General features: G+C 36.3%; 2 protein-coding genes and 1 non-coding gene across 7 annotated transcripts; 2 read left to right on the top strand and 1 right to left on the bottom strand.

Annotated features, from left to right (window-relative positions):
- Positions 1 to 3,634: 3,634 nt before the first annotated feature.
- SLC30A7 (solute carrier family 30 member 7) lies at positions 3,635 to 85,289 on the bottom strand. Of its 3 annotated transcripts, XM_060026319.1 has the most exons (11): positions 85,040 to 85,289; positions 84,719 to 84,820; positions 71,732 to 71,845; positions 67,304 to 67,391; positions 66,527 to 66,653; positions 57,600 to 57,743; positions 53,557 to 53,607; positions 50,160 to 50,295; positions 25,018 to 25,108; positions 18,938 to 19,087; positions 3,635 to 10,054 (listed from the first exon to the last, which is right to left on the bottom strand). In XM_060026319.1, exons 1-11 carry the CDS (start codon positions 85,117 to 85,119, stop codon positions 10,007 to 10,009), a joined length of 1,131 nt encoding a protein of 376 aa, XP_059882302.1. In that variant the 5' UTR covers positions 85,120 to 85,289; the 3' UTR covers positions 3,635 to 10,006. The 3 variants fall into 3 exon arrangements, 2 of the variants coding, with proteins under 2 accessions (XP_059882302.1, XP_059882303.1); XR_009521416.1 differs by lacking the exon at positions 25,018 to 25,108; XM_060026320.1 differs by lacking the exon at positions 84,719 to 84,820.
- Positions 20,877 to 20,982, top strand: LOC132416204 (U6 spliceosomal RNA). The gene has a single exon (XR_009517488.1). It is a non-coding gene; the product is annotated as a U6 spliceosomal RNA (small nuclear RNA).
- A 783-nt stretch (positions 85,290 to 86,072) lies between the features above and the next one.
- EXTL2 (exostosin like glycosyltransferase 2) lies at positions 86,073 to 100,043 on the top strand. 3 transcript variants are annotated; one of them, XM_060026317.1, is made up of 6 exons: positions 86,073 to 86,188; positions 86,407 to 86,573; positions 88,785 to 88,864; positions 95,720 to 96,147; positions 96,796 to 96,866; positions 99,418 to 100,043. In XM_060026317.1, exons 3-6 carry the CDS (start codon positions 88,860 to 88,862, stop codon positions 99,904 to 99,906), a joined length of 993 nt encoding a protein of 330 aa, XP_059882300.1. In that variant the 5' UTR covers positions 86,073 to 86,188; positions 86,407 to 86,573; positions 88,785 to 88,859; the 3' UTR covers positions 99,907 to 100,043. The 3 variants fall into 3 exon arrangements, with proteins under 3 accessions (XP_059882300.1, XP_059882299.1, XP_059882301.1); XM_060026316.1 differs by lacking the exon at positions 86,073 to 86,188 and having other exon boundaries at positions 86,366 to 86,573; XM_060026318.1 differs by lacking the exons at positions 86,073 to 86,188; positions 86,407 to 86,573; positions 88,785 to 88,864 and adding an exon at positions 92,505 to 93,181.
- Positions 100,044 to 121,896: the final 21,853 nt, after the last annotated feature.

Raw genomic sequence — 121,896 nt, 5'->3', positions numbered from 1 at the left:
TTTGAATATTATATCATGAGATTCTGGGTCTTGTTTAGATTCTATGGTGAATGGCATTCTTTTTGTTTTAGCAGGCAATGAACCTGATTAGATGCAGAATGCAGTCAACAGTCCACCTTCTATGGACTGTGGTTCCAGTGTCAGTTCAGTTTTCAAGAACTGCAGTTCTTGTGATCTAAGATTTATGTGACCTGGTCTGGAACCTATGCAATCTGGGACCTAGTCAATTGGATAGTTTAGTTCTAAAGTTCTTTTTGTATGCTAAATAGGATCAGATCCAAGCATTAGTGACTTGAGAGTGAACTTTGGGGTTCATAATCAACTTTACAACGTTGCTTTCCTCCCTCTCTATGATCTCCTCACTACTTCCTGGTTCCCTAGGCTCCCTTTCTTTAGTCCTCTGGCCAGAAACTTGGAGTTCTGTTTACTCTGTTGCTCTGTGTCTCATACCTTCATGATTGGGCCTACATCCTGACCTATATGGAGTGGGGATAGAGGAAAAAAGCAAGAGAGGTTTTCGCTACCCTCTTGAAATCATAACTCTGTCAAACAGAAAAATTCTCATCTCTCAGTTGTAGTTCTTGTGGGTTTCCATAGTTGCTGGCCACTACTACAGGATTGTCTAGGGGAAGTCTTTGGAAGCCAATGGGAAGCCTTTGCTCCAAATGATATAACTACAAATGTAGTAACTTTGTCTTGATTTGAAGTTCTGAGGAAATCAATATGACCTGTGTACAAATTATTGCTCAAGGGGAAGTAGTATGATGCACATACAGGACAGATAACCCCTGTAAAGTTGAACAACAATCTGATCTATCTTAATGCCTAGGGTGGAAAACAGTGATGGCTAATCAGACAGACCTTATTTATAATTTTAGAAGCAGTTACAATGTTTTCAAAAGTCCAGGCCAAATGGCAGGGTTCTAATTGCTGTGAAACTATACCTATGCTTAGATGTGAATCTTAACTTCTTGTTTACTTGTACAGTGAGTGTCACCCTTTTAAAATATTATATGTACCTAAAGTCAGGAAATACTTTGGGGAATGCTTTTGTTTTCATATTATTTTGTTTTCAATCCTTTGACTTTAGCAGGGACTGTCTTTCAAAGAGTACAATTCACTTTAACAATCCATACAGAACCATTTTTCAAAGAGGTGCTAACCTTTATATTGTAAGCATAATTCATCCATTGTTTTCAATAAATATTGATTGTTTAAACGGTGCCAGACTTGATGCCTTTTAGTATTGTCACACTGTTACCATTATTACTGCTATTGGTTATAGGAATTTATTAGATAAAGTAGAATTATTCATTTACATGTTGGTAGCTTGTGCTAAGCCTGAACTTCATGGCAGATTTTTTTTTAAGTCTGGAAGTAGAGCTGGATGAGCTGACAGATTGTTTGAATGAGATTGAATCCTATTAAAATGATGTTTTCTTTTCTGCATACAGAATGAAAAATACTAAATTGCTGTCATTTTATCTACATCTGTTAGACCTGCTTGCTTCTCTCTGCCTTTGCTGTTTCTCTGGTCTAGAGTAATGAAAAAAAAAGTCTGCTTATTGCCATATCATGGGAAATGAGATTGAATAAGGAGGGAAGGCAAAGCATTATGAGTTGCTAAAGTTGTTCAGAGGAATTTGTATTTGATGAGCATTTAGGCAGCCACTCGATTCCTGAGCTGAAGGAATCACAATGGAAACTGGGAAGCTTACTTTGTTAGTATAACACAGGGTGGCTTCTGGGGGGAGGGAAGCCAAAAACTCTAGATAAAGAAAGATTGGGTAGTGAACTATTTTAGTAAATAACTTGCCTAAACCTGTATGTAAACAGAAGAGGCTGCTCTAAAGGGGCGTTGATAGGCCACTGTGGACTTCCACTAGGCCAGAGGCTAATTCCAGAGAACACAGGAAAGGCAGGGCAGGGAGTCCCTGGCAGGTGCTGTAGCTCTAGCAGGTCAAAGTCCACTATGCAGAAGGGCAAGCAGAAGGTAATCAGGAAACCAGGTTAGGGGAAATGTTTATAAAGGGCCTGGACAGGAGTCTGATTCAGCAGAAATTCCTTGTCTTCCTGCCTAAGGGCAGAATTGTTTTTGTGGTGTGTTCTGTGTGCGTGTGTGCTGAAATGGAGGTGGCTAGAGCTGGGCATGGAATAGATGGGAAGTCAGACAGTTCCTCAGAGTGACTCTGCGTACAGTTATCAATGACGTACTAGAGTAGGGCAGTGGGAATGGAAAGGTGAATTTAAAAGATTTGCAAAGAATTGTTGCAGGGACGGGGACCCCTTCCAGGGCCCGAGAGTGGGCTGTCGTCTAATACTCGGAAATGAATTGTCCAAGGAGACACGTGTGCTGACAAAGCAAGAGACTATTGGGAAGGGGCGCCTGGGTGGAGAGCAGCAGGGTAAGGGAACCCAGGAGAACTGCTCTGCCACGTGGCTTGCCGTCTCGGGTTTTACGGTAATTGGTTTAGTTTCCGGGTTGTCTCTGGCCAGTCACTCTGCCTCAGGGTCCTTCCTGGTGGCGCGTGCATCGCTCAGCCAAGATGGATTCCAGCGAGGAGGATTCTGGGAGGGTGGTAGGACATAAACGGACTGGCATCCCCTCTCTCCTTTTGACCCTTCCCGAATTCTTCCGGTTGGTGGTAGCTTGTTAGTTCCGCGTTCCTTACCAGGACCTCCTGTTGTAGGAAAACTCATGCAAGTGGTTGCTGTGATACCTGGCCAGGGTGGGCGGTTTCAGTCAATGGTTCCCCTAACAGAATGAGGAGGACTTTGTGATAGGGATTCAGGAAACGGGGGTGTGGCAAAGGCGACGTTTAGATTTCTAAGAATTCTGTAAGGAATTCTGACAGAAATGGTAGTTGAAAAGAGATCTGAGTGGGAAAGGTAAATGTATTCTTTTCTTTTTGTTGAATTTGAGATGCTGGTAGTTATGCCACAGTTGTGATAAGAATCAAGCCACCGATGGCCTTTGATTAACTCCACAAACTAGGGAGGAGTGAAGCAATATTACTAGGAGCTACAGAAATGGTTAGAAAGGAAGTGGAAGAAGCACATGTAGACCACATGTAAGATGCTTGACAACAGACACCCTGAGGATGAAGCCCTCATTGTGTGGCAAAGACTGATAGTAGGAAGAGGCTGCATTGTAAGAGTATGTTTCAGAAAGTGGGATGAGTGGGATCTGGGGTTTTGTGGAGAAGTTACTGAAATAAAAGAATTTCTTCTGATGAGAGGGAAAAAATTTGGAAGGATAATGGAGGCTCATGTCAGATGGTTTTGGTCTTCATTTCCTATAAGCTGAGATCATAGGGAATGAGGTGAGAGAACAATTTGGGGTTAATGGTAATGTCTGGAAATACTTTAAGACTTGTTTATGAGGTAAAATAATGAGTATGATGATCCACAACGAGGATCTTCACAATGTCAAGACATTTCCAAGTCTCCTGCCATCTCCTCTTTCCTGATCAACTTTGCTGTTTCTGGGCCCTGAGAATCATTCTTTCCCCTCCATTCCTTAAGTCCTCCAGAATCTGTTCCAATAACTGTTAAATTCACAGTGTTCTTTTCAGTTCATCAAACTAATAAGACACAATTCAGGTAAAGATTTTTAAACAGAAATTTTATTGGAAGAATTTTGATACAATAGTTTATCATTCTTTTTAAATACATCTGAGGTTAAACAAAATATATACATGAATGTCTTCAAGTAGAAAAAAGTAAAATATACATTATGAATTTGTTGTGTTGTTCTTAGGCAAATCATAATTGCTCACTTTAGCATATTCAAACCAAATTACAACATAGTCTTTGACATTCCAACCTAGCCTTGTACTTGAACGTTTATTTAGAAATGTTTTGATGCCATACTCTTCACCATAGGAATCAAACCCAATTCAAACTTGGCCATATGTTTAGAAACCATTAAAGACAGGGAGGTAAAGAGTTGTAGGGGTGTTTAGAATAGGATTTGGCAATTTTTCATTCACAGTATTTCTGATATAAAAGACCCATTCTGTGTATTGATCAAAGTCACAAATGTTGGGGCAAAATATCACTTGGGCAGAAATATCACTGAATTTGCTATTAGAGGAAGCAATGAGATGATTACTTGGCAAGCTCTTGACAGGATATGTCTAGTTCAGAACAGAATCTTCATTGAGCCTAATCGATGCATGATATATGATACATAAAACTCAAATACTAAAATTCAAAATAAAGCTTTTTTTTTTCCACTAGTGAAAAAGGGAAGTTTTACATTGGCAGAAGCAATGAAAAGAGATGGAAAATAAGTAAAGAGAAGCTCTACTGAAATTTAGTATTTAGAGGGGAAAAGACAGAGAAGATAAAAACTATCTTAGGAATGTTTAAATCACTTAATGAATACATGTAGTGTTGTTTTTATAGAAGTACCTTCAAGATATACCTTTGAAAGAGTTTTAGATGAAAATACATCTGGGATAAATGAAATAGAATGTTATACACAGGTCCTTAAAGTAATAGGAATATGGCAACTTTCTATAAAAACAAAGAAGAGTGTGGTTTCTCATTTGGCTATACAAAATATAAAAATTCAAGTGACCCAGGTTCCACAGTCCCAGTTCTACGAAATTCCTGTCCAACAGCATGCAAAATGGAAAACATCTCGATATTTCCACTGTTCCTGTATTAAAATGAAGGAGCAGCTAGCTTAGAGGGCTACTTGAAAAAAAAAATGGCCAAAGTGAATACAAACTCACTTATTTGTGCAAAAATGCCAAAGAAAAGCTGAGATGTCTTCTGTAATAAACAGTAAATTACTGGTTTACCTGTCCCCAGTCCTTACTTGTATATCCACTGCTGTCTACAATATTTACTCACTGGTTATCCAAACATTTACTAAGTGCGTTAAGTGTAAATTCATGCTAAGTGTGGTGACAATAGGATGTATGAGACAAAGACATTCTTTTTTACAGGCTTTCCATCAGGATCAAAATTACAAATATTAAATTTTCAAAGCCATGGGAAGAGTTCAAAGTTAAATATTATTAAGTTTAAGCATAGATTACTACTAATTGTGAAATATATTTCTTCCTTTTGAAAAGGTGTCTATAAAATGTAATGTTGTAAATCGAATCCTATGTATCCCTCTCATGCAGTGCAAAATTATTTGTACTTCTTGGAAGACAACTTCCTACTAACTAGGTTAATGTGTCTTGGCCAGGAGTTCAGTTTCTCGTCACACACTGGTGCTGACACTATTGAATCAGTCCCTTTTAAGCAGCTTACTCTGTGTCAAAAAAACTTTACTTTCTTTTTTTAAAAAAAGTTCTTAAAAGTGCTTAAAAGAGCTCTGATTGCTCTTTTTAGCCTGCACAGTTTAAGTTAAATGGCAAAGGTAATAAGCATAAGAGAGCATCCAAAGAAGGAATGAGTCTAACCAATGTATATATAACAACTATTCCCCTATATCAATTTTTTCATGGTGATGGTTCATGATTTTATAGGAGAGTGTGTTTAGATCTGCTACAACTTCTTGGACCTTTAAATCATTGTAGAATGACATACAAAAAAGAGTAGTTGTCACCAAGAAGTACTGGATCTAGAGTCAGTGCTCTACCACTGGCTATCCCACCGTTAGGTCATTTACAATCTCTCTAAACAGCTTCGTCATCTGTAAAATGGAGTTATGAATTAATTCCTTCCTCACAAGAATGTTAGGAGAATCAGAAGATAAAATATATCTGAAAAAGATCTATGGATCAAAATCATGGAAAAATCTTTCTTTATAAAAATATGAGGATTTTAAATGTGATAACATGAAAAAGGCCATACAAAGAGCCTGATATATAAACACTTAATAAAAGTAACCCCACCCTTCCTGTATAATTTGTAGTTAGGAAATGGTTAAACATAAACCAAAGACACACTCATCAAAAACATCGATTTGACCTTTAAATAGAACTATACTCTGCAAATACTTTTTTTGATACATAATTTTTCATTGTCTTGATTCTATGATAGAGGTCTGGATCACTAAGGCTTTTGGGGATTGTGTCTTGAAAGAATCCTCTATGAGTAAAACTTTTATTGAATGTTCTTTAAAGAATAAGATAATTTCCTTTTTTGTCAAAGTTCTGGTGAAGTGGAAAATAATTTGTTTCGAAGATAGTGACAGAAAGAAAAAAAGTTTAACTTTTTTTTTTTTTAACTTTCTCAAGGTAATGCTTTTAATGAAGAGTTGAAAGTAGCAGTTTAACATCTGGGATTCTGATAAGACTTCAAAATTTTACCCTATTAAAAATTTTGTTTTGTTCTATACAACATTTAATGCCCAATTTTGTGTGGCTCTGAGAATAACGTTAAGAATTCAAGAGCTCTCTGGTGACTGAACAAGGATGAAATGATATGACCTATGAATTAGCCTGGTTTCTAAAAAGCACCAATTCACAGAATTTAAACAAAATAAAGAAACTAAACAATCCTTAAATTGGATTTAGTCTTGGGCAATTAACAGAAAAATTTACTCACAAGTTAAAAGTATCCAATGCACACCTGTCACTATTTTTTTTAAAAAAATCAGAAACTGGTTCCAGAAGAGTAAAAAAGAGTTAAAAAAATTAATCATATCTTTCATAAAGAATACTATGGAAATAATATTCTAAATCTCATAATTAGCTAAGAAAAATAAGACAATAAAAAAACTCCATTTATCACGTGCCTTAATGTACCAAAAATGGAGGTCAGACGTCCTTTATTTAAAAATGCTTCTTCAGAAGCATTCAGAACATTTACAGAATTACACTGGAGACAAAGCACAGTAAGTCAGAAAACCTGGATTCTGGTCTTGGCTTTGCCACTAATTATCTCTGTGACCTTGAATAAATGACAGCATTTCTGGGCTTCAATTTTCTCATCTGTAAAGTGAGAGGTAGAATGAGAGACTGCTTCTAAGGACAGTCTCCTTGGATGTAAAATTCTATGCTAAGCAATGAATTATTTTTGTTCTTAAATCCCAGCATTATATAAGAGGATGCTACCATATTAATAATTCTGTAAAACTGATTATACCATGGTAGGTAAAAACATTACAGAACTCTGATCATCTGCATCTGGAGTCAACGATTTGGCTGCTTTACAAAGGTGCACAAAACTCACAGTATTTTGGTTATTGGTGTTTACCAGTAGGCTTTGAAGAACGCTGGAGCATTCCAGGTACATGGGAAATGCCAGTAACATCTGTTACCACTTCCTTATGCCTCTGCAGAAGATGCTGTGGGGATGTGTGAGGTACACTGAGCTACAGATAAACTAGATACTGTCCTTCACAAAGTGCACAAGGAGTAAGCAAAATAAGGGAGCCATACATAGGTTAAGCCCTTCATCTCGATCAATATAATCTAGATTTAAAAACACAAAACTAGTATAGGTATATTTCTCTTTGGGGAAGTTTACTTGGCAAGGTAAACATTCCCTGAGCAATACAAATTTTTTCTCCAGAGAATATTTGGTTTTTAAAATATCAGCAAAGTTATACTCAGATTTTTTTCCCCAAGAATTAGGCCAATAGGGACATTCTAAATTTATAATAATAATCAAGGAGTATTTCTCAGTGAAATTATCTACTTTAGCAATACATCTGTGCCAAGAACATTGAGAAGACAAAGTATTTCCTAAAAGGGAGAAAAAAATTCCTTTTTGTCCTGCTGCACACACAGGTTTAAGAACATTTCATTAAAGTATAAATGTTAAGGCCAACCTGCTAAATGATATGAACTGGAGATCTCTTGTAACAGGTGCAAAACTAAGAGTTTCATCTCAGTCAAATGTCCTATATATATACTCTATTCCTTATCAAAGGAAAAAACCATGCTCATGCACTTGTGTATTGAGAGCGTAGTTAAATAAAGTGATGCATATTTTGACAAGAAACTTCGCTTGGAATGGAGGCCTCAGTGAAAGGCAGAATTGGATCTTCAATGTGCACTGTAAATTTTACAGGCCAGTGCAAAAATTATCTCTGTATGTGAAATATCAGTACAATTTCACATAATTAGTTTTTAAAGGCACACATCTAAAATCCCCGCCTTCCTCTAGATCTGTCATTTTACACAATATGCCAAAACCTATAGAATATCGCAGGCTTCTATCAGGCTTGGTAGTGGATGCAAACTACTACTACAAGGTAGTCATTATAAGTGACTACTTATAATGAAAAAGCAGTACCATTATCAGGACATTTCCTTTTATATTTCCGTCCTGAAACATCTTAACAATTGTTTCAGTTAAATGCATTCTATTGCAGGAATTCTTAGCTTTAAACTGCCTGGCAGTAAGTAAAAATGTTTTGAAAATACTACTTAATCTGCAAAAAGGGGACTATCAACAGTTCATGGCAATCTGCAGCGGTTTAGAAAAGCATGAAGAAAGCAGTCTATAGTTTTCCTAACACAGTATATTTCATAAATTGTAGGTCAGAAATAGGGAAACAGATACCTTGAAACTTAGACAAAATCAACAGTGATTTCTGCCACATCAGTGAAAAAGTGCTTATTACTGATCTACATTCTAAACATTCATTTCCATCCTGCAGGGTTTTCCCCCCAGCAATTTAAATTTTTCCCTTTCAGTTAAAAGGGAATATACATTGTGATAAAATGAAGTACAATGGGAAAATGTCTATTCAGAACAATTTCTTCATAAAACACAGAGAATATTTAAGTAGAACATTCAAGCACTTAATCTCAAATTGCAATTTTATTTTTCAAATACACAAGAGCCTAGAAATCAACTTATTTATTAACTTCCAAGATACCTGTGTTAGGAAGAGTTCTATGTTACCACATTTACTCAGTACCTTCAATACTTCAAAGTCAATAAAATGCTGCTTTAGGATTCCTGAAAGCAACTGTATTTGTGTAATACTTGCACAGGAAAACGTATGACTTGGCATTTGAAGAATGAAAAAGCAAAATAACATTGTCACAACCATTTCTGCCTTCACTTTACATGCCTTTTCCTTTCATTAATAGAATCTATAAAAACAGTAAGGAAAGATATACGAAAGTTTATCACAGACACAGTAGCTTTTATAGAAATTTGGAATTTAGCAGATGTTTTAAGTAAGTTAAAACACCCGTCTGTATAACAGAAGCATTTGCAAAGTTTTGAAAACACAGTACACAAAATAATTTAATGTAATAACTGAATTTGATTTAAAAAGCAAAATAACACCTTTTATTTTTTGATGGGATAAAGCAATAAAAGGCAGATTTTTATATATCTAAACCTATGCTGCAAGTACACAAAAAAACATCTGTATACATTACTAACAAGCGTCTTATTTTGTACAGAATACAGAATACCCATTAAAAAAAAACATATACATGACCTTTGATGGTACATTTCTATGCTGGCAAATACATTTTCTGATACAAAGGCACTTTGAAAACCCAATATGGTTTGGTTCATAAGTTTGCAAGGTACAAACAATTTTACAAACATGGTTATATTGAAGAACGTCAACAATTGTGACATTACATATAAAGCAGATTTCCATTTTTCTTTTTCTTTTTTTTTTTTTTTTTAAATAACACTGGTTTTCTGGGAATGAAAGTAGTGGTTTCCAGCAGCTTCAGTGAAGACATTCCAGATGATTAGAGGCCCACTGTCTGAATTTCTTACTGGCTAGGATGAGGGGTGGGAGTGAGGGCATTTGAAATGAAAAAAAAAAAGGAAACAAACAGAAAACAATACCCTGGAACAAAACTAGAAATCTCAGAAATCAAAATGGTTTGGAGGGAAGAAGCACAGAAGACCAAAAGTCCAGGAGAGATCCTCTTAATTCTGATCCCTTAGTTGTAAACTCCTGGCAGAGCACAATCGGCTGACTCTGCCTGGTCTACTTGGTGCTGGGAAGTTGTAGTGATGATTTCTCTTTTTAAAAAGCTAGGTACCATGATTAGGATTTTACAGTACCAGAAAAAATTAGGTCCCCCAAAAAGCATAATTTCTTTTCATTCATTTACATGGCCGCAAAGTCAATCTGTACATAAAGCTGTCTCACTCCGGCCTGAAAAGTTAAAAAAAAAAAAAAATTAGAAAATCAAACAAACCAATAATAGACTATACATTTCAGAAAAGTAGTAGGAAAAAAAATTTTTCTTTTCTCTTTTTTTTTTTGAAAAAGGGAAGAATTATTTTTCTTTTCTGTCTTTGGGAAAGAATTCTCCATTTTTCATCATAAAGTGCCAATAATTTTATTTTAGAAACAAGTATGTTAATAAGTTGCAAAAAAGATTCTCCATTTAGCCCTACAAAAGAAAGCTATGCTACTAATTACATGCCCTGCCCAAGTGAATTTTGGAAAAATGAGGTTACCCAGCTACCATTATTCTGCTAGAAAACACCACAGTGCTTGACTAGTTGGCTACTAAAATCATAAATCTATCTAGTCTAAATCTTCCTATGATAAACACTGAAATAAGCATAACCATCTACTGGTTACTGAATTACTTTACACTCCAACTCCTCTTTTCAATTTTGGATATAAACTTGCTATTCAAGGACACTGATCTCAAAATTGCCCCCATCTCTCCAGTTTTATCAATTTTTCTATATTTGCTATCTATAATTCCTTTACTCTCTTCTCTCTTGAACTCATTTCAACCAAACTTTTGCTGCCAACCACTTCCCAAAACTGTCAAGGTCACCTCTAAATTGCTTAGCCCAGTGCTCAATTCTCAGTCCTCATCTTAGTAATTAATCTAGCAGCAAAAAGGACACAGACGATCACTTCCTCCTACTGAAACACTTTTCCTGCTCTTGGCTTCCAGAGAATACTCGCTGGTTGCCCTTTTACCTCACTTATCAATCTTTCTCAGTCTCCTTTGTGGGTTTTTCCTCCTGTCTTTGAATACTAAACACTCAAATACCCAAAGGCTTAGTCCTCAGATCCCTTCTTTTTTGACACTTGTCCCCTAGATGGTCTCACCCAGTATCCAGACTTTCAGTACCGTCTACATGCTCACACCTTTTGTAGACTGGAACCTACCTACCATCTACCTGACAGTTCTACTTGGATGTCTGACAAGCATCGAAACACAGCCAAATTGATCCCTATTTCCTCCCCTCTAAACTGTTGATCCTATATCTTCTTAGGCTCAATTCCTTCCTCAATGCTGCAACTTAAAAACCTTTCTTTCTCTCATACCCAACCCATTAGCCTTACCTTCAAAATAATGCAAATACAGAATCTGATCAATTTACATCACCTCCATTGCTATCCCCTGGCCCAAGTCACTATCATCTCTTGCCTACATTTTGTAACGGCCTCTGATCTCGTTTTCACTCTTTTACCTTTGCCCTCCTTTGGTCTGTTTCCAGCAGAGCAACTATAGTGATGTCACTCCATCACTCAAACCCTACAACAGCTTACCTTCCTCAGTCCTTAGCCCAGAGTCCTACAATGGCCTTCAAAGCTTTCCCATGATCTGGCCCCTATTACCTCTCTGATCTCATCTCTTACTTCTCTCCCTTTGTTGACTCTGTTCCAGCCACACTGGGCCCTCTGCCTGGTACAATGTTCCTCAAGATTGCCACATGACATACTCCCTTTCCTGTCATATCTCTACTCAGATGTCAGTGAGGCTTATCCTGACCACCCTATTAAAAAATGCATTCAATTCATTCATCCAACAAATACATTTTGTGCATCTATTGGAATCCAGGCCCTCTTCTGTCCCCCGGGAATACAACAGCCAACAAAACAGGTAAAAAATACCCTTGCCCTCATGGAATTTATAAGCTGTTGGGAACTAGGAAGGAGGGGAGATGATAAACAAGCAAGTAAATAAATATGAGATGATGAGATAGATATTATCTATCTATCTCTATCTATCTATCAAAAGAACAAAAAACAAAAACAAAGCTTGGTGCAAGAGATGGTAAATGCCTCAGCACCCCCCCCCCCCCCGTCTCCCTACCCTGCTCTCCCTATCTATAACACATCACTTTCTAATATATCATAAAACTTATTTGCTGTGATGCTGTTGATTGTTACTCTCCAATGATAATGTCCAAGATAAAAGGACTTTGTCCTGTCTTTTGCTGCTGACTCCCAGAACCTCAAGTAGTGCCCAGCACACAGTAAATGATCAATAAATACATGTTGGATGAACTGAAATTCTATTAATTTCCTTCTTTCAAATAAAAAACAATTTTTAAAGATTAAAGCATACAATCGGTTACAATTAAGCACTTTCTTGTCAGCAACATAGAATGAAGAGTAAAGTGGAACATCTAAGAGAAAGAAAAGCCGGAGTGGGGGATAAAATAATAACACTACCTTCTCCCAGGAATTTCTGGGCTCCTGAAAGCATTACTTTCTACCATGGCTTTTCTTCTAGCATTCCAGTTGGAGGGCTCTGCCCAGCACTAATGAATGTCTAAGGAGTCAGGAGCTGCTCTAGTGGAGTAAAAAGCTGGAAAAGACCCCAGTAGCTTTCCAGCACAGAAAACATGCTAGCGTTTTTGCCTCATTAAAAAAAAAGAAAAAGAAAGAAAGAAAAGAAAAATCCTTGCTGTGGTAAAGTTAAAGTTCTCTGAAAATACATTGAATTGCACGCACTCAAAGAGTTTTGTGGCAGAAAAAAGATAGAACTTAACATCTGTATGATTTTAAGCTAAAAACTGAAACAGAATCTCAGTTTTCCTAATTTTAAAAGTGTTGATAAATACCAATCCTACTTATCTCACAAAAAAGTTATATATTCATCCAGTATTTGACAAACATTTGATAAATCCTTGCTACATATCAGGCACTATTGTAAGGATCATATGTGAATATACAAGAAAGGATTCTTACATGCTATAAAAAACAAATTATTATGGTTGATTATATTTGATTTACTCAACCCAGATGGGCCCCGTAATAACTGTACTTAGGAGCCCTTCTGCAAAATTCTTGTGTATCTAACCTTAGGAGAAAACAACTATTGCCCAAATAAACTGGCTTAATTTCTTTTCTCTTTAACAAAATTGTTAATGAAAGAAAAATGGACAAGGTAAGTTGGGCTCCCATTATTATCTCTGCCACTTTCCTAACCGCCCCCCCCCATATACAGTGAAGATAGTAATAAGAAATGAGGTAGCCCAAGGCAATAAAAAAGAAAGAGGAAAAACAAAGAGGCTAGGTAAATTGATCTTTGCATAATCACAAGTTAATTACTCAAGCTGATATCTTTCCCCAGAGGGCCTACTGCTTTACACAAAAGCCCAGTCTAACAGAAAAAGTCATTTTGTTTCATCCATCTGGCTGGATGGGAACACCTTTAAGTCTTCCAGCTTCCCATTTTCCTTTCTCAATTTCCTTCAATGTAGAGAAAAAAAGTGGAATTTCCAAAGACTCCTTTAGGAAGTCACCTACTTCCTGAATGCAAACTAGGTTTTCTTTACAGTTTATCCACACGACAAAGACATGACAAATACTCCAGCAGATCAAAACAGTGCCCAGTGCCATTAAATATTCTACCTACCGCTGGGATGACACTAAAGCCGGCTGAGGGTTGTCCTCAAAAAAAGTGAAAACCCTAGAATACTTGTGTCTTATATCCTGAGAATCATGTATAAACCGTAATTCAGTTAACACTTTTTTAAGTTGGAAAGACAGCTAGTTATTTTTAACATCCATGCTTCTAAGAAAATAAGTGTTAACCTGAAATCATAGACTTAGAATACTCTCCATAAATACTCGTTGTGGAAAGGAAGACAAATCAGCAGTAAAAATTTAGAAAAATAAACAAGAATACGGCTAAAGAAAATTACTGGGTTGTTTGTATTTCTCTACCAATTCTCAAAAACTGCAGAAACTTTCTACTTTTTTTTTTTTTTTGCTGTACGCGGGCCTCTCACTGCTGTGGCCTCTCCCATTGCGGAGCACAGGCTCCAGATGCGCAGGCCCAGCAGCCATGGCTCACGGGCCCAGCCGTGCCGCGGCATGTGGGATCTTCCCGGACCGGGGCACGAACCTGCGTCCCCTGCATCGGCAGGCGGACCCTCAACCACTGGGCCACCAGGGAAGCCCTCTACTTTAATTTTTGACTCAATGTAGAATATTAGTCTTTATCCCTTAAAAATGAATTCTTGAAAAACTGCCTTACTCTTCCATGTGAAAACTGAATCATCTCAGAATTCGTGAAATAGTGACTTAATATGATGAAATTACAAGTCATGAACAATAACTTGGGTCTGGGTTCCTTTTTCTGTAAACTGGGGAGAATACCCCACCTGTGCTGCAGGTAGATTAATATGTTAGGTGTCTATCGCAGTGCCTGGCATGTGGTGGGCTCTCAATAAGGCTAGCTGCTGCTGCTGTTATTATTTCCACCACCATCAACCAATGGACACTTAACCCCTGTGGATTAATTAAAACTAATCAATCATTATAAAAGATTAAAATTCCCTACAAACAGGAAGGGTGGAAAACTAGCTAGCCACCCGGAAAGGCACAGAGAGCTTCTCCTATTCCCTACTGTCAGAGACAGGAAGGGATCGCGCAGGCAGGACAGCGGTGCAGGTGGGAGGTCCTGAATCTGGGGGAACTCCCATCTGGGTTAGTGAGGAGGCTTTTTGGTTCCTTCCTGGCGATCAGTGTTAACTTCTATTTTGAGGCAAGAAAATAGAGCACAGAAAGCTGAAGCAGGAAGCCAGGGGTTCAGGACTTAATAGGTATAACAGAAACAGGCAGAAGAGAAGATGGAAGATATCAAGGTACAATTTCTATCAAGGAGCAAATAATATGCATTAGCCTTGATTGTCTTTTCTGCTGTGTGGAACTGAGGAGGGTAATGAACCCAAGCATATTCTAGATTTTTCTTCAAACTTTATTTCTAACCAAAGTGTATTAAAAAAATTAACAGATGATATCAGCCAGTTTAAAACAAGAAACATAAATGATAAATTGCCTTCCTCATCCAGTATCCCACATCCACTTCCTGTTCATATACTAAACATAAATAATAAATTTTCTATTTCATCTGTTCCCAAATGATAAATCATTTTTAAAAAGTTAGTGCACGCGGTGGAAAGGAGAGGGACTTTTTCTATGTCAATAAAAAACCCTGTAGTTTAAAAACTGGATTATCACTTAACTAATAATCCCAAAGGAATCAAAGTACTGAAGAGACTTCTACCAATTCACTAGTATTGCTCTATATTCGTGATAGCAAGCCAACTGCCTTAGCCATTCATGATTAAGTGATAACTATGGAACATGAGAATAAAAAGACATGCTTAATGTACAGTTCCAAAACAGTTGCAAAGCTTATAGTTTTAAAAACAAAACAAAATGTTATAATTCTCAAACTTATGTTAACCTTTTCAAAGCTAACCCCATATAAATTTTAACAAGAACAACTTTTTAACCAAAAGAAAAAAATTTTAATTCCAATTTAAGATCAACTATAAGAAAAATACATTAAAATGTCATAGAACCACAAAGTATTGAGAAAATCCTTCTTTTGGTCTTTTGGAACTAAGGCCACCAGTATTTCAAGTCTTTCTACAAGAAATGTACTTAAAGGATTAGTGTAATTTTTTTCTTAAAAATGGAGCAATTTGATCTTTACTACTTTTGATAAGTAAAATCTATGATTAAGATATAATTTAAAATTTTTAAAAAACGTAAAAAAATTTAAATTTCATTTCATGAATTGCAAATGTTACTGCAAGGTATTGGATATACTCATAGCATAATGAATATGCATGACTAGGGCATAAGCAGTAAAGGAAAATAAATTAATAAAAAACTTCAGTTTTGCATACGTCAGAACCAAAACAACTATCACAAAACAACTTTACAATCATTAAATGTATGGAATGAAAATCATGAGAAGGATGACTTCTCTCTGCCTGCTGGGAAAAATGTGTTGAACCATTTTCACTGCAAGCCTAAGAGAGTCCCTAGTCTCTGCAAGGAATGAAATCAAGTGTGCTTGACCTTAGCTGATAAAAAGGCTTAAAATATGTTTTAGAGCTTAAAATTTTCAAAACCCAAATACAGTTTCCAAAACCAAAGAGGCAGCTGAGTAAACTTTCAACTTCAGCCATTTTAAAAGCCAAGATTTCTAAGGTTACCAGAAGAACCTCCCTCCACCTACTTCAATTACAACTTCAGCAGTTCTAAGCACAGACACAGCTGCTCACACATTTCTAAACCTATAAATTGCATTCCTTCTCAGAGGGAAAATTAAGTGACTTAAGTGCCAAAGTCTTCGGACAGTATGAGGTATCCTAGAGGTGGACAGAAGCTCAGACTGTGAGGGTGGAAGGACATGGTATAACTAGGAGAAAATCGAGACTGAAGGAGAGAATAATGACCTAGAAATGGCAGTGAAAAGCAAGGTTGTTGCTAGTCATGTTCTCCTTTTTGCCTCTGAAAAAGGGAGGAGGTGTGAGAAGGATTCAGACATGTTGTGAAGGTTTTGCGTGCTGCATTATGAAACTCGTGGTGGTACAGACTTCTTATAATGTCTGTTAAGAAAAGACAGTTCTTAAATGTCTAGAGTAAATAAGTGGTACCAGCATATTGTTTTGTAGTAGAGGACGTCTGGCTGTTGCCTACATTATAAGATTATTTCATTAATTATTCCAAAGGAACATAACCATACACCTCTATTAGAGAAGAGATCGTTTAATTTATGCTAAGGTCCTGAATTTAAACTGTCAGTCTGTCCCTCTCTCTTTCTCTATCTATATGATGCTTAGAAGGGTCTTTAAGGCTTCAGAGAGAAAGTAACAATTGAATTGGACCTTTACATTAGAGTAGGATTTTTGTCTCACACAGGTAAGTAAATAGTCTGGTGGGGCTGGCGTATGAAGTACATGGCAATGAATAATAGTAGGAGAGAGGCTTGAAAAGTTAATTGTGTCATGCTAGAAAGTTTGGGCTTTATCCTGGTGGCAATGAGGAGCCACCAAACTTTTATTTTTTAACTTTTTATTTTGAAAAGGCTTAAAGTCAAAAGAATAGCACCATAAATGCATATCTACCCATCACCTGTATAAACCAATCGCAAACATTTTGCCACATTTGCCTTATTTCTCTATATATGTATTTATTTATAATCCTTTTTACTTTTGCTGAAACATTTGAAAATTAGACATCCTGATACTTTGCCACTAAAGCCTTCAGCATGTATCTCCTAAGAATACAAGCATTCTTCTATAACCACAATACCATTATCGTACCCAAGAAGTTTAACACCTACACAATTATATGAGCTATTGTGTGGTCCATATTCTAATTACCCAATAGTTTCCTCTGTGGCTGTTTCTCCCCAGTCCAAGATCCAATCAAGGGCCACACACGGCATTTAATTGTGAAGTCTCCTCTAATCTAGAAGAATCCTCCATTGTTCCTTTTTTTCCTTTCATGACACTGACACTTCTTAAGAATCCAGGGTAACAGTCCACAAGGTGACGGGATTCACATTAACTATTTCTGGCAAGAGTGCCACACAGGTCATGCTGTGTACTTCCCACTGCATCACATCAGGAGGGCTGGGTCAGTTTTTAAGCACAGATTTTTTTTTTTTTTAACATCTTTATTGGAGTATAATTGCTTTACAATGTTGTGTTAGTTTCTGCTGTATAACAAAGTGAATCAGCTATACGTATACATATATCCCCAAATCCCCTCCCTCTTGCGTCTCCCTCCCACCCTCCCTATCCAACCCCTCTAGGTGGTTACAAAGCACCGAGCTGATCTCCCTGTGCAATGCGGCTGCTTCCCACTAGCTATCTGTTTTACATTTGGTAGTGTATATATGTCAACGCTACTCTCTCACTTCGTCCCAGCTTACCCTTCCCCCTCCCCTTGTCCTCAAGTCCATTCTCTATGTCTGCGTCTTTATTCCTGTCCTGCCCCTAGGTTCTTCAGAACCATTTTTTTTTTAGATTCCATAAATATGTGTTAGCATACAGTATTTGTTTTTCTCTTTCTGACTTGCTTCACTCTGTATGACAGATTCTAGGTCCACCCACCTCACTACAAATAACTCAATTTCGTTTCTTTTTATGGCTGAGGAATATTCCATTGTATGTATGTGCCACATCTTCTTTACCCATTCATCTGTCGATGGGCACTTAGGTTGCTTGCATGTCCTGGCTATTGGAAATAGTGCTTCAATGAACACTGAAGCACAGATTTTTAAGGCATGGAATCAGTTTCCTCATTAGATTTATGTGTTAGATAATTTTGGAAGCAGTGTCAACATCTAGATTTTTTGCCAAATATTTCCAGCAAGCTAGACCAAAAAAAAAAAAAAATCTGTGGTCTCTCTCTTCAGATATTCTTGACATGATGTTCTTATTCTCCCAGTATATACAGAATAACCTAGTAATCACTTTTACTTTATCAGTCACTGACTATGTCAACTCATGATGGCATAAACATTACCTGATATAATTTGGTTGCAGTCATGCACTGACTAATTCGTGATTCCATATACAGAATTAAGAAAACCTCAACAGCATATTAAGCCATTAAATGACACAGAAGTAGAGATGGCTTTGCTATCAACAAAAATGTTAACATAGTTTGCTTTTAGCCAACGCCACTGACCAGACATTATTCTTATTCCAAATGCTACCTTAGAATTCCTAGCTTCAAATATCATATAACATGTCTTATAAGGAGTGTACAGTAAGGGAGAATCTACTTTTTCTTAAAGGAGCTCAAATCAGTACAACAACGAGTAAACAGGACTATCTTCATTAACAGTATTCACTAAAGTAAGGATCTCCCAAATTTGACTCTGTGGTTGAAAAAAAACTTTCACACTTACCTCACAGTGTAGTATATATATATTCAATATGTTAAATAGTAAATCTTTTTAAGACTAGTAGATACAATAAATTCCTAGACCCTTAAAAGAAGTTAGTAAAAAAATCATACCTGAGTAAAAATATTATGTGTTTGGCTTAAAATCCACCTGGCATCAGCATCAGGTGCTACTACTAATTTCAAGGTCCCAACATAAACATCAGAACATAAGGTCCAGAAATGCTGTTCTTGTAAACTGTAAACTCCTTGCAACTGCTGCACCTAAAATATAAAGAGCACATATTAACATGAACTCAAGTTTAAGTACACCCAACTTAAATCATGCAACACATCAGTAAACATGGATTCTACTCTCTAATGAAAAAAGTGGCCTGGTGTGGCGGGGGGGTGGCTTGCATTGATTAACAAATACCTACTGGGTACTTACTATGTGCTGGTACCATGACAGGTGTTTGGGAAATATAAATGAGCACATATCAAAATTTGTGGGGCACAGCTAAGAGAGCACCTAAGTGAAATTTACATTTTCAAATACAGTTGACCCGAGAACAGCACAGGGATTAGGGATGCCAGCCCTCTTCTCAGTCAAAAATCTGAGGATGCAACCAACCATGGATCATGTAGTACTGTGGCTATTTACTGTTGAAAAATATCCATGTATAAGTAGAACGTGCAGTTCAAACCTGTGTCGTTCAAGGGTCAACTGTACATCGATCAGAAGACAAATATAAATACAAATGAGCTAAGAAATTAGGAAAAAAACAAAAAAGTCAACTTAAGAAATAAAAAGGAAGGAAATAAAGGATGGAAATCAATGATCCACAAATTTAGAAATGACAGAGTTCACAATATCAAAAAACTAGTTCTCTGAAAAGATTAACAAGCTAGAGTCAGTGTTTCGTACGTAATGGGGGCATGTTTTAGACAGGATGATTCTTCATCGTGTACAAGTGTCAGAAACTACAGGATCTTTGCATCCCCAGGACCCAGGGAACTACATGCCAACATATACCCTTCCCCAACTCATGTGACAACCAGAAAAGGGAGGGATGTCTCAAAGTTTTTCCAGTGGCTCCTTAAGTGTTCCACACCCTTAGGTTGACAACCACTGGCAAGACAAACTCTGATGGAGGTAAAAAAATAAAATAAATGAACATGCAATTAAACAAAGTACAAAATGAAAAAGGAAAAGAACTACAAACAACAGATTTTAAAAACTATAAAACGGAATACTATATGAATGTATCAATATGTGAGTGTACAAAATACTACAGCTGAGTAGAATCCAAACACTTCTCACCACCTCTACTGCTGCCAGGCTAGTTGAAGCCACTTTAGTTTGGATTATTATAATAACTTATTAACTGGTCTCTCTATTTCTAGCCTTGCACCTCTTCATCTATTCTCAAAACAGTAGCCCAAGTAAGAATCTGTTACTTTAGATCAGATGCTTTCACTCTGTTCAGAATCCTCCAGTAGATTCCCACCTTACTCTGAACAAAAACCAGTGCTTTCACAATGACTTACATGGACCCACGTCATGTGGCCCCTTGTTATTTACCTTATTTACCTCATCTCCTACTACTCCTCCCCTTGCTCCCTCTTCCTCAGCTACAGAAGCCTCCTCACCACTCTGAAAAGTCAGGCACACTCCTGTCCCAGGGCATTTGCTATTCCCTCTGCCTGGAGTGTCTTTCCTTCCAGATTTCTGCCTGGCCTACTTTGTTTGGGTCTTGACTCAAATGCCATCTTCTCAGGAGGCCCTTCTACTGTTATTCTATGTAAAACTACAATGCTTTTATTTTTACATTTCTCTGGTTTGTTTTACTTTTCAGCATATAATGTCGCACACTACATTACTATGTTATTTATATTGTTTCTTGCCTGTCTCCTCTGGCAGAACGCAAGCTCAATAAAGGCAGGGATTTATTTTCGATTTTTATGTTTTGTATCCTCAGCACCTAAAACTGTAAGGACCTAAGCCTGGCCCAAGTAATTGCTCAGTAAATGGTACATGTATGTATATAAAATGAATATAAATTCAATTTTGGTGTTTGCTTTGGTAACACATATACTAAAATGAGAACGATCAGAGAAGATTAACATGGCCCTTGTGCAAGAATGACATGCAAATTCATGAAGTGTTCCATGGTCATTTCACAATGTACATGTATATCAAAACAACATATTGTACACTTTAAATATACATAATTTTCATTTATCAATTTTACCTCACTAAAGCTGGAAAAAATAAATAATAAAATCAGAAAAGCAAAAACAAAAAACACAATTTCAAAAATCTAGACAAAAATGAATAAATTTCTGGAAATACAGAAAATGCTGTAATATAAGAAAAAACCAGAAGATATAAAAGGGCCATTAAAAACTGAAAAGGTAATAAAAGTTCTCTTTCATAAAGCCCCCCCAACCCCCAGTCCCAGAGGGCAGACTTTCAAAGAAACTTAACATAACCTCTTAGTTTTGCCAGAAAATAAAAAAGAGGTGCTATCTCATATAAGAAATAATCTTGATCCCCAACCAGATAAAGACAATAAATCATAAGCTAATTTCTCTTATGAATTAAATAAGCTAACTCCAACAGTATATTAAAAAATAACATATCATGACTACGTTAGGTTTATCCCAAGAGGGAAAGATTAAACATCAGAAACTCTATTACTCTTATTCTTCAATTAGTGAAGCAAAGGAGAAAAACCACATAGTCATTTCAATAAAAGCATTACAATTATTTAATAAAATTCAACCCCTATTTATGATTGGAAGGACACTTCCTTAACTTAATAAAAGCTATCTACCCAAAACGTACAGAAAACGCTTAAGGAAAAAACGTTAGATGTATTCCCTTGAAGATCAGGAAAATCTTTACAAAGATGTCCAAATCACCGCTATTGTTCAATATCTCTGTATAGATCTAGAGGAGATGAACTAAGATCAGAAACCAGAAGTTAAAAAGATCTTTATAACAATTACAGCAATTTAAAAGAGAAAGAGGTTACTCAGTGAAGGGGCTAACTACCGATGCCTGGAAATAGTCAAGAAGCCGAATGACCAACTGAATGTCGCAAAGGAGATTCTTCCAACAGATAGAAGTCTGGGCCAAATGAATAATAAGATCTTTTTGAATTCTGAGATTCCCTGATTCTTAAGTAATCTATTTGGGCTGTCAATTAAGAAAAAGTTGAACTTATATTTATCAAAAATATTTATTTTTATCAGAATTTGTTGTAGGATCACTTTCTATAAGCTCCAAGACACTTGGTGGGAAATGTGAGACAATAACCATTGTGCCCTTTAAAAAAACTGCTTTTACTAGGGAAAGAGGTCAAGGTGCACTTCCTCTTCCTCTTTCAGGACTCTGATGACACAGTGGTTTGAACCTGATATCCCTCCACACTTTTCTAAATGGAAATGGTATACTGCTAGGGAAACAACACCCTGATTGAACAGATTTCTTCTACCTCCATAGATATAGCAGTACAAGCACATTCCTGCAGTTATCCTAAAGCATAAGTTAAGGAATGAGTCTTATAGAAACTGGCATTAACTTTACTCGAATTAAAAAAAGTGGGGAAAGTGTAGCTACAGATGAAAATCTGTGTCGCTCTTCCTGCTCGGACCGTGTGGTTTAACAAAAAGAGCATGAGCTTTTAAAGCCAGAATGATATGGATTCAAATCCAGATTCAGCCACTACCATCTGTGACTTTAGATGAGTTACTTAAATCCTCAAACATCAATTTTACTCAATTTTCCTAGGGAAAGGAAGATGAAACTTACCCTGTATGGTTAATGTGAAGAAAAGAAACAATATATGTAAATCACTTAATATAGGGACCAGCTTAGAGTAGGCGTTCAATAAATTGCCCCTTTCTCTTCCACAACTATGCTGACTGGTCCTACCTTAAAATCATAAAACCACAAATGTCAAATGGGCAGCACTTCACTTTCCCTACCTCAAAAAGGACTATTCTATACCTTCTCTTTTCTCCTCTGGTCTTCTAATTTCTCTGCATGATTACTCTGCCCTGTAAATCAAAGAGAAAATAGAAGCACACAGAAAATCCCTTATCCTGCACCACCGAATCCACCAGTCAGCCCTCACCTCTTTCAGCACTTTCTGTCTTCCCTTGGGGGATACAGTACCCCTGGCTCCTATCTACAATTAATTCCTCCATAGTGCTTTGGGTTCTCTCCTTTTTCACCTTCTCAAGACCTTCATTCCTTCAGCAGGTAGTGAAGTAACCTGCTTCACTACCATACCATCAATTTCTTCCTGTAACACACAGGCTCCAGAACTGCACTGTGTAATACAGAAGTCACTAAACACATGTGACTAAATATATGAAAATGAAATGAAGTTTAAAAATTAGTTGCGCTATAGCTCAAATTATTAAGCTTCAAGTGCTCAACAGCCACGTGTTCCTTGTGACTTCCATACTGGGAAATGTAGATTATTGAACATCTCCATTATTGGGGAAAGTTCTATGGGATGCTGTTTTAAAACATCTTATTTTAAAAACAAATTCCCTCACCACTGTTACTGTATCTACAGCCAAGCTATCAGCTCATTTCTTTGTTCCCTTTAACAACACTTCTTAAAAAAAGTTGACTGTAACCACTATCTCTACCTCCCCAATTCATTTTCTCCTTAATCTACTATTATCATGCTTTCTCCAAACTCTACTGAAAATGCTTTTATCAAGGCCATTAATGCTGTTCATGATCCCAATCAATGGTCACTTCTCTGTTCCTACTGTAATTGCCTCACAGAAATATTTGGCACCGTTGATTACTTCCTCCTTCAACTTCTTCTGGGTTTTCCAGCTCCCATTCCTGGCTTTCCTGCCTGTGCTCTAAATCTGGAGTGGAAGCTTGACCTAAAGGTTAGAGCTTAATCCTCCCAAGGTAACCTCACATAATCCTAATGTTTTAAATGCTAGTCATATACTGATGACTCAAACTCCCCCTAGTTCTCATCAGTCCCTAAAACTCCAGATTTGCATATCCAACCACTTGAGTGACATTTCCCCTAGATGTACAGTAGGCATTTCATTTTTAACATATCCAGAATAGAACTCTTGATTTGGGAGGATTTTCCACCCTCACACCTGCATCAACCTCAACAAATGGTATTAGCATCTACCTAGTTGCGATTCAACACTTTTTCTCCCTTCTGCTAATATAATCCATCTCCAAAAACTTATCCAAAATATCTACTTAGCTCCATTTTCACTTCTACCACTGTAGTCCAGGCCATGATTTTTCAGATTAGAACAGCCTCTTAACTGGTTTTCTTTGCTTTCATTCTCCCTAGAGTTTATTCTCTAATAGCAAGCAGAATAAGCTTTTAAAAACTTACATTTTGTGACACCCTATCTGCCTAAAAGCTTACTAATGCTTCCCAGTGAATAGAATTAAATCTAAACCTCCTAGTAAGACCAAAACCTCTATATGATCTGTCTCTGCCATTCTCCCCAGCCTTTCCAGCCACTCTTCCCTTTATTATGCTTCAGCCACAATGGCTTTTTTTTTTCCTGTTTTTCAAACACACTAAATTAGTTCCAGTCATAGAACTTTTCACATTAGCATTTTCCTTTGCTTGGAACACTCTTCTCCAAGATGTTCATGTCTGGCTCCTTCTTGTCAACAAGATTTCAATTTCCTTGAATATCCTTCCTGGATAAATCTGACATAGCCATCCATGTCTCACATGACTTTGTTTTATTTCTATTATAGTAATCATCACTGATATTTTCTTATTTATTTATTGTTTAGTGCCTGTGCTTTCCCACCAGACCATAAATTCTTTGATAGACCCTGACTACCTTATTTACCATTACACCCCTAATACCTTAGAAGAATATATGGCATAAAAGGGGAGCTCACAAAATCTATGCTGAAGAAATGCTTATATCATCTGCTATTTATATTTATATTTTAAAAGAGCTGCTTGATTTCTAGATGAGGACAACTTCTACCACATTTTCTTTAGTGAAGCTCAATATTTTCCAATGATTTTATTCTGGTTCATATAAATGGCATTCATGGTCAGCATTCAGTCTTGGCAGAAATACTAAATTATACACACATGCTACCCATATTTATAAAAGTTATAACCCCTAACAGCTTGGAAACAACCAAAACCCAATGGTTTGGAAGCTTTGAAACTTACCCTCTGATAGCACTGAGGGAGAGTATTTTCCAAAAGGGGAGGAGTTCGCTGCATTAATATTCCAACAGACTCTCTTAAAAGAGGAATAACACTATAGAAAAGGAAGACATCAAACTTATTAAAGCCACATTCTGACAATCCCATCCTGCAAGAAAGTAATAATATACCTACCAATAGAATATAACAAAGATTTGTCAGAATAATATGAGGAAAAAGAATCCAGCCATTGCTCCAAATTTTTCATGGGACAAATGAGTTATTCTTTAAAGTAAAAGAGCTAAATGAAATGTATCAATGTATGAAACAATAAACACGCCACTGAATAATACTGGAGCATCTAAAATTTAAACACAGCAGTCGTTCAACTATCATTTATAATATGACTTCAAATGGCTAGAATCTTCAAGGATAATCTATAAAGCATATCATGGCCAACTGGTCCTTAACGTTTGTCAAATATTTACATTCATTTATCTGAAGAATACTGTTAAGGAAAATACAAAAAAAATTAATACAGCATATTAAGTTCATTTGTCCAGTGTTTTTCCAACCCGATTATATATCAGTCTTCACTGATTATTAAAAAAAATAGAAGCCTGGATATAACCACAGATCTAGTGAATCAGCACCTCTTGTGATAGGGCCCCAAGGTCTGTATGAACTGATGTAATTAGTCCTCAACCAGTATTTGGAAATTATGGCTTTAGGCTACTTGGATGGTTAAATGCACACAAAGCAATTAATAGTGTAATGGTGAGGCTGACTCTAATGCAATAGTTTTCTAAACCAGCTACATATCAAATTCACCTTAGAGTCTTGTTTGTTGTCATTTCTAACATATTGAATGAGAACCTCTGAGGGAGAGTTGAGGCATCTATGTTTTTAAAAAGCTCTCCAGGGGGAGTCCAATGAGTCAGGGGGTGAGGCACTGCTCTATTGCTTGAAGCAGACTGAGAGGGAAGGTCAAGAATAGCTTCATTACACTTAATAGCTTAAGCCAGTTCTTTCTTTTAAACTTGTAGTATCTCAATATTTCTAGAGTAAAACCCCTCCTGATTATAGCTATAGGAGACAGAGATAAAAACAAAACAAAACAAAACATATACCTTTTAAGGAAGGTAGAAGGTGAAGTGTACCTTAAAAGATTAGTAGTACTTCTGACAGACAGAAAAGAAAGAGAAGATATTAATGAAGACACAAAGGAACAGGGACAATGCTTGTCTTGTTCACTGTTATATTCCCAAGGAGGCCTAGTAAAGTGCTGGTCACAAAGTGGGCCCACAATAAATACTTGTTGGTTAAATGAATGATAAATGCATAGATATTAGACGTTTTAGAATCTAGATTAAAGAAAGGAAAGGCCCCAGGGAAGAAATTAGGAGACTGTTCCATACTTTGTGTACAGTGATAAGTATTTGGATAGGGAGGGTAAAAACAGGAAGAGAAACAAATAGGAAAATTAAACAGATACTGAGAGATATTGAGATATTTAGAAACTGGTGTCCAGGGAAGCAACACCAAGGGCAAGCTTAGAAAACTAAAAGTGTGGAGAGAATAGCAGTAATGAATATAAAAGCTCAATGTAGACAGGAGTTTAAGTCACATTCAGATGAAATTATTCTTCAGTCAGATAGTGATTTACGAGCCAAGAATAATTGGATGCCACCTTTAATTGCTTCTTCTCCCTTAAAACTCTCATGCTCTAAATCGCCAAGTTCTCATGACTTAACATTCTAAACACTTCTAAACTCCATCCCCTCCCTGTCATTCTATTACATATGTCTACAGTAATCTCCATATCACTTCACTTGGATTATTACAACAGCCTCCTAAATGGTCCCGTTACCTCTAGTCTTATTTCCTTAAGTCTGCTGTGATAGGCAGCTTTAAAGATGGATCCCAATGACCCCTGCCTCCCTAGCGTTCATGCTCTCGTGTAATCCCTTCCCCTCGAGTGTGGGGCTGGATCTAGTGACTTGCTCCTAATGAGTAAAGTATGGCAAAAGTGACAAGATGTCAATTCTAAATTAAAGTACTCTGGCTTCCATCTTGTTCACCCTCCTCTCTTGCTCTCTCACTTGCTTGCTCAAAGCTGACACGCTATGAGCTGTCCTATGGAGAGGCCCAGGGCAAGGAACTGAGAGATGCTTCTGGAGAGGAACTGAGACCCTCAGTCCAACAGCCCAAAAGAAACTCAATACTGTCAACAACCACTTCAGTGAGCTTGGAAGCGGATTCTCCTCCAGATGAGCACTGGAATGACTGTAGCTGGCTGACACCTTGACTGTTAACTTGTTAGAGACCCTGAGCCACAGCCCAGTTAGCCACACTCAGGTTCCGGAACCAAGGCAAAGATAACAATGTGTGTTATTTCAGCTACGAGGTTTTTGTGTTAAGTTCTTATGCATTCATAGATAACTAATATAACCATTCTTTACAAAGCCATTAGACTAAACTACCTAAAATCAGTATCTGACTCTCTTCCTTCCCCATTTAAAAAAAATCCATTAAAAAAAAAAAAATCCATTAAGAGCTCCCTACTGCCTAGCGGATTAAGTGTAAGCTCTTTCACATGGTATATTTTTTGATCTGCCCTCCTCTAGCTTCACCTCCTATCATTTTTGCTTCACATTTTAAGCTCTCTAAAACGTAATCATGTTTGTACTTCACTTTCTGCTGTTTTTCCTTTCATGCTCTGGCTCATGCTGTAACCTCTCTAGAATGTCCCTAAACTGCCCTGTAATCTGGCTTCTATTCCTTCTTTAAAATCTCAAGTGTCACCCCTTTTAGGGTATATTCCCTGATCCCAAACTGTCCTCCAAACTGTATAAATGTCCTCTCTGTGCTCCTGTAAAAAATCTGTGATACCTATATTAACACTGGAGGAAAAATGGGTGGAAAGCAACTGAAATCGGGGTTAAGTATTTTGACAGTGAAAGAACATCAGTTATTCCTTCATCTAACCTGAAGAGTAGTGTCTGTTTCTATCTACTGTGCTGTTATTAAATAGGTGAGGACTCCCTGGATTTACCAAAAAGGCAAAGAAAAACAACACAGTAGAATAATAAGGCATAATTCAACCATTACATTTTTTCTTTCCTCTCTCCATCCTCATTTCTCAGGAAAAAGAAAGGATCAGTCACTAAATGTTTCTACATATCTAATTTACACAATTTTTATGTTTTCCTACTTTCCTTATTGTACTTCTCAGAAAATGAGGCACAAAAATGGTTCCCCTAGAATAACTGTTTGAGAATAAGTTTTAAAAAATTTTTTATATAGCAGGTTCTTATTAGTTATCTATTTTATACATATTAGTGTATATATGTCAATCCCAATATCCCAAATCATCACATCACCACCCCCCCGACAATAAGAAAAGTTTTTCCATGTGCCCACTAAATTTAGCTATTTTGATCATTTCTTCTCCAATCTTTATCTCAAGAAACTCCTAATAATCTGGAGATATCTGAGGTGGAAAATCACTCAAATGTAAATCATGAGACTTGGGGTTCTAATTCTGCCATTAAATAGCTTCAGGCAAATAGTATAACATTCCAGAGCATCAGTTTTCTCATCTATAGAATAAGGAAGTAGATTAAATATCTAGGCAATTTCTTCCATCTTTAATTTATTTTCATTCAATAAGAAAAAGAAAGGTCAATCTACAAGGAATACGAAGAGAGAATATATTTGGAAATGAAAGAAAATATAAGTTGCCTTTACATTCTAAACAGCAACAACAACAATGCACAACAGCATCATCAAATAAGATACACTTTGCAAATGAATTTAATCTATTACTAATCAGGTAATCCTGCAAATGGATTTTATTACACAATCAATACAAATAAGCAATAATTAAGCACTACATGCTTTGCTTGGCATCAGATTTTCTCGAATCAGATGGAATCTTACTCTAGAGTTGTGGAAATGGAGACCTAGTGCACCAAAGTAACTTGCCCAAGGACATAGCTAGTGAATGGGAGAGCTAGAATAATAAGAACAGGTCTTTTGACTCCAAACTCAATTTTGAAAAGTTCAAGTCAACATTTACTATATGCCTACCATGTGCCAGACATGTGCTAGGCACCAGAAATAAAAAGATAAATAATACACAATGCCTTACCTCAAAGGAATTCACAACTCTTGAAAAAGCCTGTAGAGATCAATGGAAATCAGGCAACAAACACTTATTTAGGACCCACCATTTGGAGGAAGGCATATGAATTCAAAACAACTGTAGATTAAAAGCCTGTATCCAATTTCACTTCCCATGAACTTTTGGTGAACGGTTTTTTTATTAGTATGTTGACAACTTACTTTTAAACATACCTTTAAAAATAAAAAGTATAACTTTCAAAATAAAGTGGGGGAAAAAGGAATAGAAGAGAACATGGACTCTACTGTAACAAGACATGAAATATGAGCAATGATATTACTTAAGCAATAGTTGTAAAATATCACCTTGCAAACAACTTTTAAAATATTTATTGTCTTAGAATACCTAGGGCTAGTCTAGCTTTCCCTGCAAAGATCTAAAACACAATTAATACAAAAGAGTTGAGTCCAATCTAAAATAATCCTTAAGGAGATCAGCTTTAAAACATTAAAGACATTCCCTTAATACAGTCTCTTAATAAGTCACCCAAAATAACCATCTACAAATTTATCCAAACCTTTGTTCAAATTTTTGTGTTAACCCACGTGTGTTGCCTCTCAAAGACTGCTACTCCCTTGTAAGAACAACAACAATAACAACAACTAGTATGGCCCTTTTTCTCCTAAAGTTTACTTTCACCTGTGGCCCTTAGTTTGAGGATTCTAGAACTGGTGAAGTTCCATGATCACAGATTACACACTATTAGAATTAACAGAGGGGACTTCCCTGGTGGCACAGTGGTTAAGAATCCGCCTGCCAACACAGGGGACACAGGTTCAAGCCCTGCTGGGAAGATCCCACATGCCGCGGAGCAACTAAGCCCATGCACCACAACTACTGAGCCTGTGCTCTAGAGCCTGCGAGCCACACTACTGAGCCCACGTGCCACAACTACTGAAGCCTGTGCGCCTAGAGCCCATGCTCCTCAACAAGAGAAGCCACCACACCACAACGAAAAGTAGCCCCTGCTCGCCGCAACTGGAGAAAGCCCACGAGCAGCAAAGAAGACCCAACGCAGCCAAAAATAAATAAATAAATTTATAAAAAAAGAATTAACAGAGAATTTAGAGATCACTCATTTTAACACAATTCAAGAACCATAATGCAGATAAATATTTTAATAATAAAATTAACGTTAGAAGCAAGCATCTATTTTAAAATAACTAAATAAAAGATATAACTGATATGTATAAGGAAATAATATATAGAGAGTGTACCAACAGGTTCTTACTGATTTTGTTATACTATAAAATTTGGAATGGTTGCCTACTTAGGTAGAATTTTAATAAAATATTTACATTCAACAGCAGCAAGCATTTCACCAAAGCACATGGAAGCATCACACTAATTTTCTCCAATAATAATTTTAAAATCTTGTTAAGAATTTCAGATGTAGGAGCTATATAACTAGGTTATGAAACTGGGGTGGGGAGAAAAAGGTGCTTGCTAAATCACATGGTGATAAGCAATTTAGAACCAAAGCCAATTCCTATAACAATCTCAGAGGTCATAAAAATGTAAAAGAAACCTGTAGAAACTCTATTTTTGCTTTTTAAAAATTGTGTTTAGCTCAGGAGCTTACGCCCATATTTTTCTGATTAACTATTGTAATAGGGAATCATAAAGTAGATTTTAGCATGGATCTATCTAGCCATAATGAAAGGATATGGGGAAAAAGACAAACTCAGCAAATTCCTGACTGAGCTAAGACTTAGAGCTGCATCCAAACCCAGAAAGTAAGCATTTGGAAACAATTAGAGGTTCACTTCTGGTTGACTAACTCAATTCTAGCTTTAACAGTGAAATAGCATTTTCCTAGCATATATAAAAAGAATGAGTCATTAGGTACATGAGTTCACCAGTAAAACATGGTAATAGTTTTATTCCTCAAAACCTGAAGATAAATCAAATTTACAATCATACACTTAAAATTAATATGAAAGCTTAAATGTTAGCAGATTAAATAAGCAACAGTTATTACTCTTTATTGCCAGTAACTTTGTAAATGAAAAAATACTAAATCTTACTTCAAAAGCAGCATATTTAGTGAGTCTCACCATTTCAACAGTACATAAAATTATCTAGCAATAATTATAAACAAACCAAACCAAAGAAAAGGGTATACATTATGAAAACTTTTGAAGAACAGACTGGTGATAATCATAATCATTAACAATAAAAAATTTCAGAGAGTTGAAACTATTACTTAGATCTGAGAATAAATATTAATAATAATTAAAAAATAATTACTGATTCAACTTTTCTGAATTGGCTAATGGGCTTAAGTCCTCCTGCATATTACCAGTGGTTCTTATAATCTACAAGTGTATAGACAGCTGTACTTTATAAAAGAACCCATAAATTTGAAGGTCTAGTATATATCATATACTCGAAAATGTTTAGTGGACCAAAAAAACAAAGAAAATTGGCCCCCCAAAGCAATGTATTCTGCATTCAGACATGGTGGTCCTATGACAAGCTGTAAATATGCAGTCATATTTACACAAATACAATGATTCCGTAGTAGAAAACAATTACCCATTAACCCAGAATTTCATGAGCCTAATACAGAACAGATAACCCAGAACCACAGGAATTGTGGTTCGCCTTATAATTATTCTGAGTCTCTGAAACCTATGGTTTAAATCAACGCATATTTACAGAGTACCTACTTTACTCAATAATGGAGACAGTAAGATATCCTAAAATACCCCTAGAACCTAAGAGCCAAAGTCATGAAAAGGTCACTCTTTTCCTTAAACTTCTGGAACTTAGTTATAACACTTAATGCATTTGGTCTTTGGACTGAAACCATTAGTAAATAATGTCGTTAGTAAATAGTAATGTCTTTGTTTAGACAACACTTAATAGTTTTTAAAGTATTTAATAAATTTTTTCCAATTTGATCCTCACAACAACCTTAAGTAACTTTCAGAAAATGCTGGAATCACAGATGTAAGCAAGATCGTAAGAGATCATTTAGGCCAACCCCCTCATTTTACAGAAAAGAAAACCATCTCAGAGAGATTAAGACAACTTGTTCTTTGTTACACACTGGTAAGTGGCAGAGTTGGGTGGGATAACTCCAAGACTAAAGCTCTCTGCACTACACTGCAGTCTCATCATGATTGAGTCCTCTGGAGTCAGAGACCATATTATATTCTTTTAATTCCCAGTGCCCAGCACAGTGTATGGAATATAATAAGTGCTTGACATATGTCTGCTGAATGCATAGTCTATTTTAAAATTTCAAACACTAGAGGAAGATTATTAAAATGTAAAACATCCCTTGTTTGACATGACTTTCAACCCTTCACAATAACAGCTAAATAACAAAACAAGAAAAGAGCCCCTCAATTTAGTCATTTCCCCAAAAGAATCTCCAATAAATAGAAGCAAAAGTATCTTATTCTCTATTCAAGTATAGGTGAGAAAGAATTAATTACACTTAGGCAGAAGCAATCAACATTCCCAGCTCTTGATGTGCAATTTGTTATCTTAATAAAGGCTCTTTATTATAATGAATAAGAATATTCTCATAAATAAGAAACTAAAATCACACCAACAATATAAGTAAAAAAAAATTACTAAGTGACACATATGTATCCATGAAGAGCAAAGGTGCAAATAAATAAGAAAAATGAATGAAAATTCATAATACCCTGTCAAGAGGGAGGGAAATGGGGAAAAACAATGGAATAAAAGAAGTAAGAAGAGAGGATTTCTCTGGTGGCGCAGTGGTTAAGAATCCACCTGCCAATGCAGGGGACACGGGTTCGAGCCCTGGTCCGGGAAGATTCTACATGCCGCGGAGCAACTAAGCCCGTGTGCCACAACTACTGAGCTTGCACTCTAGAGCCCACGAGCCACAACTACTGAAACCATGTGCCACAATTACTGAAGCCTGCGTGCCTAGAGCCTGTGCTCTGCAACAAGAGAAGCCACCACAACGAGAAGCCCATGCACTGCAATGAAGAATAGCCCCCACTCACTGCAACTAGAGAAAGCCCGCGCACAGCAACGAAGACCCAAGGCAGCCAAAAATAAATAAATAATTTTTTTAAAAAAAGGAAAAGCAGAGAAAAAGGTGAAAGGATTAAAAAAAAAAAGAAAAAGACGAGGACAAAGAGCACCACAAGATATACATAGTTTTGAGAGAAGACTGGAATAAATCTTCTTATTCTTATTAAATATGGTAACGTTTGTATTGAAAAGATCATGAGACTTGGAGGTACCTCCCCATTACCTCTGCAACTCACTGAAAGCAGTGGCGAGGCTAAGATGGACAAAGGCAGGAGATGAAGCTCTTTAAGGAAATCTGCATTTTAAAAAGTACAGAAGTGAAGAAACAGGATTTTATTTAGGAAAACCAGATAAGAGGGCAAGAAATATTTATTAATCACTTCAGTGATCACAAGTTTTAACTCAGAACAAAAAGGGCTTAAGATCAGCATGAAAAATCCAAGAGGAGTGGGACCAGAGTGCTGATCAAATACCTAGGTTCAACAAGGCTATTAGGAATCTGAGCTAAACAGTGTCTATCTGGTTTTAGGTTAAGCAATTAACGCACAATGCTTGCCAAGTGGCAGGTCTGTTCTAGGCTTGGTATATCTTAATCTATTTAATCCACATATAGCAAATTATGAGGAAGATACAACTATCATTGCCACTTTAAAGATGAAAAATTGAGGCTAAGTGGCTTGTCCAAGGTCACACAGATAAAAAGTAGAAACAGGATTTGAACCCAGGCAGTTTTGCTCCACAGTAAATGCTCTTAACTTCTCTGCAAGACTCCTTCCAACTAAGTCATCAGGGTGGCTTTGCTAGTGCTCCCAAAACACCTTTACCCAAAGGAGAATTCTGACATTAGGAAATGCTGACCTTCAAAGTGTATAGGAGGCCTGGACCGCAAAAAGAAATTTAAAAGCTCTGGAAAAGATGATCAGTAATAACAATATGAAAGTTTTCTGCCATCTGAGAGCTGACTGGTAAAGTCAAAAGTTGAACAGAAGCAAACCCCTGACACCTAGTTTCTGTTCTGGACCCATCCTCAATGATAACTTCCAAAGTCACATGTCTGAGAAGCAAACCTAACATAGGAAATGAAAAGCAAAGGAAAAAGTACTCTTATTTGCTTACCCAAATTAAACTTAAAATACCACTGTGAGAGTATAATTTTTATTAAATATCTCAAAGTAGGTTTCTAATTGCTACAGTGCTACATTGGATGCTGACTACATTAAAATATTTAGTTACTGAGGTAGGAATAGAAATCATGTTTTCAAAGGATAAAATAAGCAAGAGAACAGAGTAGCAAGTGCAGACTATACCTAGTGGTGGAGAATTTCAAATTAATTACACACAAATTAACAATGAACAACGAATAATCAAAGGGACGAATAGTTTTTCTTTTGGCAGGAGTAAATTAAGAGTAGAAAAAACTTAATATGCTTTCAACCTTTTAAATTTTACTTTATTATTTTAAAGGCTAAAAATGTCTATGATTCCGAAGTCAAAAGTATATTTAAAATATACTTCAAAGTCTCACTTCTAATCCCTTCCCTCTGCCTAGAGGTAACTATATTTATCATATTTGTTTTTGGTTTATTCTTTGTGTTTCTTTTCAAAATTATAAGAAAACATGCAGATTATATGTGTATCTCTTCTCCTTATGGAAAAGGTAATAGTGGTACTTTTTGCCTATCTTATGCTATACTCCTATATATCATTTGCTACATATCAAGTGCTATTTTGTTTTCTTAACAATATATCTTGAAAATAACGCCACATTACCATATAGAGATATTCCTTATTCTTTATTATTATTATTATTACGGTAAAAAACATGTAACACTAAATTTATCATCTTAACCATTTTTAAATATATAGTTCAGTAGTGTTAAGTAACATTGTTGTGCAAAAGATCTCTAGAACTTTTTCACACTGCAACACTGAAACTCTTTACCCATTAAACACTATAATTCCCATCCCTCCTGCCCCAGCCCTTGGCAATCACCTTTCTACTTTGTTTCCACAATTTTAACTACTTTATATATTTCATATGAGTAGACTCATACAATATTTGCTCTTTGGGATTGGATTATTTAGCTTAGCATAATGTCCCCGAGTTTCATCCATAATGTAGTGTGTGACAGACCTTCCTTCTTTTTAAAGGCTACATAATATTCCATTGTGTGTATGTACATTTTCTTTATCCATTCATTTGTTGACAGATATCTGGGTTACTTCTACCTCTTGGCTATTGTGAATAATGCTGCAATGAACATGGATATATGAATATCTTTTTGTGATCCTGCTCTGAGTTCTTTTGGACATGTACCCAGAAGTGGAATTGCTAGATCATATGTACTCTATTTTTAACTTTCCATAATGGTGGCATCATTTTACATTCCTATTAACAGTGCATAAAGGCTCCAAATTCTCCACATCCTTGCCAACACTTATTATCTATTCTTTTGATAGTAGACATCCTGATGGGTGTGAGGTGATGTCTTGTCATTTTGATTTGCTTTTCCCTAGTGATTAGTAACACTGAGCATCTTTTTACGTGCCTATTGGCCAGGTGTAAATCTTCTTTGGAGAAATATTTATTAAAATCCTTTGCATATTTTTAAATTGGTTTATTTTGTTGTTGTTGTTGAGTTGTAGACTTTCCTTGTATATTCTGAATATTAACATCTTACAAGATATATATGATTGCAATTATTTGCTCCAATTCCATAGGTTGCCTTTTCACTCTGCTGATTGCTCCTTTTGATGAGCTGAAGTTCTTAAGCTTGGTAAAGTCCAATTTGTCTATTTTTTATTTTTTTTGCCTGTCTTCTTTGGTTAGTATCCAAGAAATCATTCCTAAAACCAATATTCTGAAACTTTTCTCCTAGGAGAAAAGTTTTTGTCTAGGAGTTTAATAGTTTTAGATCATATGTTTAAGGTCTTTAATCCATTTTGAGTTAATTTTTTTATGTGGTGTAAAGTAAGGGGCCAACTTCATTATTTTGCACGTGGATATCCATTTTCTCAAAACCATTTGTTGAGGAGACTGCTTTATCCCCATTGTGTAGTCCAGGCACCCCTGTCAAAAATCATTTGGCTATATATATGCAAATGTTTACTTCTGGGCTCTTTATTCAGTTTACTGGTCTATATATCTGTCTTTATGCCAGGACCACACCATCTAAATCACTGTTTCTTTGTTGTTATGTTTTGAAATCAGGGAGTGTAAGGCCTCCAACTTTGTTCTTCTTTCTTAAGATTGTTTTGGCTATCATAGTCTCTTCACATTCCATACAAGTTTTAGTATTTTTTAAAAATCTATTTCTGAAAAAAAAAAGTCATTAGGATTTTGATAGGGATTGCACTGAATCTGTAGATGACTTTGGGCAGCATACACATTTCAACAATATTGAAGTCTTCTGATCCATGCATGAGATGTCTTTCCATTTATTTATATCTTCTTTGATTTCTTTTAGCAATGCTTTATGGTTTACAATGTACACATGTTTCACCTCCTTGGTGGAATTTATTCTTAAGTATTTTATCCTTTTTGGTGCTATGGTAAATGGGATTGTTTTTAAAATTTCCTTTTCTGATTGGTCATTGTTATTATATAAGAATGCAACTGGGTTTTGAGTGCTGATTTTGTATTCTGCAACTTTGCTGAATTCTTTTATTAGTTCTAACAGTTTTTGTGTGTATGTGTAATCTAGGATTTTCTACATATAAGATCATGTCACGTGTGAACAGGGATAATTGTAATATTTCTTTTCCAATTTGTATGCCTTTTCTTTTTCTTGTCTGATTGCTCTGGCTAGAACTTTCAGTACTATGGCAAATAGTAGTGGGAAAATTGGGCATCCTTGCCTTATTCTTGATCTTGGAGGAAAAGTTTTCATTCCTCTCCAGGTGTGGGTTTTTCACATATGGCTTTTATTATGTTGAAGTAGTTTCCTTCTAGTCTTGGTTTGTTAGTGTTTTTAATCATGAAAGGGTGTTGAATTTTGTCACTTTTCTGCATTGTTTGAGATGACCACATCTTTTCTTCCTTCATTTTGTTCATACCGTGTATAATACTGATTGATTTTCATTATGTTGAACCATCCTTACGTTCCAAGTATACATCTCCCCTAGTCATGGTGTATGATGCTTTTAATGTGCTATTGAACTTGGTTTGCTACTGTTTTGCTTAGAATTCTTAAATCAACACTCATCAGGGATACTGGGTCTATAGTTTTCCTGTTGTGTCTTTGTCTGGTTTTGATATCCAGTTAATGCTGGCCTCATGAGTTTGGGATTCTCCTCTCCTCTTCAATTCTCTGGAATAGTTTGAAAAGAACTGGTACTAACACTTCTTTAAATTTTTGGTAAGATTCACCAGTGAAACCATCTGATCCTGGGCTTTTCTTTGTTGAGAGTTTTTTGATTACTGCTTCAATCTCCTCACTAGTAATAGGTTTGTTCACATCTTTAAAATTCTTCATGATTCAGCAGTGGTAGGTTGTATGTTTCTAGAAATTTATCAATTTCTTCTAGGTTATCCAATTTGTTGGCATACAACTGTTCATAGTAGTCCCCTATAGTTCTTTTTATTTCTGTGATATCAGTTGTAATATCTCCTATTTCACTTCCTATTTTAGATATTTGAGTCTTTTTTTTCTTAGGTGGTCTAGCAAAGTTTTATCAATTTTGTTGATCTTTTCAAAAAACCAACTCTAGGTTTTGTTGACTTTTTTCTATTGTTTTTCTATTCTCTATTTCATTTATCTCTGCTCTAACCTTTAGTATTTCCTTCCTTCTGCTGACTTCGAGTTTAGTTTGTTCTTTTTCTAGCTCCTTGAGTTGTAAGGTTAGGTTGTTGACCTGAGATCTTTCTTTCCTTTTTAAAAAATGTATGTGTTTATAGCTATGAACTTCCCTCTTTATACTTCTTTTCCTGAATCCCATATGTTTTGGTATGTTGTGTTTTTGTTTGTTTTCATTTGTCTCCATATATTTTCTAAATTCTCTTGTGATTTCTTCCTTGATCCATTGGTTGTTAAAGAGCCTGTTGTTTAATTTCCACATATTTTTGGATTTTCAAGTTTTCCTTCTGCTATTGATTTCTAGTTACATTCCACTGTGGTCAGAGAAAATATTTTATATAATTTCAATGTTCTAAATTTTGTTAGGACCTCTTTTGTGACATGACATATCTTCTTTCTGGGAGAATGTTCCATGTGCGCTTGAGAAGGATGTGTATTCTGCTGTAGTTGGGTCAGGCTCAACAACAACCTGTTAGGCCCAACTGGTCTATAGTGTTCAAGTCTTCTCTTTCCCTATTGAGTCTCTAATGAATGACTGGTTGATTTCCTAGTTCCTCTAAGGTACTGAAGTCTCCTACTATTACTATGTTGCTGTCTATTTCTCCCTTTTTGTCAATGTTTGCTTTATATATTTGGGTGCTCTCATGTTAGCAGCATATGTATTTACAATTGTTATATCTTCCTGGTGAATTGACCCTTTTATCCTTACAATGTTTCTTCTTTGTCTCTTGTGACAGTTTTTGTTGTCTATTTTGGCTAAGTATGGCTACCACTGCTCTCTTCAGGTTCCTGTTTGTACGAAGTATCTTTTGCTACCCTTTCACTTTTAGTCTATGTGAGTCCTTATAGCTAAAATGAATATCTTGTAGGCAGAATAAAGATGACTCTTTTTTTCTTAAAATCCATTCAGCCAGTCAATGTTTTTGAAATGGTATGTTTAATCCCTTTACATATAATTACTGGCATGGAAGGACTTACTATTACCATTTTGTTCAGTTTTCTGTCTATCTTGTAGTTTTTTCATCTCTCTTTCACCTTTTTTCCCTCTTTTACTTCTTCATTTGTGTTTCATTGATTTTTTGTAGTGACATGTTCTGGTTCCCTTCTCATTTCCCCTTTGTGTATATTCTATTAATATTTCCCTTGTGGTTATCACTGCATGTGACAAGTTGCTCTTCTTTTGCTGCTTTCAAGATTCTCACATTATATGTAACTTTTGACAGCTTGATTATGATGTGCCTCAGTGTAGGTTTCTTTATATTATATTTATCCAAGTTGAAGTTCTTTACATTTCTTGAATTTGTGTATCTGTTTTTCTTCTTAGATTTGGGAAAGTTTCTTTAGCTAGGTATTCTGCACCTTTCTCTCTTTCTTTACTTTCTGAGACTCCCATAATGCATTTGTTGTTCTGCTTGTCCATAAATCCCTCAGGCTCTCCTCATTTTTTTTCTTCTTTTTTTTTACTCCTCTGCCTCAATAATTTTTGTTAAGTCCTGCCTTCAATCTCACTGATTCTTTCTTCTGCCTGGTCAAATCTGCTGTTGAGGCCCTCCAGTGAAATTTTCAATTCAGTTATTGTTGTTCTTTTGTTTGGCTCTTCTCCACAGTTTCTATCTCTTTGATGATATTCCCATTTTGCTCATGCACCATTTTCCTGATTTTGTTTAGTGTCTACCTGTGCTTTCTTTTAATTAATTGGGCATCTTTATGATGGTAATTTTGAATTCTTCACCTGGCAATTCATATGTCACCTTTTTTCAGGTTTGGTTTCTGGATATCTAATTGTTTCCATGGTTGGCTGTTTCTTTGTATGTCTTATTTTTCATTGTTGGGATTTCAGCACCTTAAGAATCAGTCAACTTTCCAGATTTTGTGGTCTGGTTTCATGCAGGGAGGACTTACTCTATATAGCCTGGCTGGAGATTCAGGAGACCTCTCAAGTCTTTTCTGGTACATGCCCTCTCTGAGCTTGCGCATGTAACCTCCTATTTGAAAAAGGATGCTGGCTCCTATTCAAGAGCTCCTCCTGGTGTTTATCTGCAATACTGCTGCCTCCTGGAGCTGTAGTAAATCACAGTCCTGGAGTTCCACCTAGTGTCTGTCTGTGATACTGCAGACTGTAATGCACAACTGACGTCTGTTCCCAGGGATGCCCAACCAAGGCACCGATTTTTGTCAGTGCTTGGATACAAGCAAGACAAATCTCTCAGGCAGCACCACCCTAAAAGTCAGTTAATGTTAAACTTCTTTCCCCCCGCAGGAATATGGGAATTGGAGGTTTCCTCCCAAACAGTCCACCATGTGCAGGCTTGGGTGGTGGGAGTGGTTATGAGGAGAGAAAGTGGGGAGTGTCATGAATTTCCTGTCAAGCTTCCATGTGGTTGGCTTTCCATTAGCCTGGTGTGCAGGAAACTTTTAACTAGTTTCTGGATTTCTCACAGAGGTATTTTGTCAGTTTGTTGTGTTAAATCTGTCTCCATGGAGGAAAGAGAGTCTAGGGCTTCCTATTATGCCATCTTGCTGATTATACTTCCTGTCTCCCTTTATTCTTTATTTTTAGGGATACATAGAAGTCTCTTACTGATGTACATATGTGTTCTTTCCAATCTTTGGCACAAACACATAAAACCACAAAGAATGGCCTTAAAATATATCTTTATGTATTTTTGCCAATTTATCTTTAGGATACATTCCTAGAAGTGGAACTACTTAATCAAAGGTAAACATACATTTAATTATGCTAGATGTTTGTCAAAGTTCTCTCCACAGAGACAGTACCACTCTCATTTCTATCAGCAATGTATGAGAGTACTTATTTTACCTATAGCCTTGCCAAAAGATTATGCAAATTTTTGGATATTTATCCACCTGATTGGTGAGAAGTGGAGCTACAATATAGTTTTAATTTGCATTTCTTTTTTATAAGTGAGGCTTAACAACTTTTACATGTTTAAAAGTCATCTGTATTTCTTTTCCTTTGAACTAAATGACCTTATACTTTTGCCCATTTTTCTATCAGGCTTTTAATTTAATTTTTATTTTTAAGAGTGCTCTCTATATTAGGGAGGTTAGCCCTTTATGATCTAAGTGGCAAATATTTATCCCAATTGATTATGCATTTTGACTTCCCTTATGGTGCTCTTTTTTTCTATGACAAAGTTTTTTTTTTTTTAATGTAACTTAATTCATCAATCTTTTCTCTCACTGATTCTAGGTTTTGAGCCATAGCTGTTCCCCTAATATTCCCATGTTGTAAAAATAATTCAGACATGCTTTTTTTCTAGTATTAGCATGGGTTCGAGTTTTACTTTTAGAGCTCCAATCCATTTAGAATTTATCCAGGTAACAGTATGAGGTACAGTTCCAAATTTATCTTTCTCCACATGGTTGGTTATCCAGTTAGTAGAAAGCTCATCTTTGCCCCACTGACTCAAAATGCTGCCTTTATCCCTATAAAATTTCTATTTGCATATAAATCTATTTCTGGAATTTCTAATCTGCTCCATTAGTCTGTTTGCTTTTTTAGGCATCTCACTATTTTAATTGTAAAGGCTTGGGGCTTCCCTGGTGGTCCAGCGGTTAAGCCTCCATGCTCCTAATGCAGGGGGCCTGGGTTCGATCCCTGGTCAGGGAACTAGATCCCGCATGTTGCAACTAAAGATCCTGCATGCCAAAAGGAAGATTCCGCACATGGCAACAAAGATCCATGTGCCACAACTAAGACCCAGTGCAGCCAAATAAATAAATATTTAAAAAAAAAAAAAAACTGTGAAGGCTTTACACTTTACATCTTCTTTTTCAAGGTTTTCTTGGCTATTCCTCCTGCTTCTTCGTTTTTCCTTATAAACTTTAAATTCAACTTTTATTACCTCCTCTCTAGAAAAAAAAACCTGTTGGTATTTTTGTTAGAATAGTTTAAAATTTATAAATAAGAGTTAACATGTTTATAATGTTGATTCTTTAAAAACACCATAATTGACCCAAAAAAGGCTCTGTTCAAGTCTACTTTTGTTTTTCAGAAGTGTTTAAATCTTTTCTCCTACAAGTTTTACACATTGTATCTCTAGATTGTCTTTGTTATTGCTACTGAAAAGGTGTCTTCTCTTTAATTGTAACATTCAACTGGATTTTGCTTATATATAAAGGGTACTAATTTTATACATTAGTTTTGCATCTGTAACTTTACTAAATTACCTGTTTGTCGTAGTTTTTCCATTGAGTCTTAGAGGGTTTAAAGAAATATAGTCATATATTTTACATAAAAGAATAATCTCTTCTTTCCAATTTTTAAGTCTCAAATACTTTCTCTTATCTAATGTTATTGGCTTATGATCACTAATACATTACCACACTTGCTCTGTTCCTTTTAATATTTCTAAGACTGTCTGCCAGCCTTTCTTAATTGGGATCCCTCTTCTGAACCATTGAACACAAAATGATTTCAGTGACTATTTCTCAATGTCCGCAAGAATAGTACATAACCAGTACTTTTCTAGATGCAGAGGTGAAGTTAATAACTGCATACAAATGGATACTTTACGGCATTAGGGTATTCTCTCCCAGAATGCTGGCTGAGAAAAGCTGTTAGACTATTCAGTATTTATAAATGCTCTTACTAACTATGATGGTTTTACATGTGATTAAAAAATACAATTACCATACAATAATATTCCCATACGTTTGATTTTACAATATGAGTATAAACAGCAAGTTAAAATCTTGGGAAACTGTTTATCTTTATCTTAGTCCCAAAAGTATAGTACACAAATTATAACCACTTGAAAGACAAACCGCAAAGGAAATTGTTAGGCAACACCCAAAACCATTCTCGAAAAAAAAAATCTGTAATTTCTCATATATATACAACTATTTGAAGATATGGTAGCATATTACTTGTTTAAAAAAATGCTTTTTTGACTTAATATAGGCTACAAATAATTATCTATTTAACCACAAAATCAACAAGGTTTATCAAAATCAGTATCTGATCCAAATCCTGTATTCTTGAACAATGATAACCATCTAGATAATCATTTAGAATTTCAACTTTATAAATTTTGTTTCATTACTGTATATTCTTTCCATTTCATACTGCAGCTTATGACCACTACCTGTTATTTCTAAAGCCTGTACCTTGGTTTGCTTCTAAAAGTTGGGCTATTTTTTCCTTCTATATGATAATAAATAAATATATTATTTGAAATACTTTTGCCCCTAACAAAAAGACAATTTCTTTTTTTAAGAAAAGTTTTCTTTGTATTTACAAATGATTAGTGAAAGTCACAGAGCAGCACAAGATAGTATCTTTTGAGTTGCAGAAAACTGATTAAAGAAAAAAAAAAAGGCTTCAGAAATACCACACCAGTAACAAAGCTTTTTTCTGCATCCTGTTTATGTATTTTTTCCCATCATGCACAGGTACCCTTTTTATTTAAGTGAATCAAAAATCAAGCTACAGATTTATGTAGCTTTTAAATCACAGTGCAATTCAAAGCTACAACTAATTGTTCAGATTTCTGTTCTCTAAGTTATGAACCCACTTTCCATTCCAATTCAACTTACTAAGGGGGGGAAAGTGAAATCACACTGAAATCTCCTATATTTTCAGATGATAAAAGATTATATATACTCTTGCTCTTATACTCAATCTCCTGCTTTTCACTGGGAAAAAAAAAAAATCCATCACAGTACAACCGAGTTTCACACAGAAGTTTAAATTACCCTTTGCGCGTTAGGAAATGTTTAGAGAAAAAATGTCTTTTTCTAGGAAATCACTTTCACTTGAAAGTGATACTGCAACACTGGGCAGCCTAGAAGGGACAGATGTCTATTTCATGGCACATTCTCAATTGAGGAACATTTAGATCTAGAGAATATATAAAGAGTACCATTATTTCTCTTGTTTTTAGTGAATTGAGAATATATGAAAAAATTAACAGTAAGGAAAATTACTTCTCTAATACTCCATTTTGTTGAGTGCTTAAAAATTTTAATCTACTTCCTAAAATTAGTTTTGACTAATTAGACAAACTCTTAAACAATTTGAGAAGTGTCTCAAAGTTATCTGCTTGCAAATATTTCATTATCATGTAAATATTTAAGTAAAATAAGTTTGCTTTCTTAACAGAAAAACAGACTGAACTGGAATGTCTTAATTTTGTACTTTGGAGCTACCTTGGTTTTTACTGCCTGCCATTAAATATATATATATATATGCTTTTAAAAGGCAAAGTCACAATTATTGATTTACTTTAGAAAAATTAGGAAAGAAGCAGAATTTTAAAATTACATCACCCAGAGAGATCCAATTAACATTTAGGGATATATATATATATTTTTTTCCCTCCATCCTATATGTAAAGAGAAATATATACTTCAGATATGGACTGTTTACAATAATGACTCATACTTATGCATTGTCCTGTATCTTGTCATTTATTGTCACTGAATTAAGACCTTGCTACCTAATAAATCATCCCAAAACTTTATTGACTTAAAACAATAACTGTACTATTATCTTTCATCTAGAACCTGCGAATGCTCTACTACTGACCAAACTTAATAAATCAGCACATGTAGTAGAAACTCAATAATGGAAAAAAAGAAAAGGCCTAAAAATGACTAAAGAAATACTGTTAAAGTGATAACGTGACCCCTGAGTGTTGTGATCCCGACTGATCTTTCTTGACTTCTTTATATTTTCATCATTTCCCAAGTTTTCTATAATGACTACATATTTATTATCAGAAAAAGCTAAAAAATTTTTCTTACTCAGAATATAATCTTGTATACATGATACAGACAAAAATACTATATTTTTATATATATATATATATATATATATATATATATACATACATATATATATATATAAAGAGACTCAGAATAAAAAAGCCAAACCCATAAAAATATTAACATAGCTCTCTTGGCTGGTGGAACTATGGGTAATTTTTTTCCTTATTCTTTTTATATTTTACCAAGTTTCTTTATCAACATAACTATTTCCATAATTTTAAAAAACTACTTTTAAATATGTAATTTTCACTAAATCTTCAGCCTCCCCTCTAAATAGCAACAGCATTTCATGCTCTACCTGAAAACTGGCTATCACCTGAGGACACTTTTCCTTACAGCACTTTCTCTCCCACAGTCCCTGTACTACTGGGACTTACCGGGAGGTAAATGTCCTCCTCACTTATCACTACTACTGTTCCTACTTCTCCCCAACACAGCTCCTTTAAGGCCCATGCCATCAGATTATGCCACCTTCTACCCACCCTAATTACTAGTGATACAATTCTTGATAGCTCCCCTTCAGTCACTGAATAGTTTAGCAACAGGCTTATTCTCTTTCCATCTCTACGTTTTTCATTACTCTTAATTGAAATATCCACGTGAACAATCCATCCAACATTCATGATGCTCTTTTCCTGGATCCACCCCTATGATCAGAACTTAGACCTTAAGATCTCAATTTCAAGCATCTCAATAAAACTTCCTACTTCTGATTTCTTCCCCCAATCCATCTTTAACACTTTTCCCAGAATTCCAATCCAATCCACTCCCATCATTTTCATTTTCAGAATCTATTATTACCTTTAAATCTTAGTTTCCTATGTCTAAAATCCCTGCCTTGCTCCTTTCTCACTCTGCCAGTGAGAAAGGAGCAAGGCAGGGATTATAGACATGGGACACTAACACCACCCAACACTCACCCAACAAAACACTCACCCAACAAAACCTCAGACCTTTTAAATCCAGCTCTCTGCCTATTCCATACCTTTTACCAAGTAGCTGAACAAGACTAGAAAAAAAGAAAAAGAAAAAAAAACACAACTGTGCTGGTTGCTTTCACTTTAAATTCATGACCACAAACCTCAAAGTGAGCCCTCAGTGTCGCCAGCAGTCACTGCTCCCCTTTACAGCAAAGGGCCTTGAAAAGGAGTTGACTACAGTTACTTCCATTTCCTCCCCTCCCATTCTCTCTTGAAGCTACTCTGATCAGGCTTTCATTCTCATCACTCCTCTGGGCATGTTATCTAAGTTACCAATTATCAGCCCAAAAGCATTTAATAGGCTTAATTATTCCTTCTTGTTTAAAACACTTGCTTTACACGGCTCCTAAAACAAGGCACGCCCATGTGTCTCCTCGCTCCTCGCTGGCCACTCCGCTTTCCTCTCCTCTGCTGGAGTTGCCTCTGTTCCCCACCTCCCCTAGGGTTCAGTCCTCCAGCCACTTCTCTCTATCAGTGCTCATTCTCTGGGCAAACTCATCCAATCTCATGGCTTTAAATACCATGCAGCTTGATGACACCCAAATTTCTATCTTTCACCTCAACCCCTTCCCCAAATTCTAGATACATATACCTGCCACCTCTCTGCCCTACTCACTGCACTCCCCTCTTGTCATTCCTCAAACGATGCAGAGGACTTTCCAAGCCCTTCTAAAATACAGCCCCTTCCCCTACTTCATAGCATTTATCACTATATGACATACATTATCTATATGCATGTCCATCTGCTTTATTGACTATAACCCCTATTAGAATATAAGCTCCATGAAGGTAGGGTATTTGCTATATTGTTTACTGACTAACACAGAGTGGGCACTAAAACATTTGTTAAACAATTTAAAGATTCGTTAAAGTTTTCTGCTTTATCTCCAAGTGGTGGGATTGAAAGGACATTTCAATAGACAAGTTGCACATTTCAATAATGTTTGAGTTTTTTACAATCAACATGTATTACTTTTGATATGAGAACAAAGGAAAAGAACAAGTAAAAATGTTAAGCTTAACAAAAATGAAAAAGAATCAAATTATATGAATTTGAGAATATATATTTATGTAAACTACTGAGAAAAAGTTTTATAAACAGGTCAGTAGGACTTAGACAAGGATAACACCTAAGTTTTATAGGTTTATCTTGAAAGCCAACTGTAGTTGGTTGTGGCTGCCTGAAGCATTATTCCCTTTAGCTAAATTGGGTTCAGCAGAAAAGAGGGTTGCTTTCCAGGAAAATGGAAGGGGTAGGAATTGTGGAATTCATGACAGATAAATGCTACTCCATGACTTTAAATCTATATGTGAACTATTTCCAATCCTTTATATTCAGCTGAGTGCTCCCAAGATTTCTGTACTTGTACTTGCACCACCTACTTGAGATCACCATATAAATGTCTAATGAGAGACCTCAAACCTGGCAACAACCAAAACAGAACTTCTGATCAGCAATGCCCTTTGAATCAGATAAAACAACTCTTCCCCTAGTCTTCCCTCTTTCAGTACAGGAACCTTCATTCACTCAGTTGCTCATGTAAAAACTCTAGGAATTATCCTTAATTTCCCCCCTTTCACTCAACCCTTCACCTAAACATTCATATCTAGGAGCAAATCTTATTAATTCTAGGCCCAAAGCATTTTCTAACTTTAGCTACGTCTTTCTACCTCCTAGATTATTATAGTACCTTAGACCAAGGGACCCTGGCCTCTTATTTGGTCCACTTTAATAGCTTTCTAGTTGGTCTGCCTGTGTGCCCTCTTACCCCCTTTTAATCTTATTAACTACAAAGCAGCCAAAATTATTTTTAATGATACAAATCAAATAATGTCACCCCCTATGGTTTCCTCCTCCACCTAAAATAAAATCCAAACTCCTAACCCTGGCTAATTTTCCCAGGCCTATCCCCCCGGCTTTATTTCAAAGCACTCTCCCCTTACTCCCTATACTTCTGCCATAATGACCAACTTTCAGTGCTAATGTTCTTTCCACTACAGGGCTTTTATACTAGCTGTTCCTTAGACTAGAATGCTCTCTTCAACACTCTGATCTCAATTTAAATCCTCCCTCTTCAGAAGTCTTCTCTTATGACTCAATCTAAAATGGCACCGCAGTCACTAACATCCCATCTTAACTCTCTGCACAATTAACTGCTAGATACTTGAGTGGTTTATTGATTAATTTGTTTGTGTCTCTCTCTTTTACTATAATGTAAGATCAAAACAGTAAGTTATCTTGTCCTTTCACCACCCTGGTGAGAGGGTCTACTTAATAAATATTTGCTGAAAATAATTTGTGTAGCTTTTTAATGTGTTATATTTCAGAAAAAAAAAAGTTCTCTTGTCCTCTGTGTGTGTGTTTATTTATTTATTCATATTTGTGGAACAAGTGAATGGGACTAGAACTAAGTAAGAATTCCCGATTTAGGATTAGAGAAAATAATTCTCTGAGGCTGAAAAAACACGAATTTATTTTGATTCAAATCGAAAATGTACCAACTTTTGCCTGGCAGAGTTAGGTGCTGACTTTACAACAATGAAAAAAGTTTGCCCTTATGGAGCTTAAGGAAGACAATAAGACAGGCTATTTCAACATAGTTAGTAAATGCCACAAGAGGAGTAGCAGGCGGTGCTACAGGTATACTTAACCCCTCCTGGGAGGTAGACGATCAGGAAATGCTTCCTCAAGGAAGTGCCATTTAAACTGAAATCTAATCTCAAGGATGAGAATTGTTATCTAGTACTTGTGGGGGTGAAGGGGAAAGGAGAAGGACACTCAGTGTAAGAGTATTTTATTTTGGAGAGAGGAAACAAGAGCAAAGCTCAGAATCCAGAAAGCTCATAACATGTTTTCAGGGAACTGAGTTATTTACTGTGGCTGGAGAGCAGAACAGAAATTGAGACAGGGTGAGAGAAAGACTGAAGAGATAAATGGGTACCAATGTGAAGGCCTACTGAGGAATTCAGACTTTATCCTGAGGGCAAGAAAGCCATGGCAGGATTTAAAGCAAGATTATTCTTCCATGTACCATAATCTTCATTAAAGAAAGATCACTTTGGTCACAATGTGGAAAAGAAATTAGAGGGAGACAGAAAGGTCAATCTCTTCCAAGCAACAAATGATAGGAGAATTAGGATAATATGAGTGGAGACAAAGGAAAATAAAGATTAAGATCCTACTCTAAGAAGTATTAGAAGCAGCCACAAATTATAACATGCAAATAACAAAATAAAATAAACACTGAACATGCAAATAAAGAGGTACAGATGTAAGTTACCAAATCTATCAGGAGTTAAGTTTCATAGAAAATGTGAATCCAAGCTGAACTTTCAAGGAAATATGTAAGATTTCCAAAGATGAAGAAAGGAGATTCTGAGTTTTATAAAAGATTTTTACATAGCAGAGCTGATTCCTAGTACAAATAATTTAAAGAAAAATTTAAAATAATCTGCATGTTTAAAATGTATACTGTATCCTATTTTTTAAGCAAAAACTTGAAAACCTACGTTTATGACTAATTTATAAGATTATAATTTCATTGTAATTTTTAAAGTCTATTCTATTCAACTGCAAGCTATAAAAATCATCACAGTCTGCCCTCTAATAGCTCTTTTATCATTACAAAGATAGCTTTACTAACAGTAAAATCATATGGATAAATTAGACAAAAACAGTCCAGTCAAGACATATCTATATGAATAATTCAGATTGTGAAATAAAGGCACATAATGTTCCATTATTCTGATAAAAATTAAAATAATAATAAAATAACTTGACAGAAATTTAAGAGATAGTAACCATACACTAATTCAGAAAATATTTATTGAGAATTTATACACACTCACACACACTTTTACATACACATTGGTACTATGACAGGCAACAGAGAGCCAAAGAGCTAAAAGATAGATTCTTCCTCAAGAATTTATAATCTAGATAGGGAGAAGGACATAAATATACTTCAGTAAGCAATTTTATAAGACTTCTGCAATGATAATATAACTTTATAAATTAAAAATTGTTCTAGAAGAGATTTTAATATTCTTTTGCATTTGATAGCGCAAAAGACAGATGTCAAAGGAATAATATTCTAACATTAATACATTTTATATTTCTAATGTTCTACTCTACAGATATAGTGTTGGATTTAAGAAAATTACTACTGATTTGATTTACAGAAGATCAATTACTAAACACCAAAAAGAAATATCAAACCCTAGGTAAACACAGAAAAAACAGTAAGATGAAAAGAGAAATAATCTATGTAGAAATTTGTTAAAGACCAAAAAACCCCCAACATAATAATAATTTAGATCTGTAATTTAAGTAGTATATTTATCACCTCTCATTTTAATACCTGAAAGTAACATACCAACACTTACCTTAAAACTATGAGCATGGCTATCAGGATTGAACAAATAGGATCTGCTATCATTAGACCAAAATTCTGCATCATGATGGCAGAGACAATTACACCGATACTCCCAAGTGTATCTGCTAGAATGTGTAAAAATACACCTAGAAATAAAACATAATGAAAATCAAAATAACATTTTCTGATCAACTGAAAATGCAAATATTTCTTAAAACTATATTCTTGATTTTATATATAAAAAACTAGCAATTTGAAAATCAGTAAGAATGCAGATTCACTGTTTAGTAAAGAAGTAATATTGATAGTACCTTTGGGAATTGAAATAATCTTTCCTTTTAAAAAACAGCAGGGGTTAAAATATTTGACTCATTAAGTTATGCTTGCTCTTAATGGTCCTTAGTATTTTGCTATAATATAAATGAAGAAGTAGAGAAATAACTGATTTAAAAAATTTTTTGTGCACATTCGTCTCTGGTTAAGAGTCCAGAAGTTAATTAATACTTTGTTAGAAGAAAACTGCATTAGGCTGAAAGAATCAGTCAAGAAAACATTGTTTATAACTACAAATATATGTACACACAGAGCCCTCTGCTGGTAATTAAAATTATTACCATTTGAGACTAGAATTTCCTAAGGACCATACTGCTAATCCTGGTAATTATCCTGAAGGTATTGTTACCTAAAGTTACACACTAAACTCAAACCTGATATGAAAGAAAGTAGAGATTTGAATATTTTAAAGTGGACGTAAATATATTTTGAACTTTTAATAATTAAATATTACATTAGTAGGATACTGATACTCTGCCCAAGAACCTAGATATATTAACATTTAATAATTGATACTTGACTGGAAAACCATTAAAAAAATGTCAAAAATTAAGTTTAGTATACATTATTTAAAAAAATTTTAACTAAGACAAATTATTCAACATTTAGATCTGTAACAGGTAAAATTTACTGTATAGCAAAACACTGTATCTTAAACAAACCTCAACCACATGTTGCTAGAAATAGAACATTCTTCAACAGCATCAACTACTCTATCTGAAAACAAATATCTGATGTGTGAAACCATGTGTCTACTTTAGAAATACTTATTTTTCTTTTTTATTATTCAATAAGCAATTAAAGGTAACCCAATTATGTTTTAGGTATAAAACAGATTTATTTAAACTTGAAAACACTTTCTAATAATTTAAAAATGGACTATTAACAAGTTGTTAATTGAATCTTAATACACCTGAATTGAATCTTAACACACTCTAAGAAAATATGCTTCAATCAATCTGCTAATGTGGAATTTTATATCATGTATTAATACCAAATGTAACTGATTCCTCAGTACCTAATATGCTTTTTCATTTGTACACAGCATTGACCTTTACAACAACTCTTCAAAAAGTTAACAGCTCTTTTTTCTGTAACAAAAAATATGTTACAAGCACACTTATGAAAAAAATATTCTATTTCTCTATGGTGTTTCATATAACAAAGAATTAAATAGGTTAATAAATTTTGGGACCACTTTAAGTTTTAAAATTAAAACTGGAGGAAGATACACATGGAAGTGGATTGAGGGTCCCTAACCTTCAAAACTCTTAAGTGATATGTGATTTTAAATTTTAATACATTCTTTAATCAATGTTTTGGTAGGACCAGAATTGAAAGCAGCTCTAAACACTGAAAAGGAAAAAGAAAAGAACAAAGGTTCTTGATTTTCCTTTGACTGGCAAGTCCCTGGCTACATCTTATTTGCTGACCTGAAAACTGGCTTTACTAGCAAATGTCATTAACTAACTAAGCCCTTCTTACTTTCCAGTAACTCTTTCAAGAAGAAAATCACTACAGAGAGAAATCTAAACTAACATGTTTAACTTATATAAAAATTAAAACCCTTAAAAGACTTGGTAGGATACTGATATTTTAACTGCCCAAGAACCTACAAAGCCAGGGGTCATATTGAAAATGCAGCAAATAACTGAAAAATTCAGTGAAGTCAGTTTTTCATGTGAGTATCTATATGGAAAAGTTTTAGTACCTAGAAGTTATCCTAACCTTCAGCTTTCTACTGGGCTGCTTCAGCCACCATAAATTAATGGATACTCTGAAAATACAAGCTAATTTTCACAACAGCTTGTATAAAAGATAATTAGGAATGCAAATCTGACCTCCCTTCCCTCAACTTGTGATGATTTCCAAGACTAAAACTAAATTCTTATTATCAAGGCTAAATTTGTAGCACTGGATACAGATGCATTACATATGCATGATTACAAGCTATTTCAGCAAATGCTGTCCTAAAACAATTCTGTGTATTTCACAAATGGAAAACTAGTCACTACAAGACACATTTAAGCCTCCTGAAATAAGCTCTTCAGTATGGAGGAACATATTCACAGTGAAAAAATAAAAAGCAAGAACTATATCAAAGAATAGAGGAGAAAATAAAAATAAGTACAGTTGAAGTTGGATCACAAGCTAGTGAGAAAGTCAGACTGCAGTCAAAAGTTAATAAAGGCAGGAAAATGGGGAGCTGCAAATTAGGAACTGTGACAGTGAAGTTTATATGGAAATCCAGAGCCAAAGGTTGGTTCACATCCCAAAAAAGAAACTACCATAGTTCATAGACAAGACTGATTTTCTCTAGCTTGTAAAATTCTGTAATATATCATTTTACATAATATGTAAGTCCTCTTTAGGTGTCATCATTTGATGCCTATGGATATGAGAAAGATCTCCCTTTGCATTTTTTTTTTAAATATAATAGACTTTATTTTTGAGAGCAGTTTTAGGTTCACAGCAAAACTAAGTGGAAGATAGAGATTTCCCTTATGCCCACTGTTCCAATTCAGGCATAATCTCCCTCATTGTCAACCTCCCCCACCAGAGTAGTACATTTGTTACAACTGACACATCATTATGACCCAAGTTCACAGTTTACATTAGGATTCACTCTTAGCTCTGTACATTATTTGAGTTTGGATGCATTACATTTTTAGCATTAAATTTTTCCACAACATAAATACATGTTGAATGTTATTCTTGGAAAAGTTATTTAATAATTCTACAAAGGCAATCATACTATTATTTATTACTAATATAGTTATTGCTAAATATTACGGTGTTACTAGAGTCACTGGCATGAGTATTTATTTAGATTTAAGCAGTATCGTTTCTGAATACTTTAATCTTCTTATTAAATCTGAGAAAACAGCCTAGTGACAGTTAAAAGAACATCTGCTAATATACCTAATAGTATATATTAAAAAATCGACTAGGAAGGCTAACATTTTAAACACAAATACTGTGTTAAAAATTTTTCTTAAAGGAAAACTTCAGATAGCTCAAAACTACGAAAACAGTTTCATAAAACTGAGAAATATACAAATTGCTTGTCATACCTTGTAAAATCTGTCTACTGGGTCCTGTTGTTTCTTTTAAGGAGGGGCCATCTGTAGAGAGTTAAGTTAAATTATTTTAAAACATGTCTTCATTCCTGATTCAATTTTTGCAACTCAGAGTACTTTTCATTCAAATGTATCGTGAAGGATGCATGACTATATAGCCACATCAGACCTACAAAATTATTTTTAAAATTTAATATGGTAATTAAATGAAGATAGACATAGGAAATTTCAAACTGCATCAACAGTACAGAGTATTTAGGAAATTATTATATTAAGCAATCTAGTAAAAAAAAAACGTAAATAAAAACACTGAGTCTTCTAATATTCATAACATACCTTACAGAGCCTGCTGTAACAATTTTACAATTGGAAAATCCAGAAAAAATAAAACTACTACTTGATATTATAGAAGACCAAGAAATGAAGCCAGGACGGCATCCAGGAAAACTGGACTATGGCAAACAGTTTCCCAATAACTTCTAGATGAACGTGGCAAGCTTTTCATATAGAAGAGATAAAAATACTTTTTCATATTGCCTTTATAATGACGAAATGAAAAAATACTGCAATTTTTATACTTGGAAGATTACTAATCAGCATTAACATCAAAGCAGAAAATACAGGTAAACAATGTAAAAGATCAGCAGTGTTTGTTATGGGATCATCAAGTGGACTGACGAGCTTTCTGATCATGACTAACAGTCATGGTTCTTGGCCCACAGCACCAAAGAGTGGACACACCCTTGTTACTACATCTTTGATGGAACACTGTAACAATGCCAGAAGAAGTATAAAAGCATAAGGCTACACAATGACTTCTGTCTTAATATGGCACTGCTGCGTGGGGAGAAAGATGGAGCTACCTTGAAAATCCTGATAGTCAAAAGTGTAACTCTTCTAAAAATGCAGTTCCTAATTGGAGCATGAGATTTCTGTCTATACATAGTTGGTTGAGATAAAGACAGTCTTTTTTTTTTCCTTTTCCATTATGGTTTATTATAAGATATTGAATACAGTTTCCTGTGCTATACAGTAAGACTTTATTGTTTATCTATTTTATATATAGTAGTTTGTATCTGCTCCTAATCCCAAACTCCTAATTTATCCCTCTCCCACCCCCTTTCCCCTTTGGACCATAAGTCTGTTTTCTATGTCTGTGAGTCTATTTCTGTTTTGTAAATAAGTTCATTTGTGTCATATTTTAGATTCCACATATAAGTGATATCATATGGTATTTGTCTTTCTCTTTCTGACTTACTTCACTTAGTATGATAATCTCTAGGTCCATCCACATTGCTGCAAATGGCATTATTTCATTCCTTCTTATGGCTGAGTAGTATTCCGTTGTGTATATATACCACATCTTTCTTATCTATTCATCTGTTGATGGACATTTAGGGTGCTTCCATGTCTTGGCTATTGTAAACAGTGCTGCTATGAACATTGGGGTGCATGTATCTTTTTGAATTAGAGTTTTCTCCAGATATATGGCCAGGAGTGGGACTGCTGATCATACGTCAACTCTATTTCTAGTTTTTTAAGGAACCTCCATACTGTTTTCCACAGTGGCTGTACCAATTTACATTCCTGCCAACAGTGCAGGAGGGTTCCCTTTTCTCCAAACCCTCTCCAGCATTTGTTATCTGTAGACTTTTTAATGATGGTCATTCTGAGTGGTGTGAGGTGATACCTCATTGTAGTTCTGATTTTCATTTCTCCAATAGTTAACGATGTTGAGCATCTTTTCATGTGCCTATTGGCTACCTGTATGTCTTTGGAGAAATGTCTGTTTAGGTTTTCTGCCCTTTTTTTAAATTGGGTTGTTTGTTTTTTTGTTATTGAGTTGTATGAGCTGTTTGTATATTTTGGAAATTAAACCCTTGTCGGTCTCATTGTTTGCAAATATTTTCTTCCAGTCTGTAGGTTGTTTTTTCATTTTGTTTATGGTTTCCTTTGCTGTGCAAAAGCTTATAAATTTGATTAGGTCCCATTTGTTTACTTTTGCCTTTATTTCTATTGCCTTGGGAGTCTGACCTAAGAAAACATTGGTACGATTTATGTCAGAGAATGTTTTGCCTGTGTCCTCTTCTAGGAGTTTTATAGTGTCATGTCTTTTATTTAAGTCATAAAAATAACATTTGGTGATAGGTCATGTAATTTTTGGAATGTAATTCTGAAGATGTTCAAAGAATTAAGTGAAACTGCTATAACAGAATTCCTCAAAGTTTCTTAGTATTGATACTTACATTATAAGGATGGAAAATAGGAACAGAATTGATGCCAAACCTGTTTTATGCTAATAAGTGTTACTTATCCATAAACTAGTTGAGGAAAAAAAGACTTCCAGTCATATCATTAAGATATGCATTTCAGGGACTTCCCTGGTGATGCAGTGGTTAAGAATCCGCCTGCCAGTGCAGGGGACATGGGTTCGATAAGATATTGAATATATCTTATCAATATCTTGGGATCTGCCTGGTCTGGGAAGATCCCATATGCCATGGAGCAACTAAGCTCGTGCGCCACAACTACGAAGCCTGCACTCTAGAGGCTGCAAGCCCAACTACTAAGCCCACGTGCCACAACTACTGAAGCCCATGTGCCGAGAGCCCGTGCTCCACAACAAGAGAAGCCACCGCAATGAGAAGTCCGCGCACCGCAACGAAGAGTAGCCCCTGCTTGCCACAACTAGAGAAAGCCCGTGTGCAGCAATGAAGACCCAACACAGCCATATAAAATAAAAAAAGATATGTATTTCAAATAAAATGTTGCTTTATGTTTATATACATATCAAAAATCAAAACAGAATTATTTTCATTGACTTTATACTAGTAAACGCTACAATAACTCCATCCAAAAGAAATGTTTAAATGTTGTCTTGTGTTCCTAAGAAATAAAATATTTTAATTTATATACATATTTTATTGCCAAGAAATATAAGAGATGGTCAACTAAGGACTTAAATATACTCCATTTTATAAAATTCTGGAAAGGAAGTGGAATAGAAATAAGAATTCGAGGAGAAACAGGATGCTGTAAAATTTATAACTGTTTATGCACTTTTGAATGGGTGACAGTGGGTCTCAAATCACTAAGGTATTTAGAGTCCACTGATTGACTATATTCAAGAGTAATATGGAAGTTTCTTTCTAAAATATAATCTATAAGGTATCAGAAATTACATTCTTTGCAATTATTTAAACAAATTTTTTTAGAAATCATCTTAAAACTGTGAGCAATATACGGTTTTTCAAAATTATTTTGGGATGCATGTGAGCAAAAAACTTAGAAACGCAGGTTTTAAAGCATATCAGTGTAATAGTTACAAAAATATAGCAAATGTTAGAGACTGAAAAAATTAGGGGCTTAGTATTTAATCTATAAGGCCCATTTCATATTTTCAAATTGAAAGCTTTAGGATTTGGTCTGTGTGCCAAGTACAGACAATTTTTAAGCATATAATTTATTTAAAGATTAATAAAATGGTATCACCTAAGCAGCTTCTATCTATTAATCTATATTCTAAAATTTTGTGAATAAACTATTTAAATATAATTTTAAAATTCAATGTTAATTAAGTTGATAAATACCTTATAATTTAGTACCTAGTACTATATAAGTTAGCATATAAAGATGGAGGTAAATATCAGGTGATAGCTATCAAAATTACAAGAAAAATGTGAAAAATTGAAAACTGTCATATTTTTATAAGCCTATATATGGCACAAAAGGCCTCAGTATACTTCAAAAAAATCATTTGCTAAAATGCAATAGTTCCTCATTCACTGACACTCATTTAAAATAGTGGCATTTTATTATAATAAACTCATTGAAAAAAGCTACAATCACTGCCTATGCCAAGTTAATTTCATTATATACTAAAAATAAACTAGTCCAGGAAACCATTCAGTCTGACTCATTAGAAAGGAACTTGATTGCAATATTTTTAACAGATTATTTCAACTACAAAAATTAATCTACGCAATTTCTGTTTATTTAAAAAACTGTCCACTTGAAAGCATTTAGGCTATACTCACCATGAGAATGAAAGTGTCCATGTCCATGAGCGTGATCATGGCTATGTGCAGCACCATGTTTCAATTCATGACTATGGCAATGATCTCCATGGCCATGTGCCTGATCCAGAGCACCGTTAAAGAGGGAATGACTGTGTCCATGGCCTAAAAACAAAGAGTGTTAGAACAAAAGTTATGTAAAAATATATTATTTAATGGTTACAATAATACTGACATTAGTGAAAAGAATTGGCTCTAAAACCAGATTCGATTTACTTGTAGAAAGTGCTACAGATTCATTAAAACAATACTGTATAGTATTGTATAGTATAAAGTACAGGAAGGAAATAAAAGCATGGAAGGAAGTAGATTTTCATCTCCAGTAGACTTTACTGGAGATGAAAATAAGTGAGAAGTACACAAATATTTAAAGAGATTAGACAATGTTGTTCATTCATTCATTTGGAACACATTATGTTACAGCATCATTCTAGGCACTAGGGATAAAGCAGTGAACAATACAGACAAAATCTTGGCCAAAACTTTGCCAAGTACTATTATACATATTAACAAAGATAAAACAATGCATGCATATGGTCACATTAAGACAGAGGCAGGGAAGCAGCTGCATTTGGTAAAAGGATCAGTAAAATTAAAGCAGGTAGAATCCTTAGGGGAAAAAAAGCACAAAACAGTGGGGAATCATTTCTCCATAGCAGACCTAAAAACTACTAAACCATCATAGAAACATCTTCTACAAACTATTCCAAAGCATAGAAAAAGACTGGATGTTACCTAATTCAAAAATATCACTTATATTTACAAAAATCCTAAATACCAGAAAATCAAATTCAGCATTGCATTACATGAAAAATCATGAATAATGGGGAAATCAACTTCCAGAATGGTGGACAGAGGATGTGGGCAAACTAGCTCTCCTAAAACAACAAAAATATGTGGAACACAACTAAAAAATTTCAGAACTCTGACAATTAACCAAAACCACAAAAGGAACTGAAAATCATCTACCCAAGAAACTACCAAACCTCAGTAAGATAGCAGGGTCTTGATGTTTTAACTTGGGGCTATGCCATTCCACTTCCTGCCTCAGCTCAGTTGAGAATAGCCAAAAGCCAGCAGCTGTGCAGACAGTGGAGAGATCTGATTTCTTCTGAAGCACTGTTAAAAGCACCATGTCCAGAGCACAGTCAATATTTTGTCCAAACTTTCAGTTCCCTGAAAAAAATCTCTATTCTCAATGTGATAATTATCAGACTCAGAGTTCAGCTTTGAGAATTCAATAGCCATACACTGCAGGAAATGAATTAATCCAAGGATGTCATACAACAGAAAAAAAAACTACAATAATATCAGCAACAACAAACTCTGAGAGGGTGAAGTAATCTGATATCAGTGTCATTTTAATATAAAAGGTCCAGTTTTCAACAAAAAAATTATAAGACATGGAAAAAAAGAAGCAAGTATGCCATATATACAGGAGAAAAACCAGCCAAGAGAAAATATTCCTGAAGGGTACTCAGATTTTGAACTTAATAAACAAAAACTTTAGATCAGCTCTTATAAATATGATCAAAGAACTAAAGGAAACCATGTCTAAAGGATGAAAGTATAATAATGATGACTCATCAAGTAGAGAAAATTAACAAAGAAACAGAAATTATCTATCTATTAGAAAACCAAACAGAGGACTTCCCTGGTGGTGTAGTGGTTAAGAATCCACCAGCTGATGCAGGGGACACAGGTTCGAGCCCTGATCCAGGAAGATCCCACATGCCACGGAGCAACTAAGCCCACGTGCCACAACTATTGAAGCCCGTACTTCGCAACAAGAGAAGCCACCACCATGAGAAGCCCGCGCACCGCAACGAAGAGCAGCCCCTGCTCGCCACAACTAGAGAAAGCCCGTGTGCAGCAACGAAGACCCAACACGGCCAAAAGTAAATAAATAAAATAAATTTAAAAAAAAAAGAAAAGAAAAGAAAACCAAACAGAAACCCTGAAGTTAAAAAGAAATAACTAAAATAAAATATCCACTTTAGAAGGGCTCAACCACAGATCTGGGCTGCAACAACAGCAAACTTGAAGATGGATCAATAGAGATTATCCACTCTGAAAAGCAGGGAAAGAAAAGAAAATCAAGAAAAATGAACCTTAGAGACCTGTGAAAACATCAAGTGTACCAATTAAGTATAAAGGGAGTCTCAAAGAGAGAAGAGAAAGAAAAAGAGATAGAAAAAGTATCTGAAGAAATAATGGCTGGAAACTCCCCGAATTTGATGAAAAATATTATCTACGCATTCAAGAAGCTCAGGAAACTCCAAGTAGAATAAACTCAAATAGAGCCATATCTAAAGACATTGCAGTCAAATGGATGAACATCAAAAAGAAATCTTGAAAATTGAATAGCAAGATAAAAATGACTTATCACATACAAGGGAACTTGAACAAGATGAAATGCTGATTTCACCACAAAATCATGGAGGCCAAAAGACAATAGGATGACAAAACTAAAATTAAAAAAAAGACTCAACCAAGAATTCTAAATGCAACTAAAGTCTCCTTTAAATATAAAGGAAAAATTAGACATTTCCACATAAACTGAAGTATTCCCTACAAATGAAATGAAAGGACACTTAAACAGTAACTCAAATCCACTCAAAAAAATAAAGAACACCAGTAAAGGTAATTACGAAAGAGAGGATAAACATATTTTTTTATTTGTAACTTGTTTCTTCTCCTATACATTATATTGGGTTGGCCAAAAAGTTCGTTCAGGTTTGTCTGTAACATCTTACAGAAAAACCCGAATAGACTTTTTGGCCAACCCAATAAAAGACAACTGCATAAAGCAATAATTATAAAACTGCATCGATGGGCTTAAAACATAAAACGTGTAATTCATCTGACAATAATAGTACAAAGAAGAGTGGTGGGAATCAAGGTATATCAAAGTTTTGTGTATTATTAAATTACTATTAATCTGAATTATTAAGTTACTATTAATCTGTTTTAAGTTAAGATGATACTTGTAATCCCCAGGGCAACAGTTAAGAAAATAACTAAAAAATATACAGTAAAAGAAGAGAATTAAAAAGGTACACTAAAAAATATCTATTTAATTTAAAAGACAAGAATCGAGGAACAGAGTAACAAAAAGGACAAAAGATACAGACAACAAATATTAAAATGGCAGATGTAAATCCTACCTTAGTAGTAATTACATGAAATGTCAATTTTTTAAAAACCCCAATCAAAAGGCAGAGGTTGTCAGAATGGATTAAAAAAAAAATGATCCAGCTGTATTCTGTCAGCAAATTCTAGATTCAAAGACACAAATAAGTTGCAAGTAAAAGGACAGAAAGGGGCTTCCCTGGTGGCGCAGTGGTTGAGGGTCTGCCTGCCGATGCAGGGGACGCGGGTTTGTGCCCCGGTCCGGGAAGATCCCACATGCCGCGAAGCGGCTGGGCCCGTGAGCCATGGCCGCTGAGCCTGCGCGTCCACAGCCTGTGTTCCGCAACGGGAGAGGCTGCAACAGTGAGAGGCCCTCGGTACCGCAAAAAAAAAAAAAAAAAAGGATACCAATACCATGCATTATGGCGTGCGTGTGCCATAATGGCTATTAATACAATAAGCTAGAATTTATTGTGAGAGAAAAAGAACATCTTATATAACAAGTTCAACCCCTCTGGAAGATATCCCACGGTTATAGAAATATATGAACTGAACAACATACCTCCAAAATACATAAAGCAAAAACTAAAAAAATTAACTGGGAAAATAAACAACAATAATAGTTGAAGACTTCAATACTCTACTTTCAATAATGGGTAGATAACTAGGCAGAAGCTCAACAAGGAAATGGAAGATTGAGCAACTATGAACAAATCAGACTTAACAGACAGCTACAGAACACCCCACCTAACAGCAGAATACATACTCTTCTCACATGCACAAGGAAGAGTCTCCAGGAGAGACCAAGTGCTAGGTCATAAAACAAGACTCAACAAAACTTTTAAAATTTGAAACGATAAAAAGTATGTCATCTGATCACAATGAAATTAAATCAGAAATCAACAACAGAAGAAAATTAGGGAAATTCACAAATATGAAAAAAATCAAAAAACACACCCCTGAATAACTAATGGATCAAAGAAGAAATCAGAAGGGAAATTTAAAAATACTTTGAGATGAACAAAAATGAAAACATGACATACCCAAACTTACATTATAGCAATGCTTAGAAAAAAATGTTTAGTTATTATGCTTGTGCTAAAAAAAAAAAAATCAAATCAATAATCTAATCTTCCACCTTAAAAATATTAGAAAAAGAAGAAAAAAATTAAACCCAAAAGCAAGGAGAAGAAAGTGCGTAATAAATATTACAGCAGAAATAAAATGAAATGAAGACAAGAAAATCAATGGAGAAAAACCAACAAAACCAAAGGGAAAAATAACTAGACTGACCAAGAAAAAAAAAGAGAGAAGGCATAAATTGCTAAAATCACTGCTGATCTTATGAGAAAAAAAAGGCACACTTTTAAATACATATCTATAAACAATAATAATTTATTTAGATGAAATGGACAAATTCCTAGAAACACACAAACTGCTGAAACTGACTCAATAGGAAACAGAAATCATAATAGACCTATAACAAGCAAAAAAACTGAATAATTTTAAAACTGCCAACAAAGAAAAGCCCAGGATTCACAAGTGAATTCTGCCAAACATTTAAAAAGTACCGCTACTTCACAAACTCTCCCCTATGTCCTCCAAATAACAGAAGAGAAAGGAACATTTCCCAACTCATTATATAAGGCCAGTATTACCCTGATACCAACACCAGCCAAAGATATCAAAAGAAAACTACAGACAAATATCCCTTAAGAATATAAACACGAAAGTCCTCAACAAAATGCTAGCAAATCAAATCTAGCAATATGTCAAAAGGATTATAAACCATGGCCAAATGGGATTTATCCTAAGAATGCAAAGGTGCTTTAGTATCTGAAAATCAAGCAATGTAATATACCATATTAATAGAATAAAGGGTAAAACCCAACTGATCATCTTCAAAAATAAAGAAAAAAATCACTAATAAAATCCAATACCCTTTCATGATGAAAACGCCCAGTAAACTAGGAATAAAAAGAAAACTTCCTCAATCTAAAGGGCATTTCTGAAGAACCCATAGCTAACACAGCTAAAATCATCTTTAATAAAGAAAGATTGAATGCTTTCACTCTAAAATCAGGAAAAAGAAAAGAATGTCCATTCTCACTACTTCTATTTAACACTGTAGGATCTGGCCAGGGCATTTAGACAAGTTATAAAAAAAAGGCATTCAGATTGGCATTCATCTGGGCCTTCAGCAAGTCACAGTAGTAACATCAAAGATCACTGATCACAGATCATCATAACAAACATAATAATAATGAAAAAGGTTGATATATTGCAAGAATTACCAAAATGAGACACAGAGACATGAAGTAAGAAAATGGTGTTGGAAAAATAGTGCTGATAGGTTTGATGCAAGGTTGCCACAAACCTTCAATTTGTAAAAAAATGCGAAATCTGCAAAGCTCAATAAAATAAGGTATGCTTGTATTTAGAAAATTCTAAAGAATCCACCAAAAACCTGTTAGAATAATGAGCTATTTCAGCAATGTGGCAGGACACAATATCAATATACAAAAATGAGCTGCATCCCTTATCCCATTTTGCAATCCAAAGAAAACAATCCCACTGATAATGGCAGGCAAAAAAAAAGAAGCCCTACAAGTAAAGTTAACAAAAGAAGTGTGAGACTTGTACCCTAACAACTACAAAACACTGTTGCAAGAAACCAAAGAAGTTACAAATAAATGGAAAGGCATCCCATGTTCATGAATCAGGAGACTTAACATTGTTAAGATGACAGTAATTCCCAAATTGACCTACAGAGTCAGTACAATTCCTATCAAAACCCCAGCTGCCTTTTTTTTGGGCAGAAATTGACAAACTGATCCTAAAATTTACATGGAAATGCAAGAAGAGACCCAGAGTAGCCAAAACAACCTTAAAAAAGAATAAAGTTGGACAATTCACATGTTCTAATTTCAAAATGTACCCAAAAGCTACCTTAATCAAGACTGTGTGGTTCTAGCCCTAAGGACAGACATATAGATCCATGAAACAGAATTGAGAGTCCAGAAGTAAACTCTCAATTGATTGTTGACAAGGGTGCCAAGACAATTCAACAAAGAAAAACAATCTTTTAGCAAATTCCATTGAGAAAAGCAGACACTTATATACAAGAAAATGACATTGGACCCAGACGTCACACCATACACAAAATTGACACAAAATGGATCGCAGACCTAAATTTTAACCCCCAAATTTAAGGACGGCTCCTCATGAGAAAATCTATCAATGTAATTACTAACTTTAAATTAACTAAAGCAGGAAAAAAAATGATTACTTCAATAGATGCAGAAAAAAAAGAAACAGGGCTTCCCTGGTGGCGCAGTGGTTGAGAGTCCGCCTGCCGATGCAGAGGACATGGGTTCGTGCTCAGGTCCGGGAAGATCCCACATGCCGCGGAGCGGCTGGGCCCGTGAGCCATGGCCCCTGAGCCTGCGCATCCGGAGCCTGTGCTCCACAACGGGAGAGGCCACAACAGTGAGAGGCCCGCGTACCGCAAAAAAAAAAAAGAAAAGAAAAGAAAAAAAAAGAAATATCCTTAACTTGATAAACCAGTTTTATCAGAAACAGACCACAAACATCAGACCCAATGGCAAAACTTTAGTAGCGTTCTTTTATTAAAGCAATGGTTCTGAACCTTTACTGCACACTAAAGTTGACTGGAGAGTTTCAAAACATGCTGATGTTTGGGTCTCTTCCTCCAGAGATTCTGATGTAAATATTCTGGGATTAAACCTGGGCATCAACGTTTCTTTAAAAGCTACCCAGGTGATTATCCAGGTTGACACAATGATATAAGCTATAAGTATTTCTAATGAACATTGTTCTAGAGGTCCTGGCTATGTAATTAAGACAAGCAGGAATAATTGTTTTCATTCTTAATAGTGAGAAAAACTTTTCAAATACCTAAAAATGAACCAAATGAAAAATATAAAGATCTTTATTAAAGTGCCTAAGACAATTTAATAAAGGACTCAAAATATGAGATGTTAATTCTCCACAATAAACATAAAGACAATGCATTCCCAATCAAATCCCAAAAATATTTTTCATAAAACTTGACTAGTTGATGAAAAATACCAAATGAGCAAGACAGGCCCAAACAACTTTGGAGGGGAAAAAAAGAGAGAGAGAGAGAGATGGGATTAACCCTACCAGATATTAAAACATAAAGTTTACAGCAATTATTCCAGTGTGATAGTGGGGTGGCCAAAATAAACAGGCCAGATCTGATACATAAAGCAATTTAATATAGGGTAAAAGTGTCCTTTTATATCAATGATGTAAAGAGCAGATTAATAAATGGTGCTTAGAAAACTGCTTATTCATTCACACCGAGAAAAAAAAGTCCTAACTCACCCCATCACAAAAATAAATTACATACAGATGAAGGACCAAAGTAGATGGGAAAAAAACCATAAAACCAAAGTTTTCATAGTATTAAATAATAAGAGAATACGTTTATGACCCAGGGACAGAAAATTCCTTAAACAAAGCAGAAAACATACCACAAAATATATGACAGAAAAACTAGACTATACCCAAATTAAAAACCCCTATATAAAAGCTTAAATAGACAAGCCATAGACTGGGAAAAGATATTTGCAACACATAAAACAAAGAATTAATATACAAAATACATTAAAAATGCTTGTAAGTGGATTAACAATAAGAAAAACAGGCAAAAAAAAAAAAGGGGGGGGGACAATTCCAGGAAAGGAAAAAATCTGAATGGCCTAAAAACATACAGAAAGATTTTCAACCACACTACTAGGCAAAGAAATACCAAATAAAATGATACCATTTTTATCAAAATATCACCAAAATGGTTTTAAACCCATAATATTAAGTTTTGATATGGGTGACAGAATACTAGTGCTTGAATTTTTTGCTGGGGTAAAAGGGAATGAGTCATTTGGAGGGCAAATTGCTAACATCTATTGAAACTAAACACTAGATATCCTGTGTTCCAGCAATTCTACTCATATTCCAGCAGACTGCAATTCAAAGAACTTTCTGTGATGATGGAAATCTTCTACATTTGCTGTCCAAATGGTAGCCCTATGTGACTACTGAGCACTTGAAATATAATTAGTATAACTGAGGAACTGAATTCTTAATTTTATTAAATTTAATTAACCATAATGTAAACTTAAATAGTCACATGTGACTAATGACTACTGTATAGGATAGCACAGCTTTGGAAAAACACTTGCATGTGTTCACAAGGATATGCTTCATATGGAACTGCGAAAAACAAGAAACGACTTAAATCCATAGAAGACTGGTTAAATAAACCATGGTAACCCACACCATGGAGTTTTGTGTTTCTGTTAACAAGAGAAGGTACACTGATGGATACCAGGTGGAAGGATCTCAAAGACAGATTGTATGATAAATTTCATACCCCCATACACTGTAACTTTTTAGTAACTAGATTTGTACTGTGGTTTTGATATTTGTTTGTTTTATATAAATCATATCATACTAAACAGATAAGCTACAGAGGTCTGGAAGTATCCACACCAAGCTGATAACATGTACAACTCTGAGAAGCCACTAAGAGGGAGGGACATGGAGAAGCAGGAAGGATTGTTCAGGAAGACATTAATATGAGTCTATTAACATATTACTTTCTTTATTAAAAGTCAGTATAGTAAGTTAAACTTTAAAAATTATCAATTTTCAAAAGTGACTATGACAGAAACCAGAAATGAAGAAACAAAGGGTTCTAACCATCATACCAGAGCCATGAGAATGTCCATGACCTCCATGCTTGAAAACAAATATTCCTACTAGGTTTACCAAAAACCCAAGAATTGAAACAAGAAGCAGTCTCTCATGGTGTACATCTGGAGGGGCTAATGCTCTCTAGAAAATACAGAATACAAACAAATTGCATTGATATAATTTCTGACTGATCAACTGGTAAATTTAAAAAAATTTTTAGTTATTTTCAGAATTAAAATCACTCCAAAATTATCTGCCAAAACAGTTAATAAAAATAAAACCATTGCTCACATACTGTAGAAAAGGTAACAGTTACTATTCTTAAATAAATACATTTAAAAGCATGAACATTTGGACTAAAACCATCCTTCTTCAGAATCTTAAAATACTGTCATTAATTTTCAGTTGATTAATCTTTAAATTTTCTCTTTACATGTTTTAATATACAAAACATTCAAGATTCATTGGCAAAATCCTCACATTCTATCTTAAGAACTCTTCCGACAGACCTCACTACAGGGACTGTGTGTTTACTTTTCATAAAGTGTCAACACTTCATTCACAGCTTGTAAAGCACTATTATTTGTTTTCAATTTGAAGTAGTTTCACATATAATTTTTTCAATTACTTTATAAGTTCCTCCTGTACACACATAATATTTTATCTAATCCAAGACTGGCCTCAATAAATAATGATAGTGTGAAAAATAGCTCTATTACAAGTATCTTTAGTTAGTAAATATTTTCATTATAGAAACATAATTTACTGACTCTAATTATTATCTACTATACCTCAACTCCTTCTGAGAAAATAAAAAAAGCAGTGAAGATCAAAAACAGGCCGTTGACAAAACCAGCCAGAACTTCCGCTCTAACATACCTAAAGAAGAGCAAACAACTGAATTAAGTTAGTTCTTAAAAATCAAATCACAAATTCATATATTCAGAGGTCCTAAACCATACTATATGGTTATAAGCAGCCAACAAAGTCCCAGTGTTTATAGTATGTTTTATTGTACATATAGCATAAAATTGAGAAAATAAAATTATGAGTTATATTTAACAGCAGAATGCCATAAAATATATAGATTTCTACAAAAGACATTTTTAGAGTAAGTAGGTTTAGACAGACCTTTCACAGAAATATAAATCTCAAGCTGCCAGTGGAGAAGGAAGGACAGGACCAGATAAGTGGGCAAAGAAGGAAGGATACAAAGATAAAAAGTAGAAGAAGAGACCTTGAAAAAGGGCTTTTTATAACTTGTTAATTCCTTCTTTTCTAAGAACTCCTTATGCTTTCTGCTTTGTACCTTTCAGCTTTCAAATCTTTGGCAAGGGGAGCTTTGACTGAAGGAAAACATAATTATTTCTGAATTATCCCAGAGACAACTTGAGATTTATATTTCTATCACTCTTCTTCTAAGATTAATAAATTTAACAAAAACTTTTCAATTACCTATTTTTAGAATCAATTCTAGCTTCACATAATTCTAATTAAACTATTTTTAAAATACCTCTCTTTTTCTCCATGGGCTTCTGAAGCTTTCTGCTTCCTACCTGTGTGAAGCATTGGGGAAAGATTTTATTTTTCCATGAGGTATATTTGGCTTAGTTAAAGTCATTAAAACAACTTTAACTTGGCAGTTTTACATGTTCAGACATTATTTAAAGGGTGCTGACAGCAATTAATGACTCTGGTTCTTGAACAATGTAACAGGAGCATCAAAAAGCTAGACTTCCTAGCTTTCTATGTTAATTTCTAGATAATACAATTTTCACTGCAAAAAATATTTTTAAAGAGAAAAAACTCTTTAAAATATACTCCATATGGTTATGTTGAAGCTTGTCTGTTAAGTACATTCCAACATAGTGTATATTTCTACACTCAGAAATACTGCATATGTCTACCTTCTAATACATATATGTGAATTAAATTAATATCTTATTTGTCAAAGCAAACACTTTTTTTTTCATTAAATTCAAAGAATTCACTGCCTGCTTTCCACAATCCACACTTAGGAATTTATCTAATATATCAACAGTGTTACTGTCCAAGAAATAAAAAATACTTTCTTTTAACCCACCCTTCTAATCCCATAGCTAATGCTTGATGGAAAGCCTTTTGTCCTTGAGTTCCATTAGATTTCAAGATCAAAGGCAGGAGTATTTTTCAGGCATCTTTTTGTCCCTAATGCTTAGCTTAGTAGGTACTCCATAAATTCTGATAAATTGTTGGGCTAAAGTGATTTTAATTAGGTTTAATATATTTGCTAAAGTTGACTGCAGGATTAAAATGAAAAACTTGTGAAATCTAGACACACTTGCTTTTCCAAACACTCTGTGTTTACCTGCACAGACTGAGTCTTGGAATTAAAACATACGATCCATGAATGTGCTATTGCCTATTTAGTATGATGATATGTGGATTCTTTAGCCAGGGAGAAAAAGATACAAATATATGTACATATGTATATAAGCATGCACATATGCATCTATCTACCTATCAGATATGTATTACTTTTTTTTTTTTTTTTTTTTTTTTGCGGTACTCGGGCCTCTCACTGTTGTGGCCACTCCCATTGTGGAGCACAGGCTCCGGACACGCAGGATCAGCGGCCATGGCTCACGGGCCCAGCCACCGCGCGGCATGTGGGATCCTCCCGGACCGGGGCACGAACCCGCGTCCCCTGCATCAGCAGGCGGACTCCCAACCACTGCGCCACCAGGGAAGCCCCAGATATGTATTACTTTTATTCTAGCTTTGCTATTTCAAAATTAGGAGTGTGACAATACACAGAGATGACTTTACATAAAAAAAATACTGAAAAGTTTTTGCTGCCTTTCAGATTCTGCCTATGGTTTCTACTATTGCAGTCAGCCTGCTATTCTGATCATACTGAATTAGGGGTTTGGGGATTCATCACTGGCTTAGCCTACTCCGTGTAATTCTGTTATACTGGCACCTACATTTACTGCTGCTACTTACTATTATAGCAATTACTAATAGTTTCAAATGTTACATCAGCTTTTTTCCCCTAATTTTTCCCTTCTCAAAAGAAAAAAAAGCAAATAAGGAGAAGACAGGATAAACAAATTTAAAAATGTCAAGAATATTACTCTCGTATATTTTAAAGTTGAATCAGTAAAATCTGCTATGGTACTGAAGGTATTCAAAGCTATTTATAAAAACTATCTTATACCAGGAGATTATGCATTCTAAATAGAAAACAATAGATACCCTAAGAATTAAGGAATTGAGGAGAATTCTTATAGTTAGTTACTGTCTATCCAAGAAGACTGCTTAATAAGATACTCTAATTAGATATTTTTATGTAAAATATGTATGAATTACTAATTTTCCAACACAAAATTATAACTTCACATACAACCTTTAGTAATTCAAAATATACTTAAGAGTCTTTTGATTATACAATGCCATGGAATAGGTTCTTTTCTGAGCTTTTGAGCTGTTTGGATTTATAAATAAACAGGATCTCTTGCTCTATAAATATAACATAATACTATTTTTTGTCTCACTTTTTATAATGTTACAAGTAATCATACCACTTGGGTTATACCCCAAATCAGCAAGTCCTGTCACAGAATTTCACATATCTCTCTTTTAGCACTTGTCACACAATGTATATTTATCATAGGATTTTTACAGAACTGTTTCCCCATCAGACCACAAGTTCCTCCAAGGCAGACGTCATATCTTATTCATTTTTATATCATTACAAGTAGCAAAGTATTCAAATCATATTGGGCCCTCAATAAACATCTGACGAGAACAAGAGCACGTGCAAGAAGCAGAGAGTGTGTAATTACTCAAGAACAAAGCTAGCTAGAAAGCAAAGCTAGAAAGAAAGAGGAAGTAGTGGGGGAGCACCAGTAGAAGAGAGAACCAGGGGCACAAGAAACAGTGCATGTAAGAGGGTGGATGTGAACGGAAGAGAGAGAATGAGAGGAACTGCACAGGAAAGAAAGTGCACAGGCAAGGAGAATCAGGGAAAGAAAGAAAGAGAGCCTGGGAAAGGGAGAGGAAAAAAAAAAAAACAACTACAGCTGAAGAGGTTAAGGGGTGGGGAAGATGGGATGAGAAAGAGTCTTAGCCATACAGTGCTACAGCATAGAGGAAGAGTAGGAGAAAGCAAAGAATAAGAGAAAAGAAGAGAGGGAGAGAGAAAGGGAGAATGGAGAGTAGAAGGGAGAGGGAGAGAAAAAGACCATGAGCACAGACCCAAGTAACTAGAAAGAAAGAACAGGAGACAAGGGAGTTTAGAAGTAAAAGGGAGAGAATGAGTATGAGTATGGGGAGACAAATGAGAGATGGAGTGAAAACAGGAAAGACAGCAAAGAAAGGAGGGAGTGCAAGACAGCACTCACAAGGGAAAGCGAGGGGAGGGGAAGAGACAGGGCAATAGTCAATAAGTAAGCAGGTGAGAGGGGGGAGCAGGAACGAGAAAGTGGGTGGGAGAGAGAAAGAGAAAGAGGATATTAGTTCTGAGCGCTACTTATTTACACATAAATATAATTACATTGTAAAACAGTCTATGAGCTCAAAAAAAGAGAAAACACTCAGGCAGAGTAAATCAAATAATGGAAACTCCATTGCTGCCCCCAATCAGAGATGGCAGAAAGCAAACTCTGCCTCTAACGTTACTAGGCTCAGAAGTGAGACCAGCCCCTTCGGCATAAAAACACTTTCCAAATATTTAGTTAATTGTACATATTCAGCAAAAGTAGGGGAAGTACTTTACATAAAAGCAGAGCTGAAGACAATAAGTAAACAAAATATCAACCAAAAAAGAAAACTAAAGAAACATGACCATTTTCATATACTGAAACTTTCTCTTTTTCCTTTCTTCAAAAAAAAAACAAAACCAAAAAAATAGATTAAGAGTTGAGAAATTTCCCTATCTAGTAACAATCTCACCTGAAAATTTCTGGTAAAATCAAGATGCAAGAGAACTCAGATGCAAAAAAAAAAGTACACATTGTAGATTCCAATTATATATTGTCCAAAAACAGGCAAAAGTCACCTATGGAGTTAGGAAAGCGGGAAGGTGAGTGTTAAAGAACTAGAAGGAGGCATGAGGGGTTTTCAAGGGTTCAAGTTAGACAAATGTATTCAATTGTGAAAATTCATTGAGCTTGAGTTTTATATATTATTTTCTGTATTTCTTATACTTCAATAAAAATGTTTTTAAAAAGTCTTACCCATAAGAGAAAGCATCATTATCTCTCCATTTTGAAATAACGGACGCTGCCAATCCAGCCAAAATGGCAGTGCTATCGAAAAACATGTGAAAAGAGTCGGAAATCAAACCTAAGCTGGAAAAGAACAAACACATTGGCATATTATAATAATAACCAAATAGTAGTCATCCTTTTCTAAAAATCTAAGATCCAGCCTCTGCTCATCAGGAACTAATCTTCTAAAAAGATAACATTAAAATATGATATATTGAAAAACATTAAAGATAACTTTTAAGCATCTAAGAAGAAACCCTCATACCCCTTGCCAAAGGAAAAGCCCAGCTGCTACTGAAAGAAGGATAGGCATCTGTCCGCCCTCTGATGACTAGCTAAGGTCAGCTGTTGGAAGAGGTGCAGGACCCTTGCTCCTTTTCTTGATACACGGCTGCAGGGAGGGGTGGGGAAATGGGCAGGAACATTAATAACACCCACTCTGACACTCAGGGGGAAAGGGCCTACCTAATGTTGAGGCTGCAACAGGAGAATGAAATATTCATCCCCCCACTTCCCCACCCAAAGCCTTGCCTAAAGTAAAAGACAACAGCAATCTACCTCTGAGAGTCAAGCAAGAGCACGGAGAGACTCCCTTGTGGCACAGGTATGCAGGGCTTGCTGAAAACTGAGAGTGAAACAAGAACACTGAGAAAACCCTCCAGTACTCAAAATCCTACACTAAGCACAAAGTGGTAGAAGCCTCTGGAAAAATGTGACATCTGTGGCTTGTTGACATTAACTAGCAATATACAACACAAAAGCCCAGCTCAACTATTGATCAGATAAGTTCAAAACCCCCATGCTGACAAAACAAAACAAAACAAAACGAAAAGGGCGTGCACGTTTCTGGGCATAAATACTACTAACCTCAGTCTCTATTACTCTTTTAAACATAATATGCAGCACTCAATAAATATTTATAAGGCATATAACAAGATCAAGGAAACAAAATAATAAGACCCATTGTTAAGAGCTGAAACAGTCAACAGAATCAGAAGCAGAAAAGTCCCAGAGATTAGATTGTAATAGGGGCTTTAAAACAAATATGATTAATATGTTAAAGGATGTGGTACAAAGCTGGAGAAAATTTATGAACGAACAGGGACTTTCCACAGAGATAGAAACTATAAAATAATCAAATGGAAGTGATAAAAACTTTTAAAATATCATAGTATTAAAGATTAAAAATAACATACATGAGCTTCTGAGCAGACAGGACACAGAGAGAAAGCATCAGGTCAAAACAAATTATCCAAAGTAAAACACAAAGAAGAAAAGGAATGAAAAAGAAAAAAAATAAAAAAGAACATTCAAAACCTATCAAAGCATCAAACAGACTAAAATACATGTATTTGGATTCTCAGTAATAGAGAAGAAAGAATAGGGTAGAAAGAGCATTTAAAGAGAAAATGCTTGAAGAGTTTCCCAAAATTAATGAAAAACAAAAAACAAATCACATATCCAAGAAGCTTAATGAAGTACTAGCAAGGGGAAAACCCTACATACCTCACAAATTGCTGAACACCCAACAGAAAGAGAAAATCTTGAAAACAACCAAAAAAAAGAAAGAAAGAAAAATTGGATACAGAAAAACAAAGGTAAGATTAATAGCATATTTTGCATCAGAAACTACTCAAGGCAGAAGGCAATGAAGCAATGTCTTTAAAGTATTGAAAGAAAAAAAAAGCGTCAACCTAAAATTCTATATCTAGCAAAATATCTTTCAAAAATGAAGATAAAATAGATTTTTAATACAACCAAAACTGAGAGAATTCACTGCCAGCAGATCTGAACTACAAGAATAAAAAGTTCTTTAAGTCCAATATGATACCAGATGGAAACTTAGCCTTGAATGATGATCACTGAAAATGATAAATAGGTGTAAAAATATTAAAAATAACTTTATTTTAGTATCTTTAAAAGATAATTGAGAATAGAAAAAAAGAGGAAAAAACAATAACCCAAAAATTGGTTCTTTGGAAATATCAGTAAAATTCACAACCTTTAAATAAACTGACCAAGAAAAAAGAGAAAGGGCTCAAAGTACTAAAATCAGCAATGAAAGTGAGATACTACTACTGACTTTATAGAAAGAAGGATTATAAGAAAATACTATGAACAACTAAATATAAACCAATAAATTAGATAACTTAGATGAAATAAACAAATTCCTAGAAACAATCTAGCAAAACTGGGTCAAAAAAAAATCTAAATAGATTTATAACAAGGAAACAGATTAAATTAATAATTTTAAAACTTTCAACAAAGAAAAGTCCAGGCCCAGATGGCTTCACAGGTAAATCCTACCAAACATTTAAAGAACAATAAATATCAATCCCTGGGCTTCCCTGGTGGCGCAGTGGTTGAGAGTCCGCCTGCTGATGCAGGGGACGTGGGTTCGTGCCCCGGTCCGGGAGGATCCCACGTGTCGCAGAGCAGCTGGGCCCGTGAGCCATGGCCGCTGAGCCTGCGCGTCCGGAGCCCATGCTCCGCAACAGGAGAGGCCACAGCAGTGAGAGGCCTGCGTACCGCAAAAAAAAAAAAAAAAAATTCAATCCCTTACAAACTCTTCCAAAAAACAAAAGATGAAGGAATACTTCCCAACTCATTGTATAAGCATTACCCTGATACCAAAATCAGACAAAAGACACCACAAGAAAAGAAACTACAGACAAGTAGTTTTTGCAAATACACACAAGAATCTTCAACAAAATACTAGCAAATTAAATTCAGCGATATATAAAAAAGTATACACTACAACCAAGTGGGATTTATCCCAACAATGCAAGGTTGGTTAACTACATGAAAATCAATCAATATACTACATCATATCAATGGAATGAAGGACAAAACCCACATAATCATCTTAATAGATGCAGAAAAGCATTTCACAAAATCCAACACTTATGACGAAAACACTCAACAAACTTGCTATAGAGGGAACTTCCTGGACTGATAAATGGCATCTACGAAAACCCCACAGCTAACATCAGCATCACTAGTGGCCAAAGACTGAATGCTTTCCCCTAAGATCAGGTACAAGATAAAAACGTCCCCTTACCACTTCTATTTAACATTGTACTAGCGGGTGTAACAAGGGCAATTAGGCAGGAACTGAAATAAAAGGCACCCAGACTGGAAGGGAAGGAGTAAAACTATCTCTATTTGCAAATGGCATGATCTTGTATATACAAAATCTTAAAGACTCTACTAAAAAACTATTAGAACTAATAAATGAGTCTGGCAAGGTTGCAGGATACAAGATCAACATACAAAAATGAATTATATTCCTATATAACGTGATGCACAAAAATGAAATTTAAAAAATTTCCATTTACAATAGCATCAAAAAGAATAAAATAATTAGGAATAAATTTAACAAAAAAAGTATAAAAGCTATACTCTGGAAACTATAAAATATTGTTGGAAAAAAATTAAAGAAGACCTAAATAAATGGAAAGACGTCCATGTTTATGGATCAGAAGACAATACTGTTAAGATGGCAATACTTCCTCAATTGATCTACAGATTCAACTCACTCTCCATCAAAATCCCAGCTGACCCCTTTGGAGAAATTGACAAGCTGATCTTAAAACTCATATGGAAAAGCAAGAGATATAGAATAGCCAAAACAATATTGAAAAAGAAAAGCAAAGTTGGAGGACTCACACTTCCTAATTTCAAAACTTATTATAAAGCTACAGAAATCAAAACAATGTGGTACTGGAATAAGAATAAACGTATAGATCAGTAGAATGGAATTTAGAGTTCAGAAGTAAACCCTCACACATTTATGGTCAACTGTTTGTTGACAAGGATGCCAAAATAGTTCAATGGTGGAAAGAATAGTGTTTGCAACACTGACACAACTGGATATCCACATGCAGGAAATGATTTTTGACCCTTACTTCATATTATACACAAGGGTTAACCTAAAATGGATCAAAGACCTAAACATAAAAGCTAACGTATTCACAACCTTGGATTGGGCAATGGTTTCTTATATATGATATCAAAAGCACAAGCAACAAAAGAAAAAAAGTAACAGACTGGACATCATTGAAATTTTAAAACTTCCATGCTTCAAAGGACATATAAACAAAGTGAAATGACAGTACACAAGTGGGAGGAAATATCTGCCAATCATATATCTGACAAGGGGCTTGTATCCAGAATATATGAAGAATTCTTAAAAATCTTCAAAAAGAGAAATTATCCAATTTTTTAAATGAACAAAGGATCTGAATAGACATTTCTCCAAAGAAGACATACAAATGCCCAATCAGCACTAGAAAAGTTACTCAGCATCATTAACTACAATGCAGGGAAATGCAAATCAAAACAATGAGAAACAACTTCACATGCACTATGATGACTACAATAAAAAAGCCCTCCTGGCATATAAATAACTGAATTAAAGACCTTTAAAAGAGAAAAAAAAAAAAAAAAGAAAAAAAAAAAAAAGCCCAATAATCCCAAGTGTTGGTGGAGAAACTGGAACCCTCACACACTGCTGGAATAGTATTTGGTAATAAAAATAAATGAAATACTGATACATGTAGAACATGGATAACCCTTGAAACCATTATGCTAACTGAAATAAACTGTCACAAAAGATCATATGCAAATGATTCCATTTATATGAAATGTTCAGAATAGGCAAATATATAGAGATAGAAAATAGATTAGTGATTACCTAGAATTGGGGCAGATCAGGAGATGAGAGAATTGGAGGGTGATGGCTAGGGGTGCAAGGTTTCCTTTTGCAGTAATAAAAGTGTTCCAATATGGACTGTTGTGATGGTTTTACAACTCTGTGAATACTATACTAAAAGCCATTCAAAAGTAGACTATAAATGGAAGAATTTTAAGGTATATGAATTATATCTCAATAAAGCTGTTTTAAAAAACCATATCTGACAGTCTAAGGCAGGGTGAGCAATCTATGGCCCACAAGCCAAATCTGGACCACCATTCATTTTTGTAAATAAAGTTTCACTGAAACACAGTTATGCTCATCTGCTTATACACTGTCTATGGCTGCTTCTGTGCTGTAACAGTAGAATGGAGAAACTGTAACAGAGATCTTATGACCCTTAAAGCCTAAAATATTTATTATCTGCTCTCAACAGAAAAGGTTTGCTAACCTCCGGTATAAAGCCAAAATAGGAACACTGTATTGTAGGGTTTACATAAACGTGAAGTGTATGGCAATAATAGCACGCAGGGACTTCGCTGGTGGCACAGTGGTTGGGAGTCCACCTGCCAATGCAGGGAACATGGGTTTGATCCCTGGTCCGGGAGGATCCCACATGCCGCAGAGCAACTAAGCCCGTGCGCCACAACTACTGAAGCCCACACACCTAGAGCCCGTGTTCCACAACAGGAGAAGCCACTGCAATAAGAAGCCCACGCACAGCAACGAAGACCCAACACAGCCAAAAAAAAAAAAAAAAAAAAATTAATAATAATAATAGCATACAGGATAGAAGGAAATGGAAGTGTATTATTATAAAGTTCTTACAAGATACATGAAGCAACATATTATTTGTGATGTTAAAGATTTGTATTATACATGCTTTAAAAAAAAGCTACTTGGGGGGGGGGGGGCAGGAAATCCTATTGGGCAGAGGATCCTGTACCAACACAAAGCAGATGTTTTGCTCTGACCAAAGGAGCAGGAAACTCACTCTCACCCAAGACCATCTACATAAATGTGACAGACTTTAGCTGTCACCAAAGGAAGGAAAAAATGTTAAAAACAAACAAACAAACAAAAGAAAAACAAACCAAAAAACATACCCTTGAGGCCCAGACTCACAGGGCCTGCCTAAGACTGAGGCTTGGTCAAGTTAATGAATGCCCCTCTGCCCTCACCACAAACCTCACACTGAGTAACAATCAACAGCAGTCTATAGCTTGGCAGGGGGAGGGTGCATTGAGCATGAAGAGAGAACTTCTGTGACACATGCATATGAAGAATACTGGAAACAAAAGGCCTAATCGCCTGTCGGAAGATGCATGTCTATTCCTAGTCATAAATACTACTACCTCAATATCTACTGATCTCTACTCACAATGTCAAGGTTTTGATCAAAAATTTTAAGAAACACAAAAAATAGCAAGCAAAATAACTCGTTATGAAGAGATAAAGCAGTCAACAGAATCAGACCAAGATGCTGGCCCAGATACTGGAACTATCAGAACTATAATTAATACATTAAAGGATCTATGGAAAAGGTGGGGAAAAATGCATGAATCAATGCGAAATTTCAGCAGAGAAATGGGAAGTACAAAAAAAAAGAAGATTAAATGGAAATGCTAGAAACAAAAAACAAGGCATCAGAGATGAAGAATTCTTCCACTTGGTTTATCAGCAGACTGGACAGAGCTGAGGAAAGAAATCAGGAAACTTTAGGCTAGGTCAACTTCTGAAAGCAAGCATATCGGCAGCTCAATCTTTAAAAAGCAAGAAGCATCAGAATGGTTAAGAGCACTACTTCTGAAGTCAGAGTATCTGGGTTCAAACCCCAGCTCTACCATTTACTAATTCTGTGACTGTGAAGTTGTTTAACTACTTTGGACCTCAATTTTTTAGCCATCATTTAAACAGGTAACAGTAAAAAATGTCATAAACGTTATAACTGAATTAATATACATGAAACACTTATCACAGTGCTTGTCACATTAAAGCCACATCGATATTCCCATTATTACTATTATTATTAATATGAATACCTTATAATATCTAGTGTTCCCAGTATGATCTATAGCTCTCAATATTTGGTTATATGCTACAGCTTTCTTCAATTGTAAGTGCTACAAACTAAAAGTCAAAAACATTCTTCATAGAAGTTGAAAAAGCAGTTTTTACATTTCCTTATAATTTAGGATAATTATAAAATTAGAAACAAGTAAAGCACATTACTCACCCACACAGAAAGGAACAAAAATTTATAAATTTCTCAAAAATCATTATAAAGTATTTTGAAAATGTCTTAAGTTTTATCATGAACCCTGCATATTTTATTCAACTATATATAGATGCATGATAGTTTAAGTATCGTCTATACTTATCTGATACCCAACTCAAAGCAGAATAAGAAATAGTGAATAAATGAAAAGGCTGAGTGAGAAAATCAAAACCTGAGAACAAGGTAAGGTTCTTGCTATCCAAGCAATCCTCTCAGATTTAGTTATTTTAAGATTTTCCTTGGATAGTTAGATCACCGTAAAACTACATACCTGGCCCTTAATAGCTTTGTAACACTGAAAATAATAATTTAATTATACTTTGAGGTATGAAAGACCCATTTGAAGAATATCTCTGTAAGGTGTTATAAAACCAATAAAAACATTATGATTTTTTCTATGCTCTGATGAAGGACTGATATAGTAAGCTATTTTTAAAATTTGGTTTCAGAAAACTCTGTCTCTATTCTGATAAAATATTGTTGTGGTGTTGCAGTAAAACCTGACAATGAGAATCTTTACCCACCCTGCTTTGATTTCATGAGATTTTATAACCGAATTTAAAAGTCAATTTCAGCAACGACATTAGGCTACATATTTAATAGGTTTTTTTTTCCTCTGTATATGTGGTTTTTAAAGTTTTTATTTCTTAATTGGAGGGTTTTATTATATATATGACTTTTATTCTAAATAACTGTAAATTAGTTGTAGAAGAAGGCAAGTATTCATGCTAAATAAATATAAATTTTAAAATTTACTGATTTATTGATCTACATATATTAGTGCAAGAAAAGGGTAAACCTCTACTGTATACTAAAGCAATCAAGTTCCCTTTTAAAGAGGCTTAGATATAGCATGGCAATTTTAATACTCATCAAAATGAGATTTTGATTTTATTTAAACTTTAAGTAAATTTAATTGTCATTAAAGTGTTATTTTATTTTTAGCATAACATAAAACATGATTCTACCTGAAATAATACTTCCTCTTCTGAGGTTGTAGAACATCATGTTCTCTTAAAGCATTGTGATATGAGATCTTTTCACCTAAACCTGGTATCATGATTGGAAAATTACTTAGTTACAACTATGTAGGCAAACTCATGTGAAAAAAGTCTACTTCTAGTTCTCTGCTCACCTATTATATGTCAAAATAGTGTTCATGAAGAATGTCAATTTTGCTGCTCATCTTCAATATCAGTAAATGTTTCTGATTATGAATTATCACTTAAACTACATGACATAAAATTCCTTAGAAAATAAAGGTAGCATACAGAATATTTAAGGTTATATGATTTACACATCAAATGTGACTTGATTAAAAAAATTAGTTGCTAAAAGCAGCCTCCTCGTTTTAGGCTCCTATCTTTAAACACTAAACACTAAAATGTATTTTTAAACTTTTTTTTTTTAAGTGACCACTTTCTAAGGACATTTTTATAAAGAAAACTTCTTAGGATATAAAAAAGAAACCTGATCACTGAAGCAAAATATAATAAATGTGAACAGAACATTTGGCAAAAGAAACTTATGAAATAGATTTTATTTAAGGTCTATTGAAGGAAAAAACAAAGAAAGGGAGAAAGAACCTATAAATTAAGAGGTATGAGACATATCAACCAAATACCATTGATCTTGTTTAAATTCTGATTTGTAAAACCAACTTTAAAAAGAATTTATTTAATAAGGGACATGTGAACACTCACTGGACATTTGATATTAATAAATTATTAATTTTTATAGGTCACAATGACATCAGATTATGTAAAAAAGGGGGGCTCTTATGTTTTAGACTCAACTGAAGTAGTTATGGAAGAAATTATACTATATCTGGTATCTGCATTAAAACAATTCAATGGTGACAAGTGTAACAGATGAAACAAAATAGGCCACATGTTAATAAACATTAAAGCTGGGTGATGGATACATGAAGTCCACTAAACTCTCTAGTTTTATATACATTTTCCACAATAAAAAATTTTTTAAAGGTCTACTGGTAACTAGGCTAACAGCATATTTACAGTGGTTGTTAGATATTAATTCAAAATCAAAGAAAGGGAATCATCAACTTGGGTTCCATGAGATAGAAAGGGGGAAAGAAACTATCAACTATCGATTAATTAGCAAGAATTAGAAAATCCTTAGAATCCTGATATTTGTATAAGTTGTTAAACTAATGAAAGTTACAGTGAAAAACCCACAACTCCACTACATTCCATATAACCCTTTACTGTAAAGAAAAATTCTCAGCACAATGGAATCGAAATCTACATTTTTAAAGTAGAAAAAAAGACTATAGAAAAGCAAAAGTCATCACCATAACCTGGTAAGTAATGTCTTTTGGGAAGAGAAGGGAAAAGCTGATAAAAGTCTAAGACATTGAAAATTTTTAATGCTATAGAAAAATACATAACTAATGGAAGCCTTTTTCTTAACCAAGGAAGTACTTTACAAACATATGCTATGGCATACTTTATAAGAAGTAGGACCAAATGAGTGACTGGTATGGCCTAAAACATTTCTTTAACACATAATTACTTTGCTAATACAAAGACATTTGCCTTTAGAGTTAAATGAGTTTCCTCTATGTCTAAGGGGGAAAATGGTTGTAACAGCTTTGGTAGAAAGTATCACTGAAATTAAGAATTTTAAGACAGTGAAGTAAACATAAAATAGAAGAGCATAAAAACAAAGAAAGCAAACTATATTAAGATACTAGGGAAAGAATCACCGTATAGTAGAAAATACTTGGATAACAGGTACTGCTAGGCTCTTCTGCTACTCTGGAAAGTAAAAAACTCCCTGGGCCTCCTATACTTTTCCACCTGTAGAAGAGGTCCGACCGGCTTATTTCTCTTTCTAGTCCCACTTCATGAGCCTACATATTCCCTTTCTTCATTAGTGAAAAATCCTTGACTTTCAGCAGAATACCTGGTTGACTGGAGCAAATATGGCATTTGCAACTGGACATGAACATGTGACAAAGGTTGAGCCACTGAAATATCAGTGAAAACTGTTGTGTGTTAGCGTCCAGATAAATCTCCTTAAAAGACACTTTACATACTTTTTCATTCTGGACATTCTGCTGCTAAGGATGGCTGGAACTCTTAATAGCCACTTTGGAAATAAAGTTTTATCTTGTTTAGGCAATCACTAATTTGGGGTTTTTCTAAAACTTGAGAAAGAACCTAATCCTAGATGGTACAAAACACATTGTTTACATATACCATCCTACCATGAGATTAGTTACTCAACGATAAATAAGTAAATGAAAATAAATGCTAGAAGGAAAAGAACCCTAGAAGGAAAGATCACATATGGTATTCCTACCATTTTCCTACTAAGAATAGGAAGGGTTTAATGTCCCCCTCACCCTGCCCCAAATGGGGTAGTTAGCATGGTTAGTTTAGGGAGGTTAATTCCATATATTCATTATTCCTTCATTATTTCATTCTGTAAACATGTATTAAGCATACTATGCACCAAGTACTAAGGAGCCTGAATAAGACAGAAGAGATCCCATTTTAATAAAGTTTACATTCTAGTAGAAAGGTAAAAGGCACTGGATATTTAATGAGGGAAAATATACAAAGAGCTTAGCTATTCTCCACTGATGACACATTTTCACCAACAAAAATATAAACCAAGTATAATTAAGCTCTTATTTAAAGTGAAGGTGTTGAGTAAGAACCAAAACTATTTAACATTTGTTGCAACTAGATCAAATGTTTCTAAGAACCTTTATTCATGAAGAGAAAGAATGTTTTATCTATCTTTTAATTCCATAATGGAAAAAAACTCTTGACATTTCATAACATCTTGAAACTTAACTTTTACATAATGCAAAAGAACACAGAAATGACTATGACAAAAACAAAAAACAAGTTTTGGTAACAAATTTACTCAAGGAACTTAAAATCTAATTGAACCTTTAGGAACAGAGATAATCTACTCATATAAAGAAATCGTTGATCAGTCAACAAAAGGGCCCAAAATTTGTTGTGTCTAAATAAGACAAAAGCCAGATTATGAAAAGGCCCAAGCAATTTCCAAGTCTGCCAAGGCTTCAACGGGAACACATTTGTACTCCCAATTAGCTGATAAAAATTAATATTGGGGGAAAAGTGACTGTGGATGTGGAGGTTAACATAAAAATGTATACCTGCTAATTAATCTAGGCATGACAGACAGTGGTTCAGAGCTAGACTGCAAATCTGTAAGATATAACACAAAGGGAGTAAACTGGAGGAGAAAAGGCCTAAAATTAAAAGAACAAGCTACCTGAGGGCAGAACAAGTCATGCATCACTGATGTTTTCCTTATGTATTGATGAATATTGACTAGTGGCTTAGAAAACAATGGTTTTAGTAATTTCCTCAACGGATCTCTACAGATCAAAAGAATTACTTTCCATAAAGAGATGGTTTAGGCACTTCAAATATGAATCCCTTGAACAAGACATTTCACATAGTAATTTATGCAATGGAAAGCCATAGTGAAATATAATGTATTGTAATATAAAGTAATTGTAGCAAAACTGTATGTAGGCAAACCAAGATACAGCCAGCACATATACCACAATATGGCATAATTTAGGAAGAAGAAAATATAAAATATAATATAAATATCACATATTTATAATAAAGTATGATTATTTCAATACAAATTAAGACAATAGAGTGCTTTTAACATGTATATTAACATGTAATATATTGAAGGGTGTTAATATTACAGGACACATATATCGGATTCCCAGAGGATTAAAAATGGTTATTACATATATTGACATTTTATTATGTTTCAGTATGCCTTTTACACTTAAGTGGTGACTAAACCAATAACCGTCATAATCTGCTGAGTATTTTTGATAAAACTGAATTGACATTTGAATTTAAAAGTCCACGTTTTCATATGAAAGTATACATGTCACAAAAACTGGTGGTATCACCTAATGTCATTGTTCAATCTCAATAGAGATAAAAATCAAGAACAGCAATCCTCTCTGAAAATGGACCTTAAAGGACAGAGACTAAGTCTATTTAATTAATAGGAAATAAAGCATAGATGGTATAGGTTCTTATTTTGGGGTCCAAGACCTATTTCAAGAAACCCAAAGAAAAAACTTAAGTTTTATATAAAATTTTGAAGTGTTGGCTATTATGAGATTCTCAAATGAGTATGATATTTAAAGAGGAATCAGTACACCTACAAGTGAGATGATCTTATTATCGTTGCTGAACAATTTTATAAGACCTTAAGTTATTCAACAGCAAACACCGGGATAACAGTACGGCATCTTCACAGTTATACTGGATAGACCTCTTTCCATTGCAGTTAAAAACAAAAACAAAAACAACCAAAGGTGACACCAAAAACCATCAACTCAAGAGATGTAAGGCTTTTAGAAAACTATATGGGATCTTCTACCGCAGTCAAGACCAAAGGAAAATCATGATACAGTTTCAGCATAAAATTAAAAGAGAATGAAAACATGTTTCTTTCGATATCCCCTCTATAAACCTCTTCCTGGTTTCAAGACCTAATAACAAATTAAGTAGAACACCTCAGATATTCCCTCTCGGAAGTTTATGGGTGAATCCCAAATGCCACTCCCCCACAGAGTGGCAGGAAACGCGTTTCTCCCAATTCCAAGAAAGTGGACAAAGCTAAGGTGAGTAAGGACAAAAGACTCTCTCCGTCTGTCAAAATGAGGAGGGGACTTGTCACTCCGGTTTGACGGAGTGGGGGGAAGTGGGAAAAGGAAGAGGGGACCTAAATCTTAACTGCTGCACGTGATGGCCTCGGCTCTTAAGAAATGTAACCGTGCCAGATTGGTGTGGATATGAGAAAGCAACTCAGCAGCAGAGGTGGTGGCAAAGGCAAGAGCTGAACCTCCTGGTGAGGAGCTACGTGGCATTAAGCAAACAGCGCTTCGTCTCCCCCACCCGCTGCTTCCGCCCCAACCCTTTTCCCCTTTGGTTACCAGTTGCTCCAGATGCCGTACAGTAGTTCAACAAAAGCGAAAGAGAGGTTCAGGCACAGGAAGAAAAACAGGTTCCGAGACGTCTTGTCCGACAGGATAGACCTAAGCATGACACAAGTAGGGAATAGCCGGGAAAGTCAGAGGAGTGCCGAACCAGGAGGTTGGGTTCCCCTTTCAGGACCCTCCCAGTCCACCCGTTCCTGTCCTCACACGAACGAGGGTGTCCCTGACGCTCCCTCCCTGGACCTCGGGCCATCCTTAAGTCTGGGCCTTTTCCCCTTCTGCCGGACACCCCCTTCCCGCAAATACGGCACTCCGCACCTAAACCAGCCTGAGATCTTGCCGAACAGATTGAACTTAGGTGGTTTGTATTCATCGTCCTTGATGGACAGGGGCAACATCTTCTCTGCCCGGCGAAGGGCCGGGTCTACTCCCCTCTAGTAGTGGCTCCGTGGGTGATGGTAGTGACAGTGGTGACGCCTCAGATGGGAATCTGGGAATCCCGCTTGCCCCGGGCCGCGCGCGGCTTCGAGACAGACAGATTCAGACACACACCAGAGAACCCGCCGACTTCCGGCCCCAGCCGCGCAACGCGTCCTGGGACGGGAAAGGGGGAAGGCGGGGCCGAGGGAGGGACGTGCGCGGTGGGGCGGGGCTTACGACGAGGGTTGGGTTGCGCGAGTATTGCTGGGGGCAAAAAGAGTTGGCAACTATTAAGTGGTCTAAAGGGCCGACTTGGAGTGGAGTCCCGCCACCTGGACTCAGGAAGAAAATCCTGAGATGGCCACCCACAGACTGGGCTGGCTGGGAGGTTGTGAGCCCACTCACGCCCACTCCGACTGCCTACCATTCTTGTTCCCGGATGCGCTGGCGTCCAGCGCCTGCCCTTTCGCCATTGCCCCTATTAGCATTAAATCCTGGTGCATTAGAGAGCAGTGCTTAAGAATCCAGGCGGCGACATATTCTCTCGCCGCCAGTCCGCAGGAAGCGCAAAGAATGGTTTTGCTGGATGAACTCCATGGGCGCCCAAATCCTAGTAATCCACCCCATCCCGCCCCCGAAAACAGTGCCTGACCTTTCTGTACTGCCACGCGGGAGGCAATCAATAAATGTCTTCCGAAAGAATGTTTAAAGGTATTTAAAAGAGCCTTTTAAAAGGAGATCCTACGAGACCGTGTTGAAATTGAGGTTTGGTTAAGGCATTGCTTCCCCGACAATCTCAATCCGTTCATAACCCAAAACTCGAGTTCCTACACGTCCCCTTCACTTCCAGGTCATCCCGGAGGCCGCCGCCGTGGCTCTAATTCTCGTGAGAACCCCATAACCAGTTTCAGGGAAGTGCAGGGAAAACTGACTCGTTGGTGGGACGTGAGGGCTTGCGGAGCGCCAAAGGCGAGCCCGGCGGTCCAGTGCTGGGCGCCCACGGTGGTTGGAACTCCTCTTCCAACGCCTCTCTGGGAAATTGTTTGGGTAAGGTCAGGTGGTCCATCACCTGAATGATTAAAAGTTGTTACCCTTGGGGGGAGAAATGGGGCAAAGGAGGACTGGCTCTTGGAGGTGGGCTAGAAACTACAAAACCGAGCTTCTTGGGAACGGCTTTTTAGTCTAACAGGAAGTGGAGCGTCACCGAAAGGGAGGGGCGGCCACCCGGGACTGCCCTCTTCTTCAGGCTCTCTCTTTGTGGGCAGCGTTTCATCCAGGTTATCAATCCAGCGAATAATGCCGGGTGAATGCACGCTGCTGGGTTTGGAAAAAAAATGAAAAATGAGCAAGCGAGACCCCCCTTTCGTTTCATCGTAACCAAGCTGGAAGCAAATAAATCGGCTAGGTCCCACTGCAGTCTTCTGCGCTCGAGGTAAGGAAATAGGAAAATGCTCTCGTGTTAAAAATCTTTTTGCAGTGAGAATATATGTGTTTTGCACTCCTTCTTGGAACTTTGTGAGTGTGTGGGGTAGTGATTCTGTGGTTTTATTTTTGAAAATAAAATTTACTTATTCTACAATTTTTTTTTAATGTTCGTGTTAATTAAACTGCTGTGTAAAAACAGCTAGATTTCAGAAATTAAGTTCTGGAAAGAGTATTTTGTCTTTGTCTTTCTTGGCGTATATTTCATTATTTTAATTTGAACATAGAAATATTTTCAATTAATAACATTTACTTATATTTTTAGGAAGCTTTTATATTAGCCATAGACTGAGTTTTACTGTACTGCACTGCTGGGGAAACGTTAAGTGGGTACAAACTAGGTTGAAGATAAATATTTCCACAGCGATTGAGTGTTTCTCCAAAGCTGCTTTATTTCAGTATGATGTAACTGGGAGTGGGGGTGGGGTGTGCATATATGGAAATAACTAAATTTCAGCAACTGGTTTCCAGCGTTCTCTTAACTCATCCAGGTCAGCTGCAATCTGAGCCTGTGTTTTTGTATTCTGCCTTTGAAAATAAATTCTACATTTTGCCCTATATTGCTGCAGATGAGAAATTGTTCACCTGGGTTATGGAGAAATCTGCAATACCCTTTTTCAAATAGTTTTGAAATAAGTTGGAGAAATTGAAGTTTAATTTCAGTTACAGTGGTCCTGGAACTCCTAAATTCCCCACTGCTCACTCCGCAGAATATAAGATAGCTATTCCGGTGAGGGCCTTCTTTCAAAAAGTGGCAATGCCACTTCACATCTTTCATTCTTAGACGACATAATTACCAACTTCAATACTAAATATTTTATTAGAAATATAAATTGGACACTAAATCAGGAAAAGTGCTATGAGTGGAAAATGTTTGACATGTCTCACGTGATTTGTCATCTTGAAATAATGTTTGTCCCATATATGTTAACCAGTATATGTTGTCATATCAAAATTAAAGTTAGTTTCATTCATTCAACAATCATTTAATGAGTGTCTACTATGTGCTAAGCTCTGTGCTGGGCACGGGGTGGGGGAAGGGAGGTAGCTTAAAAAGCCTGATAAAGTTCTTTCCCTGGAGGAATTTTATGGGAAGAAGAAGCGGGATGTGAGGAGAGGGCAAATCAGTTCAGGATTTTAGAACTAAATGATATTTAAGATGTGCACAAGAGGTGCTTTTGGTGTAGCGAGGAGGAACAACTGTCACCTGATGAGTCCAGATACATGCTAAGCCATCCCTTTACCCCTTCAGTAACTTGAATCATGAAAGAATATAAGTTTGGAAAATCAAAAATGATTCTTCAGGTCTATTCAGGTGGTCATTACAGATGCAGTATCTTGCTGGTCTCCAATCAGTTCTGAATTCCTTCATATGTTATGGATTTATAAGATCATAAAATAGGTAGATATATTAATGAACATTTTAAACCAATAAATGGATTTCTACCCTGAACTTTTAAATGTTTGTTTAGATCATCTACTAATTAATTGCATTAGGTTAACTGTGCAGACTATATGGGGGAAGAAATCCCTAACTTCTTAGACATGTGATTAAGGACTGTGAGAAATGAAAGCCGAGAAGATTAAGGGGCAGAAGCTCATCTCCAGCCAAGGTTTCAGCTCCTTTTGGGCAATAGTAAGGAATAGGAAGGATGCCATCTGTCATTCCTCAGTAATCAACGCTGACATTTACCTGCAACCCTATTATAGACCCTGAGTTTTTTTAGTACTTCAAATTGAATGCCTTATGAACCTTTAGTGAAAAAAGGAGTTTTGATGGTAGATAAAACTACAGATACTTAAAAATCTAGAAATTGAATACAAGTGCAGGTTGCTAATGCATTCAGAGGTCTTGCTCCATGGCATACATGTTCTGGTTTCAAAAGTGTAAACACATTAGATCATCAGCATGATGTGAGTTTATTCTGCTTCTGGATACCTAAGAGAAAGATGAAAACAAAAAATATAGCAATGTTAGCACCAGCCTGACAGGTAGCACCTACCTAATTGCCTAAATGTAGTTTTTAGAACACAGTATAGCAAATTTTAATTTCTAAAAATAATTCAAAGCCTATGGACGATAGCATTAAAAAGCATTTTTTTAAAATTTCCTGGTGATTGACAAAAACATCACAGAAAATTCTTTGATTTCCCTTAATAGTGCCAAGAGAGCCTGTTCCTATCAATTACTGAAGCCATAAGGAAAATTTTTTTAAAAAATTAAAACTTTACCATAATGAGGTAAGTACCAGTATTTTTTTTTTTTACTTTTTAAAAATTGTGGTAAAATACACATAATATTTGCCATCTTAACCATTTTTAAGTGTACAGCTCAATAGTGTTAAGTGTATTGACATTGTTGAGCAGCCAATCTCAAGAACTTTTTCAGCCTGCAAAACTGAAATTCTATAACCATTAAACAACAACTCTCCATTTCTCTGTTCCCCGGGCCCCTGGCAACCACCATTCTACTTTCTGTTTCTATGAATTTGACTACTCTATATTCCTCATGGAAGTGAAATCATAGAGTATTTGTCCTTTTGTGCTGGCTTATTTCACTGAGCATGATGTCCTGAAGGTTCATCCATGTTGTAGCATGTGTCAGAATTTCCTTCCTTTTAAAGCCTGAATAATATTCCATTGTATGTCTGTACCACGTTTTGTTTATCCATTCATCTGTCAATGGACATTTGGGTTGCTTCCATTTTTTGACTATTGTGAATAATGCTGCTACGGACATAAGTGAAATACCAGTATTTTTATCTGAGAAAAATTGTTTCCTATAGAGGTGTTTTTGTTTCCTTGGAAATAAGAGTTTTTACTTGAGCCAGAGTCTGTTAGAAAATACTATATTGCCTGTTTTAGATCTTATCCATTGAAATAGTATTCCAGGTTATAGTATAAAGTCAATACCTACAGAGTTGAAATATTCTTGTAGACTAGAACAAAGCTGAAAACAGAGACTACTTGAAAGACACTAAAAATACAATGTAGGTCAAGTGTGAGAGTCGGGAGTTTGTTTGGACCCACCACTCTTTCTGTGGCTCAGGAAACATCATTTAATATTCTCAGTCTCAGCTAGCCCATCTACAAAATGGGGTGGGTATATTTTAATTCCCGTGTCTCTGAAGGTTTGAAACATTACTGATTTGAGTTGTTAGGTAACATAAAGAGGGAAGAGGTCTGATAACTTCCATTACTATTGCTAAGCTCTGTGAGGGCAGGAATTGATGGCCTTGCTCATTACCATCCCTAGTGCCTGACAGTGCTGGGCTCGTGCATGGTAAGCACCTAGGAATGTTTATGGACTGACATAACTACTATGGATATTCTGACCTTCCTCTAATAAAGTTAGGAAGCTCATATGAATTAAGATTACGTCTTTGTTAGGTTTAATATCTAAGGCTATTTACAAATCATAATTCATGTGTATGAAATCTGTTTCTCTTAGAGAAACGATTTTGCAGTGTGAGTTTATTGCTGAAAACCAGTGTTGTATAAAAGGGAGAGGGTTCCATAGAATATTCCAGGTTTCTGTTGCCCAACAATCTTGAATCCCCTCCATCTTCCTGTGACTAAAACAGAGAGAAGTTCAAGTGAAAAGCTTCAGTGTCCTGGAATGGTAAAAGTAATGTATTTGCAGATGTACTTGGCTTCTTTTTGACCCATTTCTGGAACTGATTTTGCATGGCACTGTACTGAGCTAAAAATGTTTTTCTATTTCTAGGCTTTCTTCTTAGGATGCATTGACTCCTTGGATCCTTATAAGTCGTGGATGTTCCTCTTAAGAATAAGTCCATTCCTTCTCCTGCCCTGATATATGCCCATAAGTTTGGTCATCTCCAAACACCACCATCATCATTATCATACAATTAATTGTCAATTCCTGGAGAAAGATGCAAGACGAGAAGGAACTTTCATCTAGCATAATTCAGACCTGTGCACTTTGAGGGTAGAGAAGGCCTCACTGCCTCAGTAACAAATAGCTGGATTGAAGGACGCAGTGCTTTAAGAAGCCTTTATACATAATATTTATGTAATTTCCTCTTAAATCAATGATGAGAAAGCAAATCTAATTAATTGGTAGTAGCTGCCTGAAGAAGTATTGAGAAGCAATTTGATGCTTTGTACAGGATGTTTAGGAGGGGAAAAACAAAACGCCAGGACTGTCAGGCAGCCTTTGCTACTGATAACAGGGTGAGATTAGGGAGGGAGGTGGAGACACAGGTACTTAGTGTCTGCTGTCTGTTTTAAATGGTGTCTTCGGTGTTTATTTGAACCTGATTTACCTGTAAGGGAATGGCTCACTCAATCTTGCTGCCAGGAGAAGAACTTGCTCTAATTTAATGCGACCAGCGCAGAAATTCTTTCCTTAACAGCTTGAAGTGAGAAATGACCTGTTGCAGCAACTTCTGTTTTTCAAATGTGATACTGTAGGAAATTCAGCTGTTTATCAATATGTTTTAGCACCTCTGTTTCAGAACTATAGACTCAAAATGCAGTCTATAGTCCTAAGCTTTCTAAATGACAGGACGTAGATTGGCTACTGATGATGATGTATATGTTGTTGTTAAAGTGATTTTCTATTGACAGTATATGTGCATCTGCATCAGTTCAGGCAAATTCCTTATGCCTGGACCTTCGGTTCTTTATGAAACAAGGAAGCTGGCTTAGGAGGGCTCTGAGGTCTCTTTCAGTTTTCTGAGTTTATGATGTGTTTGTATCATAAGGCATATAGATACTGGAGCAGTTTTGGAGACATTGCTTTATCCTTCATTGAGTGTAATACATAGCAGTAGGGATTTCAGGGGCCACCTGGCTAGCAGTGTTCGTGTTCAAGGTAAAATATATGTAGAGCAGGGCTTCTCCACCTTGGCATCACTGGCATGTTAGGCCTGGGTAATTCCTTGCTGTGGGGCCTGTCCTGTCCATTGTAGGATGTTTAGCAGCAGCACTGCCATCTGCCCACCAGAGAGCAATAGCATCTCCTAGCCCCAGTCACAGCAATCAAAAATGTCTCCCGACTTTGCCCCATGTTCCCTAGAGAGCAAAATCGTCCCTGGTTGAAAACCGCTGGTCTAGGAGATGCTATGTAACCATATCAAAATAACTAAAAGGATGTGCTCTCTACTCATGAGGAACTAAATAAGTTAACATATGTGCAAAAAATATCATCTGGGGATCTTTGATTTTGCAGATGATTAGGAGAAAAAGAAGGATTTTTGTTTTGCTGACATTTACTGTGTTTATCAAAGTCACATTTAGTTTACTATAGTCATAGATGGAAGAAGGGCAGAAAGGGGATAGACTAAGAACTGTCAGATCCTTTTTGGAATGAGGCAGGGTGCCAGGAAATATATATATCAATAGATACAATTTTAAATTAAATAATTTTAATTCTTGGTTCTTTCTAAGTAAGACATAGGTTATCCAGATGTATTCATTTTCATATCCCCCCATTCAAAACTCAAAGCTGTGATTTAGGTGATAGATTCTCCTCTGGACAAAGGACAGAAGAAAGCTATAAACTGAAATCCAGATAGCTATGAAGTCATCATCACTCTCCATACTGTTGTAAGGCTGTTTCCAGTAGGCCTACAATAAAGTTCCAGACTTCAGCTATTCTCAAAGTACAGAGATGCCCCTTGCACGGCAGTCTATAAAGTTTTTGTTCTTGCTTTTCTATGTAGGCTACAAATGTAACATAATTTTATCAGGCGATATCATTTAATAAATACTACATGAAATATTTACATTGTCTTTCCAAAGATATAAATTATGTCTCTCAAAACATTTTTGATACAAGTAAAATAGGGGATTAGAAGCTATCTGAAAGAGGAAATTTCTATGACAGATAAAGTGGGGTAACTCCCACTTTAAAGTATAGATAAAAGTGAAACAGTCGTTCACGATTATCTTTGACAATGTATATTTATAGTAGGCTATAGAGATGAATCTTCATTACTTTTTCTCCACTAAAACTGCCAGGTAGCTATTAATGTCTGTTTTAGAGACTAGAGACACTGCTATGTAAGTTTTATAGTATGTTACTCCTACTCAGCTGAAGAAAATGAACATAAAGATCTTAATCAGGGTATACTTTAATGCAGTTGTCAGGATTCTTAACTCTGAGTGCTTATAACCAGCCATTTTTATGCAGAACTGAAAATATGTTTTATGAGACCTGCTTTTGAGTCAGTATTAGAAGGATTATCAAGGCCTTTGAACAAAGATTATTAATTCATAATGGTTTCTCTTTGGTTTACCACATTAACAGTATATGTTGTTTTAGTAAAAGGGTGTATACAGTGAAAAGATTTGTGCTCTCAAACCTTAAATCACCATCCTTGAAAAGTAATCATGGTAAAGCTGAAGTTACTTCAAAAATAATTCATTTTGTTCATATCTTAGAGTGAAGCTATGATAAAAGGAGAAACACAAAATTTCTTTTCTTAACAGAACAGGCTGCAGAGAAAGTCCAGGAGAGAATATCCTTGAAAGCTCTCCAAAAAGATTACTGCAAGGGAACATTTCTTTTCAAATCTGGACTTTTGAAAAGTGAGAGTTGCTGAATGACAATGACCATTCCCTTGTCCTTATGAATAAGTTCTTCCTTTGCTTGCACAGGCCTCAGCGCATTATCACATCATGGGGTGTGTTCCCCTATAAGCCTTGTAATTCTCCAGTCCCCACTTCTGTGAACTTTAAAGAGAGATGTTAAAGGCACGGTGTATATGGCCTCTCTATGTCCTTGCTGACCTGTATAGAGAAAAACTGTTGCTACAGTTACAAAACACACCTCACAACATGAAACAAGATCAGGGGAATGTGACTGTCACTTTAACTCCACCACTGCCAAGTTTCCTCGATGAAAAACAGAAGACTGATCGGACATCATTTGGATAGCCAAGTGAGATTTCGTTTGGAACCTAATCTGTTAGACAGGAAGATTTAGACTAGTCTTAGGATTGTTTGTAGAATGGTGGCCTAGCTGCAGATGCCCAACTGAAACCACAAGGTGCAAAATCAAGAGCTTACATACAGACACAGTGCACTTTTTCATGAAGGAAACCCAAATAAACTGTACAGAAGCAGTGTTATACAAGGAAGAACAGTGACAGTGGCTTGTACAGTTAGCACACCACAGGTGTGAGTTAGCAGTGAGAAGTCTTTTCCAACTTGATATTATTTATCTGTAATAAGGAATAGATAAGGGTATCTGTTTATTGTATAGCCTGAGAGGAAAAATTGTACTAAAAGTAGTAAGAGTGGATAGACCATGGGTCAATTAAAGTCATCAAGAATAATAATATCTCATTCTTTCTGGTTCTGAGAGATCTATTTTTTTTTCTTAAAGATATGTTTTATATGTCTAGAAACTCCTGGTTGATTTTTGTTTTCAGTCTTTTTATAAGTAAATTTCTTTAAGCTTTCTTTTTCCTCATTTCAGGCTTTTGTACTTGAGTAGAGTAGTAGAATAGATCTAGGAAAAGTGCTGAGATGTATTTGAAGGCTCAGCTGCCAGCATGGAAAATGAGGCCATCCCTCAAAAACTTGTGGAGGCTTGTGGAGGAGTAAGTAAAGTAAGTAAATCAAAAGCAGAAATAGCAGAAGAATCAAACAACAGCAGCAATTGAAAGCCAGCAGTTCTCCAAAACGAGGCAGTAGGGGTGATAATGAAACTGTATTGGAAGCCAAGAAATCAGAGTTCTGGGTATCTGTAAAACAGTATGAGATTTAACCTTTCCTTACATTTGTGACTGAGTTTTGATCAGACAAAAAATTTTGACCAATAAATCTCCAGGCCTCATCCCTTGGTTTTTGTTCGCCTACTCTTCTGTAGCCATCTCAGGCAGATCCTGTAGGTATAGTGAGGAATACGAGAGTCCAGAGCTGATGACAATACCTGGTGATCCTCATGTTCTGTGACGGAGGTTGCTTTGGAAGCTCAAGAGCCCTGCCTCAGCACATCCCGCATTTGAAACTGGCAGTACACTCCCCAGCCCATGATGATGAAAAAGCCTGGGCTCTGGCAGGAGTTTTTTTCCTGGATTTGGATCCTAGATCCATTACTTCAGTTGTTTAGTAACCTTGAGAAAGTTATTTAACCTCTGTAAGCATCCAAATACTATTAAATGGGAATAATAATACTAGTAAAATATAAACAAGATTCTGTTGCTCCCCTGATCAAAACCCTCCAATGGCTTCCCATCTCACTTAGAATAAAATCCATACTCCTTACTCAGGCCAACAAGATCCCCCATAATCTGGCCCTTGCTTATCATGTCATTCTGATTTATTCTCTTCGTTACCATCATGCTGAATTAGCTTTGAGTTTATTTATTTTGTTATCTGTTTGGCCCTACTGTTTCCTCTGCTATTAACAGCAGAGACTTTGTCTATCTTATTCATTGCTATATTCACAGAATCTAAAACAGTGCATGGTACAGTAAGTGCTCAGTGGTTATTTGTTTAATTTACTGAGTAAGCACGTACTATGACATGCAAAGCACATAGTACAGGGCCTAGAATGTAATAAACCCACTATAATTGTTTGCTTCTGCTGCTATTACTATTATTTCATATATTAGGGTTCTGCATATGATTTCACTTGGAAAAAAGTTTGCTACCAAAATGTAAGTTTAAAGTTAGTGTACTGAAATATACATATATCAGAACATCAAGTTGTACACCTTACATATATACAACTTTTATGTGTCAATGATATCTCAATAAAGCTGCTTAAGGAATTAGTATACTACCAAGAAAAATATAATCCCATCTGAAAAAAATAATCTCAGTTCCAAATGTTTAGTAGTGAAATGAGGGCAAATTTTAAAATGCACTGCTTAATTCTTCCTGTTCGGTGTGTAGATAACCCTTTGTCTGCAGCTGCAAAGCGAGCAGGCCCAGAAGGAAAGTTTTATTCACTGTACTTTTTATCTAAGGCCAAATCACCTTATCAAAGAGGCAGGGTGAACTGAACTTGAGTCAGCTAAAAGATGATTAACCTCTCTCCTCAAAAAAGCAAAAACAAAAACATGGTAACTAGTAAGAATGCTAAGATTCTGCATTTTATTTCCATTTCTACTCCAGGTGTTGCCACATCTGCAAACTCCCTGGAAGAGTGATGGGGATTCGAGTACTTCGTTTCTCTTTGGTGGTAATCCTTGTGTTACTGCTGGTAGCTGGGGCTTTGACCGCTTTACTTCCTAATATCAAAGAAGACAAGATGCTCACTTTGCGTAGGGAAATAAAATCCCAGGGCAAGTCCACCCAGGATTCCTTTACTCTCATAATGCAGACGTACAACAGAACAGATCTCTTGTTGAGACTTTTAAATCATTATCAGGCAGTACCATATCTGCACAAAGTGATTGTGGTGTGGAACAATGTTGGGGAGAAGGGACCAGATGAGTTATGGAACTCTCTAGGGCCTCACCCTGTCCCTGTGATCTTCAAAGTACAGACAACAAACAGGATGAGAAATCGACTCCAGGTCTTTCCTGAACTAGAAACCAATGGTGAGTTGCAGCTGGGTTCTTAGTCTGGCAGGGCTGCAGCTAACCAGAGCTGGGGGTGGGTGCGTGGCTTTTGGGCCTTCTACTTGTCTTAATTGCCTGGAGAAGATAGGGAAATTTAATCATAAGAAAGCATTTTGAAAAACTTAAGGGGCAGTTTCCAAGATGTCAAGAAGCAGTCTCCTGGGGAAGAAATCGCATATATCTTGCAACAGTGACAAAGAGGTTCATATCGTGAAAGAAGATATGCTATGATTACATATTACTACATCACAGAAGTTAGTAAAATGCCATTTAACTTATGCTTAATGTATTTTTTGCCGCCTCCTTTTCCTCCCACTCAGCAGTTACATGAGATTGTAATTTGCTTAAAAGAACCTTGGTTTTATTTATTTATAGGTTCATTAGTTTCTAGGATGATGGATGATAAATACATGATAATTTCCCCCTCAGGAAATTATAAAAATCAATTACATTTCAAGTAAAAACTTTTTCTGCTAGACAAATCTCTCCAAGAATACATTTTTTTATTTACTGAATTTCATTCAGAAAATACTTCATTTGAATGACTTATAAAAACACCACTGTATCTTATAAATTCTGCCTTCATTTCCAAACTGTTTGATTTAAATTTTTTTCCTTTCATTTCAGCGGTGTTAATGGTAGATGATGACATGCTAATTAGCACCCAAGACCTTGTTTTTGCTTTCTCCGTGTGGCAGGTAATGTTGCTACATCCTTTATGAAATCATCCGTATAAAGTCTGATCTAGTGTTTAACCAGAGCAGCATGGTTTAATGTGAGAGTCACCCAAACCAGCGTAGACAGTATTTATCTAAAAGGTAGATTAATTTGTCATAATCAGATTTCCTGAGCTCAGTTAAGCTAATCTGAAAGTTACAGTATCTTTTATCTGTATTTGATTTATATTTGGTATATTGGAAAGAAGAGCTAGAACTGACTTCCAAAGAACAATGAGGAAACGATCTGGTATATGATAGAGCAAAGACTAAAATCCAGAGGCACTTTCGCCTGTATCTCAAATGAGAAGTGTATTTCTGTATTAATATTGCACAGAACTTCCTTTGAAAGAAACAATTTATTACATCCATAAAATTTAATTCTGATTCTGAGACCATTGTTTAAAAATTAATAATACTGATAATAATTCTGCATGGACCATTGTAGTGGCAGTTTCCTCCACCCCCACCCCCTTAAATTCCAAGCTGGGATAAACAGGCATAAATTGCCTGGTATCTATAAAAACTCCTTTTTCCTACTGAATATGTGTTAATAGTAGACAGCTTTTACAAGTTGCACTACAAGTACCTGAAACCAGAACTGCATACAAATACTTTGAAGCCCTGTCCAATAATTAAACACTGTGCTACCCAATAAATGGTCTAATTTGCACTATAGTAACTCTCCTTAATTAGTGACTTGGGATGTAACAACATTAGGTATTAATGGTAAGTGGTCACAGTACTCTGCAGATATCATCATTCTCAAAACTTCAGTTTTCAGCTTCATGCCTAGTGTACTGATCAACAGATTTTTTCCTATCAGCAGTTTTTCCAGCCCTATAAATAAAAGCTTCCTAGGCGAAAAGTTCTAATGTTATACTCCAGCTGTGAGATTTCTATTTCAGGTAAAAAATCAATCTCCTGAAAATATCAGGGTGGGGGGAAATATGAGAACTGCGATTAATTAGAACAATCCAAGTAAACCATAATTAAAGATGGATAAATATGACTTTAGGTTTTATTCATAAAACCATCAAGAACAGTTTCAATCCATTGCGCAAGATAATTTGACTCCTAAAGTTCTGTCCCATCAGTGCCCTGCATAGTGTAGTGATTTGGGGCCTAGAGAGAAGCAAGATTAGAGCAGACAGGTATCTGTGCCTTTGCACTCACCCATCACCTCCACTTGCAGTGCTTTACCTTTTCCACCTCTATTCATCCGTGAAATCTCTTTCATCGCATAGATTAAGTGGCACATCTTCTCTGAAGGCTCCCAGCCTTTACACCCAACCCTTGACATTCCCCTTGCTTCCCAGCAGCACAGTTGTCATCCTGTCCTCGGTGCCCCCCTGAGAATTGCACAGCTGCATTTACAGCTTTTTCACAGTGTGGTAATTCCTGGTTCACATATCTGTATCATACCCTCTCTAGACTATGCGTTCTTTGAAATGGGATTTAACCCACCCTGACTTGTGTGCGTGTGTCCCTAGTTTAGTGTCTGTTCTGTCAATGAATGAAACTCAAGTTATTTGTGAGATTGAACTAAACCTTTTAATTCTATAAGTTCATGCTTCTTTTCCGTGATTCTCTGCTTTTCTTTGCTGATTTTTGTTTTATTTTTAGTCACTCTCATCCTACTATTATTGTTTTAATACTATCCTTCAAAGATCCTGACACATCTCATATATCTATATATATGTCTATATCTATCTATCTATCCATCTATCTATATATCTTTGAGCAACATGGATTTGAACTGTACAGGTACATTTATACTCAGATTTTTTCACTAAATACAAACCACAGTACTACATGATCGGTGGTTGGCTGAATCTAGAGATGCAGATCTGTGGATACGGAGGGCTGACTGTAAAGTTATAGACGACTTTTCTACTACGCTCGGGGGGTCAGTGCCCCTAACCCCTGCATTGTTTAAGGCTCAACTGTATATGTGTGTGTTGTGTATATATGTGTGTATATATTTTTTTTTCTTATGTTTTTAAAAAAGAGACACCCAAGCTGAAAAGAGATAAAAATAAACATCGTTTAAAATCAATGGTGACTTTCAAAAACATTGAAATCAACATGGAAAACAGTAAAATGATACATGTAAATCCATAATTTTATACATGCCTAAGAGATTAAAACAATTTTTCAAAATAATCACATTATATCTTCTTATCTCCTGTAATAAATATCATTCATACAGTCAACTTCTCTTATAGCAGACTCTGAAAAACCAGACTCTTCGGTAACTCGAATTTATTAATATTGGATAATGTGTAAATTAGGAGAATATTTGTGAGGTTAGAAATTTTGTTAGAGATTTGGTTATGATGAATTGACCTTTAAACTTATCAGTACGTAGATTTATGAATTTGTCTGGAGTTAAAGGAAATTGAGATGTAGAAGCCAGGAATAAAATAACATTGACAAATCAGTTTAATTCTTTCTGTAGTAAATCATTGCCTTTCACCATGTCAGCTTTAAAGAAATGCCACACTTAATTGTTCTTTTTCCATCTTTTCAGCAATTTCCTGATCAAATTGTAGGATTTGTTCCAAGAAAGCATGTGTCTACTTCCTCTGGTGTCTACAGTTACGGAGGTTTTGAACTGCAAACACCAGGGTTTGGAAATGGTGACCATTACTCTCTGGTGCTGATTGGAGCCTCATTCTTCCATAGCAAATACCTTGAGCTCTTTCAGAGGCAACCTGCAGCTGTCCATGCTTTGTTAGATGAAACGCAAAACTGTGATGATATTGCCATGAATTTTATCATTGCCAAGCACACTGGGAAGACTTCGGGGGTATTTGTGAAACCTGTAAACATAGACAATTTAGAAAAAGAAACCAATGGTGGCTATTCTGGAATGTGGCACCGAGCTGAGCACTTTCTGCAGAGGTCTTATTGTATAAATAAGCTTGTTAACATCTATGACAGCATGCCCTTAAAATACTCCAACATTATGATTTCTCAGTTTGGTTTTCCATATGCCAATCACAAAAGTAAAATGTGAAAGTAAAACAAACAAAAACAAACCTCAAAACTGCTTGGTATTTGAGTAGCTTCTTCATGCTATGGTCGGTTTATTTATTTATTTATCTTTAAGCACATCATGAACTTTTTTCTACTCCAGAAGTCTCTACAAGGGGGAAAAGGTGCTTAGGGCTTCTAGCATATAAAATTTAAAGGCACTTCAAAACCCAAGAAGCTGGTATTACCCAGATAGGTCTTCCTGTGAGAAGTTCTCATCCACAGATATGATTCCTTGGTCAACAATTTTATTGTTTACATCCTGAGACCGTTCTACAATTTAAAAAAAAAATTTTTAATTGAAGTATAGTTGATTTACAGTGTTGTGATAATGTTCTACAGTTGTTTTGACTCCTGGCACTTGCCTTAAGGACCTTTAGCAAGCTGTTTCCAGGATCAGAAACTCAGGACAAGTATTTCTCAGCTTTTTCATTAAAGGATGATTATTGTCATTTGAAGCCTGAAATGCCTCTTCAACAAAAGCCTGTGGTATAGGGAAAAGCCATGTGAGGAGAGAATAGTCTCAATCCCATATAAAAATGAGTGGAAATTTTGTGACTATCAGTACTTCCCTTGTGATCCTTCCAACCAGCCCTTTCCAGGACTAACTTATCCCAGCATGATTTTGGTGTAACCATCAGTGCTTTTATTTCTGTGGATATCTGTTGTGACTGGGAGGGTTAATTTTAGTAGCTAAAGGATGTCTAGTTGTTCACTTGATTTTTATGAACATTTACTGCATGGATCACAAGTGCAGCCTCTGTTTCTTAACATGCAACTTATATGCAGTAAGGAGTAAATGTGTTACTAGATTCAGGTCGTGCATTTTGTCACTGAATCTGACTTTGAGATTGCACATTAATTCTTAGATTTTACATAAAGTATGTATTGTTTAAGAAACATGTATAAAATAACTCTTGAAAGAATGTTTAAGTAGGAACTGGCAGAAATTACAACCCTTACTATCAAATGATCTTTATTGTTATAAAAGTGTAGGTTATCTCCTGGATACTAAAACGTGTGTATTACGCACTAAGTCAATCTCTTGCATTCAGAACTTCTTCCCTCCACACAGCAAAAGATCCAGAGATCATTTCAATTACATAGATACAGGAAAAAATAAGAGACCTGAGTCATAGTAGAGGAATTCCACAGGGAGTCTGCATCAGCTGATTGTTAAGTTGCCCACTTCCTGTTATGTGAATTAGTATCTGTTCCACACGGTGTCTGTGTTTGGTCCTCGTTCACTATTGGTGGAAAGGAATACTCAGGCCTCTTTCTGCCACCTTCTCCTCTTCCTATGCCCCCTTCTGCTCCCATTATGCCGTTATATTCTCAAAATTGCAAAGCTATGAAAATAATCATGGTTAATGTTCCAACAATGAGGTCTCTGTGCAATTAGCTCAGTGTATATTGTTCCTTTACATGGGCATGTGTATGTATCTTAATGCCATCAGAGAAAGCCAATAGAACTCGCAGCCTCACTAAAAATTTATAGTGTTAATTATCTGCTTTGTCCAACCTTGGTAGTGACTTTTTGCCTCTTGAGATTGGCAGATAAATAAAATAAACTTTTACCATCCAGATGTTCTATGTTAATTAAGCAGACTCATGCTTTCGTGGTTGGTATTTACACAGATTTTCAAATATTCTCATATTTTGTTCCGAGTAAGATTAGAGGTATTAGCTACATTGCCCATGGGAAAATTTTCCAGTGGGAAAATATTCTCAGGTTTTATTTCTCATCTTGTATTCTTAAACTTATCTTCAGCATCACTTAAGTTGCTCATATCATATTTTTCAGACCTTATAGAGCAAATATGAAAGCAAAGTGAAGTTCAGTCTGTGTTACAAAAACTCTTGCATTGATTGAGGCTAGACATATACTAAAACTCTTTTTCCCTGCACCCTCTTATTCTTGCTCCAAATGATCTGGAGAAGAGAGGATGCTCAGGCTTAAAGCTACATGAGAAAAGCAATATAGCTTAGGGGTTAAATGTGCCAGTGGAGTCCTTGGGCTCAAATCCTTCCTGCATCTCATGTATACTTCACCTCTTGGAGCTTCAACTTCCTCGTCTGCAAAAATGAGAATAATATCTACGAAGGGGTTTGTTTTAAGGAATAAAGGAGATAGCTTGTGTAAGTAGGAACACAGTACCTTGCCCATTTTAAATGGTCAATAAAGGAAAGATGTTGGGGTGTGTCATTGACAGTAAAAGCAGTTCATTCTACTCAACTCACCTCTCAAGCATCAGAAAGGCCCCCGGACCCACCAGGTGCGATATTTGGGAAATTGTTTCTACGTAACAAATGTTTCTACATAACAGTGTTTCTGCATAATCATGGCAATTTTCATCTCATTTTCTTTATTTCAAATGCCCTTTTTCTAGTTAAAACAGTACATATTCATTCTAGCAATTTTGGCTTATTCAGACCAGTATAAAGAAGAAATGAAAAGCCCCCAACCGCATTAACGATGGCTAAACATTTTTGTGTCTATTCCTCCTGACTTTTCTAGGCATATATTTTAAAAGCATGATTTGTTTGGTATTTCACTGGATGGGTAAACCATAGTTTATATAATCAATCATATTGCTATTCTGTTTGATAATTTCTTATTATTGTAACAACATTTGGGTAAGTGTCCTTGCCATGAACAGATCTCTTTGAGCCTACCTATAATGATTTCTTTAAAATCAAGTCCAGCAAGTCCAATGCCTGGATCTATCTAGTCTTCGTATTTTTAGGAGTTTTAATACATATTGCTATATATCCCCAAGAAACATTGCCATAGCTATAGTATTACCACATCTGAGAGCACCTGTTTCTCATCAGATTCCCAACATTGCGTATTATTTTAAATTTTCTTAATTTCTTTTGCCATGCACAAACGCTGCAGAATTTGGAAGGACTCTGGCTGTGTTAAGAACTCCATGTTGAGAAGACTGAAAAAGCAGGCAATCAACTGTCAAATGAAAGATTCCAGGACAGTGTAAGCTTCAGGAATCCTGAAGTGCTTCCAGAAATTCTTTGCTCCCAGGCTTGAGTATAGGCAATGAATTGTTGGCTCTTTGCTGGTCCCAGGAAAAAAGAACTTGGAAGCAACAAAAAATGCTCACAATGGTTCCTCTGAAAAAGACCTAGGGCTTTGACCACAAAGTCAGGAGTGGATTAGTGAATGTGTGTGTGTATGTGTGTGTGTGTGTGTGTGCCTATGTGCACGCACACGTACGTGCACATGTGACAGTGGGGAGGGTAGGAGGTAGAGGGAGTGGGAAGGAAGGGGATGGAGTGAAGGACAATGCTGTGATGGAAGAGGAAGACAGAGGTGCCAAATATCATTGGTAGCTACGAGGACATAAATGGTGAGATCTGATCATCCTCTACCGCATGCTATTTCATAAGCCAGTTTTTATTTTTCTGCTAGTTTCCTCCAACTTTCTCTCTCTCTCCCCTTCCACCTCCTCTCCATTCATGAAGGCTCTCTTAATATAAAACCCAAATATTTTCAAAAATATACTTATTGTGGATGAAACGCAAAGAGCATTTGATTCATTGGAAACATGCACTGAGTCCTGGCTCCACTAAATTTCCTCATCTGCTGAGTGGGGTTGAAAATACCTGCCCTAAAATTTCACTGGTTGTTTTTGGTTTCAAAGGGCACAACGTGTAGGAAGAACTTTACAGTATCAGGAAAATGAAAGAATTTTTTAAAATCCGTTACAAATAAAGAGCAGCTCAGCTGAGAGTGAAAAAAACTTGGTTGTGAATTAGTAGCTGTGTCAAAATTACACCTTAGTGCATAAAAAGAAGTGAAAATAAATATGCAAGTACCGAAAACAATTTAAGGAACCCACTTTATTAGCTCTGGCTCAGAATGAAATATTTAAATGAAGTGTTTAAACTAGAGATGACTTGAGGCTCTTTCTCTTTTCATATATCAATATTTATTTTATTTAAAAAGAAAAAGGACAACATTTTTGGTCAGAATACTTAAGTAGATTAAAAGAAAATAAATCTGGGGCTTCCCTGGTGGCGCAGTGGTTGAGAGTCCACCTGCCGATGCAGGGGACACGGGTTCGTGCCCCAGTCCGGGAAGGTCCCACATGCCGCAGAGCAGCTAGGCCCGTGAGCCATGGCCGCTGAGCCTGCGCGTCCTGAGCCTGTGCTCTGCAACGGAAGAGGTCACAACAGTGAGAGGCCCGCGTACAATAAATAAATAAATAAATCTGAAGGAAACAGCTTTAATTTACAGCAGTGGTTCTTCACTTGGGCCGATTTCCCTCCCAGGGGTCATTAGCAATGTCTGAAGACACATTTGGTTGTTACAAATGGGAGCAATCTACTGGCATACAGGGAGGATGCTGCAGCACTGCCGCCCCCAATTAACTGTCCCAAAATGTCAGTAGTGCTGAAGCTGAGAAAAAACGTGCATGATATATTATAGAATATTTGATTGGTAATTTATCTATATAACTAACACTTTATGACACTGCCAGTTGCATTCCTAAAGTTTTATCTTATATAACAGTGCCTATTGGAACAAAATTAAGTGGGGGGGGGGGGGGGGGAACATGTTTATATTACTATTAAGACATCTGGTGCATAATTCTGTGACCCAAAATCTGATCAAGGAGCCAGAAATTTCCCTGGTTAAGGTTTATTTCTGACTTTTTTTTTTTCTGATCCACTTGCCTTTTTCTGTTTTCACATCTGAAGAAATAGACAATAGAGCTTCAGTTTCTGGGAAGGACCTATGAATAAACATATATTTCTGAAGAACTACAGAGCAATATTACATAATATAGTGTGTATTTTCATAACACATCTCTAGTTAGAGAAAGTCAGGATGGTTAAGTTAAAGTAAACTAAGTACAAATTTTCAAATAATCATATTTATGTATGGTCAAGTATTTTTGGTTTAAACAATAAACTTAATAAACAGCTAGTGAAGACAATTTATATAGGAAAGAATCCTGGAATGAGAGAATTAAGAGATGTTTTTCTTGGTAATGAGTTCTGTAAGTTTATCTAGGTCTCAGTTTCCACATCTACAAAGGAGAGGGGTAAACTAAATGATTAGTAACTTTCTTTCCATTTGTAAAATTCTGTGACCCTAAATCAGTGCTGAATTGGTAGGTTTTAAAGGAGCCACGTTATACTTCCTGACAAGAAAAAAAATATTCCCTAGAGTTTAGCTCTGCTGGAGCTTACAACCTTCCCTACGCCCTAAGCCTATCTTTCCAGGAATCCTTTCTCAAAGTGAAAACTAACTTAATAAACATCACTATCGTTGTACTGCTTTAGGACCAAAAGACATAATCATGATGATGGGATAAAAAAGAAGTTGATGATGTCATCTTTCAGTGTTAAACGCTGACTAGAAGAGGTTATGATTTAAAAGATGTTTTACAGAAACGGACTCACAGACTTAGAGAATGAACTTATGGTTACCAGGGAGGGAAGGGTGAAGGAAAGGGATAGTTAGGGAGTTTGGGATTGACATGTACACATTGCTAAATTTAAAAAGGATAACCAACAAGGACCTACTGTATAGCACAGGGAACTCTGCTCAGTGTTATGTGGCAGCCTGGATGGGAGGGGAGTCTGGAGGAGAATGGATATATGTGTATGTATGGCTGAGTCACTTTGCTGTGCACCTGAAACTATCACAACATTGTTAACCAGCTATTCTCCAACATAAAAAAAATTTTTTTTAATTAAAAAATAAAAGATGTTTTACTTCTTAACCAAGCATCTGTTGCCACTGGCCTTTAGGAAGATCCCCAAAAAAGTTGCAACAGGCTAACCACTAAACCACTTGAATCAAATTGAACTATGAATCAGAAATCATTAGGTAAAGCCACTAATTTGTTAAACCCAGAATGCAAATACAAGTTTTAAAGACTGAATTAAACTATTTGATTCTACTGAAATTTATAAAACATGATTTTAATGGAATTTTCTATCTTACCAGCAGATGTCAGTGCAACCTAATTAACTGAGTAACACTTTTTTTTTTTTAAGCAGATTAAATACCTGCCAGTAAACTGAGTGAAAACAGTCTTAAAATAGCAGTTAAAAAATCTACTGTCAATGTGTTTGATTAAGAATATCTTCTTAAGTGGAGCTATAGAAAAAAATCAATCCTTCAGAAGTTATTAAGTTAAAACGGGCCCTTGCCTAGGTAAATCATATTACATAAGTTATAACACATTGTTATTATCATCATAATTTATGTGACAATAGCATTTCTCAGTGACATATAAAAGACATGACCTTAATTAAGTACAAAATGCTAATCTGGGGTAAAGTGTAAGAATAACAGTATTTTAAAAACTCACACATCATAGACACTAGAGCCAAAGGAAACTCATTTGTCTCTGGGTGACGTATTTACAGTCCCTGAAGAAACACAATAATTCCTAATGAATCCCTAAAATATCTAGAGTGTGATACCATCTGTCTTCTAGAACGTAGCCTTTGCTTGTAGCAAAAGTTGTTAATCTAATGGCAGTAACAGCAACGTCTATGATGTGGGGAATTTGTAACAGCCTACAACGTAGATACTTGTATCACCCACCTTTGAGGATTCAATAACTGATGTTCAGAGAGGTTAGGTAATTTGCCTAATAAAGAAAAGTTACGCAGAAAGTCAAAGTGACAGAACTCAGATGGTTCCAAGGCTATATTCTTTCCTTTATGCAATATTCTGCTCCTCTAAAACTGCTATTTCATGACCCTGTATTAAAGAGGCCTCTTGTTGCATTTTTTGGTCACACTTGGAGTTCAAGCTATATTTTGTACAAAAGATTTCTACAACAATGGTATGGGACACAACTAGAATTAGGCTAAAATAAGGAAAAATAAAGAGAGATGTGTAAAACCACTTTTAAAAAGCAAAAGCCAGTTTTTTAAATAAAATTAAATGTGCACTTACCATCTAACCTAGCAATTTCATGCCTGGACATTTACCCAAGAAATGTGAAAATATATATATCCACACGAAGACATGCATAAAAAATGTTTATCAAAACTTTGTTCATAATCATCAAAAACCGAAAACAACTCAAATTTCCATCATCTAGTTAAAGGATAAATATATTGTGGTTTATCCATGCGATAGAATGCTACTCAGCAGTAAATGGGAACCAACCACTGATACATGCAACACCATGGCAGAATATCAAATCATTAAGCCAAGTAAAAGAAGACAGACACAAGGCTACATACCATATGATTCCATGTGTATAACATTCTGGAAAAGGCAAAACCATAGAGACAAAACAAATCAGTGGCTCTTTCTACAAAAGAGCCTGAAGGAAATCTGGGGGATGATAAAAATATTCTAGATCTTGATTGTGGTGGTGTTAATGTGACTATATACATTTACCAAAACTCATAAAACTACAAAGTTAAAATTGGTGACTTTTATTTTATGTAAATTTTACCTCAGTAAACCAGACTTTTTAAAAAATTGAAAGACATTGGATGCAAAGTATTAATAATTCCATAAAAATTTATGAATTGTTGAGTCAAATAACAAGAGATAGAGAAGTTAACAGCCTGAATCTTGCCTTGGAATACTTAGCCTCATCTGGGAATGTAGGAGAAACCAGGGTACTAGTGTTAGCTGGCCAACCCACTTGTGTGTGATCCTGAGTGAGAATTACTTCTCTCCAAATCTCAGTTAAGGTACTGTTAAAGAAATTGCGTTAAATATCTAAATTATTTAAACCTTCTTGAACTTCTCAAGCCAAAAAAACAAAAACAAAAAAAAGGACCAGATTCACCATTCCAAAAAATCTCCCTCCTGCTGATTAAAGGTGATTAAAGGAAATCTAATATATAATTCCTAGGTAGGAGAACAGTATTAATAACATCAGCTTTATTTACTCACCATTCCATTGGAGAGGGAAATTATATAATTTGGCCAGCAGGTGTCATGCACTCATCTATGAAAAACTGACAACTCTTTCTATCAAAATGCTTTCTTAATATTTGCCTAATATTTTCATCTGTAATGATTATGAACATTGTTTCTCTATATAAATGCTTAAAGGAAGGAGGATGTTTGAAATATTAAATCTTTTCCTCATTTTTTTTCTTAGTTCTAATCAAGGATGGTAATTAAATCTATATATCAAGATAGAAATCTCTCTTATTCCATTATGTTTAACGTTTCAAAGGTTTTTAGAAAACAGAGTAACAGCTTCATGAACATTACTTGCCTAGTTTCGGCAAACTCAGTCCTTTAATGGCATTCTGTTTATTCTCAATATCACCTCTTGCATGAAGCCTTCCTCTGGTATCTCATATACCATAAAATGTTCGATGTTCTATGTAAAGCAGCCTCCACATTGTCTTATAACTGTTTATGTATGTCTGTCTCTCTTCTCTTTTGACCACTCCCCAAATTATAAATTCCTAGGAGGCACCAGTGCTGCATCTCCAAGTTGTAACATAGAACCTTATGCTCAATAACATTTGTTGATGGTAAGCAAATAAGTGAACGAATACTTGAATGGATTTTGCCATTTCCAGGCATGTGGTTTTTCAACGACCAGGTGAAAAGTGAAAGGACCAGTAGGCAGTCAGATCAATAGAAAAGCATATAGAGGCACATGGCTATTTTCCCTGGAGGAATGTTTAGGACAATTGTGGCTTATTGAAATAAGGGCAGCAGCGTATAAAGACCAAAAATTGGGGATAATAAGGTAGTACATGGCTTATGTAATGGACTAGCAGGAAGTCCTAACTGTTTAGTACCAAAAATTCTTTGACATCTGGGGAAGCCTACAGATCCCTTCTTAGAAAAGTGTTTTTAAAGAACATAAAATAAAATACATAAGATTACAAAGAAAATTAATTACATATAAATACAGTTTTCAAAATAGGTTTAAACAATTTATTAAGATTTAGCAGTCAGTTTGATAACTACCATAATTTCATAAAAGCGATGAGTGTAAATGATGTTTTGAGAAATCTGTGACAACTGTAATATGATATGAAAATATATTTTTGACAGTCACAGTCACTGCTATTCTTTTGCAGTTTTTACCTACATTCATAAAGTAGGCAAAGTTGATGAAAATGCTAAATTTCAGGCTAGTAAAATTAGAGCTGTAATTTTTTTCTCCTTTCTAAATTCACAGACCCCTTAAATTCTATTCATGAACCACTTGACAGGGTCTATGGACCCAAGGTTGAGAACCTCTGGATAAAAGGGAAGTTGGCATAATGGAAGATAGGGAATTATACAGGAAGAGGGAGCAAAAGGAGTTTCCTTCTACAGGTAGTCTTCTCTCTCTCTTTTCCTTAAGAAAGCTCATATTATTCACTTCCTAGCCTCTCATCTGTTCTTTGCCTCATTACAGTAGAGTTTGTACCCCTGTCATTCCATGGAACCATCCTTTCCCAAGTCGTGCCTGCTGTCCAGGCAGGACATTAACCAATGAGTGTGTCTCGGTCCTTACCTTGTTTGATTTCTCTTTGGCTTTTGTACTGTTGACCACTCTCTTTTTAAAACTTCTTTCCTCCTTGGTCTCTTTCTTTTTCTTATATCTCTTTGGTTCCTTTTCAGCCTCCTATCCTATTTCCTCTTCTGCCTTTGGATGGGTCCCTGGAGTTCTACCTACCCTATACTTCTCTCTCACTCTGCATGCTTTCTCTGGATATTCTCTCGTCAATCTAGTTTACATCTCTAGCCCAAGACTCTTTCCTGATCTTAAGTCCCTATATTCAACTATCTATGCCACAATTCTTCTTAAATATGCCAGGGATCCCGCAAACTCAATATATCCCAAATTAAATTTATTCTCTTCCCCTCTCTGCTTCTTCTCTTATGTTCCCCATTTGGGTGAATGACACTACAGTCCAAAGCTTCCCGTACCAAAGGTCTGGAAGCTCTTTTTGATTTCGTCTTCTCCCTTACCCCCAGACATAAAAATATCAATAACTGCTGAATTTTCCAGAGTATCTATCTTTAAGATTGCTCAAGCTCATCACTTTTTCCCAGTTTTACTATTATTGACTTAGACATTTTAATAGCTACCAACTATTCATTGTTTACGATGGATCAGGTACTCTGTCAAGTGTTTTACATAGCTGTTTTAGTTAATCCTCGTATCGCCCCTCAGGGTAAGAATGATTATGCCTAAAATTACAAATGAGGAAATAGAAGCAAAGGGAGAGGACGAACTTGCCCAAGGCCACAAGGCTTTTCAATGGCAGAACCAGGATCAGAGCATTGGTCTGTTGGACTCCAAAGCCATATGCCTTCTTGTTGCTCTTAGGGTCTTCATGATTGCCCTTCGAAACTCCATTATGGTATCACCAAAGTTCTCTCTCTCAGAAGCAAATTTGATCACCTTATTCTGCTGCCTATACTGTTCAGTGTTCCCAGGACCCTTCCCCATAAAGCTGAAAATCCTCAGCTGGGTTCCAGGAGCTCACCCCAGCTTACGTCTCCAGCCTCTTCTCTTGTGGCCACCCAGCTTGCGCTCCACATTCAGATGCTTTTCTTCCCATATAGGCGCACTTCACTCTTCCACCTCATAGCATCAGTTTGTTTAGGCAGCCATAACAAAGTACTGCAGACCGGGTGGCTTGAACAACAGAAATATATTTTATCACAGTTCCAGAGGCTAGAAGCCAGAGATCAAGGTGTTGGCAGGGTTGTTTCTTCTGAAGCTTCTCTCCTTGGCTTGCAGCTGGCCATCTTCTCACTGTGTTCTCACATGATCTTCCCTCTGCGCAAGTGCATCCTTGGTGTCTCTCTGAGTGTCCAAATTTTCTCTTCTTTCTTGCAAGGACATCAGTCAGATTGGATTAAGGCTTAACCAAGTGGCCTCATTTTAACTTGATTACTTCTTTAAAGGCCCTAACTCCAAATACAATCACATTCAGAGCTACTAGGGGTTAAGGTTTCACCATATGAATTTCAGGGAGGACACAATTCAGTCCATTAACACCCACTCACAGAGCTAATTTTGACTCACCCCTTTCAACTCATTCTTTCATGCCACCCTCTCTGAAAAGTCTTCTCTGGCTGCCCCAGTTCTGAGTTAAAGGTCTCTGACATTAATACTATTACAGCCTTTGAGCTTCTTCCTGTTATAGCATTTACATTTTGTATTGCAATTACTTTTTTGCTTCTCTGACACCTCCATTGGACCAAGCTCCTTGAGGGCAGGAACTGTGACTCATTATTCATTTTTCTAGCCACAGCCCAAAACCCAGTACCTGGATCACATATGTATTTAATCAGCCAATTAGTCAGTTAACAATTTGTTAGTTAATATTTTCCGAAAGCTTATTTTGATCAGCCACTTTTCAAGAAATTAAGGACACAGTAGTGAACAAGACCAAAGAAAGTTCCTTCTCTCATGTAATTGACATTTTAGCAGGAAGTCAATAAATAGGTAAAAATAAATAGTATAATTTTGGTACTGATAAAGAAGATAAAGTGGAGTAATTTTGTGGAGAGCAGCTTTAGGGGACTTCTTTGGCTGGGGGGTTCAGGGAAAGCTGGAGGAGACATATGAGATGTGACTTGAATGATGAGATGTAACCAATGTATGATCTATAAGAAGAGAGTTTCAAGCAGGAAATATCAAAGGCAAAGACCCTGAGATGGGAATTAACTTGGCAAGTTTGAGGGACAATAAGAATGCCAGAGTGACTATAGGGCAGTGACTGATGGTGAGAGCAGAAGGAAATGATGTCAGGAGCTTGAGCTGATTTCTAAGTGCAAAGGGAGTCACTGAAATGTTTTAAACCAGGGCTGGAGATGATATGATTTATGTCCTTAATAATATCACTCTGGCTGCTGTGTGGGGTGTAGATTTTAGAAGGACAGTGGTGGAACTGGAAGACTAAAAAAGAGATTGATGTCAATTATAGCCAAAGGTCTCAGTGGGGGGTGATTTTGTACTCCCTAAACCCCTAGAGGACATCTGGCAATGTCTGGAGAGATTTTTGGTTTCTCACAACTGCGGAGTGGGAGTGCTACTGGCATGTAGTGGGTAGAGGCCAGGGATGCTGTTAAACAGCCTACAATGCACAGGACAGTCCCCATGACAAAGAATTTTGGGGGCAAAATGTCAGTAGTGCCAAGGTTGAGAAACTATGATTTAGAAATGGTGGTGGTTTGACCCAGGTGGTAGCAATGGAGGTTTTAAGAAGTGCTTAGACTTAAGATATATTTGGAGGTAGGCAGTAAGCTGTACAGGATTTGTAGACAGATTGGATGTGGGCTCTTTAAGTTTGGGGCCTGAGCAATGAGGTGGATGTTGGTAATATTTACTGAGATGAAGAAGACTGGGGATTAGTTATTAGAGCATAGATGACATTTAAAGCCATAAGACTGGGTGAAATCATTCAGGTGGGTAATATAGAGAAGAAAAGAGGGCCAGGCAGAGCCCTTGGACACTCCAGCATTGGAAGTCCTGTTAGAGGAAAAGTAGCCAACACATGAGACAAGAATGAGGTCTTTGGGAAGGCCAGAGAGGATGTGCTCCAAACTGAGGGGAGGGTCAGCTAAGGAGTAGCAATACTTCTTCCACTGGAAAAGGAGGGGAGGTAAAGTTCATGGATAGGTATATAGGCAGCTGAGTGGATTTGGTAGCAGGAAGAAGAGTAGCTCCCATCTGACTGAATTTATCATCTTTATGAACTGAGGTCTGAGTGTGAGCATCAGCTGAGTGTGAGTGTGAATGTGTGGGGGGGGGGGGCGGGGGAGAGAGAGAGATACTGGAGATTTGAGAAGGGAGGATGTTATGAGACAGCTAACTTGCAGAGAGGGAGAGTGAAGTCACCATGGAAATGAGATAGAATTCTCAGATAGTGTGATGAGCCATCTGAGATTTGTAGTCACAAATTTAAAATGAGTCTAGTCAGTATAGCTTCTGGCTTAAAATAATTAATAACTTTTATTGAATGAATAAAGTGTCATAGTAATAATAACATCAACATCTACAATTTCTTGATCGTTTATAATGTAGCGTGGATCAGCCTTTGCAGAATACTCTTATTTATTTATTTATTTATGGCCACATTGGGTCTTTGTTGCTGTGAGTGGGCTTTCTCTAGTTGCAGCGAGCAGGGGCTACTCTTCGTTGCAGTGTGCGGGCTTCTCATTGCAGTGGCATCTCTTGTTGCGGAGCATGGGCTCTAGGCGAGTGGGCTTCAGTAGTTGTGGCACGTGAGCTCAGTAGTTGTGGCTCATGGGCTCTAGAGCACAGGCTCAGTAGTTGTGGCGCACGGGCTTAGCTGCTCCGTGGCATGTGGGATCTTCCTGGACCAGGGCTTCAACCCGTGTCCCCTGCACTGGCAGGCGGATTCTTAACCACTGTGCCACCAGGGAAGTCCCAGAATACTCTTATTTAATACTCTCAAACAACCCTGTGAGATAGGCAATTTAATTTACTGATAAAGAAACTATCGCTCAGGGAGATTAAGTGATTTGTTCAAGGCCACACAGTATAAGAACAGGATTGAAAACTGGGTCCATCGACTCCAAAGCTCACATTCTTCACTAGTATTTTATATCCTACTCAGGCTATGGTTAATGAAAACCACTGCCCTGAGCAGGGCTTTGTAACTTCCCTACCTTTTGAGAAGGCCAAAGATGCTAGGAACTCAAAGAGGAAGGATGGGACTAAATGGAGGTAGTGCTGAAAAAAATCACCTGATGTTCATTAAAAATGCATATAATTGATGCTCTAATTATAAACTCTGCTGTGATTTTTCTCTTTCAGGATTCTTCTTAAGGCTTACTTAAATCCAATTGTCCTGTTTATCCAAATGGGCTCAGGACAGCCTGTGGAGAGGCAACAAGAAACTGGAGAGGGAACAGGGCACAGGGTGTGATTTGCCCTCAGCCTCCAATCCCCCGTGGGACAGTCTTGAGTTCTGAAAAGGGACTAAACTGACTTCTACCAAGGAAACATTCCATGTTCCCCCGTGCCTCCACTTTTGGTTGAAATGGAGACATGAGGGTTGAGAAAGAGGTTATCTGAAACCTCAAGAGATTCTCTGAAGAGAATGGAGATTTTCCTTTGTAATTTGACTCCTGCTGCACACCCAACTCACTACACATTCTTGGCAGTGATGTGGCTCCTGACATGACTGCAGTTAACAGATTAAATGCAAAATATGACAGGTCCTTTCAGTCAGAACCGCCAACGCAAAATGCCCCATTGTTTCCCTCATTTTAAATAGCTGTCAACCATACTCTTTATTTCCCTCCCTCCAACAATTAAAATATTTTAGGGCCTGTGGTTTTTTTTGTTTTTTGTCTTTTTCTGCAGTGGATGAAGAGGGGACGAGGACAGAACTGGACAGTTGCTAGATCTGATGAATTTGCATATAGCATTATTGATATAAATGTATATCCCATGAAAAGTTGGGTTTATTCTCACTGTTTCAGTCATATTTACCTACCACTTGCCATTAACCATGCTAACGTTGCCCTATTATCAAAAAGTTGTTTCTAAAAAATAACATTTTTGACACTTTTGTTTAAATACTTATGAAAGATCAGTTAAAACTCAGCATTTATTTATTTTTTCTCTGAGCCTTGTTTCAAGCAATTGGTATATTTTGATCACATACTTTCTCACTTTATCAGTCATGATGAAACATGTCAGCTAGGACGGAGCACCCTACATGACACTAGGCGAGTTAACATCTCTCTTATACATGCACTAGGTTAAGGCCTGATGTATTTGGTTCTTCCTCTCCAGGAAAGAGTTTAAGCAATCATTTAGCATTCCACAAACATTGATTAATCACCTACTACCTAGCACCATGTTAGGTGCTTGAGATACAAAGAAGGGTAAGAAATGGTCCTTGTTCTCAAGGAACGGAAAGAGACAAGTATATCAAGTGTTACAGAGAGTAAAATAGCTTCATCTGAAGGGTAGAGTGGAAAAAAAGGAAGAAGCACACAACCTACATAAGGTTCTGGCCTTTCTGTCCTAAGATGAAGCCACTGGCCATTTCTCACTCTGACCCCTCATGACCAACAGGGCTCTGGAGAGAGAATATCGGCTGGTACCATCAGCCACCAGAAGACCTGGGCTCTGGAGTCAGATAGACCTCGTTCACATTACATATCTATCACTGAGTAAGATGTGAACTTGGCAAGTTTTTTAACCTTATTGAACCCAAATTTCTTTATCCTCAAAATAAAGCTTATTGCAAGGGAGGCAATGTTGTGAAGTGCCTAAGAGGTGAAGGTTTGCAGCTAGGCTGCCTGGATTCAACCAGGTGACCTTGGGCAAATTATTTAATCTCTCAGATTTACAAGGAAAAGATTATCTTAATCTTCTGCAAACTCTTTCAGTTTCCTTCATTTGTAAAATAGGGACAATAATATCTTGTATCTCATTGGTTTTGGAGTGGATTAAATGATTAAAGAGCATAGAATAGTGCCTGGTACACTGTAACTGGTCAATAAATGTTAACTATCATTATTATTATTATTATATCCTCCTTATAGAGCAAGTTGAAAGTTAAATGAAATCATGTGTGCACAATAGCTAGCACAGTTCCTAACACCTAATAATCACTTACTAAATTCAACAAATGAAACTAAATGAACTAAATGCAGCATTCTCACTTTTGTTTCATCAAATCTCTGACCATGACCTTAACAGAGGGAGCTTTTAAAAAGTTAAATCAGTCATATCACAATTCTTCTCACAGCTCTCCAGTGGTTTCCTGGCTCATTCAAAATAAAAGGCAAAGTCCTCAGAGCAACCTACAAGTCCAAAAATAACCTGATCCCACCCTCCCTCCCTGACCTCATGGCCTACCCCTCCATGCCTCACTCACCCTGCTGCAGCCACACAGGATCTGGGCTGTCCTTTGAACACACCAAGCAGACTCTTATCTCCGACCCTGGCTCTTTCCTCTCCCTGGAAGGCCCTTCTTCCCCCAGATACTGGCACAGCTGGCATCCCTTCTTTGCTCAGTTTATCTTACCAGTGAGGCTATCCTTCATCCTGCTGTTCCCTTACTCTGCTTTATATTTCTGCTTAGGACATTGGTATCTGCTGTACCATATATTTTACCTGTCTATTTTATCTAGCTCTGTCTTCCTTCACTAGAAGGTAAAGTAACCTTAACTTTTATATAAAAAGTCTATACTTTGCTGAACATATCTGTTTAAATACTTATCAATGCTTATTTACAAAAACTGACTACAATCTGGGCCTTGAAACAAAGCTTGACAAATTTCCAACTGTTCTCACACAAAACATGTTCTCTAAACACAACTTAAAAGTCAACAATAAAAGACAAGCAGAAAACTTCTCATATACTTGGAAAGGAGAAATTAAATTGTATAGTACAAATATTTATAACCAAAAATATTTAAAATATTACATATCGAAACATGAGGGGACCAGCAAAAGGAGTTTTTAGAAAAAAGTATATAGCCTTCAATGCTTGTTTTAGAAAAGAATAAATGAGCTGTACATGCGACCTAAAAAATTAGAAAAACAGAAAAAAATTAAGAAAGAATAAGTTAAAAGCAAAATTAATTGTTTAGAAAATAGAAAATATAATAAATAGGATCTATAAAATCAAAAGTTGGTTCTTTGAAAAGACTATTAAGAGACAAACCACTAGCAAGATTGATAAAGAAAGGTAGAGATGGGGGGGGGACCTTGAAGATGGCGGAAGAGTAAGACGCGGAGATCACCTTCCTCCCCACAGATACACCAGAAATACATCTACACGTGGAACAACTCCTACAGAACACCTACTGAAGGCTGACAGAAGACCTCAGACCTCCCAAAAGGCAAGAAACTCCCCACATACCTGGGTAGGGCAAAAGAAAAAAAGAAAAAAACAGAGACAAAAGAATAGGGACGGCACCTGCACCAGTGGGAGGGAGCTGTGAAGGAGGAAAGGTTTCCACACACTAGGAAGCCCCTTCGCGGGTGGAGACTGCGGGAGGCGGAGGGGGGAGCTTCGGAGCCGCTGAGGAGTGCACAGCAACAGGGGTGCGGAGAGCAAAACGGGGAGATTCCCGCACAGAAGATCAGTGCCGACCGGCACTCACAGCCCAAGAGGCTTGTCTGCTCACGCGCCGAGGCGGGCGGGGCTGCGAGCTGAGGCTCGGGTTTCGGTTTCAGTCAGAGCGCAGGGAGAGGACTGGGGTTGGCGGCTTGAACATAGCCCGAAGGGGTTAGTGCACCACGGCTAGCTGGGAGGGAGTCCGGGGAAAAGTCTGCACCTGCCGAAGAGGCAAGAGACTTTTTCTTCCCTCTTTGTTTCCTGGTGCGCGAGGAGAGGGGTTTAAGAGCGCTGCTTAAAGACACTCCAGAGACGGGCGCGAGCTGCGGCTAAAAGCGCGAACCCCAGAGACGGGCGCGAGCCGCGGCTAAAAGCACGGACCCCAGGGACGGGCAGGAGACGCTAAGGCTGCTGCTGCCACCACCAAGGGGCCTGTGTGCGAGCACAGCTCACTATCCACACCCTTCTTCCGCGGAGCCTGTGCAGCCGCCAGGTTCCTGGGATCCAGGGACAACTTCCCCGGGAGAACGCACGGCGGGCCTCAGGTTGGTGCAACGTCACGCCGGCCTCTGCCACCACAGGCCCGCCCCGCACGCAGTGCCCCTCCCTCCCACCCCCCGGCCTGAGTGCGCCAGAGCCCCCGAATCAGCGGCTCCTTTAACCCCGTCCTGTCTGAGCAAAAAACAGACGCCCTCCAGCGACCTACACGCAGAGGCGGGGCCAAATCCAAAGCTGAGCCCCCGTGAGCTGTGAGAACAAAGAAGAGAAAGGGAAATCTCTCCCAGCAGCCTCAGAAGCAGCGGATTAAAGCTCCACAATCAACTTGATGTACCCTGCATCTGTGGAATACATGAATAGACAACGAGTCATCCCAAATTGAGGAGGTGGGCTTCGAGAGCAAGATCTATGATTTTTTCCCCTTTTCCTCTTTTTGTGAATGTGTATGCTTCTGTGTGAGATCTTGTCTGTATAGTTTTGCTTCCACCATTTGTCCTAGGGTTCTACCCATCCATGATTTTATTTTTGAATTTTTTTTCTGAATAATTAATTTTAATTTTAATAACTTTATTATACTTTTCTTTCTTTCTTTCTTTCTTTCTTTCTTTCTTTCTTTTTTTCTTTCTTTCTTTCTTTCTTTCTTTCTTCCTTCCTTCCTTCCCTCCTTTCTTTCTTTCTTCATAATTCTACTAATTTTCTCTACTTTTTCTCCCTTTTATTCTGAGCCATGTGGATGAAAGGCTCTTGGTGCTCCAGCCAGGAGTCAGGGCTCTGCCTCTGAGGTAGGAGAGCCAACTTCAGGACACTGGTCAACAAGAGACCTCCCAGCTCCACATAATATCAAACGGCAAAAATCTCCCAGAGACCTCCTTCTTAACACCAGCACCCAGCTCCACTCAACGACCAGCAAGCTACAGTGCTGGACAACCTATGCCAAACAACTAGCAAAACAGGAACACAACCCCACCCATTAGCAGAGAGGCTGCCTAAAATCATAATAAGGCCACAGACACCCCAAAACACACCACCAGACATGAACCTGCCCACTAGAGAGACAAGATCCAGCCTCATCCACCACAACACAGGCACTAACCCCCTCCACCAGGAAGCCTACATAACCCACTGAACCAACCTTAGCCCCTGGAGACAGACATCAAAAACAGCAGGAACTACGAACCTGCAGCCTGCAAAAAGGAGACCCCAAACACAGTAAGGTAAGCAAAATGAAAAGACAGAAAAACACACAGCAGATGAAGGAGCAAGATAAAAACCCACCAGACCTAACAAATGAAGAGGAAATAGGCAGTCTACCTGAAAAAGAATTCAGAGTAATGATAGTAAGGATGATCCGAAATCTTGGAAATAGAATGGACAAAATACAAGAAACAGTTAACAAGGACCTAGAAGAAATAAAGATGAAACAAGCAATGATGAACAACACAATAAATGAAATTAAAAGTACTCTAGATGAGATCAATAACAGAATAACTGAGGCAGAAGAACGGATAAGTGACCTGGAATATAAAATAGTGGAAATAACTACTGCAGAGCAGAATAAAGAAGAAAGGATGAAAAGAAATGAGGACAATCTCAGAGACCTCTGGGACAACATTAAACGCACCAACATTCGAATTATAGGGGTTCCAGAAGAAGAAGAGAAAAAGAAAGGGACTGAGAAAATATTTGAAGAGATTATAGTTGAAAACTTCCCTAATATGGGAAAGGAAATACTTAATCAAGTCCAGGAAGCACAGAGAGTCCCATACAGGATAAATCCAAGGAAAAATACACCAAGACACATATCAATCAAACTGTCAAAAATTAAATACAAAGAAAGCATATTAAAAGCAGCAAGGGAAAAACAACAAATAACACACAAGGGAATCCCCATAAGGTTAACAGCTGATCTCTCAGCAGAAACCCTACAAGCCAGAAGGGAGTGGCAAGACATACTGAAAGTGATGAAGGAGAAAAACCTGCAACCAAGACTACTCTACCCAGCAAGGATCTCATTCAGATTTGATGGAGAAATTAAAACCTTTACAGACAAGCAAAAGCTGAGAGATTTCAGCACCACCAAACCAGCTTTACAACAAATGCTAAAGGAACTTCTCTAGACAAGAAACACAAGAGAAGGAAAAGACCTGTAATAACGAACCCAAAACAATTTAGAAAATGGGAATAGGAATATACATATCGATAATTACCTTAAATGTAAATAGACTAAATGCTCCCACCAAAAGACACAGATTGGCTGAATGGATACAAAAACAAGACCCTTATATATGCTGTCTACAAGAGACCCACTTCAGACCTAGAGACACATACAGACTGAAAGTAAGGGGATGGAAAAAGATATTTCATGCAAATGGAAACCAAAATAAAGCTGGAGTAGCAATTCTCATATCAGACAAAATAGACTTTAAAATAAGGACTATTAGAAGAGACAAAGAAGGACACTACATAATGATCAAGGGATCAATCCAAGAAGAAGATATAACAATTGTAAATATTTATGCACCCAACATAGGAGCACTTCAATACATAAGGCAAATACTAACAGCCATGAAAGGGGAAATCGACAGTAACACATTCATAGTAGGGGACTTTAACACTCCACTTTCACCAATGGACAGATCGTCCAAAATGAAAATAAATAAGGAAACACAAGCTTTAAATGATACATTAAACAAGATGGACTTAATTGATATTTATAGGACACTCCATCCAAAAACAACAGAATACACATTTTTCTCAAGTGCTCATGGAACATTCTCCAGGATAGATCATATCTTGGGTCACAAATCAAGCCTTGGTAAATTTAAGAAAATTGAAATTGTATCAAGTATCTTTTCCGACAACAACGCCATGAGACAAGATATCAATTACAGGAAAATATCTGTAAAAAATACAAACACATGAAGGCTAAACAATACACTACTTAATAATGAAGTGATCACTGAAGAAATCAAAGAGGAAATAAAAAAATACCTAGAAACAAATGACAATGGAGACACAATGACCCAAAACCTATGGGATGCAGCAAAAGCAGTTCTAAGGGGGAAGTTTATACCAATACAAGCCCACCTTAAGAAGCAGGAAACATCTCAAATAAACAACCTAACCTTGCACCTCAAGCAATTAGAGAAAGAAGAACAAAAACCCCCAAAGATAGCAGAAAAAAAGACATCATAAAAATCAGATCAGAAATAAATGAAAAAGAAATGAAGGAATCAATAGCAAAGATCAATAAAACTAAAAGCTGAGAGGATAAACAAAATAGATAAACCACTAGCCAGACTCATCAAGAAAAAAAGGGAGAAGACTCAAATCAATAGAATTAGAAATGAAAAAGGAGAAGTAACAATGGACACTGCAGAAATAAAAAAGATCATGAGAAATTACTACAAGCAACTCTATGCCAATAAAATGGACAATCTGGAAGAAATGGACAAATTCTTAGAAATGCACAACCTGCCAAGACTGAATCAGGAAGAAATAGAAAATATGAACAGACCAATCGCAAGCACTGAAATTGAAACTGTGATTAAAAATCTTCCAACAAATAAAAGCTCAGGACCAGATGGCTTCTATCAAACATTTAGAGAAGACCTAACACCTATCCTTCTCAAACTCTTCCAAAATATAGCAGAGGGAGGAACACTCCCAAATTCCTTCTATGAGGCCACCATCACCTTGATACCAAAACCAGACAAGGATGTCACAAAGAAAGAAAACTACAGGCCAATATCACTGATGAACATAGATGCAAAAATTCTCAACAAAATACTAGCAAACAGAATCCAACAGCATATTAAAAGGATCATACACCATGATCAAGTGGGGTTTATTCCAGGAATGCAAGGATTCTTCAATATACGCAAATGTATCAATGTGATACACCATATTAACAAATTGAAGGAGAAAAACCATATGATCATCTCAATAGATGCAGAGAAAACTTTTGACAAAATTCAACACCCATGTATGATAAAAAACCCTGCAGAAAGTAGGCATAGAGGGAACTTTCCCCAACATAATAAAGGCCATATATGACAAGCCCACAGCCAACATCATCCTCAATGGTGAAAAACTGAAAGCATTTCCACTAAGATCAGGAACAAGACAAGGTTGCCCATTCTCACCACTGTTATTCAACATAGTTTTGGAAGTTTTAGCCACAGCAATCAGAGAAGAAAAGGAAATAAAAGGAATACAAATTAGAAAAGAAGAAGTAAAGCTGTCATTGTTTGCAGATGACATGATACTATACATAGAGAATCCTAAAGATGCTACCAGAAAATTACTAAAGCTAATCAATGAATTTGGTAAAGTAGCAGGATACAAAATTAATGCACAGAAATCTCTGGCATTCCTATACACTAATGATGAAAAATCTGAAAGTGAAATCAAGAAAACACTCCCATTTATCATTGCAATAAAAAGA

The sequence above is a fragment of the Delphinus delphis genome, chromosome 1 (assembly GCF_949987515.2).
Source record: "Delphinus delphis chromosome 1, mDelDel1.2, whole genome shotgun sequence".
Lineage (NCBI taxonomy): Eukaryota > Metazoa > Chordata > Mammalia > Artiodactyla > Delphinidae > Delphinus > Delphinus delphis.
Note: the sequence above shows the minus strand (reverse complement) of the source record. Positions and strands in the feature narration are given on the sequence as shown.

Excerpts from the sequence above, each read along its gene's own strand:
- EXTL2 (XM_060026317.1), top strand. Across the intron at positions 96,148-96,795 it reads TCCTGAACTAGAAACCAATG|CGGTGTTAATGGTAGATGAT; the intron begins GTGAGTTGCAGC and ends CTTTCATTTCAG. Across the intron at positions 96,867-99,417 it reads TTGCTTTCTCCGTGTGGCAG|CAATTTCCTGATCAAATTGT; the intron begins GTAATGTTGCTA and ends CCATCTTTTCAG.
- SLC30A7 (XM_060026319.1), bottom strand. The coding sequence starts at position 85,119 with ATGTTGCCCCTGTCCATCAAGGACGATGAATACAAACCACCTAAGTTC. Across the intron at positions 71,846-84,718 it reads TACGGCATCTGGAGCAACTG|CTTAGGTTTGATTTCCGACT; the intron begins GTAACCAAAGGG and ends GTTCTTTTCCAG. Across the intron at positions 10,055-18,937 it reads CACATAATATTTTTACTCAG|GCCGGAGTGAGACAGCTTTA; the intron begins GTATGATTTTTT and ends TTAACTTTTCAG.